Source organism: Sciurus carolinensis, chromosome 15 (assembly GCF_902686445.1).
Source record: "Sciurus carolinensis chromosome 15, mSciCar1.2, whole genome shotgun sequence".
NCBI classification, from domain to species: Eukaryota; Metazoa; Chordata; class Mammalia; order Rodentia; family Sciuridae; genus Sciurus; species Sciurus carolinensis.
In genome coordinates, this window is record NC_062227.1 from 13,131,989 (window position 1) to 13,276,167 (window position 144,179).

Sequence of the window (144,179 nt, forward strand, 5' to 3'; positions counted from 1 at the left end):
TTGCTTATGTTTGCAGTCAACAGGATTGCTTATGTGAAAAATTCTCTTTTTTGTGTGTGTGTGTGTGTGTATGGTGCTGGGGATTGAACCCAGGGCATTGTGCATGCGAAGCAGGTGCTCTACCAACTGAGCTATATCCCCAGCCCTGTGTGAAAAATCCTGAGGAATTTTCAAAGAAACTACTATAACGCAAAAGTGTATTTGCCAAAGTCTTGGGACACAAAGTAAATCTGCAAATTTTAATTGTATGCCTATTATATCAACAAAAATTGGGAATTAAGATATACGAAAAGCAATGTCATTTTCCAATAACATAAAATAGTTAGAAATAAGTGAAAATGTTCAAGACCAGAATACTGAAAAAACTACAAAATATTGATGAGAGAAATGAAAAAAGACATAAAGTCAGGGGTTGGAAGATTTAAGATTAAGGTGCCCTTCTCCCCACATTCACCTACAGGTTCAATCAATCCTGCATTAGTCAGTTTTCCATCACTGCCTCAAATATCTGGGGGGGGCGGGGGGACTTCAGGTAATGTTTTCAGGAGGAAAAGACTTATTTTAGCTCATAGTTTCAGAGGTGCAGTCCATAATCATTAGGCCTTGTTGATTTTGAACTGTGCTGAGGCAGCACATCACAGCAAGACGACACAGCAGAGGAGCTGCTCACCAGCTGGTGGCCAGGAGGCAAACAGAGACGGAGGAGCCAGGGTACCAACATCCCCTTCAAGGTCAGGCCCCCAGTGACCTTGATTTAACTACCGTCCTGTCACTAGGAGCCACCTCCTAAAGGTTGCACCACCTCCCAGTAGAGCCATTAACTGGTGACCAAGCCTCAACACATGGACCTTTGGTGGACACTCTAGATCCAAATTATAGCAAATGCTAATCAAAATCCAAGGAGGATATTCATAGGAATGAAAAAGCTGATGCTCTTATTTATAGGGAAATGAAAAGGACTAGTAGAGTCCAGTCTTAAAGATGAAAAACCAAAAGGAGTAAATATAATAACTAATTTCCTGTCTTACTGTGGGACAGTACTCAAGAGACCATGATATTGGTGTAAGGATAAATAAATTACTCAACAGATTGGAAAGTCCAAAAGGCATACAGTGGGAGAGACCCAGATACATACAGAGAAGTGATTTTTGAAAAGAGCATAAAAGCAATTGAAAGGGAAAAGGAAAGTCCTTTCAACAAATGACACTGGGCAGGATGCAGTGGCATAGGCCTACAACCCTGTAACCCCAAGTTCAAGGCCAGCCTCAGCAACAGAGCAACACCCCATCTCAAAATGGAGTAAACAGCAGGGGATCGATAAGCAGCAAAAACTGCCTCACCAAGAAACAGATATCCTCTGCTTGAAACCCAAGTTACGGAGCAACAAAGAACGCAGCCTCCCTCTAGTCCGCCATCTTGGATCTCCTCAAATTGGAAAATAAAAAGGGCTGGGTATATAACTCAGTGGTAAAGCACTCCTGAGTTCAATCTCCAGTACCAGAAAGAAAAGAAAAGGAAAGAAAACATGCTGTAACAACTGGATATTTATATAGTTTTTTAAAAACTGAATTTTTATCTTATACCATACGCAAGTATTAATTCAAGATAGGTCAGAACTCTAAGAAACATAAAAACTATAATTACTAGAGAAAAATAAGGGAATACATCATGGAGTAGGCTGAGTAGTCTGGTCAAAATAGCACTCAAAATAAGAAAACTCATCAATTTTATTTACCAAAATTAGCAACTTCTGCTCATCAAAAGACAACAACAACAAAACCAAGGAAACAAAAATAACAAAGGTAAAAAGACTAGAAGGAAGGACTTGGATCCTAAGACATTTTTTAAAGTTCTAAAAATTAATAACAAAAAGACAAACAATCTAATGCTTTCAATGGGCAAAATTTTTGAACAAGTACTTTCTAAGAAAAAAATAGCATTAATAATCACATAAAAGTATATCTGACATAATGGTTCATCCAGGCAATGGAGACCACGGTGAGGTAGCTTAGCTGGGCACCCTCCCTCACTAGAACAGCTAAGAGGTGCTCAGCATCAGCAAGTGCCGGCGAGGACGTGAAGCAACCAGAACTCTCATGTCTTGCACCATCTTGTACATAAACTGGTGCAAGTCCTCGGGAGCCTTTCTGGAAGCTTCCCTTAAACAGACATCTATTCTATGACTCAGCAACTCTATTCTCAAATCCAAGCAAGTTCTCCGAAAGGAGTTGAAATGTAAATGCATAAAAAAGGCTCACACCAGAATGTCCACAGCAGCTTCATTCACAGCACCCTAAACTGGAAGCCATTCAAATATCCATCAACAGAAGAATAAATAAATAAATATAATAATATATATACATACATATATATATATATATATATGTATATATCTCCATGTATAATCACAGTAGGAAAAACAAGCAGACTGTTTTCTTCTGTTCTCTACATTCAGCACAGAACACTTCTGATCACCAAAATGTGTGGAGTATTTTCCCCCCATCGCCACACTAAGCTATCAAGCTGAATGTCCAATGATTCAATTCAACTCTGGCATTATCTATGCAGAGTTTGCATCAAATCCCACAGGCTGAGGGCTCCATCTCACAAGTCTGCACCTCTGCCCCCAACTTCACCTGCCAGTCACAAGCCCCAGGTTGTGTGACCCCTGCTTCTGACCAACTGGCTATAAGTTGAGGTTTTCCTATCCCCTCCTTGCGTTAGATAACTGGCTAGGTCATTTCATAGAACTCAGGGACATTTATACATAATATAAACATTTATTATAAAACATTTATTATAAAAAATCTTTTATTTATTATAAAAGATTATAAAGGATCCAGATGAACAGAAAGATGGGGAAAATGGTTGGACAAGGATGTGGGAAGGGGCATCGGGTTTCCTTGCACTTCTTGGGGCCCCCTGCTCCAGGTATCTTGAGGTGTTCAATTCAGAAATCCTCCAAATCCCTTTCTTTGGGGGAGTTTATGGAAACTTGGTTACTTCATTACTTTGATGCAGACTTCATCACATTGGTGATCAACTCCAATGTCACCTCTTTCCCCCTCCCTAAACATCCAGTTGGGGCATAAAGTCCCAACCTTCCAGTCACACAATTGGTTCCCCTGGCACCAGCCTGAGGCTATCCAGAACCCCATCTGGTGGTCCTCCCTTCAGCCTGCCAAAACTCACTATCACTTTGGAGATTTCAAGGGTTTTAGGAGCTGTACACCAAGACGCTGGGATGAAGGCCAAATATAGCATACGTTTCTTAATATAAATCACGATTTTATGATCCAATAAGCAGAAATAAACAGGCTCGGTGAAGTGGCACATACCTATAATCCCAGTGACCTGGGAGGCTGAGGCAGGAGGATCACAAGTTCAAAGCCAGTCTGAACCTCAGCAACTTAGCAAGACTCTAAGCAACTTAGCGAGACCCTCTCTCAAAATAAAAAAAAAGAAAGAAAGAAAGAAAGAAAGAAAGAAAAGAAAAGGGTTGAGAATGTGGCTCAGTGGTTAAGTGCCCCTGGGTTCAATCCTGATTACCCTCTGCCCCCCAAAAAAGTAAAGAGCAAACAACATGGATGAATCTTAAAACAACAATGTTGAACAAAATAAAAGATACATAAAAGCATGTGTAGACTTTTAAATAAATTCAAGAGCAGAGAAAACTAACCTAAGACGACAGAAATTAAACTTTTGATAGACTCTGGGAAAGTAGGGACTTGTTGCCAAAGGACACTTTCTTGGGTGATGGAAAGTCTTTCGGCTTTGATGGTGTGGGTACTCAAGTAAGCCCATCTACATAGATTTGTAAAAACTAATCAACATGCCCCAGAGGTTTGTGTGTTTATGGTATGGAGTGAAGCCTTAATTTTATAAATTGATGAAAGTTGACCCAGTGACATTACATTGTGCAATTCTATAGTTTCTTGTGTTCAATTTTTTTCTTTTTCTTTTCTTTTCTTTTTTTTGTACAGGGGATTGAACCCAGGGTTACTTAACCACTGAGTCACATCCCCAGTCTGTTTTCATATTTTATTTAGAGTCAGGGACTCACTAAGTTGCATAGGGCCTCACTAAGTTGCTGACCCTGTCTTTGAACTCAAGATCCTCCTGCCTCAGCCTGCCAAGTTGCTGATATTTGTCCAAAAATTTTTTAACAAACATAGTGAGATGAAGTCCCTCCCCTCATCAAAATCTTCCCATGACTTCTTCTTAATAAGAAAATCAGAGTATTCACATGACCTAGGTCTGGTGTGACCTGGCCTCATCCCTTCTCTCGGAATACCTCCTGCCATCCCTCTTGTAGGCTCACTGCACCCCAAACACCTGGCTTTTTGCTGTGCCTGAATATTCCAGGTGTTTTGTGTTTGCTTTTTCCTCTCTGGAATACTCTTCCCATGGTTCATGGATTTGCTGATCTTTTTGTTCGTTCAGACCCAGATGCTTTTGCTTCTGAGGCACTTCCTTAAGCACTTCATGGCTTCCTTCTCGTCCTCTGTAGTTCTCCATAGCATTAACCGCACCTGGGATCATGCTGCATACCTATCAGTCACTTGTGGGTCGCCCATCTGCCCCTGGACTGTCAATTTCTGGAGGACAGGAACCTCCCTGTCCTGCAATCAAAGGACTTACTCAGAACAGCATGCACTCAGTAGGCATTGCCTACATAACACCTATCGATGAAGACACAGTTGGCAAAGTGATATAAGGAGGATTTCTCATTGGCTTGACAAAGTGCCTGTGAGCTTTCTCCAGGAACACTGAGATCTTGTAAAAACTCAGTAAACTTCTAGAAACAGATCTGTGTTTCTCTACCGGGGATACCACTTTTAAAAACTATATAGAGCGGATCATACAATGTTTTGAAGATAAGGAAATGTGTCAAGTTCATATCAAAGACCAACTCTTGACCTTGCTGTTGACCTTAACTGGGAAGATAGAAACATTTATCAGCTAAGATGTATCTGTTAGTTAGATGTAAAGGGGAGCAGTTTTGGTTCGTCGATAACTCCCAGAAAAGACTCTCCGCAGATACAGGTCTCACACGAGGAACTTTTATTCAAGCGGACAAAATGTGTCCGCTCGGGGGAAAGGGGAAAGGGAAAGAGAGAAGGAAGAAGATGGCGCACGGTTCTTTGTATTGGAATTTCGGGGGCTGGGAGGAACCAATCACGGAGGAGAATTATTACAGACTGACTGATGGACCAATGACATAGTGGAACGTAATGTAGGAGGCAGGAAGGTTACAGCGACATAAGCAGGAAATTCCTATAACGGGAAAGGCGGGCTTAACACAGATTTTACAGGTGATGCCTGTAGCGGGAGAAGAAAAGTTGGCTTTATACCTAACAGTATCTGGCTTCTCATTTATTTTTTTTAAAAAATAAAAATACTGTTTAAGAGTTAGGTAGGAAAGTTAGATAGGAGATTTTACAGTTTGTGTAAAATAATTACATTATTTTAATTTGGTTTGTACCTGAGAACAGTCAGTAACAATCAGTTTTACCAACTATATGCAATAATAAAATCCCTTGTCAGCAATACCTCGGACCTTTTCCAAGGCCAAAATTACTACATTTAATAAAGAAATAACATACTTTCAAATAACACTTCTAGGGTTTGACATCCATATAAGAAAATCTAACTCCCAGGCATATTTCCAACAGTTCCGTGAAAAAAAAAATTTAAAAAGCTATGAAATTTGAAATACAAATGTGACTGTCATTCTAATTCGGGTGTTTTTTCCTCTGATTTCCACAAGAAGAAGTAGAATCTCTCTTCCCACAGTTCTTATACGGCCCCCACAGGCACCCTGGGCCTCCAGGTCATTGCTGCTTCCTGCATCCAAATGAAAGAATGTCACAATCCCTGGTGCCTGGACGTCTGGCCCAGGGTAGTTTTCCCAAGGTGGTTGAGGCCCTTCAATGACAGAGCAGCTTTGTGAGTGGCAACAGCATTTTCTCAGTCACTGGGCACAAGGCATAGAATGCCCTGGTTGGCTAAGGAGGACCCAAGGCGCCACCAAGGGTGACATTTCTTCTTTTTGCATTTGACTGAGATCACAGTGAACCTTTATTATTTGTAGGACTAGCATAAAGCTGTTAGTCTGTGTTCTGAACTATAAAATTCCATTACCCGTTCTGAAAATATTGTATGCAGACTCCTGAAAATTGTCTGCTGAGTTAATGTTATACATTCTGAGGTCCCTGGAACATCAGAGGCTCTGGAAACAAGATTTAAGTACAAATCTTGGTTCTATAACTTCCAGTCTATGTGGTCTTGGTCATATAACCTCCCCTTCCTTAGAAGTCTCTCCATCTATGAAGAGAGAGACAATAACTATTCTCTCTTTGCAGGCTCTGTTAAAGAAATAAGCTAGATAATGCACACAAAGAATTCAGCAAACCACCTAGAGATTTCACAAATATCTATTTAGTATCTCTTGTAAGCAAAGCTCTAAGGGTGAAAAAAGAGGGAAGTACACCTTTTTAAGTGAAAAAAAAAAAAAAAAACCATAGATGTCGCTATGTACACCAACAAAAAGAGGAACTGGGTCATAGGAAATGTAAACTAATATTCACTATTGTCAGGGATCAACTCAAGATGCGTCTCACAGTTTCACAGCAACAAAATGTGATAGCTAAAGATGGAGTTTTGACAAGGAGCCCTCCCAGCTACACTCTTCTCTGCTTCCCCTAATTTGCTGGCTTCAGCATCTCCTGCTTCAACAGGCTTCTCTGTGAGACAAGAAATATTGCTTAGCAAACCTCAGGGCTTTATTCAGACAGCGCGTGATCCAACAGGAAGAGAGACCTTTCATTTCCCATGTTTCTTACGTCAAATCTCAAGGAAGCATCTAAGTGACCCCAATAGAGTCTCACCTACCTATCTTTTTCTTAGTCACTGAGAAAAAGGGCATGGAGTGCCCAGATAGGCCTGGTCTGAGCCACATGTCCATTCTTTGCTGTCACTGGGCGCAAGGCACGGGTGCCCTGATCGGCCAGGTGTGAGAAACATGTCGGTCTCCTACACAAATCAGACTTACAATTCACAATAACTTACAGAAGAGGAGTGGCCCTACTCAGGGCCAGCTTCATGGACCTACTGCACACACAGCCCAGGGTTGGTTTCATGCTTTGCTGTTTTCATCTTGAAATCTTCATGAATTGATTTTTGAACTTGTGGTAGGTAAATAAAATCCAGTGGGACAATAGAGCCCTTGCATGAGCAGAAGAGAGACATGCAATGTGATTGCCTGCTGTTGTCCTTGGCCGGGCATTTGCCTCTTCTGCCATGCTGTCCGTGAACACAGAAGCTGGATGGACCCACTCTGTGTGCATTTGAGCAAAACTCAAAACACATAGCACAAAGCGAGCAAGTCGTGTCTACCACTGAATAAGAGCAACATTCACCGCCCAGGGGACACTCACAGTCCATTAGAACCAGGACTCACTCCACGTACAGAAAGAGGGCAGCGGCCTTCTAAGAAAGAGTACATCCGGGGTGCCCTGTCATATCCCTTCCCACCCGAGCTACTTCCCTACAACAACCACCCTCGCATTCTGAAAATGAGGACACAGAAAGGGAAGGACCTAGTGGGCACAGCGCCAGTTCTCTGGAGCTTCTCACTCGTCAGCCACAGGCAGAGGGTGCTGGGCGTGTGTATTTATCAGCAAGTGAAATGAAAACAGTTGAGTTCATTTCCTGCAGCACTTCCACTGTTCTGGTGAGAGCAAAATACACCTGCACGGCCAGGTGAGGTGGCGCACGCCTATAATCTGTGACTCAGGAGGCTGAGGCAGGAGGATCTCAGGTGCAATACCAGCCTCAGCAAAAGCGAGGTGCAAAGCAACTCAAGGAGACCCTGACTGTAAATAAAATACAAAATAGGGCTGGGGATGTGGCTCAGTGGTCAAGTGCCCCTGAGTTCAATCCCTGGGACCCCCCAGAATACACCTGCACACATGAGCTGAAAAATACAAACTGTGTGATTGGTGACTCTGCATACAGCTAGATGCTCTTAGGAAATTAAAAAAATCGACATAGCCAATTCTGTATAAAGATGAATGGTAAAAATTCATGCTAATCATTTATACTTTAAATGTTTCTTTACTTAGAAGGACATTAATAGCAAATAAAAGCATGTTGATAAATTGAGAGGTGACAGAAGAGGAAAAAGGCTTCATATTTTAGTACCTTTAATAGCCATTTTCTCTTGCTTTTTGATCAAGGCCCCACATTTTCATTTTGCACTGAGTCTGATAGATTATGCAGCTGGTCCTAGGGATACCTGGATGTCACTGTCTGTCCTGCTTAACTATTGCAGCATAATTCTGTAACACATTACCCCAAAACCTAGTGCCTTGAAACAAACTCTTTTAAATGTCTCAGGACTTGGTGGCTTGGAAGTTCAGGCAGTGCTCAGCTGGTGGGTTCTTCTGCTTCATGTGGCACTAACCAGGCACTAATCAGCATCCAGCTGCCTCTGCATCACTCAAACATCTGGTCTGGCAAGGATGGAAGGAAGACAGCTCAGCCTGACATCCCCCACCCCTCCCCGCACTGTGGTCTTTCCTAGAGTCTCTGGGGTTCTTATTTGACTGTCTAGGGCCCCAAGAGCCCAAGGCATAAGCAGTCAGTCCTTTAAGAGGCAAAACTTGGAAAGGAAATGGCATACTCTGTTACATACTTCTGGTTAAAGTAGTTATAGGCCATCTCAGATTCAAGAGGGAGGTTCCATTACACATCAGAAAACTGAGGCCCAGAGAGGTTCAAGGTCTTGCACAAAGTCACACAGCTAGTAGGTCTTAGAGTAGGGAGTTGACGTAGATTTCTTCCAAAGCCAATGCTCTTGGCCACTCTGTTACTCTGCTGATCAAATACCTATACTGCTGTGACAATAGAGGGTTCCATTCTAGCTCCAGAAATAAGTCTTAACACTGCAGGAGAGAGGCCTTAAGAAGTGAAAATTTTTGATGAATTTAAATTTCTCACATGAGAAAGAACTTCATGGTAATTCTACAAAAATGGAAGAGGGATTACTCTGATCCTTAATGCAGGTCCTTAGGAGCAGCATCTCTGGATACATTTTGAATGGATCCAATAGGACATGACTGCAGCCATCTTGAGTTGGAACCACCTTGACTGCCCTGGGAAGCCCTGGTGGGTTTTCCCTGCATAACTTCCTAGCACACTATGGTGTGGAGCTTTATGAGCAGATCCTGGCACCAGAAGTGCCAGGAGTGCTCCTGACTCTTTGTGCTTAAATCAGCAAATCCCAAGTTTTCAATTCTGCAAACACAATAAACATTCAAATATTATTTCAAAGTAATCGTAAGTGATTTATTTGTTGCTCAAATTAAGTTTTCTAGGTGTTCCACGTCTGACATGATGGGAGAAAATGGGTTTTAAGGATTGAACTTACACCAGGTACATTCCAGCGTGGATGAAGTCATGTTTGTCCTGACCACTTCACACAAGTCCTTTTTTACTGACCCCAATTTCATAGATCCACCTGGTCTTACTGATGTCCAGGACCATGCTTCTGTCAGTAAATCCCTAAGATATCATGCTCTGTGTGATTCTGGATTTGTCTCCTTCTTTCTTTGGTCTCATGGCACATGGAGGCCAGTTCTCACACACTGGACCAAGTTGTTCTGGAACATCTGCCTCCATGAATGTAGTAAACAGACCTCAGAGCAGAACTGACCTTCCGTTATGCTTTGGATCTGAGGTGTCCCCCAAAAGCTCATGTATGAGACAATGCAATAAGGTTCAGAGAAGAAATGACTGGGTTGTAAGAGTCTTAATCTAATCAGTGAATTAATCCATGATGGGATTAACTGAGTGGTAACTGGAGGCAGGTGGGGTGTGGCTGGAGGAGGTGGTTCATTAGGAGCATGGCTATGGGAATATACATATATATATCTGGAGACTGGAGTCCCTCTCCCTCTCTGCTTCCTGATGATGCGAGCTGCTTCCCTCTGCCATGCTTTTCCACCATAATGTTCAGCCTCACCTTGTGCCCTGCGGAATGGAGCCAGCCTTCTATGGACTAAGACCTCTGAAACTGTGAGCCCTCAAATAAACCTTTCCTTCTCTAAAATTGTGCTGGTCAGATCATTTATTAACAGCAGCGAAATAGCTGACTTTCCAAGAGAGTCTATGATCACCCATGTAGGCAGCACACTGAGATCCCAGTCTGGAGGGAGAAGCATGCACCCCCTGACACAGTTTTGGCTAATGACGCCTGGCTAATCCACTTCCCACAGGGAGGAGGTCATGGCTAGCTCCAGCCATATCTGGAGAATGCCTATCAGGTAGGCAGAAAGTCCAAATGCAGCATGAGTGAATTCAACTGTCCCTTCCCAAGCTTATCAATAAAAGTTATGTTCTCTGGAAAAATCAGAGCCGAGAATTGTTGGGAGAAATCCTAGTTCTTGGTTGGCAGCAGTAAACGTCTCAAGTGTGTAAGAAAAACTTGCGGGGAGGAGTGTTCTGCTTTGGCTACCTAGGAAAGTAATCAACTGCCCCAAATTGACTCAGTGTCACCAAGGGAACCCATATAGGAACCTGGTGATCTGATAACCCATGGCACATTGTGATTGGGCAAGAAACCTATAAAAGGTATAGCTGTTCCCACAATAAATGAGTTTGCAGGCTGCTCGCCACAAGCCTGCTTCGACCCAACTCCCAGAGTCCGGGTCTTGACTCTGCGCCCTTACCCCATGTATGAGCTAGCCCAGCACAAGAGAAGTAACCGAGTATGTGCTTTCCTTAAACCCAGCTTCTACTGCTGTTGTCAAAAGGGAAATAATTTGAAATACAAAAGCATGTGCTCAATTTGAAGACTTAGCTAGCATGAGGAAGTCAATGAGCGCCCTGTGTCACAATTGCCACATTTTCTACCAGCTTAGCTGGTTTGGGGATTTGGGGGGTGGGGGGTTGTTGTTGTTCTGCTTTGTTTTGGGCAGGTTTTAAGGTGTGTGCTCCTGATTTTGATTACCAGGCATGTGCAACTGAGCATGGTTTGGTGCGTTGATCACCTGCCTGAAACTGTTCTGCAGAGGAATTGCTTCCAACTCTAGGACAATGGGCTCAGCGAAGCCATGAGCCCCAGCCTCCAGGGCTCACCAGAGCTCCCAGAACAGGAACAGTGCATCTGCCAATGCCAGCTGCCCACACTGAAGTGCTCTCTCTCTCTCTCTCTCTCTGTCATTCATTAGTTGTATCTACACCTTACGCACCTAACCTGAAGGTAATTTTATATAACATTTATTATGCACCTGCATTTTAACATAACCCTCCACATGAGGCCAGATGTGGCATTTTCTATTTTTGACATCATGTCAGTGCTCAAAACTTTCAGATTTAGGAACATTTTGGATTTGGGGTTTTCAGATTAGGGATGCTCAACCTGTATATATTTTCTCCATGTCCTGAGAGTAAAAGGGAAAATCCTATCATGTGGGGGAGGGACTTTTGACCTCAGACTTTTTCAAATCCTGAAAAAAAATAAATGAAACAGAATTATAAAGCTATAATCATCAAGGAAATAACATCCTAGCCTGTCGAAGAGATCTGTGAAAGAGAATAGAAGGGCTGGAAATAAACCCAAGCATTTATGCAGTTCGATATCTGATGAAGTTCATTACCATCCTGGGAGAAGGTGGACTGTTGAGTAAGCTGATTAACCACGGAGGAAAGGAAATCAAATATCAATCGTACTCCTATGACTAAACAAAATCCCAGACGGGTTGGGTGTGGTGGCACAGGCCTGGGGTCCCAGCTACTCGGGGAAGCTGAGGAAGGAGGGAGGAAAAGGACCTCTCTTTTATCTCTGACTCTGCCTAGGATAAAACATTGGAATCAATGGCAGCAGGGAGCAGGAAGAGCCCCACCTTCCCAAGCTGCTGACTGGCCCCGGATCTTGCTTGTCCCCAGGGAGCCCATGTATGTAATACCACTTCCCACCTACCCACATAGCTGTTATCAAAACAGCCAACAACAAGAGTCGGCACGGACGTGGGAACAACTGGAACTCTCCTACTTTTCTGGTGAAAATTTCAAAGAGTAAAGTCACTTTGGAAAATTGCCTGTTAGTTCCTCAAAATGACAAACACTGAGTTACCATATGGCCCAGCAAGTCTACTTCCGGTTTTCAGTACAAGAAAAAAGGAAAACATGCATCGGCACAAAAGCTTGTGTTCAGGGCAATAGCCAAAGAGCAGGAAGTAGCGAGCGGATCAATAAATGTGGTATATCCATACAATGCAAAACCATTTGACAATAAAGAGGACTGAAATCGCGATGCGTGCTGTAACATGAAAGAAAACACTACATACAGTAAAAGAAGCCAGTCATGGAGAGCGCATGTTAAGTGACTAAATTCACATGAAGTGTCCAGAATAGACATGTCTACAGAGATGGGAAGCAGATGGATATTTATCGTAGGGCCTCCGGTAGGGAGAAGGGGAGGGACTGTGTTGGTGGGAAGAATAGAAAGCTGCTAATAATGGGGACAGGGTTTCTTCTGTTGTTGAAGAAGATTCTAATAGTGATTTGGGTAATGATGACACAACTTTGTGAATATAGTGAAAATCATTCATTTGTACCCTTTATATGGCTATAAGTGGTATAAAATATGAATTGTATCTTCAGGAAAACTGCTAAAAATTGAATTGCACTTAAAAATAAAAAGAATGGAAAGATCTTGGTATGAGAAAAGCTATTGACTGAGATGATTTTCAGGAAGGTAAAAATAAGAGCAAAACTATTGTTGCCAAAAGTTTGGTCCTTGTCCCCGATGCCAATCCAATAACAAGGAAATGGTTTTCAGAAAAAAGAAAAAGAAGGTTTGTTGTTTTGCTAGCAAAGGAAGGAGAAACACAGGGAACCCCTGTCCCAAAGGCTGTGATTCTGCCCATTGTGGGGAACAGGGGGCTGGTTTTAAGAGGTGATTCAGAAAAAATGAGATTAGGGAGGAGAGATCAGGAAGGAAAAGTTCAGGGAAAAGTAGATCAGGGAGGAGTAGGTTAAGGAAAAGAAGATCAGGGAGGAGGTCAGAGGAAAGTTTCAGAAAAAGAAAAAACTACGTAAGTTTCAAAGTGACAATGGATATAGTCAAAGCAACTAGTGAACCCCTGTTAACGCTCTCCCAATTCAGTAACTATTTATTTACAAAGAGTAACGTGTCCAGCAAATAATAGTTGCCCATGGAAAGGTGAGGGGGAGAGGTTATTTTTAACCTATTTTTCCCACCCCTTTTCATCTCCAGTAGTCAGGATGGTATGTGACAAATGAAAGACCCTCAATAATTGTTTGCTGACTTAAATTTCACTAGAAACCAGAAATCAGAGGTATAAAGAGGAGACCTGACTTGCTCTGAGCCACACAGGGAACACAGGAGCAGAGTCTGGAATATTCTCCCTGCTTTCTGACCTGCTTCAGGGTGTTCACAGCTAAGTCTAAACACATAGGGTTGTTAACAGGGGTCCACTTTATGCCCTTGCTGCTCTGCCACTGCAACTTATTTTTAAAATGGGTGAGTCTCCTCCTCTTCCTCTCTCCCTGCTCCTTGATACTCTCCCTCACCTCCCTAATCTCAGGGGAAACAGGATGACCTTTCTTCCCCATTTTAGTCCGTAAGCACACACCCACCATAGGAATGAAGTAATCCAGCCTTTGGGGATGGCACCAGAAGATCTCAGAAATGACTATCTCCTAAATGAATAAGTGAATTACAACTCCAACAGAGAACACATGGAATGTAGCCTTTGAATCACCTCTTTAAAAAAACCCTGTCCCTGTTCGTGGGCAGAATCACAGCCTCTGGGACAGGAGTTCCCTGTGTTTCTCCTTTGCTAGCAAAGCAGTAAACCTTCTTTTTCCTTTTTCTCAAAACCGTGTCCTCGTTATCAGATTGGCATTGGGGACAAGGACCGAGATATCGGTAACATAGTCACAGTTCAAACATGAGCCTTGGTCCTTAAGTAACTTTCCTTTGTTTTTGTTTTGGCTCAGAAGCTCACCAGCAAAAAGAAGAGGGAGAGACAGAAAAGGAATTCCACCCCTCATCCCTAATAGGTGAGAAGTCTGCCGATGGAGGTTGACTGGGGAACACCATCCGGAGGAGATTGTTCCTCTTGCTATATTCTGTGGCACTGTGGCAGCTGGGTGGGTAGGAGGAGGTGAGAATCACAGAGATGGACAGGGGTGTTGTCAATCATAATTAACTTACCTTCCTAAGACAAGGCAGGGAGGAGTTACCACATTTTAAAAAAGGCATACCTATACATTGAAGTGAAGAATTGCCTCCCAATTTGATTTGAGTAAAAGTACAGTGGATGGGGTCCTGACTTCTGGTTTCTCCTTTGTGGGCCAATAAAATTGTATCATTTCACTAGTTTTGGAGTTGGAGATATTCTGTTACTTGCAATCTAAAGCACCCCAAGAAATATATCAGTTATAAGTTGGCTATTTTTTTTTAAATTTGAAAGAGGTGAAAAATGACCATCTTGTATTCTAATATTAAAGGGTGCAATGTAAATTCTAAAGCAAAAACGTGTGGCCTTAAGTTCTGGATAGAAGTGGTGAAATCCTCACCGAAGTTCCTGCCATCTAGAAGGAAGAGAGCCCTCCCGTTCCTCACGCCCACTCCCCCAGATAAAAGGGAAGAGGGAGAAAGCAGACATGGTTGCCAATGACAACCAAACAAGAAAAGGAGAACCACCCAATGAGACGCACTTCCAGGAGTGCTGGCTCAGGGAGACACAGAACTGTGTGCGAGCGCGGCAGAGATGTCGCACCGCCACCTCCCAGAACCTCACCCTGGAAGTCATGGCATCCAAAGACTCTCACTGGAACCTGGAGGAGTAAATGGAGGCCTGGCTTCTCCTTCGCTTTCCCGGTTTTAGTCTGGGGGTGGTGGAGATGGCTGCTACAGAGCCAAGGCAGGAGACATGCAGCACTCCAAAGACTCCAAGATCCCACTGTTAACGGGAGGAGGGAGGAGCTCAAAGCTGCCCCAGTGAACTGCCCTCACCTCTCCAAGGAGGAGGAGAGAAGCTGAATGTTGTGCCCAGTCTCATGAGGAAGCAGAGAGCCCCAAAGGGACGGCCCACTCCAGCCGAGCCCACCTCCCCCTTCCTGGGCTCAAAGTCTGTAGACAGTGTGTCGTAGACCCTTAATGGCAACACGGAAATAGGGGAAGAAAAGGATGGGACAGAACAGATCCAAACAGCCCAACGAGGGCGAATCTACAGCTGCCAAGTGCCGATGAGATAGAGGTCAGCCAGTGAGCCACGTATGCATGTTGTACCCAGGTTGGCAAGCAAAAGTTAAACAGAAACCCAGTCTCAAAGTTGTAGTGCACATGATTAAAATGATTTGATATGAATATAAACTCAATTTTTAAAAACCTCAAAGATCAACTGAATATACCAAAGAAAACAATAACTAGTGGGAGAGATGGAGAGAAGACAGAGGGACGTAGATAACTTGAGAACCAATAAACCCACCGACAAGAAAATTAGAAATAAGAAGCCATGGAGCAGGCCCAGCTGAACAGTTAACTACAGATGAAAGTAACACAGAGATGACAGCAATCAGAGGGAAGAGAGTAGATAGGGATGACCACACAAAGCATCATCCACTCCCTTGAAGATGAGGACGTAGCAGATGGAAAGGTATTTAAAATAAAATAAGAAGAATGTCCTAAGCTAATGAAGAGCACGTTGTGTTACAAATACAGAAGATGCGGGCTGGTGTATAACAATACATGTCCTTGTCAAGTCTCTTCATTGCAGAGTAAAAATAGTATCCTCTAGGAGGCTGGGAGGAAGAGAGAGCCGTAGTTTGGATTGGTTTGTCCTCCAGGGGTTCATTGCTGGCAGCTTGGTCTTCCAGACGATGGTGCGAAGGTGGTGGGACCTTGAGAAGGTGATTAGGTCCTGGAGGGCTCTGCGTTGGGGAGTGATTAACGTAGTTCCTCTGGAACCCTGGTAGTTTCTGTGATAGCAGGATGTTATGAAAAGAGCAAGCCTGGCTCCAAATCTTTCTCTAGCCTCCTGTTTCCCCATATGATTTCTTATCTACTTGTTCCCACCAGTGTGATGTTGTTCACCACGAGACCCTAGCCAGAAACCAAAGCAATGGGGCCACCCAATCTTGAATTTCCTGTCTATAAAACTGTGAGCTAAATAAACTTCTTTTCTTTGTAAAGTGCCTAACATTGGGCATTTTGTTATAGCAATAGAAAATAGACTAAGACTGCAAGTCATCCAAAATTAGTGAGAGCAGGGAACCGGCTACTCTTAGATTTCTCCAAAGCAACTTTTCATGTCGAAAGATAAGGGAGTTAAATCTACCTAGTCTTAGGCAAGAACGTGGAAGACCAAGGAACAACGCACTCACTCTTGATATTATTCCAGTGTAGTAATGGTAACAGACTCATACAACGAATCTTGAGAGAACTGATAGATTCAGTATGTGCCATCATTTGTTGAAACTGATAAAGAAGTTAGGAAAGGTGATGTGCTGGTTTAGAAGGCATGGGTTCTTTGTTTTCTGTGATATGCAGATGCTAATTCACAATAGGAGATGGTTAGGGAATAATAGAGGTACTTTGGATTTGGCAGAGGGGAGAGAAGAGAAAGGAGGGGTTATGGGGGTAGGAAGGACAATAGCATGAATCAGACATTATTACCCTATGTGCATGTATGTCCTACACTACGTACAACCAGGAGAATGAGGCATTATGCTCCATTCATGTAGGATGTGTCAAAATGCATTCTACTGTCATATATGACTAATGAGAGCAAGTAAGAGAGGAGAAGTCATGGGGGTGACATGGAATCCTTTTAAATGCAGAACTAAGAGTGAACAACCAAGGGGTTATGGTTACAAAAAATCAGTCAAATTTAAATACTTGACAACTTTAATATGAGTAACAAACTTGGGAGGTGAAGGAAGAGAAACAAAATGAGAGGAAATGAGCTCATGTGATGGCAGAATTCACCAGTACTGTCCCAAATTAAAACTTACTGCTTAAAAAAATGACTAAAACCACTTATTTTCACTTATCGTTTGCTTTAATCACAGTGAGATCATTCCAGAAATGACACATTTGTGGTAAAGTTATTTTTGTAAAGTCAGCAAATCTTCACCTTTCACAATAGAATTTTTATCCTACTAAATTTAAGTAGACTTGTCATATTCTATATGGATACAAATGCATAATAAAAGCATCATCTTTGAAAGGATGTCATGTGTATGAGATCTACTGCCTTGTGTGAAGATGGAAAGAGAGAATTCTGTCCTGGTCATCTGAAGTTAAAGTTGGAATTTTCTACTTTCTTTGTAATTTTTTTTCATCCCAGGCAGATCCTATTATGAGTATTTGCCACTGTGATGAAAACAATGGCAATTAAAAAAAAATTAAAGACTATTTTTTTTAGGGCAGCTTTATTCAGCTTCACAGCAAAACCATTCCGTACTGGTAACACCTGTGTGCAGGCTTCTCCTTGGTGGATGTGGTACTTGCAGTGCTGGGGATTGAACGCAGGGCCTTGAGTGTGCTAGGCAAGCACGCTCCCACTGAGCTATGGCCCCAACCCGCACGGGTGGGTCCTGTGTGGACAGCAGTTTTCAGTTCCTTTAGGTAGATACCAAGGAGCATGGTTGGTGGGTCTTACGTTAGGAGGAGTTTTGTTTTTCTGGAAGCTGTCTTCCTAGGTGGCCACTGCATCTTGCACTCCCATGGGGCAGGACATCTCCCGCCAGCATTTGGTGTCCTCAGTGATCTGGATTCGGCCAATCTAATAGGTATGTAGTGGGATCTCACTGTTGTTTTCATTTGCATTTCTCTATGACAACTGAGGTGGAACATCTTCTCGTGTGCTTCTTTGCCATCTGTACAGCTTTCTGGCAAGGTGTCTGTTAAGATTTTGCATCCATTTTTAATCCGAAGATTTGTTTATGGTTGAGTTTTAAAAGTTCTTTTGTAGATTTTGTATAATAGTCTACCAGTTGTGCCTTCTACAAATAATTTCTCCCTGTTTGTGACTTGGTTTCTCATTCTCTTGACTTTGTCTTTCAACAATAGCTATTTTTAAAAACCATGGTTTTTGATTCAAAGAAAGGCAGACTGGTCAAGGGAACAAGATTAGAGTTCAGAAGCAGGACTAACAGATGGTGACTGCTATGATTCCTGAATGAGAAAACTACATTTCATTTCAGTGGGAAAGGATTGTTTACTGAAACTGGTATCATTGTTTGTTCATTCGGAAAAAAGACAAGTGAGTTTCACATATCACATTATATACAAGGTTCATGTAAATCTTAAAGGGAAGAAAGAGTATTAAAAGTTCAAAACTAGAAATATTAGAAGAAAATGTAGGAAAGTGAGTAGGCAAAGCATTTTATGTATTTTACTTTTATTGGTAAGGTTGAAGTTTGAGTGCTATATTTTATATAAAATTTTTTCCAGATTCATTAAAGTATAATTGACATATAAAAATTGCATTTACTATGTATAATGAGATGTTTGATATATGTATATATTGTGAAATGATGCTCATAATGAAGCTCATTAGCATCTGTCATCTCAGAGGGTTATAGTATGGTGTGTGTGTGGTGAGGATACATCTTAGCAATTTTCAAGTGGGCATTATTTAAAAAGAGTTTGGAAAATAGATGAACTATAAGATTAAATGCATTTAATTTCAGAAATCACAAACATTATGTAAGTCATAAAAAAAAGTAAAACAAGAAAAGTAGACTTGAGGAACATATTTACAAGTATGATAGAAAACTGTTGATATTTTTATATTTAAAAAATTTCCTAAAGAGAGAGAGAAAATTTCCTACAAACCGGTTGTGGTGGTACATGCCTGTAAACCCAGCAGCTCAGGAGACTGAGGCAGGAGGATCAAAAGTTCTAAGCCAGCCTCAGCAATTTAGTGAGGTCCTGTCTCAAAATTAAAAACTATAAAAGGGCTGGGGATGTGGCTCAGTTGTTAAGTGTCTCTGGGTCCAATTCCCAGGGGTTGGGGGGAGTTCTGATAAGTGAATAAGAAATCAAATAACCACCCAGTAGAAAAATGGATACAGGATATTAAGCAAGCAAGTTATAAGAGGAAGACAAATGTCCAAAAACTCAGTCTCCCTAGAGAATAGGAAAATGCAAATAGATACCAGAGATATCATCAGGTATCTTTTATACCACAAAACGATCAGTCCTTGAAAGGCATGAAGAAATGAGATTCTTCAAAAAAGAAAGTGCAAATTGTTGTAATATGTTGAAAATTAATAAAGTTTTAAAAATTATGTAATATTTGACTCAGACATCCCATTTTTAAGACGATATACTACAAAATAACAGTATAAACACATAAGAATGTATCAGGAAGAGCCCAGCATGCAAATATAACACTTACAAAAGGATAAAACAGAAAAAAAATGAGGAAAGAAATCATTGACAAAATAGTTGCAGAAATTTTTCCATAAATAAAAAGATTTTTCTAGATTTATAAAAATGAATTATATTTTAAAGTATGTTTTCATTGTAGTTGTGATAAAGAACAAATTGACCCCAAGAAAAACCACCTTATCATCATTCATTATCAACTTTAAAATACTGGGGATGTATAGCAGATACTACAACCTTCAAAGGGAAGACAAGAAGTTAGCATAAAAGATAAAAAAACAGAATGGTTTAGATTTATCAATAACACTTGAAGCAAGAAGATAATAAAGACTTTAAAATTGTGAAGAAAAATATTTTAAAAACTAGAATACTATACAAACCAAAGCATCAATCAAACTTGAGGGTGGAACCATTTTCTATATGGATGGTCTTAAAAATATCTACTTCCAAACTGGGCACGGAGGTGCATGCCTATAATCCCAGCAATTTGGGAGGTTGAGACAGGAGGATCTCAAGTTCAAAGACAGCCTCAGCAAAAGCAAGGTGCTGAGCAACTCCCTGAGACCCTGTCTCTAAAAAAATACAAAATAAGGCTGGGGATGTGGTTCAGTGGTCGAGTGCCCCTGAGTTCAATCCCCAGTAAACACCCCCCCCCAAAAAAAAATCTACTTCCATTTCTCAAAAAAGCTATGGGGGGGGCAGGGGTCCGTGTATTACCAAATGATGAGGTAAATTAAGAAAGAGCAACAAAGACATGGAATTCCAACACAAAAGAAAAGTAAGAGGAAGCAGGAAACAAAAAGAAAAAAAAAAAAAATCCCTAAGAAACTGTAACCATGACTTGACCAAAATTGTATTCCAACTTACAGTCCAAAGTCCTATCACCTATGTGGTCCAAAACACTTCAACTGAGTATTTGCCTTAAAGTGTCCAAAGACTAGATGCGCCCCGTGCTTCTAACAGAATACTTTCTTCCCAGGTCTCGACTAATCCCCACAGTTTTTCAAGGACAATGAGTGGCTCCCAGTCAACTATCACCAAGTGCCCAAGGAAAATGGGCACCAAGAACCAGTAGAAGCATTGAGTCAATATAAGCAGATGAGGAGAGACCTCATGTGTTAGAATTAGCCCAGCAGAAACAGAAAACAAATAAGAAATTTAAAAAGCAATAATCTGCAGGCAAGGAACAGGAGGTTTTAAAAAGCGACTGTGTTGGAAGTCCCGGTATGGAAATGACTTAGATGTATTACAGGGAAAGACTAAAATACAAAATCTACAAGGGAAAAAGCACCTGGGGAGAAGACAGGGTGGGAGAGATGTATTGATGTGTAGAAAGATCTTTCTCTAGGTATTTGTGAGATGATTTTAACATTTTGTTTTAAAAACCACTGCAAGCATAGTAATGAACACTGAAGGTGTCCTGACGTGGGTAAGAAGGACAGCATTGCCCAAGGGGCACTTGGAGACGGATCTAGCACCTCACCTCAGCACCACCAGGTGAAGCCCTAAAGAAGCATGCGATCCAAAAGCAAAACCCAGGCTTGCTCTTCACACACAGATCCAGGGCAGGACGCCTGGAGCAGGATTCCAGCAACACCGCGCCAACTCTGAAAACCTCCTGTGGACTTTCTACAGCCTCCATTTAGGGAGCAACTGATGTTTGGCTGGTTTGTTGAAGCAAAATTAAGTCTAATGATTAATGAATATGAACATAATGAAATCCTCCATTTAGGTTCAAAAAAAATTAATGATAAAATTGAATGGAAGAGACATTCCAACAAGATCGAAAGGGGAAAAGACTAAGGAGCTCCAACTGAATGTCAACACGCCACCTCCCTTTATTCCTCTCCGCAGTGATTATAATCTGACATACTGTGTATTTTGGTTGTTGTGTTTGAGCTCAGGGTGTAGATTTTGAAAACAGGCACTGGCAAACAAGTGGTGTCAAGAAGGTCTGGACACTGTTTCATGGGGACATTCAATGTCCTGTCAAAAACCACTTAACACACCGAGGTTCTCCAAAAAGAACACAGTTATTTGGGAGTAGTGGATCTTGCAATGGGAACACGTGAGTCATGGGAAACTATGAGCATATTCAAGGAGGTCGAGCAAAAGGGGAAGATTTAAAGATAAAATGAGAATTATTTTCATGGGTGCATTATGATTATGCGTGATAGTGGGATTCATTGTGATATTCAAGCACGCACATATCAATTTCACTTTCCAGTGCTGTCCTTCTCCCTCCCCTCCCCCACTCCCAGATCCCCTTCCTCAATTCTATGGATCTCCCTTCTATTTTCATGGGATCCCTTTTCAAAAATATTTTTCTCGGGCTGGTGAGATAGCTCAGTTGGTAGAGTGCTTGCCTTGTAAGCACAAGGCCCTGGGTTCAATCCCCAGCACCGAAAAAAAAAAAAAAAAAATTTCTCTCTAACTTCCATATATAAGAAAGGATGTTCATTCAACTCTTGGCTTTCTGGGTCTGGCTTACTTCCTTCAAAAAGATTCTCTTCAGTTCCACTCATCTTTCTGCATATGACATCATTTGGTTCTTCTTTTTTTTTTTTTTCATTTGCTCTAATTAGTTGTACATGACAATAGAATGCATTTATACATTTTGAAAGATCATACACAAATGGAGTGTGATCTCTCATTTTTCTGATTATACGTATTGTAGGATCACATCAGTCATGCAGTACATGAGGTAATAATGTCTGTTTCACTCTACTATCAAACCTTCCCCCATACCCCTTTCCCTCCCTTCACTCCTCTCTACTTAATATAAAGTAACTCTAGTCTTCCCTATCTCCCCCCACCTTCTTCATTATGGCTGAATTAAACTCCATTGTGTATATTTATCATATTTTCTTTATCCATGAAATGAGGTGAATTTTATAAATTATTCTGAACCGTGATCCTGGCTACAAGGATCACTAAGACGAGTGGCGTCCATTCAAGGTTGAAAGGGCAGTTGCTGCACAGACATCCTCTGAGAAGTGCTTTATGTGTGAGGTTGCGTTGGTCTTTGTGCAAGATGGTGGTTCTGTCAGGTTCTTGTGACACTTATTGTCACGGGGCACAGGTGGGTGACATTCCCTCCTTCACCACCTCCGGGTTTTATTATTTATTTAGGTTAAGGTTTGACCGAAGATTCTGGTAACATTCACAGTTCAATAGGAAAAAAAAAAAAAAAAAAACAAATCAGTGGGAGGAGAAACAGATGAACATGTTTTAACATTTTAAGGACCTTAAAAAAGAATTATCCTTAATATAATTAGATGTCGACACGAGAACCAGTTGTGGAAGGAATGGACTCAATGTAAAGAACTTTGCAACCATTAAAGTCCTCAGAAAAACAGTCCTTTGGCAGGAGGGACCCACCCACTAAAAGTTCCCACAGGGAATGCCCTTTGGGCATGGGGGGTCTCTGGGCCACAGTGTGACCAGGAGCATCTTGGCTTGCAGACTGCAAATACACCGTACAAAAAACAAGAAAGATTCTCTTTCCAAGCAACAGCATGGTTAAAAGAAAGAAGAAAAAAACATTAAAGTAATGGAAGGAAGGGAGGGCGGGAGGGAGAGAGAAAGGAAAGGAAAGGAAGAAAGAAAAAAGGACCCTGAGTTCCTTCAGGGCTTCAGCAGTCACAGATGTCAGCCAGGTGGTGGGGAGGCATGGGCCACATAGGGCTCTGCTGAGGTTCATGTTGTTGGCAGTCCCATCCTCTTTACATGGAAGGCTCCTGGCCTGGTCTTTTGGCCTGGGAGGAGAGAGGAGGAAGACGGAGCGCCCCATCCGGGCTTCTCACCTGCTGCAACCTGCGGGACCTTTGGCCCTGGCTTTGGGGTGCACGGGGCGCTGTCAGCCCGGCGGGCCCGCGAGAGCCGGGGCGGAGTCCTGGAGGAAGTGCGGCCGCCTGCCCGGGTGCGTTAAGGAAGTTGCCCAAAATGAGGAAGCGCGGCGAGTCGGGTGGCTGAGGCGACGCTGGCTACAGAAGAGCAAGGAGGAGCGGGCGGCCGGCGCGGCGTCCCGGCTGTCCCCCCGGACGCGCCTGCTCGAGCCCCGCGCTACCAACGCACTCGCGCCCCGCCTTCGCCCCACCTGGCCCAGGTAGGTGTGGCCGCGCGCGCTCCTTCCCGGCAGCTCGGGGCGCTCCCGAGGCACTGCTGGTTCGGAAAGGGGCGAACGGGAGACCAGCGGTGGGTGTTCGTCCTTTGCCCTTGCCTGCGCGTCCGTGCGCACCGGCGCAGGTGACCGCAGGGCCCTTGGCCTTTGAAAACAGTAGGAAAAGGTGATAAAACCATTAAATGAAGAGGTAGGTCCTGCCTGCGCTTCTCCCCCAAACGGTAGCTGGGAATCCAGCCCCTGCGCCGGGAGAGCGGGGCTCGGGCTGTGGCCGGGCCGAGGGGACGCGCGGAGGTCCCCACTGTGCGGAAGGTGACCTTGGGATCCCCACTCCCGCCGGCCTCCAGCCTGCGCGCACAGTGCGGAAGCCTCCCCGGTCCTGGGAAGCGCGAGGCGGGGACCGGGCACAGCTGGACAAGTTCGATCTCTGAAACAGAGCATTTTCCATTTGACCACTTTAGGCAAATCCATTGGAAAAGTCAACTGTATTTATCGAAGTCAGTCAATGTGGGAATGTCCCCAGTGGCTTCTGAGACTTTGTAGACGCGGGTCTTTGGCTATAGAAAGAGCAGTTGCATTAAGACAAGAAACTTCCAGAACCCCTGCTAAAATTGATCATGGTCGCTCCGGTCCTGGTGGGTGCATTTCCACTAAAGAGTAACTTAACTTAGCCAATGAATGACTTGGAGTCAGGAAAGTTTTAAATAGGAAACTGTAAATTTGAGTTAAATATTTTTTGGAGGGGACAATATGGCTTCCAAACCTTAAACTCACTTAAGAACTATACAAAATGCAGTTGCTGCTTCTGTTTGAATGTTCGAGAAACTAGGAAGACAATTACTAGAAAAATTAGTTTGCAACTTTTAAGTGGGAAGCTGTTGCAGATTATTTTATGAGTTTTGTCTGACTGACCAAAGATTGGGTTGAACTCAAGTAAAACTATCTACTGGGAGAATTCTTTTTCTTTTTTCTTGTCTTTTTTTTTCCAACCTTCAAAGAATCCGAGGATATAGTAAAAAGATTTGCAAATGTGCCATGTCTGAATACTCGCTTAAAAAAAATTAACCCTGAAATGCCTGAGAATTCCTGGAATAAATGGAATTTGTTCTGTCGTCTAATTTCTTTGTTTTAGGTAAGAACAAATTCATTGCCTTTACACAGGCAGCTGTTTAAATCCTAAATACATTGTGTCTCTCTTTCCTGCAAAGAAAGTCAAAATAGGGGATGGGTATATTTATATTTGAGTTTAAAGGAAAAGGTTTAAATATTTATAAAGTAGTAGGTGTTTTAAGTGACAAACCTTACCGATTAAAATTATTTATCAAGTTATTTCATTCTATCTAAATCATACTTTTGTTTTAGTGTTCTTTAGAGAAATTTTGCAGTAAAACAAATTGTGTTATCCTCTGTATTTAAAGTGTTTATATACATTGGATTTTATAGTCTTAATTAGAATATTTTTAATGTTTTATGATAAAAATGAGGAATATATTTTAGATCTTTACCTTTCCTGAGGGAGAAAACTGGTAGACAGATAATTTTATTACTTGATCTTCTTTTCTGAGATGAGTGTCCTTAGTCTTCTTTGGGCTGGTGTTTAATAGTATGAATGCAGATCCAGTCACTCTGCTTTTTAAACCGAGACTTCTTGTAGAAATCCACTCGTGGGCCACGTTTTGTTCGTAGGCATTCAAAACCTTTGTGCCAATATATGGTTCAGAATTCAGCCTTTTGCAGAATTTGGAATTTAAATTTAGAGTTTGAATTTCAGAATTTGAAAGGTGTGTTGCATACCAACATCACTGGTTACAGACAGCTCCGGTACACTCCAAGAGCATCCTGCAATCCCACACATTAATCTTTCTGTACTTTGCCATTCAACAGTATTGGATATTCTAAGTGGAATAAATAAAGACTATAAATAGCTGTGTGTCAGTTTGGGGCAGGTGTTGTCACTAATTGAAGTTCCCTAAAACTTACAAAAACAGAAAACCAAAAGCCTTCCTTTTCAGAACTGAGTGTATTCAATTTCTTTGAACCACTGTCTGTTTTGAAAGCAAAGGACATTCATATTGCCCAATAACTCACACTTTCCAGTAACTCGGGGGCAGTTCCCATCTTGTTCACCGGGTCTGAAATAGCAGATATCACTGAAGTTCCAATCAGATCGATCAAAATATGGATCCTTCAAGTAACAGTAATATTTTATCCTTTAGCCATGTGATTTCAAACCTCAGGGTTTGTGACAGTCTTATGATTTGAAAGCAAGCAGATGATAGTTAATCAGAGAACAGTTTATCGGTACCCTGTACAGCTGCAGTGTGTCCTTGGAAGAAACACGGTTTCCTGTTCACTCTGAAGCCGACTCTATCTACCTCTGCTATCTCTACCTGAGGAATGGCAGGGCACTCTGTATCGGATATAATTTCTGCTTTCCCACCTTTTCTCAACTGTACCCCTAGACCAATTTTTCTACCCCCATTTTTGACATGTTAATATTTTCTTCCACTTCTGCACTGGTTTAGCTGCAACTGGGTAGAGAAAAATAAATTAGGAATTTAGGACTTTGGGCAATTTTTTTTTTTAAGTCTACCTACTGAGCATTTTTTTCTCTTAAGCAGTTGAAATAAAAAGGCAGAGTCCTAATGAGATTGTCATCAAATTGCTCAAATTATGTCTTATCTTACTCTGTGGATTTTAACACCAGGAAATGGGAGTTTTACTACTGAAAGATTTGGGAAAGATTAAATAATTATTAGACTCATTGGATTTTAGGAAAGTTCATAATTTTATTATGTTATCAAGAAATTTTTTCTACTTGCCAACTTTGACAAAAGTTAGCTTGTATTCTTTTTTTTTTTTTTTAACTTTAAGAATCAATTATGTAGCTTTTACTCTGTATCTCTTGAAAGGTGCTTGGGTTGGAATCTTAAATACAATCAAATTTATCCAAAGTCCAAAATTACCGGAAGACAGAAGAATATTTCGGTTATGTTACAGTTGGTTAAACTAATCAAAAGTGATGCTCTCTTTCTTCTTTTATTTCTTTCTTTTTTTTTTTTTTTTTTTTTTTCTTCTTTTATTTCTTGGAAACCACATATTTGTTTCTGGAGGCTGGCCAAAGCAGATAGCAGGATGATAAGGTGAAGACATTAAAAATGTTGGTGAAGGCTCTGTTCCTCATGAGGCAGGTGCTGTGAGCTTTTATGATGGCTGTTCTCTGGGGGAAGAAGGGAAGTGCTTCCCTCTGATGCTGGTCCTGGATCTTGAGGCTGGGCGGGCTGCTATCCCTCACAGCTCTTCTCCAGTGCTGGGCAGTGAACTCAGGTATAGGAAAACAGTGGGCTTCCGGCCTGGTGTGCCCAGAGGTGTCGTGACCCGTGTTAAGACCAAGCAGGTAGGAAGCATGTCCGCAGGAGGAGGTCAGACTGGACTCCAGGTGACTGAGGTGCCTAAACCTGGATACCAAAAGTGAGAACAGAGAAGACCCAGGACAGAGATGGGCAGAAATCAGCAAATTAAAGAGTGGTTGACTTATCTGTGCTCTGCCTAACTCTAAAATTATTAAATGTACAACACGTGACTTCTCTTCCCTCACTCCCTCTGGTTAGCTTCACTGATAAATCCTCATTCTATCTGGATCAGTAGGATACTCAATTGCATCTATCAGTTCCTGTTGAGTTGCCATCGACATGCTGGGTGTGCCCTGGGTTAGTTGATCTATTTTATTTAATTTGTGACAACTTCCCTCTTTTATTCTTTCTATCCACAAGTCCTGCTCCCCAAAAGCAAGCTTTTCATTTTTTTGAGCTATTTCTTCTAGCGTTCTCATTTCCTTTTCTGCATTTGCTATTTATTTTGAGGTATCCATTTCAGTGTGCTGACTTCCTTGTCTGAGAATTGCAGAGTTGGTGGTCCTAGATAACTGTGTCTTCCACCCACTTTCCATCCCAGGATAATTCTATAATTTTGGGTTAAAAAGCTTTTTGGTGTTTGCTTTATTATGACTATTAGGACTATAGTCTCCACACAAATAATGTATTGTCCAGTCAGCGCGCCAGGCCCGAAGCCCACTGGTGGTCTTCCTATACCTTTGTTCCCTGCTACAGCTACAGGGGGTAGCAGCTTCCCCAGCTTCAACAGCCAGGCTTATGTTGTGTTTGGGATATGGCTTGAGTGTGTCCCACAAAGGATCATGTGCTGGAAGCTTTCCCCAGTGTGGTGGTGTTGAGAGATGGCAGAATAGTGAGTGGCAGGTGGTTAGGTGATTAGGGGCACTACCCTTAGAAGGGATTAATGGTGCTCTCATGGGACCCCAATAAGTTCCCAAAAGAGTGGGTTGCTGTCAAAAAGCAAGTCTGGCCCCAGAAGTTTTCTGACTTTCTGCCTCATCCTGTGATTTCTCCCTGCATTGGCTCCCTCCATGATGCTATCCGCCATGTTGTGACGTAACCAGCAGGGCCCTCACCACAGCCAGACAGATGGGGCCACCTTACCTTGTATTTTCAGCCTCAAAGTATGAACTAAGCAAATTCCTTTATCAAGTACTCAGATTCAAGTATTTTGTTATAGCAACAATAAACAGATGAATACAGCATACAGTATAATTATATTTTCTTTCTTGTACCCCTTTTTGTTTTTCCTGGCACAAAATTTTATTCTGTTTGGGGATTTTCTTAGTTTGAGCTGTTCCTATTATAATTTTTTTCCCAATTCTCTGACATAAAAGTTGATATGCCTCTTGACAGAAGTTTCAATAATCAAATAAACCAAGTAATCTCTCAGTTTCATTTCTTTCTCTTTTTCTGGAAACTTCTTCTGCTCTAGTCTGACAGTGGCTCTTCAGTTTTGCTGTCCATGTACTAATAAATGAAGAGCACCTTGGAGAGTTTGTTAATTACATGTATTTTCTGCCAATTGCTTATTGCACTCTTTGTTTTGCATTTTGGAGTATTAATATGCCTCTTAAAAACTTTCATTTACATTTTAACTATTGTAAATCCATCACCATAATTGTCAAATACATTTCCCTCAACTTTTTACTTCTGTTTTTGTTTACCTATTTATTTTTCATTGCATTGAGCTTTTATGATTCCTGTCATCGGGATGGCTGTTTAGGAGCTGGGGAGGACCTGGCTGCTGGAGGGCACCTCTGCTCCCCTGCCTTCTTCTCTTCTGCTCTTCCAAGTCTCTGTCTCTTCCAAGGTCCTCCCTACTGCCTGCCTGCTCTCGGGGTGGTGACCTCCTTCAGTTGCAGCCTATCTTGCCTCACGTATTTCAAGGGAGGCAATAGCTCCCCATCCACCAATGGCATATGTCCTTAGCACCCCAGCACATGGATGGATGTATTTTCTGCTCTGTGCTCTGCATGTCCTTTCTTTCCTCTCTCTACATTTACAGCGGCTGCCGAGGCTTGAGGCGGAAGTCCACAACTTCCTTTTCTTAGTGACACTAGTCAGCTAATGGCCATAGCTGTTGGGAGGGTAGTCCCAGCAAGCAGGAAAGAGAAGCAGCTCTCCAGAGTGCATTGCAGGTCTTGGTATTTGGTTCCCCAAGACGCTGCTGGCTTCTGTGGGCTTCACTGTCACCCTTTGATCCAGTAGCTCGTACAGGAAGCCTGTCTAAGAAGAAAGCCCCAATGTGATGGCCATATTGCTAATTAGGATAGTGTGAGTACAAAATTTTTAGACACATGACCAAAAATGCATAAGATGTCGGAGGTGACAGGGATCTTAGGGACCATCTAATTTGACCTGCTGAGAGACAGTGAGGCTCAGAAAGGTACAGGAATTGGTTCAGCCAGTAAGTGTCATGGCTGGGATGCCAACCCTCTCACCCAGAGTTCTTATCGCTACTGCATTCAGAGGGAAGACGTGCCCCCGTCATGCTTAAGTAAGGAGAGGATTTCAGGTCCTGCCAGCAATGGGAGGAATCTTGAAAGGGCATAGGGATGACGTGAGCTTGGCCTAAGATGTGTTGATTTCACTGTTTAGCCGGTGGTGGCAGAAAACCTGCTGTGATCCTTCTAGCTTCGTGTTGAGTAGTGAAGCAAATTTTCATAGGAACTGGACAAAAACCCCTTGGCTTAGCCCAGTGACAGGCAGATATGAGAACGTTGGGTCCGTTTGCATAGCTGTCTCCCTTCCACGGAGATTAAGTTCACTTCCAGACCCCAACCCAGAGTCAACGGAGTCCCCTTGGAAGCTGCTAGAAAGGTGCACTTGGCAACCAGCAGCACTGTCGGTCACTCACTATCAGACCTTCATGTCTACTGTGGCTTGGATGTGGCTTGGGTGCCCCGCAAGGTCCCTGTGATGAGAGGTTCCAATCCTGGGTGGTGGTTTGGGGAGGTGCTGTGGAATCTTTAAGAAGTGGAAACTGGTGTGAGGTGCTGGGGTCACTGGGGACCCTGTTCTCACTTGTGATGTTTCTCCCTTGAGATCTTACAGAGGGTTATTACCAAGGGGGCAATCCTGGCTCCTCCCTCTCTCCACTTCCTGGCTCAACATGAGACTGCTTTCTCCAGTGAACTCTGGCCATTACCATTTGACATCTGCCATTGATCCTCACCACAACCAAGCTGATTCAGGCACCGTGACCTTGAGTCTCCAAAACTGAGCCAACTAAACCTTTTTCTGTCCCTCAGTAGGCTGTGTCAGGTATTTTGTTATAGTGATGCAAAGCTGACTAATATAGTGTCTGTGGTTGTCCAACTAAGTGGCAGAGTCGTTGCTGTCTGACTTCATTACTACCTGGAGGGCTGGGAAGAAGGACTCAGTCTTCTGAAGCATTGGAATAGAATGAGGAGAAAAACAAAATTTGAGACTCATTTTCATTTGGTTATGAAAATTTTTGTGATGCAGATAGGTTATTGATGACCCAGTCAAGAAAGGGCATCTTGGTCCCTAGAGAAAGAACACCTTCTAGAAGGCAAACAGAAATTGAATATTTGTGAAGGATAATCTCTCTGAAGGCATATCATTTTCTGCAAAGACATATATGCAAGAAATTCTCTCTAGTTTAATTTTTTTAAGTAAACTCTGGAAATGGTCAGTACCCATTCATAGAGGAATGGTGTATTAGTTTGCTCAGGGCTGCTGTAACAAAGTGCCACATGCTGGCTGGCTTTAACAGCAGTATGTGTTGGTCTCAGTGTTCTGGAGGTCAAGAAGTTCAAGATCAAGGTCTTGGCAGGATGGTTCCTTCTGAGAGGTATAAGGGAGACTCTGTTCCAGGTCTCTCTTCCCTGGCCTATAGATGGCTGTTTTCATCTTCACAGGACATTTTCTCCCAGGTGTCTCCCTGACCAAATTTCCCTTTTGTATGAGGACATTATTCATGTTGGATTGGAGCTCCTTCTAAGGACCTCATTCTAATTTAATCACCTCTATGAAGACCCTATCTCCAAATAAAAATCCAAGATGAAATTCTGGAGGTTAGGATGCCAGCATTTGAGTTTAGGGAGCATGGGGTGGGTGGACAGAGTTCAACCCATGAGTCTGGCCTTTTCTTTTGATGTCTCTTCTGTGCTGCCCTCAGGAGCACCAGGGAACTCTCTGTGCTTGGAGATGGGGGAGTCTTGCCACCTGCATGAGCTCAGTACACAGATGGTTATAAGCATGGTACATGTCAGAACCAAACACAATTCAGCAAGCTGAAGTACTTAACACATTGTGTTTCTTCCTATGTAGATTGGCAAAAACTTTAAAAAATAAAGAAAATGGGATGGCGGGGAGAATGACAAGTGGTAGATGGGAGAGCACGAGAGCAGAACTACCATAGAGAGGGGAGCAATAGACTCACATATATATGGAAATCAGTGTACAGCAGGGAATCATTCCACACCTGTCAGGGAGGAAGGGCAAGGTTATTAATAAGTGATACTAGAAAAGCTGGATAATCATTTGGAAAATAAAACTTTGTTCTTTAGACTATAATAAATTATAAATTGAATTTTATGGAACCAACCTAGATGCCCATCAACAGATGAATGGATAAAGACATTGTGATATATATACACAATGGAATATTACTCAGCCATAAAGAATAATGACATTATGACAACTGCTGGTAAATGGATGGATCTGGAGAATATCATGTTAAGATTAATAAACCAGTCCCCCAAAACCAAAAGTTAAATGTCTTCACCGATATGTGAAAGCTAACCCACAATAAAGGGGGATAAGGGAAAGAAAAGAAGTTCAGTAGATTAGACAAAAGGAAATGAAAAGAAGGGAGGGAAGATAGGAATAGGAAAGATGGTAGAATAATCTAACATAATTTTCCTATGAACACTTATGAAAATACCTAAGTGAACCTGACCATCATAGCCACCCACAAGAATGAGGTACTAATTAGAATAAGATATATCCTATGCTTGTATAACTTTATCGAAATGGATTCTACTGTCATATATAACTAAAGAAGAACCACTAAAATAAAAATTTTTTAAAATAAGCATATCTAAATGAAATCATAAAAATACTAAAACTTAGGTGGATTGTTTAATACTTGTAGAATAAAGAGGACATCCTAAAATATGATAGACATATGAATTCACAGTAGAAAAAGACTTATAGGAATGAATTCCTAAAAGAAAACCCCTATGCAAATGGAAAAAATTAGTGAAAAAACCTGAAAGTTACGATGATTTTTCACTGCTAATGATTGAGCACCAATAGCTTTAATATGTAGTGAGTTCTTTTGAATCAATAGGAGAAAGAACATAAGGAAGTGTTTGTGGGTCATTTGGTAATAGCTTCTGAAATTTGAAACACGCAGATACTTTGACTCAATAATTTCACCTTTAGGACCTTATTGCACATATATATTGACGAAAGTGGGGAAATTATATGTATGCATGCAGAAACTCATTGCAACATTTGATTTTGTAATAGAAAAAATAACAGGAAAAAATAGACGTCAGGAGAGGAACTGGTTAAATAAATTATAGTCTATCCATGCATTAGGATCCTATGCAGTCTTTTTACAAAGATAGATATTAATTTATATCTTGACCCCAAATTATAATAACATCAACATTATATTATTGAATAAGCAATATGTCACGTCATTTTACTATACATTTTTCAAAACTCATGCATGTCCATAATGATGTAATTGTTTTTATTTACTGCATGAAAGTGTGTGTCTACCTATGCAAATATGGGAGTGTGTGTGTGTAAATATGTGGAGTGATCCGGAAACATGAGTACCAAACAGATAGCAGCATTCATCTGAGAAGACCTGGTTTGGAGAAAAAAAGTGAAATATGCACTTGTACTCTGTATATTTTTCCATGTTTGCAGGATTTGCAAAGAACATGAGCGTGTGTCTTTTTCAAGTTAGAAAAATAAAATAAAATAGAGTTTGCTTCAAGGTGGGGGATCAATAATATGAGAGAAGAAAGAGAACTTATTTGGAAACACCCACCATACTGTTGGGAAGATTCTGCCTTGAAGTGAGGAGAGAGGTCAGGTGGCTGGCCTGAAGTTGTACAGCCCTGGTTCTCAAACATGCTTGCACACCATGACCCGAGGAACTTGTCTCGATCCTCTGATGCAGAGGCCTTCCTCCAAGGATGCTGGGGTTCAGCTTCCCAGCCCATCCCACCAGGCAGCAGCCAAGGAGGAGGACCACTGTGATAGAACTAGCTGGTCAGATTTCATAGCACACAAGCACATCTTTGAAGGCTAAAGAGGTTTCCACCAGAGTGGAATCAATTGCAATGCCAGGTATAAAGGCAATTGTGTGTGCCTTTGATTGAAGACCACAGTGGTCCCTCCTCATTTAACGCATGTGTATGTGAGAGACAGAGATACAGAGAAAGAGAGAGCTCATGCACTCTGTGGAGGTCTCATTGCATGGGAACTTGGGTTGATAAGTCTGTCAGTCTGAAGAATTGAGAGTTATGAGTGCACTCTCAGCAAGTGAATAACACACTTGGAAGATGCACATAAAATAACTCCCAGAGGAGGAATGTGTGCACCCCAGCCCCGCAGCATTTTCTGCACAAGATGATTTGAATGGCCTCCATCCTCACGATTGTTTTTTAGTGTTATTCATAGCCCACCGCACTTAGTTGCTATCAGATCGTGTGCCTTGTGCTTGCTACACATAGGACACAAACAGCCTCACTCCTGGTTGAGAACTTGGGCTACGAATAGCAGTGGCTTGGCACCTGCAGCAGATGTAACCTGAAGGCTGCTCTTGCGTGGCCCATCTGGACTTGCTGTCACCCCCCAGGCCTTGAATGCCTCCGTCCATGCCATAACACACTCACCCAGGACAGCTCCAGAGCTCATCACACACACTCTGTAATGAAATCCCTAGGTCTATGGCTTTGACCCGTAAGCGTCTGGTTCCAAGAGGGCATAGGTCCTCTCTGAGGCAGTGTAGTTGGCAAAGCAGACCAGGTCCCTGGGTGTGGATTCCAGCCTTTGCTTGAAGTTGCTTAAGCTGTTGCTACCGCATCGGCAAAACGAGGCTAAGAATACCTGCCCCTGGGTTGCTGTTGAGCTCTGGGGAGCTCTATGCAAAGCACAGAGCCTGCAAAGAGTAGGCCTTCTGCAAAATATTCACGGTCAAGTGCAGAAAATCAGGGATATATAGCTGCTGGTTATCTGGGGCTTGAGAAAAGGGCTCGTATATGGGTAACATGACTTTAAAATACTTTATGGGAGAGTCACAGAAACAGAATGACTGTTGCCCAACAGTGTCGCCTGACTTTGAAGCAAGCTTTCTGTAAGCTCATCATGTGTTGGGGAATCAATAAGTTGGGTTTAACAAGGAAGATGGAGAGAGTGTATTTTCCCCACTCTCCCGTCCCCTGTTCTTGGACAGGGACATCCCCAGGGATCATACCATTACTCTTACTTTGAAGCCCTAAAACCTTTGTCACATGATTTTGGCCCTTGTGGTGCACTCTTAAAGCATCTAGTTGGAGACCATACCATAAACTTTTTTATGTGATTTGTGCTTCTAGCCTGATGACTTCTTGCATATCCTAGACACTCTTAAAGTTCCTTTTCTAATAGTTTTAGATATGCTTTGGATACAGTAAACTACATATCTGGAAAAAAGTATAACCATCCTTTCAATTAAAAAAATAAATAAATAAATAAATAAATAAAACAGCAGAACCTCCAAGTTTGGCCCAAGTGAGAGAAATTTCTGGAAAGGAGAGGTGTCTGGGCCACACAGACTATGTTCCAGGGGTGTGTTTATGTGATACCCTCATGACCTGCAGTCCCCATTACTTTGGTCTCAGGGAGGGCACTGCATGGTGCCCAGGTGTGCACAGAGGGCCTTTCTCTGACTTTCCTGCTGTGGATATTCAACATGGAGCCATTTATATTTCAGTTACTTAACATTAAGTTGATATGAAAATTAAGTTCCCCAGTCACACTAGCCACATATCAAGGGCCTGTGACTTGTGGTTCTGTGTCAGACAGGTGACAAGCATTTCCATGATCGTAGCAAGGTCTGCTAGATGCCAGGTTGGACTACAGCCCATGGCACGAGCCCATGAGGAGCCCAGGAGTGGAGCTAGCTTTGACCTGCTCCCGTCTTTCCTGGTTCGTAATGACCTTGCTCGTGGAAAGAGCATTTTAAGTAATGGTTGCCACTTTCCCACATGCTGACAGTGTGGGTCCCAGTTTTCTTAAGCAGATCTACGTTCAGGAATTGATGGGCACAGAAGCACCATCCCCTTTGAAAGGAGACTGAACCTTGTCCACAGGCAATTGGCCCAGCCCTTCCATCCTCAGTGCTGAAACCGTCCATTTGACACGGCAACCTCCCGGACACACACGAGTGTGTCCATGTGCACAAAAGCACACACAGGGCAGGGTAGTCAGTGGCACACTCCTGGTGGGTCAGCAGGGGACTGGATTGGTTCCCATGGCTTTGCAGCAGTCTTACAAATAGGAGCTCAACTTTGGAGAAATCTGATTAATGAATCCTTGGATTAAGTGGCTCAGGATGCAGGTGACTCTGTATCCCCAGCTTGTGCAACATTGCAGGATGTAGCCAACGTCATATAGAAAATATTTAAAAATGATTGCATCTGTACTGAATGTGTACATACTAAATTTCTCATCATTATTCCCTAAACAATATAGTATCACAACTATTTGCATGGCATTTACATTGTATGAGGGATTATAAGTGATCTGGAGATAATGTAAAGTGCATAGGAGGATGCGCATAGCTTATATGCAAAAACACTGCCATTTATGCAAGGGACCTGAGCAGCTGTGGATTTGGATGTCCCTGGGGTGGGGATGTCTTGGGGTTGAAACCCTGCAGACACTGAGAGACAGTCAGAGTCCTTGAAAGAATTGAGTGACATTGATGAAGAGGATTTTGAGGGAGTGGAGGAAAAACCACTCTCTCTGCTGTTAAAAATAAAAAAGCAACAACAAACAACAAACAAAAACAACAACAACAAAAACCCTCCCAGGCTGGGGATGGACTCCGTGGTAGAGCCCTTGCCTATCATGTACTAGTGGTTCCATCACCAGAGTGGTGCAAAAAATTTTTTAAAAATTGTAAAAAACTCAGCATTGTTTCTTTGCACAATCAGACTCTGAACTTTGTCCATCTTGAAAGGGAGCTGTAGAGAAGAATTTTTCCTTAGAGAAAAACAAATGCTGAGCTAGTGACCCTGTTCCATATTTTCAAAAATAGGAAATTGACTGTGCCCCACTTGGGGTTTTAAGCACTCTGAGTGTGCTCGGAAGGGCTTGCTGTGGGCAGAGAGGCAGGAGAATCCTGAGGCTCTTTGGCTGTGCAGAAGTGAGCGGGACCCAGTGGCTGGGGACTCTGTCCCTGCATCCGGGTGAGAGATGGCCAGTTTGCCTGTCTCTGAAATTCCTGTGCTGTTTAATTTGAGTAGAGATAAAATACCACAAGAGAGGTCGCTTCGAAGGGCCTGTGAATTCTGACTTCCTGGCATGATTCAGCCTGACTGCAGGAAGTGTGGTAACCCATGGCCTGTGAACCCCACAGCCCGGCCCCTCCACTCAGCCAGGGATGCCATCAGGAGTCTTTCGTGGGAATGATCATGTCAATCGAATAGATAGTACTCAAAGTTCTTCACTTCCTTTAAGGCGCTTTTCTGAAGGATGCATTTTACATGACTTCTTTTGAATCCTATGACAACTTAAATTTTCTGCCCAGTTTTCCATCCAGCTCTGTTTGGATCGGTTTTGAACTCCAGAACTTTCCCTATTAAGGTAATAATTCCAAAACTAGTGATTCTCTGCCCTGGGTACCTGCTGGGCTCCTCCAGGGAGCTTTAAAAAAACCACTGTTGTCTGTGTCCTACCTGAAGAGATGTTGAGAGTCTGCCTACCTGGGGCCCAGGGTGACAGACCTGCAGGGCAGTGGCTTTATTAGGTGTCCTGTGACCTGAGCTTGCCAAGCAAAGCAGTGCCTCATACCACTGGGTGTTGATAGGAACAGCGAGGCAGCAGGGAAGCCCTCAGATGCTGGCCTGGGGGGCTGCAGTGGGCTGGGCGTCTGCATTTGTAACAAACATCTGGAGTGACTTTGAAGCAGTTGTGCAGAAAGGGTCCCTCCTTTGACCTGATTCTTGTTGGAGACCACAAACTTCCTGACTTCCACAGGCATTTTAGTCCAAGTCCTGAAATTACTGGTTGCCATCCCTAAGCCCAGCTGGACCATCTGTCCCGGGGTCGGAGAGATTTGCCATCTCTGAAGACCATGTGAACATTGCTTTCCGTCTTTTGGCTTGAGGTATTACCACAGAGAGGAGGCCCAGTAATTTTGTTTTCAAACTTTATTTATTTTCATTAACTTTTTTTTGATAGTGATAAATATTTTTTAAGATTCTTTTCATACTTGTAATAGGGTAATAATGTCTGTCTCACAATCTACCGTCCTCTCCCTCCCCACCCTAACCCTAACCCCAACCCTAACCCATATGTCAAGAGTAGGGTTAGGTGCTGGGCTATTGCATTAGTCAGATTTTCATTACTGTAACAGAATACCTAGGGCATTCAACTTAATATAGAAGAAAGATTTAGGGGCTCAGTGGCAGAGTGCTTGCCTAGCACGTGTGAGGCACTGGGTTCCATCCTTAGCACTGCAAACAAAAATAAGCAAATAAAATAAGGGCATGCTGTTCATCTACAACTACAAAAAAATATTTTTTTTAAAGGACTGGAGATATACCTCAGTGGTAAAACACTTAACTTTGGGTTAAATCTCCCATACCAAAAAAAAAAAAAATTTACTTTCACTCACAGTTTTGGAGATTCCAGTCCATGAGTGGTTGACCCCTCACCTTTGGTCCTGTGGCAAGTCAGCATATCATGGTGGCTGTGCATGTGAAGCAGAACCTCTTGACTGCAAAGTGAAAAGGAGGAGGAGACCATGTTCCACCATCCCTATCAAGGACATGTCCCTCATAACCAGGGACCCCCCACTGGGCCCCACCTCTTAAGATTCTACCATCTCTCAATAGTTCCAAGCTTGGGACTGAGCCCTTAGCACACGGACCTCTGGGGGACATGTGGATCCAAACCCAGCAGGTACAGCAGGAGCCAAGATCTGTCCTTCACTCAAGTGGCTTGTGGCCAGGTTGTACACAACAGGAGCCCAACATCAGGCTTGGGTCATGTGTAACCTTGTTTATTCATCACAGCCACCATATTGTTTTAGAATGTTAGAATTATAGAAAAATGCAATTCCAACCAAAAATTAGCAAATGTCATCATTTTACCATTTATGCCTTTATTTTTTTCCTAAAAACAGAACATCCCAAATAAAGCTGAAGCTCCATCCTTTTGATGAATGAAGAAATGGAGAGTGATTTATTTGCCCCAGGCCTGTGAGTACCAGGGCTGGATTTGAACTCAAGTGCCTTGAGTTGCAAAGACTGTATTCACTCTGCCATGTTGCTTCGGCTACACTGCCTGAGTTACACTGAGTCAACTGTGTACCTTGTGTGTAGCAAATAACCAACAGCTGTAACAATAAACAGACTTTCCTTGTGGTGGGGACTAATTTTTGGTGCCTTTTCATATAAGCCCACAATTTGAAGGTGGCAGGAGATGTTTGGATAGAGAGCCAGAGAGAGGGAGATGTGACTCTCAGGAGCTGAGGTGAGCTCAGATAAGAATGTTCCAAATATTAGCGCATAAGAAATCAATTCTTCCTTATACTGATTTTTACAAAATTCTGAACTTTCCCATCTAATTTGTTTGTGACCACGGAGACCCCTTGGGAATATTCTAGAAATTTCTCCACATGGGTATCTGAGTCACAGCATTCTTGCATAACATGATACGCAGTTGATCCTCATTTTTCAGGGTTCTGAATTTGTGAAATTTGTGAATTCACCTACTCTCTAAAGTTTACCATCATCCCAAAATAAATACTCAAGGTGCTTTTGTGGATGTGCACAGTGGGAAAAAAAATGTGAGTCACCAGCGTGCATGCTCCTGTGCTTGAGGGTGTACAAGGCCATGTTCTAACAGGGTGTTCCAGCTCCTTCTGTAAACAAGTGTCCTCTTCATAGTCTCTTCAGTAACTTGGTTTTGCATCATTTGGTGCTTTTCTTTGGCCATACTGCTGGTTATTATGGTCCCAACGTGTAATGCGGAAGAGCTGGGTAGTTCCTAAGCACAATGTGTCCTGGGGATGAAGCACCAGGGCAGCTTTGTTTGGGCACAAGTCACAGTGCTGTTGGTCATGAGTTCCATGACAGGGAATCAACAGAAGTGCGTTAAGTAAGGTCTCATTCAACAGATCCAGACGTGAGACGAGTTTATGCGTGGATCAGTCGATGGAAATGTCGTCAGCAGAAGCTCACAGCCTGTTGGCCGCAGGGAGCAGTGATTCAGCCTTGGCTAATTCAGTGCTTGGGTTGACTTTATGGAGCATCAAACAATGGGAATCAACTACATTTTGTTTCTCTCTTGTACAAAGGAGGGAAATAAAATTTAAAACCCAGGTAAATAGAATCAGGTTCTTTTTGTAAGAAACATGCTTCCAAAACAAATGTACCACCACTTTATAATAGAGTAAAAGTCTCCAGCCTTGTCTTTTACCTTGGTTCATGACAACAGCAGATCTTATTATGCTCAGCACTGTCTTGGTACCAGGAAGACATCAGTGAACAAGTCCAGAGGTGGACAGACCACAGTCTTCGGGATTAAATGCAATCTCATCAATTGGATATTTCTGTTTAAATCTAGCAGTAAACCCAGTGATTTCTTAAGGAAGTCTTCTGGGGTTGGGTGTAGCTCGGGGGTAGAGCATTTATCCAGCATGTGTGAGGCCCTGGGTTCCATCCACAGGATCCCTACCACACACACAATCTTCTAATTAGCACACAAATGTTTCACTTAAGAAAGAAAAATTACTACAGTTAATATTTGTGAAATGAACACCTCTCATAACTAGAGACTGATGTCATGTCGGTTTACTTCTAACTACCCACGCTGGGGATCAACGATGCTGTACACTCACCAGGAGGCCCTGGTGGCTTCCAGCAATCAGACATGATCAGACCTGCAGGACCATCTTGAGTCCTACAGGACACGGGCTCATTCAGGGATCACCAGGCAGAAACCCCTGCGGAAGCTCAGGGGTTCCTCAGTGGGAGTCTTTTGAGGTCCAGCTCAGGTCAATGAGGGCCACACCTGCAGCCTCTCACCTCCCTGAAGGACACTGTAACCTCAGGAGACAGGCATGTTTCCCTGGGGCCCGAGCCTGTTCTGTCGACAGTACTGAGTGCTGAAATGCAGCAGTTCTCTTACAAAGGACTGTGTTCCTCCGAGGGTCAAGTGTTGGTCATTTCAGCAGTTAGAGACTTTTGTGTACAAAATACTTCAGATAACATCATGACAACAGGAAAGCGTTTACTTAGGTCTTTATGTTTTCAATGTTTCTTAGACACCATTCTTTGTTCTTCTCCATCACTCTGTGTGCTAGAAAAGGTGTCCGGGTCCAGGTATTGTGGTCACTCGCATCTCTTTCAGTAAGAACAATAAGGTGCTCACTGTCCCCCCACTGCCTTGTAGATAATGTGCCCACTCAGGGACTCCCCTGCATTCAGAATGGTGGAAAGACCTCAGTCTTGGCTTTCAGGTCCATTTTATGTAGGGTGAGTTTTAGGTTTTGGTTTTATATTTTTGTGGGAAAAAAAAGCTTTGATTTTTGATAATGAATATTTTCTGACCTAATCGAGTAGAAAGCATGGTGTAACAATCACACATGTACTCATGGCCTAGTTGTAGGAATAGTGTGACACATTAATGTGTCAACTCTTTTGCTGATATTTTCTCAAGGCTTGTTTAAAGTAAACTGTAGCTATCCCAGAATTTCAACCCCCAAACACTCCAGTCTACCTCTCTTTTAAGAAGACATTATAGCCAGGCATGGTCGCACATACCTATAATCCCAGCAGCTCTGGAGGCTGAGGCAGGAGGATCTTGAGTTCAAAGCCAGCCTCAGCAAAAGCGAGGTGCCAAGCAACTACGGGAGACCCTGTCTTTAAATAAACTACGAAATAGGGCTGGGGAGGTGGCTCAGTGCTCGAGTGTCCCTGAGTTCAATCCCTGGAACCCACCCCCGCAAAACAAAAATAGAAAAAAGACATTTTGATAATACAGATGTCCTGGGACCACCTGGACAGAACCTGTTAGAACCAGACCCAAGGTACCGCAGGCACAGAGGCAGAGCACAGACTGCAGTCTGTCAGAGGGCGTACTGACGGAAGAGTGGGAGCAAAACCACTGGACTTTGGATCAAAAGAGGGACCTATATAGGTTAGGACAAAAGTGACTTTGTTCAAGCCAGAGTGTACCTCTTTAAAGGGTCCATTACACTCCCACTACCAAGAGGGCAAAAAGTGCCACACAGCACTCTAATGGTTCAGTTTACTTGTGGTGTGTGGGGACACTGTGGGGAGAACACCAGGGCCAACCAGGAGCTAACACAGTGGCTTCAGTGCAAGATGGCTGGGGTCAGGTCAAGCTGGATCGCAACGATGGGATCCCAGCGCCATCAGCACTGTGCTGCGTGCGTGCCCTGAACCTGTACGCAGCCGCCGAAGCAGAAGGTTTGGGAATAGGGACATGTGAGCCTGGGAAGAGGGGCATGTGAACCTGCCTTCCTAGGAGCAAGATCATTTCCTCCAGAGTAGAGAGCATGTCCTGAGCCATCATCCGGCCATCCTGAGGACATCCCACCTGCCTCACCAGTAGCTGTAGCATTCACCAGGTCATAGCCAACACATGGTGAGCACTCAAATGGCCCCACACCACCTTTTATTTGGGGGTGGGGTACTGTGGATTGAACTCAGGGTCACTCGACCACTGAGCCCTGTCCCCAGCCCTATTTTGTATTTTATTTAGAGACAGGGTCTCATGGAGTTGCTTAGTGCCTCACTTGTGCTGAGGCTGACTCTGAACTCCAGATCCTCCTGCCTCAGCCTCCCGAACTTCTGGAGTACAGGCAAGTGCCACTGCGCCCAGTCCTACACCAACTTTTTGAGGAGAGTTTGTCTGCTCTCATTTTGCAGATGGTGAACCAGAGGCTTCGTGTTAGGGCTAAAAGTAACAGAGAAAGTTCTGGAACCTAAGCGCTGTCATTCTTGAGCTGGACTTGTAACTGCTATTCAGCCTTTTCTCTTACCCACATGTACTCAGGCTTTCTAATGCTCTCCAGATGGATGCTGTCCAAGACAAGGCACACAAAATACAGCTTCACCTTGTTATCAAGGAGAAAGAGAAAAGCAAGCTTTGCTTTCAGAACACAAAGACCTTAATTTTGAAGTTATTTTCATTGCCTTGATTTAGACCTGAAATGTTCTTCAATGTTGTGCATAAGAAAAGAAAGGAATTTAGATGATAAGATCCACAGTCTCCATAATTCTGGACAAATTAGTGGTCTGTTGATAATCCTGGTAGAAAAATACAACTGGACAATATTTAAATAAATCAGAAAAAGATTTGCTAACTCTATTTCATTTGGTGGCAATGTGTAAAACAGTGTTTTCCTTCTGCATTCCATACTTGCATGCCGAAATAGGGACCTGATATTTTGAGGCAGTTATTGTTTAGGATTATCTCAGCATTCCTTGGGGGGCGGGGAGTATAGAAGCAAGTGATGAGCACACAGTTCTGGGGTTCGTGGGGCCTCTGCTGGAGATTCAGAGTTAGGTGGAGCACACTGGACTAGGACCTGCAGCTCCTCTGGGCTTCCTTGGATAGGAGGTGAGCAACTGGGGTTCTATCTGGATAAAATTCCAGTCACATATCATTCAGACATTCATCCAGCAAATGCTTATGGATCAGATAATCATCTATCCATTTCTCATTTATAAATCATTAATCACTTAGCCATCTATGATAGAATAATCCTATTCTAATCCCTCACCCATTCATGTGTTCTTTCCTCTGGATGCGGCCTGTGGGCCATCTATGATAGCCATGAGAGAGACATTAGGTAAAGGAGGGTTAACAGAGAGAGGCACAGTCACCTTTCTCAGCTCCGACAGGTAAAGAGCTTGGAATCTGTCCCTTCCATCCTCACAACAAGAAGCTGGACAAATGGAGAACCAGTGACTTTTTTCTTATTCAATCAGGTTTCCGTGTAGATGGACGCCAGGCATCTGGAGAGGTGGGCACATTCAGAGATGCCCAAACTAGCGTACCTGGCACAGAAGCTGTTGGAGTCACACGCTGATAGTCATTCTGGAGAGGCAATGTGGGTGGCTGGCTAGGGGCGACTGCAATAGTTTGAGAGAGAAAAACACTCCTGTGGACAGCAGTGTCAGAGGCCCCTTTCTCAGGCTTTTCCTCCAGGGATTCCACTTTAGGGGTACCCTGGATGTGGGTTAGTAGGTTACCATGAGACATGCAGACACAGAAATGCCTGTCATTGAAGAAGGATGTCAACCCAGATTCCTAGGAGTCAGAGACCCTAGGGAAGTCAGAGACCAGCACCCCACACGGCACCCCCAGGGACGCACCAGAGCCCCTCTGAAGATAGGGAGTGAAGGGAAAGCAGAGGCGAGAGGAGAGCCTGATCTGTGGTTCCCGCAGGAAGGACTGGGCAAGGCAGGGCAAGCAGGTGTGGGCTGGGTTCGTGTCGTGATTTCTGCAGGCTTCCTGGTAAGGCCTGGCCCCAGTTGCCTGAGTACCTGGCCTTCGGGTAATTAAGGCAGGAGAGGCACTGCTTGGTCTGTGAGAGCTTGATAAAGGAGGCCATTGAAGGGTGGACTTTGGGTTGGTTGGTTTGCACATGGGAAGTGTTTTGTTTTCTCTATATTATCTTTATTGGCCAGTCCTGGGGACGGGGACAGTATCTTCAACATTAACAAGGGCCCCAGTATCAAAACATCAGAAAATACAGACAATAAAAGACATGGTTAATCCAAACCTCACTAGGTTCTTATGGTGAAGATCTGAGAAAGAGCCCCTTAAGGCTTTGGCCAGGTTGGGGGTAAGTTGTAATTGTGAAGTGCACTGGAGCCTTCTCTGTAACAAAGGTTACCCTCCAGGGAAAAAACCAGAGTCCTGCCTTACCTGGAAATTCCCAAGTGAATTCTCATATCACAGCATCATCCTGTCTTTCTGTATCACTTAAAAGACGAAGGTTCAGCCGGGCACAGTGCAGTGGCCCACTCCTATAATCCCAGTGACTCGGGAGGCTGAGGCAGGAGGATCATGAGTTCAAAGCCAACCTCAGTAACTTTGCGAGGTCCTAAGCAACTTAGTAGGACCCTGTCGCAAAATAAAATATAAAAAAAGGGTTGGGGTTATGGCTCAGTGGTTAAGTGCCTGTAGGTTCAAACCTCAGTACCAAAGAAGAAAAAAGAAAAGAAAAAAATATATATATGCTTATATCCAGTAGGGGTCAGGGCTTCCAGAAAATTGTTACATAATTGATAAAGAGATCAAACATCCAAGAAGACATTACAAGCCTACATGTGTGTGCATGAAACAACAGAGCATCAAAACTCACAAGACAAACACTGATAAATCTGTAAGGAGAAGTAGAAAAATCTACCATTATGACTGGCGATTTCAGTTTCCCTCTGTCAGTAATTAATAGACCAAATAGAAAATCAGTAAAGCAGAGGCCTGAGCAGCACTGTCAGTCAACTTGACATTTATAAAATGTTCACTCCAACAGCAGAAGAATACACATTTTTCTCAAGCTCATATGGAGCATGCAGCAAGATAAACTGCATTCTAGGAAAACATGTTAACAAATTTAAATGAATCAAAGTCATAAAAATATGTACTTAATTAAACTACAGACTTCTATATGCCCTCCAGATCAAAGAAGTCTCAAAAGAAATCTTAGAATCTTTTGAAATGTGCAAAATGGAAATTAACTTATCAAAATTTGGGGGATGTAGCAAAAGCAGTGCTGCAGGAAAAAAATTATACCAGAAAGTATGTATATGTCTTAGTCAATCTTTTGTTGCTGTAGCAAAATACCTGAGACCAGCAAAATACCCGAGACTAGGTGCTTTATAAAGAAAAGAGGTTTATTTTGGGTGCTGAAAAGTCCATGGTCCACAGTCACGTCTAGCAAGGACCTGATGTTGCATCTTAGCATGGCAAGAAAACACCTGAGGGTCTTTAGAAGAGACCAAAGACGTGGGTGACCTCATTTTTATAACACCCCATTCTCAAAGTAACTAATCCAGTTCCTTGAGACCTTGCTCACTCCTTTGAGATTGACATTAATCTTTTCCAAGGGTGTTACCCTGTAAATTAATTACCTCATATTGGGCTCCGCCTCTTAAAGGGCCACAACCTCAATACACCCCACAGGGAACCAAGCTTCCAGAAGCACAAGCGCCTTTGGGGCCACACCCAACCCATCTCCAAACCAAAGCAATATGTTCGATAAAAGGAATATGTAAAGTGGATAGCCCACCATTTCACTTTAGGAAACTACAGGGGAAAGAAAGCAGATTAGGCCTCATCCAATAAGAAAGGAACTAATTAAAATGAAGACAAAAATCATTGGAATTGAAAACAGGCAAACAGCAGGGGAGACTCAATAAAATCCATGTTGGTTCTTTAAAATTAAATCAACAAAATTATTCAACCTTAGCACAGGTTGAACAAAAAAAGAAAGAAAAGAAAAGAAGAAAATTCTGATATACCCTAAGACAAAGCTCCTTTTGGCAGGAACAGCTGGGAAAGCGGGCTTCCTGCCTGACTGAGAGGCTCAGGCATGTCCCTTGAGTCCCTCTTCGGCTCGCCTCGCCTCTGGTTTGGTGGGGTCCAGGTCTCCTAGCAGCACTTGGTTTTGAATGTGAAATCAAGAGGCCCCACAGCTGGGGCCTCACACTTCTGCTTTCTGGTGTGTTCTGCAGGCTGACACTTTGAGGAAGACCCTTCCCTGGTCACACACACCGCTGGCAGCAGGAAGCCCTCCAGCTTGCCAGGGCCTATCTTCTGCTTTCTCTCCATTGCAGCCATTCTCTTTTTAAAGTCCTCTCCTCTGCGCTTTGTCCTCCTGGAGTTCCATGCAGTCTGTAACCTGCGATCCTCCAGTTTCCTGTGTGTAAACCCAGGAAAGGAAGGTAGGTCAGATTTGCAGGAATCAGGTACATTCAGGAAGAGACCTCTGGGGTCCCTGCACTCCCATACCTGTGCATAGGAGGGGTGGTACGTCCTGTCTGTGCTGTGGCTTCTTCCCATGGCAACATTCCCATCCATGTGGCTAAACCATCCTTCGCCCTGGATATAACCTTTGTCCCTTTCTTTAAGCACTGGATACCTTTATACGCCAGGTTTATGACAGATACAGTTATAAATCTGAAGCAACTCTCATATGCTCCTGGAATATTTTACAATCATGAGTCTCCCATAATTATTTTTAATTGTCTAGGAAAAAAAGGTGAGTTTTTATATGTGGTCAGTAAAACCCCGGAGATTTCTTAGGGCAGGGCCAGGGCTTTTATTTAAATCAGGTAGTTTGGTTTTTCCAGCAGCTACAGGGTCCCTGTACAGGTTGTGCTAATGAGATGGAGGGATGGAAAAAGTAAAAATAGTGTCTGGAAGCTGGACACTTCAGCCAAGCACCTGAAGATCAGACAGATGCTGTGTCTACTGCTGCAGCTACACCCCAGGCCTCCCCGCAGCTTCAGTTCTGAGAAGAAAGGGTGTTGGGACTTGGAACAGGATCAAGGAGAGCTCTGTACCTTTACTGCCATATTTATCTTCCCTGTGTGCTTTGCCCAGACAAGACAAGACCAGCAAGATGTAGCAGGCATGCTCAACATGAATTCTTCGTCTCAATACTTTGCCGGGTGTTGGTATCTTTCCCAGAGGACAGTGGTGATGAGGTGGCTCCTGGGACACAGTAGATGGTTAGTTCACTGGGGAGATGTCCTTGTCTATTCTTAGGATCCACACAAGCCCCAGCTGGCTGGCTGCAGTCCCACCCTGTCCTCCTCTGTTCAAGAGAGCATGAGATAGCCTTTGCTAAGGTATGATCTTGGCCTTGACCCAGTCTCCAGTTAATTATTCACAAAACCCAGCTCTTTTTAAAGATCCATTCCCAATGTGCCCCTCTCCCTCCCCTGAGCCCACCTGTGTGGTGTGCTTTGGTGGGGAGCAGCTTCAGGGGTGGCGCCCAGGTGAAGTGCCCAGCTGAGTCTCCTATTCTGGGCATCAGCCTGGCATGGGTGACTTTATTGTCCTCCCTGCTCACTTCTCTGTGCAGGGCAAGGGGAAGTCCAGTTTCAGCTCACCTCCCGACTGCCTTTCCTCCTGATCCTGGAGGTGAACGTGGTCGACTCTCTTCATATTCAAGCATTGTTACTTGGGGTATTGGAAATTTGGATTATAACCAGGGTTTTCAAATATTAGACTGCTTCAAAATCACCAGGGAAACCACTGAAAATAGACTTCCTCTCTCTGTGGCCTCTTTGCTGGGTCTGTGTGGATCTCAGAACCCTCATTCCCTGTGTCTGGGTGGGCACCTAAGGACCCAGGAGGCTCTGGACTCCAGCCTTTTGTTGAGTTGAAGCTCATTTCAAAACCTTTAATGGGCAGGTGGCTTTGGCCAGTTACATTAAGAGGCAAGAAGAGGTGTATGTGGTAGAGAACCCGGATGCACACAGCCCTCAGGATAAAAGGAGATATTCTTGACCAATTCCTGTTCCCTTCCTTCCATGAACCACTCCAGCCTACATGTTATCCAGGAGACAAAGAGCTTCCTTTTCTATCCCAGGGATACAAATGTAATGACTAGCCCATGGCAGCCGCTGGGCAGGCCTGTCAATATACCAATGATTTAGATTTTAACATTAAATGCACTTAGGTGGGCTGGTTGCTTATTTGTAGCCAACTATGTTGAGAGTTAACACCCAGGTGGACACGGAGGCATATTATCTGTGATTGGATTTAGCGACGTCTAAGTGAACATAGAAAAAGGCTTTTGGAGCCTCTGCTGTGGAGTCTGAGGATGTCTGTCAGTTTGCTGAGGTAGGTCAACCCTGCTCTCATGCATATTCAGGGCTTCCACGTTCTGAAGGTGCCGCAAACAAATTTGGTTTTGAAGCTTTGGTTGGTGTTTTCTTCTACTGCAGCAACTCCTGTATTTCCAAATGACAGTGAAAGTCAGGCTCGCCACACCTAGCTTACTTTTTGTTTCTGAAATATGGGTGTCTGTAGCCTAAGGAGGCCCTGCGCTTGTCTGTGAATGTAGAACAGGAGCGCACTCTGCAGAATGAACGAGAAGCATGACTTCCTCTTGGGAGAGCAAGCATCTGTGCAGTGCGATGCTCAGGCAGGCCAGCTGGAGGCTGGGGGACAGGCTCTGCAGGGTGGTCTCCCAGAGGGCAGTCCCACGTATCTGCTAACAAAGCCAGGGTGGACGTGGGGCAGGTTGTGTGTGTGCTGATTTCCATTCTTCCGTGTTGTAGCCCCTGGTTTGGGTCCACATGTTTGCTTCTGCATGGTGAGACATGTTTGCTACAGAAGACTGTGAGCACCCACAGCCCAGGGCAGACTAGTCAAGGGTGGTGGTCTGTGGAAGCAGGTGCTGTGGGGGTTAATTCCTGCCTCATCTCTCTTTGCTTGGTCATTTCTCTATAACTAACCAGCCAATCTCTAACCAGCCCTGCAAGACTGATTCTCTCTCTTAGCTGGAGCCCATTCCTCTTTCTTATGAAAATTAATGTAACCCACAGAGGAAGTTTTTCCTTTTACCCAAATCTTGACAATTTTCTCATCTTCAGACCACAAAGAAAATTCCCAGACGCATTTGAACAGGCTACTTTGCATTGGAGGGGCTGTGTGCTTTTGAGTATGATAAACCTAGATTTGCATCATCCTGATTTTGTTCCCCAAAATGATATGGATTTTTTTTATTTTGCATTTTATTAATGATTGTGGTTCTGCAATGTGGCAAAGCATTTGCTTACAACATTAACAATTTTTGAAAACCTGGCTTTTAGTGGTTTGACAGTACCCTCTTACATGCCTGTACTAAAAACTAGCTTTTACTAATTCCTTATTTTTTAACAGCCAGAGTATTTCTAATATTCTGTGCAAGAGTGACGAACACTTGTATAAATAGATCCTCGTCAACATCAGATTGTTTCCTTATATTCTTAGAGCTACAATGGTGGCATGATACAATGACACACATTCCATGGCTCTTGATACATGATGCTGTGAATTTAGCAGAAATGATCTCTGCTGCTGTTTCCCAGCGAAGCGTTTGCTTCTGCCAGGGTCCGTCGATGAGGGGCTCTCGTGGCCTGCAGATGGGAAAATGGGCCACTCTCAATGACTGAGTGCTTTCGGAAGTGTTTGCTGCAGGAAGTTGCAGGGCTGGGGGTGGGGAAGCCCACACCTGCAGGGCCATGCTTCAGTGATCTTAAGAAAAGCAGAAGCCTGAACCACAGCGCGAAGGCCCTTAGATAACGAGGACGGACGGGCAAGAGTAAAGGGTACGGAGGCTTCCTCTGCTGGTTCCAGGTCAAGCTAGAAAGTGCTGAAAAGTAGACAGATTCCAGGAACAAGAATAATGTATTTAGGAACATGGTCATACATATGACGAGTAGTTCTCCCAAAACACTTGAGGCACAATTGTGCGTGTTTAGGAATGAGATTCAGGGAAAGTGAGGGGGAAAGGAGGAAAATTACTTAGAGTCAAAATTCACGGCTCACGGCCTCCAGATTTATGAATTGATCTATTCACTAAAATGTACCTGAAACCCCCCAGTAAACACAGTGCTTTGAACGTTGTTTGTGTAAAGGTGCAACGTGGTGAAAAATTGGTGTCTGCTAACACACAGGCTCAGGTTGAGTAAGCGACCCTCGGCCTCAGGTTGGATAAGGAGATACCCCGCCTTCTCTCTCAGCTTTTCTAGTGTGAACAGGCGTCCCTTTGTTTTCTATTTATTGCCACTCTTGAGGGGCATTTTTGTGCTTTCTGTTGGTGGCTTCACTATGTAAAATGGTCCTAAGAATGCTGCTTAGGGTCTCTAAGAGCTAAAAGGCTGTGATGAGCTTTACAGAACAGAAAGGTCGGCTTTATTCCTGAGTTGCAGTGTTGGTGAATATGAGTCCCTGTTAATACAGCAACAATATATATAAAATCATTTGTTAAAAAAAATAGAAACGCCCATTTTAAAAAAAGGTTATGTATCGATCGACTGAGAAAAACGTAGCCAAAGAACCAGGTGCCACATCACACGCCTGTAATCCCAGTGGCTTGGGAGGCTAAAGCAGGAGGATTATGAGTTCAAAGCCAGCCTCAGCAGCTTAGTGAGACCCTAAGCAACTCAGAGAGACCCTTTCTCTAAATAAAATATAAAAGAGGGCTAGGAATGTAACTCAGTGGTTAAGCCCCCTGGGGTTCAATCCTTGGTGCCTCCCCCAAAATGTAGACAGAGGACCCCAAAAATTAAACCTCACATTTTCCTTAGGAGCAATGGTTTGGGATTTGCGAATGTGTTGTTCATGCTGTAGAACGTAACCACCACGGACAACAAGAAACTGCTGTACATTTTGTTTCATGCATGAGATGAAAGGAAAATAGAGGCAAGAGTGTTAATACTGAAGAAATGGAGAGAGGAGAAGAGAGAGAAACAAATGACACCTCGAAGTTTCACCAGTTATAATGTTAGTGACGGGAATTCATCGGAACTTTGAGATCCGCCTCTGATCCTGGTTCCCATGATCTGTAAGCGCTAGGCTCAATACTGTGGCCCGTGCAGGATTTGGGGAGCCGTCCTGTGCTCTGGCCTGAGACGTGGAGATGCAGGAAAACTGCATGAGGCTGGCCGCGCCCAGGAGCACAAGCTGGGCTTGGGCAGCTCAGCACCCCGCTTCCCGACCCCCATCTCTCTGCTCACCTCCTCACCACCAGAAGGGCTTCTCCTGGCTCTGCCAGGAGTTTATCCTCACTCCCCCAGCTCATTAGCTCTTGTTTATCAATAACTCATTCAAGTATTGATCAAGCACCGGGTGTTTCTGTCGCCCGACCCAATTGCACTGACTGCATCCAGTATCTGTGGCTACCTAACAAATTGCCCTCAACTTAGTTCATTAAGACCATAGCAATCATTTGTAGGTTGAGCACACCTAATTCAAAAATCCACAATCCAAAATGCTCCAAAATCTGACACTTTTTGAATACCTACATGTCATCACAAGTAGAAAATCCCATACTGTGAGACTTCGTTTTATGCATGATTTCAAAATTATTATATTAAATTGCCTTTAGGCTCTGGGTGTAAGATGCATATAAAGCATAAATGAATTTGGTGTTTAGTCTTGGGTCTCATCCTCAAGATTTCTTATTAGGTACATAAAAATATTACATTTTTTAAAAAATCCAAAATCTGAACACGATTCCGTTCCAAGCTTTTTGGGTAAGGTACACTTGATCTCTGCTTTCTCTCATTATTCCTGTGATCGGGTGTTTGGTATGGCTGGACTGGCTCGGGTTCTCATAGGGCTGCAGTCTCCTCTGAAGGGTTGACAGGGGCTGGAGGATCCTCTTCCAGGATGTTTCCCATGGCTGGCTAGCTCATGCTGACTGTAGGCTGGAGGCCTCAGTTTCTTTCCACATGGCCTCTCCAGAGAGCTGCTTGAGCATCCTTACAACATGGTATCTGTCTTCCCCAAGGGTGAGCAATTCACTTGAGTAGCTCTATTTTATCATGCTAGACTGAGGGAAAACTACAAAGTCTTTTGATGGACCAGCCTCAGACACTCCACACATCACTCTGCAGTCAGTCAATCAGTGTCTGAGGGTATGAATACCGGGTGAGGCTCACCGGGTGCCATCTTGGAAGCTGCCTGCCATGGAGACACTTGAACTTTCCAAGAAGTGTTGCAGGGTAGAGACCCATTGTTAGGGTAGCCTCTATTCTGGGGAGTAGAAAACAAAATGGTAAACATATTTACTCTAGTGGAATGTCAATTCTAGTGATTTTGGGGAACACAGACAAGAAAAAAAAGAAGTTATGAAGATGGGGGGACCAGGGGTTGGGCAGGTGCCCGGTGGGCATGATGAGCTCTGCTCCCATTCACTGTGTTGGCATTCCTGCCGGCTGCTCCTTTGCTGGAGATGGAATTCCTTCCACTGGAGTTATGAACTCTGGATGACTTTGCACCTGCCTTCTGGATCTCAGTATCTGTGCCTCATCTACTCACATTGCCCCTAGAAGCATGATTTTCTAATCAGCTCAAAGGTCATCAGAAACGCTGTGCTCACAGGGCAAGCAGGAGGCGGTTGCTCCCTGACAAGGTAGAGCCGCCCAAGTGATAGGTTTCAATCTAAATGTATTCTTAAGGTCAAAGGTCATATACTCAAATTATTTCTGGAACTAGAGAAATGGACCACTGACGTCCAATGAGAAGAGGAGATCCAATGGTGTCAGTCAGTGCAAAGCAATACAGTGGGATGGAAATAAAACATGTGGAAGACATGCAGATGCTTCCTAGCTATAGAGGGACTCCTCACCATTCACAGGAAACCATTTCCACAGAGTCAGGGAGGGCTGCTCAGGGCCGGGGCAGACAGAACCAAACCTTGTTAAATAAACATGACTTCTTTCTGGATTTAACCCCTCACAGTGTGTCATGTGTGGAATGAAGCCTGATTGGCACCCGATTCGCATGAGGGGAGGTTTTGTGGGAAGGAAGCAATATCTCTGGTTGAGTCCAAGCCTCTGATGAGCCGTTCATCATCCTCATGTGGGTGTGTCTGTCTCTCTCCCTTGGGCAAGTGCATGTGCCTGCATGTGCACACACACACACACACACACACACACACACACACACACACACCCTCCCTCCTGTGTGGGGTTTTCTGTTCCTTTCTCTTCTGCATCCCACCACCATCTAACCCTTCTCTATTCCACACTTCCACTCACAAGGTGGGCAACCTCCACATTCTCCATTCATTGCTGCCATTTATTTATTTATTTACTATTTTTCAGTTATACATGACAGTAGAGTCTATTTTGACATATTTATACAAACATGGGGCATATCTTATTCTAATTAGGATCCCAGTCTTGTGAAAGTACACAATACTTTGTATGAACATAGGAATGTTATGTCAGATTAATTCCACTGTCTTTCCTATTCTAATCCCCCCTCCCTTCCCTCCATTCCTCTTTGTCTAATCCTCTGAATTTCTGTTCTCCTCCTTCCTTGTTGTGTGTTAGCATCCGCATATCAGAGAGACCATTCAGCTTTTGGTTTTGGGGGACTGGCTTATTTCACTCTAGATCCATCCATTTACCAGTGAATGTCATAAAGTCATTCTTCTTTATGGCTGAGTAATATTCCATTTTGTATATATACCACATTTTCTTTATCCATTCATCTGTTGCAAGGGCACCTAGGTTGACTCCATAGCTTAGCTATTGTGAATTGTGCTGCTATAAACATTGATGTGGTTGCGTCACTTATGCTGATTTTAACTCCTTTGGGTATATACCAAGGAGTGGGACAGCTGGGTCAAATGGTGGTTCCATTCTTAGCTTTTTGAGGAATCACCATACTGCTTTCAAAGTGGTTGCACAGATTTGCAGTCCCACCAGCTCATTGCTACCATTTATCATGGTGACTTTGACATACTGATATCCCCTTTCACAGGTGAGGAGGTGTGACACTCAGGTACCCATGTCATGTGGAGCTGGGGTGGGATGCCAGCCTTTCTGTGCCTCAGCCTCTGCTCTGCATGACCTTGCTGCCTTGCAGGCCAGGAGGTTCCACTCCCAAGGGACTCCAGGCCTCTCCCGGCCTCCCTAGCCTCTGCTCATCCATGGTGATGCTAACAGATTAGATGAAGACGGCTTCTTCATCTCCTTGATGGGTGAAAGGACTAAAGCCGTGGGAGGCACACTGCAGATGTGTAGCTGGTCAGGCCACGACAGCTAACACAGGAATCTCTAGTCACGGGTATCTTTTCCCCAAGAGAATGTGTGGCAGTTTCTGGAGATGGTTTTTGGGTCATGATTGGGGAATGAATTCTACTAGCATCTAGTGGGTAGAGGCCAGGCTCCTAAATAGCCTCTAACCTCTAGTGAACAACACAGCCCTGACACATACAGAGCAGAGAGTGACCCGGCCCCAATGTCAAGAGCAATGCAGCTGAGTGGCCCTGAGCTAATGGAAGGAAAGATGCTAGGTGGAAATAGATGGACCCAGCGAGGGAGTGGTGGGGGTAAATGCAGCTGTCTTACTATGTAAATAAAGGGTGGGGGACGTGCTGTGACCACATGTGAAAGGGAAACTTCAACCTCCAGAGGCCCAGTGTAGATTCAGGGCAGCTGGGGCCATCCACAGCTGTGCCGACAGACCACCGGCCACTGTCCCAGAAGATGATGGTGGTTAACATCAAAGTGGGCAAAGTGGGTGGCACTTTCTTGGCTTTTTCCGGGGGGGGGGTGTTACTGGGGATTGGACCCAGGGTCACTTTACCACTAAACTACCTTCCCAGTCCTTTTTAAATTTTAGATAGAGTCTTGCTAAATTGCTGAGGCTGGACTCAAACTTGAGATCCTCCTGTCTCAGCCTCTTGAGTTGCTGGGATTGCAGGTGTGTGCCATTGCACCCAGCTTGGTGGCACTTTTAGGAAGGGTTTTAGCAATATGAAATCATGGGAGCTTTTGAGATATCAGATAAAGAAGAATTGTTGACTTGGAGTGGCCACTGTGGGTGGGCAGACATTGGAAGGCTATTTGGGGAAAGTAAAACTGCATGTGTGTGCTTAGTGTCCTGAGGTCACATGAAGACTGGGGCTGGAGCAGTCAGGGAATCAGATGAGGAAACATGTCCTGCCAGAAACTTCAGGCATATACTAGAGCCAGTTCCCTGCCCCTAAGAAGCTATGAACTCACACAAGAACCAAGTTCCAATGATGCCACTGCAGGACAGATACATCCACAAGTTTGGACCAGATGTCCCCAAGGCTCTCTGGACACACGGCAACTGGACATTTAGACTGTTATTAGAAAAGCGACATGCATTCATTGTAGAAACTCTAAAAAGGAAAGGACAACATGTTTCTGTTGAATAGGTCTTTTGTGGACGTCTTGTAAGCATGAGCAAGTCAGCTCACAGGATCTGTGATGCTTACATGTTAGGATAAGGGAAGGCTTACAGTGATGTTATGGAGGAAGTAGGTACTTTGGTTTAGGCTAAATATGAGTGGGGAGCAGCCAGGTTGGGCAGAGACAGACTCCTGAAATTGGACCATCTGGGAACACCTCCTTAAGAGAATGGCGCTGAACTGAGACCACAGGTCAGAGAAGGGGAAAAACAGCCGGGAGAAAGTGCTACTGCTGGAGACGGGACAGACCTGACACACGAGGACAGGCAAAGAGGCTGTGGGGCTGGTCACGGGGAGCAAGGTGAGCCTGGAGGGCTCAGGGCAAGGCAAGAGGAACCATGTAGGCTGGGAGAAGGTTTGGGATGGGACACAGGTGGAGATGTCCTGTGATGTCACTTTGCCTGTGAGTAGGGAATGGTCAACAAGGAGCATGAGGCCAAAAGGGAGGACCAGAGCAGATGCCTTCACCTGAAAGATGGCGGCAGCTGCTTCCAGGGCAGCCTGGGGTAGAGGCAGGGAGGCAGAAGTCTTGGGGATGCATTCTCAGGGAAAATGCTGAGAGAATCCTGGAGACCAGCTCATCTCACCTCACAGAATCCCCTGCTTCTTGGCTGTGTTTGTTGGTGGGACTCAGTGTCCACATGAGCTGCTGCCTCTTTGGGAAGGAAGTCTTCTTCAGCGTTACCTGATGCTTCTGGTAAAAAGCACATTCTTTTCTGACCCAAGATGTGAGGGATGAATGAAAGGAAAGGCTCCTGAAAGTCTCTAGGGTCTCACCCTGACCAGCCAGTTGTAGTTGATGTCATTTCCTAAGTTGGGGGAGACTGAGGGAGCCATATGTTTGGTGAGGGGTTTGGCATGAGGAATTGAAAGCCCCATTTTGGGTCTGAGAAGGTCGAGATGCCTGTTGGATATCCAAGCGATGATAGGTAAGCCAATGTATGGGTCAGGAGCTCAGTGGAGAGAGACGGATATCCACTAATCCACCACTATTTCCTGACCACCCGCCATGTACTAGGGGCCATTATGAGCCTGGAGACATGGCAGTGGATGGAGGTGACCCTGTGCTCACCTCCCTGGGCTGCCCTCTGTTGGGGGGAAGAAGACAATACTAAGATTTGACAGTAAATGATGTGTTAAAGGGCTGTCCCCTGACAGAGATGTGCTCTGGAGAAAAATTAAGTCGAGAAAGGAGATATGCAGCCCAGGGAAGCATGAACAGTTATTCCATGCTAAAAGTCATTTTTCTCTTCCCAAGTGCACATAAAAAGGCCCCAACACAGTGAGGAATTCTGTTTTAAGGAACTCACCTGGCACCTGAAACCTTTCCTGCCCAAGAGCTGCCTGCGGGGACCAGAGGTCTTTTTTGTTTCTCGGTTTTCTGCTGTTAAATAAAACGGTTATACACTTGGCAGAAAATAACTGGGAATGTTGAATTAACAAAAAACAGAGTGAGTTCTAACTACCACTGAGGAGATGATCCGGGGGTGTGGCAGTGAACTTGAGCTTTGGGCTTTCCCTGCAGTCAGAGGAGCAGAGGCGGGAAGGCGGGGAGCAGAGTGTGTGAGCAGCAGTCACGGGGCCATGGCGGAGTTCACGGGCACACAGGAGGAGTGCTGGTGACGGGTGTGTCCCTGGCTCCATGCCTGTCTCTGGTGGTGGAGATGCCACAGCTGTGGCTGGGACACAGGCTAAGTGAAAAGGCGGAACTCCTTGAATTTGCCACGGTGAGCGAGAACGAGGATCTGAACAACAGAGCTGAGGGCAGCAGTCTGACTGTGAGGTTGGTGTGGACGGTGGCTGCAAAGGAAGCCTGGAGAATCGGGGGCAGAGACCAGGACGCAGTCAGGGGTGCCAGTCCTGTGAAGGCATTGGTGGGGCCACTGCTGTTCCATTGCTGATTCTGTTTGTGCCTCAAGTTTAACAGTCCAAGGATCCCACCAGCAGTTCTTAGAGCGAACCAGTCATCCTGGTCAAAGCACCCCACTGCAGAGGACAAGGTACAAGAAATCCCACGGTCAGAAGGAAGAGCGCCTCTAGGCCAGGGTGCTGCTAGTTCTTTTCCTCCCCAGGGAAGCTGAAGGTGGCTTTCTGCTCAGGAAGGAGGTGGCAAACGCAGCATGGGGGTGGGGCTTCCCAGAGAATGGGGGGAGGGTCCATGGGGACAGGGTTACATCTAGATAGAAGGGTCTGATGTTCTACTGAACAGAAGGACTGTTACAGTTTCGATCTGGAATGTGCCTCAAAGGCTCATGTGTTGAAGCTTGGGTCTCATCTGGTGTCATTACTGGGAGGTGAGGGAAACTTCAGGAAGTGGGAGTTAGTTGGAGGAAGTGGGGGTCTCTGTTTCCCCTCCCCCTCTCTCCTGCCTGGCCACCCTGGGTGTCAACCTTTTCTCCACTACGTACAAACACCATGATGTGCTACTTCTGCGTAGGTCTATAATGACCAGGCCAGGTGACCATGGACCGAAACCTCAAAACCATGAGCCAAAATAAACCTTTCCTCCTCTAAGTTTATTTTCTCTGGTATTTTTGTCACAGCAACAAAACGGTGACAAACACCGTGACTATCAACAACATATGGTGTATTTTTAAATGGGAGGATTTTGAAAGCCCTCACCATGAACATATGATAACCAATGTGGGTATGCCAATTACCCTGATTTGATCATTACACATTTTATAAATGTATCAAAACATCACACTGTGCCACATAATATGGGTACAATCATTAGGTGTCAATTAGAAATGAAATAAACAAAATAAGTCATCGAGGACTACCTGGCTTGTACCTCAGAGGGTCGTAGGTGCCTCCGAACTGTCTTCTGTTGATTCACTTGTACATGAGATTCATGCCAAATTACTAGCAGAGATGTAAATATTAGTGACAAACCAGTGCATTTTTAAAGAAAATGCAGTTAAGATTTATATAAAATAAAAGGTTGTGGTTAGTATTTAATTTGAAATATTGTTCCTTAAAAAAATTACTGTCTTAGTTGGACCCATGGAAGCCATATACAGAGGGACACGGGGACCTAGAGGGGGCATGAGCCATCAGAGACAATTACATAGCAAGGGGCATCTGAGATACTTCTGCAAGGATGGATCAGAGTGGTCAGGGGGATGGGGCCTCCCCAAAAGAGTGTGTGCAAGTGAGCCCAGTAAAGAGGAGCGAGGTCACGGCAGCGCTGGGGATGTCCAGGGAGCGGTGGATGGGTGCTGAGTGGGACTCAAGGCAGGAGGCACAGGCAGGCTGGAGGGGTCGGGGCAGCACAGGAGGGAGGCACTGGGAAGTGTGGTGGTCAGGGTGTGCGGAGGTGAGCCGTGAAGCCCAGCTAGCTCTCCTGGATCCAGTGAGGAGCATGCACTACAGCCATTGGAACGCGCCCCTGAGAGAATGCAAGACTGCAGAAGGCTCCCGTGCTCCTTGCTGGGCACTACCCAGGGTTCCACGTGCAAGCAGGCAGCAGATGGACCTCCCAGGGCCCAGTGTTAGCCTCCTGGGGCTGGTGGATCAGCAGCACAGCAGGCCCCCAGGGGAAGCAGAGCCCCTGGGCAGGGTGCCTGGTGGAGGGAGGTGGAGGTGATAGTCCAGGCCCTGAAAAGGGTGGAGGGTGAGGAGGGAGGGCTCAGGGGCGGAGCCCAGCCTGCCCGACACCCAGGCACTGTAGCTTGAGGAACCAGGGAGGGAAGTCAGAATAGACAGGCCTTTCAAAGACATGTCAGCTGGCTGTTTTGCCAGAGATGTCCCCTTGTTAAGAGCACTCTTCAACTAAGAACAGATTAGACTGTGCTTTGGAAAGCACTAGCTGTGAGAGGAGTCTTAGAAACTTGTTGGATGAAGAATAGTTAGACATTAAGAGTCAAATGTATGAAAAGCAAGCAAGAAAATGACTGTGCATCCTGTCAAACTGGAGCGAAACCCAGCAGTGCCCGCGTGAGGGTGCTGCCCAGAGAAAACTCAGCTACCTGCGCCAGGCGGGTGTTCCTGTCTTGTGCAGCCACATCTAGGACAGTTCACAGCAGAAGGGCATGTGTCACATAATCCTGTGGGGGCTGTGCTGTGTTCTATGTGTGCTGTGTGTGTACATGACACAGTGTGTGTATATGACGCATGGTGTGTACTGTGCTGTGTGGTGCATACATGCCTATGTGATGTAGGGTTTGTATGATGTATTGTGGAGTGTGTGGTGTATTAATTGTGTAATGTATGTGTATGCGGTGTGTGATGGTGAGACAGAATGTGTGTGTGCTGTGTGATGTGTGTATGTAATATGTGTGAGGTGATACCATGTGTGGATAGTGTGGTGTGTGTGGTATGTATAATGTGTGTGCTGTGGGGGGTTTGTGTAGTGTGTATATGTTGGGTGTAATGTGTGTGTAAGACGTGCGTATGCATGATGTGTATATGTGATGTGTATGTAGCATGAATGATGGGTGATGTGTATATGTGTGTGATGTGTGTGGTGTATTGTGTCTGTGATGTGTGTGTGGAGTCTGTGATATGTAAACGATGTGGGTATGTTATATGGTGTATATGTGATATAGGATGTGTTTGTGTAGAGTGTAAGTATGGTGTGTGTCATGTGTGTATGTGCTGTATGAGTGATGTGTGTACTATGTGTGTTGTGTGTGGTTTTGCATATGCATATGTGAAATGTGTGTGTAGTGCATTGTGTACTGTGTGTGTATGTTTTGTGTGCTGAGTGTTGTGTGTATTATGTGTATTTGTGGAGTATCTATGTGTATGTGATGCAGTGCATATGTTGTGTATGTGTGTGTGATATGTCTTGTGTTTATGTATGTTGTATGGTGTGTGTGTGATATGTGTGTGGGGCGTGGGTGTGTGATGTGTGGTGTCTGGGCATATGATATATGGTGTAATGTGTGTTTGTGTGGTGCATAAATGGGGCCTGTGTACATAATGTGTGTGTGCTGTGTGTGCTGTTGTGTGGAGTGTTGCCTATGTCTGAGGTATCGGGGAGTCTGGCAAACATGAAAGGACCCGTGCTTTCTCCACAGGTGAATGGTAAGGTCATCTGGATAGTTTTCCTTCAATGACCAGTCCTTTTAGGTTCAAATGCATACCTCTGTGGATACTCTTGGACTTCTCATTCACAAAACTCCATGTTAAAACTGCGTCTGCACCAGGTGTGGAGGCTCAGGAGGCTGAGGCAGGAGGATTGCAAGTTCAAATTCAGCCTCAGCAACTTAGTGAGGCCTTAAGCAACTCAGGAGACCCTGTCTCTAAATAAAATACAATAACGTGCTGGGGTTGTGGCTCAGTGGTTGAGCCCCTTGGGTTCAATCCTGGTACCAAAATAGATATAGAGAGAGATAACCTGCGCCTGCCTTCTCCTCCATTGCTCCTCTGCAGTGTGCACTGGCACCTCACCTGCAGAGCCTTCCTGCTCCGATGTCCTCGCAGGTGTGAGCCTGTGCTGTCTCTCTATTCACCACACATTGAGGATTCCTGGTGACCTGGTGAAGTCACGAGGCTGCTTCTCTCAGCTGTCCATCCAGACAGTGGGAGGCAGTGGGGTGTGTTGGGGTGAGGGGGTGCTGTCCCCACACCAAGCAGACTGCAGGAGGATGTGGCTTTGGTGTCTCAGACAGCAGTTCTTTGGTTTCTACCAGTCGGGGAGGCCTGTGGTGAGGGCAGGGGACAGTGGTGGTTCATGGTCCTGAGTGAGGCCCCACGGCTGCTCCCTGGCTTTCGACTACACCACATGGCTACCTGGAGTCGTCCCCGTCGTTCAGGCAGAAAGGTGTTCAGCAGCATCTTCACTGGTGGCGCGGCCTGTGAGGGCAGGTTTTCTTGAAAATTGTCAACATCTCCAGAGCAGCGCTGGCTTAAAATGAGCTTGTGTTGGCTTCTGCCTCCTGGGTGTCGCCGTCCACCCACGTGGGGACCGCCTGAGCTTGTTTTGCAATAACACTTCTGTGGACTTCTCTTTTTTCACAGGTTTCTTCTGAAAATTCTTTGTCCCCACCAAAAAAAAAAAAAAAAAAAAAAGTGAATGTGGTCATTGGGCCAAATGCTGTGATTTGGGGTAAACTGTGGCGGGTGTGTTGGGAAACTGTCATTGTGTGAGCAGAAAGGACCATGCGTGATGGGAAGTCCGAAGATGGAAGCGCTTCCATTCTGAGCTGGAAGGATTGTCCCCAGCTTGCAAGGGCTCCCGTGGATTTCGCACGTATTCTTGCAGCTGAGTTGCTCGCTGAAGTTTTCCTATCTTTGTCTTGTCCCAGGTGTTTCCCTGCCTGTGCCCTGTCACTTCCTGAGGACACGGTGCCGGCATGGCCAACAGCCCAGCGGAGAGCGCCAACCACCTGCCCTTCTTTTTTGGCAACATCACCCGGGAGGAGGCGGAAGATTACCTGGTCCAGGGGGGCATGACAGATGGGCTCTACCTGCTGCGTCAGAGTCGCAACTACCTGGGTGGCTTTGCCCTGTCGGTGGCTCACGGCAGGAAGGCACACCACTACACCATCGAGAGGGAGCTCAATGGCACCTACGCCATCTCCGGGGGCAGGACCCACAGCAGCCCTGCCGACCTCTGCCACTACCACTCCCAGGAGTCCGATGGCCTGGTCTGCCTTCTCCAAAAGCCCTTCAACCGACCCCCCGGGGTGCAACCCAAGACAGGGCCCTTTGAGGACCTGAAGGAAAACCTCATCCGGGAATATGTAAAGCAGACATGGAACCTGCAGGTGGGTCTCAGGTGGGCCTGCTCCCCATGTTCATGGGACCCTGGGATCCCACACACGTCCCCATACTTGCAAACCCAGTGTGCCTGATTGAGCCATCTTCTCAGCCATTAGGTTTAGCCCAAAAGTGGCTGACTCCCGGAAGACAGCTGTTCCTCTTTTATAGCCACCACTGAGGCAGGGGAACTTGATGCCAATGTTATGGCTTTCTGTACCATAGGAGATGCTGCTACCCAGTTCACGGTGGGGCCTTTCAAAGAAGCATTGATATTTACCTAACAGGGCCATGCAGTGCATACCAATTGGCACTGAATTTATAACTTCTTAATCTCTCTTGCAGAATGTTCTGTCTCACACATGTGTAGGAGCACCACTCTTTCTTTGGCTTCCTGGCCTTACCTGCTGGGCACCAAAATTTATTCAACTAGTATCGACTGATGGGCACTTATGTCAACTACAAATAATGCTGCTAATGATATCACTCTATACTAATACTAAGCTAGAATGCAATATCTGTAGAATAAAACCTAAAAGTCCAGGTTTGCCACAGCAAAGGATGCTTGTGTTTAATGTGGACATGTGGACAAGTTTGCATCTGGAAAGTTTGCAAAGGTGTTGACAGTCTTACCTACCCTCCCTCTTCTTTCCATCTGTACATTTGGGGTGGTTTTATTTTTATTTTTACTTCTTAGGTTTTTCTTGATTAATGCAAATTCAAACTTCGGCTTCTTCATTAGTTACTCCTGAGAAGATCTGCTTCTCTCCCACTGAAAGAGACAAGGAAGTCGATTCACTTAGCTCTGGGCCCAGTCTTCCATTTTTGATTTCCATGTTGCTTTACCCCACATGGGCAAGATTTTTTTACCTGTGCTTTCTGTGGTAACACTTCCTACAGGTACAGGGTCGGTGAGGCACTCAGTGAAAGCAGGTAAAGGGGACAGGACACCACAGGTGCCTTCCTTGTACACCCTTTAGGGCTTCTTGACCATTATGGGATAACCAGGTTCTACCACAGAACCATCCACCTAGTGGGTGATTTGATTATCTGGGCCTTCATATTTATACCAGGTGGTATTCAGAGTGTTTTGTCTGGTTTTAAAAAGGCCAATCTCTTTGTTCCAGAATCAGTTTTCTTATTTATGCATTTGAAGGAACTTAAGTAGTCCATCAAGATCTTATTGGTTTCATTTTCTGAATGAATAAATGAATGGGTGGACGAAATCTGATCCTCCTTTGCCACAGTAGGACTCACCACAGATTAGACGTGGCTTTTGCGTCTTTTTTCCATTCCTACCTGCTCTTGCTCACTCTCTCTCCCTGCTCACCACAGGGGCAGGCTCTGGAACAGGCCATCATCAGTCAGAAGCCCCAGCTGGAGAAGCTGATCGCCACCACAGCACATGAGAAAATGCCCTGGTTCCACGGAAATATCTCTCGGGATGAATCTGAACAGATTGTCCTTATAGGATCAAAGATAAATGGAAAATTTTTGTAAGTATGATGTCTTTTCCCCTCACCACCTACCTCCAGGCTTGCTTGGACAATTAAGGATAACTCAACTTCCCCATGAGTGGACTCCATGTGACCCCAGGAAGGGGTCACGTGTTTTCATCTGATGACAGACGTGCTGACCTGTCTAAGGATATTTCATATTTAAGCTATTACTTGTGAGCCAGTGTGTTTTTCCCAGTCTTTCCCTACAGTGAGCACTCCCCTTGGGCACAGAGGGACATCACGTTCAGCCACATATAAGTTGACTATTCCTTATCCAAAATGCTTGGGACCAGAAGTACTTTGGATTTCAGATTTTTTTCTGATTTTGGAAATAACTTGGGGATGGGGCCCAAGTCTATATTTCATACACATCTTATACGTTATCGCCTCAAAAGAATCTTGTACCGTATTTTTGGTGTGTCTGTTTTAACCCGTTACATAAGATCAGGTGTGAAATTTTCACTTCCGGTAACGTGCCAGTTCTCAAAAGTTTCAGATTTTGGAGAATTTCAGATTTTCAGCTTAGATACGATCAACCTGAATTCCACTTCTCATGGCAAATACGGGGAACACAGACAATGTCTGTGATCCAACTGAAAGGAAAACACACATTTGTTCCTTTAGATCCCCTGCCCCCAACCTCAGGGTTGACTTTTATTTTTTTTCTTAGAACTAAGTGCTAGCAGGGCAGATTTTTTTTTTTCTAAAAGATTTCTGGGAGTAGTTTATATAAACAGTGACAGAAACTGTTTAATGCATTTGTGGACTTCAACTTTATGAACTCAAATATCAGAAGGCATGAATCCTGGGTTCTATTGCTTGTTGTCTTTATTGGGTCAGTGTAAAACTAAATCTGAGAAGGTCCTGGAGGACCTGGCCAGCTAGGTGGAGTCACGGTCCAGAGAAGGTTAAGAACTGTTTTGGGGTGGAAGCACCTGTCTCCCAAGGTACTCTGGTTAAGATGACAGAGCCCATGGCCATCTGAGCCATTTGAGAAGAGACCTGTAGGCAATAAGGACGCATCCCTCCTGGGAAACAGCTCGTGTGGCTGCCTTGAGGCAGAAGTGTGCTCGAGGGCAGGACCCCATGGGAGGCCAGCGTAGGTGGTGCAGAGTGGGAGGATAGGGTGGAGGAGGAGGGATAGCCTGGAAGGACTCAGGCATTGGTAGGACTCTGCTTGGAGTGAGTTGGTGGGTCCACCTTTGGGATGTGCCAGGTGTTCAGGGTGGTCTCTCTACCTCTCATCTCCTAAACAGGCTCTGGAGAGGCAGGGGAACCCTGCTGTGAATATTCATGCACGCTGAAACAGCGGAGCATAGCTTATTTTTTATTGTGACTTTGGAGTCTTTGCTTTCTCATGCCTGAGCACAGGAACTGTGTTTAATGCTTGCTGGAAGACAGGGTGGCATGTACCGGGCTGTGCTGCAGAGCCCCGGGGACACAGTGCAGAATGTCCCTACTGCCCCAAGCTCTGTGTTCCAGCTTCCCACCCCCTGGTGGCAGGACAGGCCTCACATTCCCTTTGAGGCACTGTCCCTTTGTACAGTGTTCAGGACGGTGGCTCTGTGTCATGTGTGCAGGGCCCACCTCTTTCTCCATGGGAGTTTGTGGTTGGCATCACGTCTCACCTCCGTCCCATTGTTCTCGGGGCATGTGGCAACAAGGCGGAAGGCAGGATTCGAGGACGAGGATTCCCCTCAAGGGTACTTGGAGGTAGGACCTCATCCCAGCCCGTTGAGAATGTTGGTTTCTGGAGTTGGCTTTTGTTAGGATCCACTGACTCCCTCTGGGTTGCAGACCATCCATCAGTGAATCAAAGGTAACTGAGCAACGGTTGCTGGAAGGTAAAGATGCCTAGGCAACACCTATGGGGTGGTGCCTCGCAGTGCTGACGGTAACTGGACAACAGTCAGCTTTCCATTCACGTGGGCTCCACATATGTGGATCCACTATGTTTTAAAACTGGTCCCTGCAAGGACTTTTTTTTTCTTGTCATTCTTTCCTAAATAATGTTGTCTGATGATATTCACATAGCACTTACATCAGGTGTTCCAAGTGATCTAGAGACGATTTTAAAGTATACGGTAGGATGTGCATAGGTTCTGTACCATTGAACCTAAGCAGCTACAGATTTTGGAATCCTTGGGGGGTCTAGGAATTAGTCCCCCTTGGATGCCCAGGGATGATTGCAGCTGCAATGTAGTCTAGTCAGGGTTTATTGGAAGTCTGGAGAAGGCTCTGACCCCAAAATAAAGGAAATGAGCTGGTGCACAACTCTAATTCCAGCAGCTCAAGAGGCTGAGGCAGGAGGATTGCAAGTTCAAGGCCAGCCTCAGCAACTTATCAAGACCCTATCTCAAAATAAAATATACAAAGGACTTAGTGGTTAAGTGCCCCTGAGTTTAATCCCCAGTACCAAAAAAACCAAACAAACAGAAATTTAAAAAGAAAGAAAATGAGCCAAGTCTCAAAAAACAAATACATAGAGAACAAAAACTGCTAAGGAGTCCTTTTGTCCCCACGTTTCTGATGCCTGTCCACCGTCTCTCTGATTGGCTTCCCTGTTCAGCTTTGAGGTTCCCGCTCCTCACTTTCACTCATGGTTTCCCATCCCCAGCCCTGGGTGACCCCACCTGAGCTTCCCCCAGCCAACCCACCTTCCCTAGACCTCCCTCTGAAGAACCTCAGGGCTCCCTGATCTAGAAACAGAATCTAAGTTTTGTGATTCTGGACTTGATTAACTTGCTTTAAATAAGTTCATACATGTAAGTTCATACATGTGCTGGGCCAATGTAGACGCTTACTAAACACAGACCAAATTCGACTCACGAATGAAGATAGGCAGCCAAATCCCAATGACTCCCTATGGGGCACTGCTGAGTGACCTACTGGAAGTTCCCATTTAGGGAATCACCTGAGTAGTCACAGGTGAAATGTGAGAGTTCATGCTAGAAGTTCTGCTTTGCTTTATGGTTCAACATAGCGAGACCCCTGTTTGGGGAAAAGTTGTGTCCTTGCAGCCCTCTTTAGAGGTGGCACTGGGTCACCTTCTCTCAGGTAGGACACGGAAAGATACAGAGCCCATCTCCCCACTGCCTCCCTCCTTTCTTCTCCACCCTCCGCTACCAAGAGGCTGTTTTAATCAATACTTCTCATCTCAAGAGGTTAAGGGTCAAGTGGCCTTAAGGGACAGGGAAAGAGGCCGTTGGATGCCAACTGGCCTCATTTTCTTGGAATTGAACTCTGAGCTCCAAGTATACCCCTGCCACCTTGTCTCTGTTGGTGACCACCCCCCACCCCCCAGCCACCTATGCCCTAGTCCAGAGCAGGCCTGTGACTGGCCCGTAGGAAGTGCCCAATGTCTGCTCGCCACCTGAGTTAGTGAATTTTGTAGGTCCATTCCATCTCTTCAGCTCATGTCTGTTATCATACTCTGAAATGCTAAAGCACTTCCATATGGGGCAGGTCCCCGTTAGTCTGTGTTAGGAGGGAATGAAATGTGATTCTTGGACCTCTCTGATCTCCTCCTGCTTTCTCTTTTGAGAAGTTAGTCACAGCTCAGGTGTGGCTACCAAGTGAATTTGTTAGAAAAAGGACACAAAACGCTTATTGCCCTACCATGATGAATCCCTGCCCCTAAAGGAAGAATCTAGAATTGGTAAGGTCCAGAGCATACAAAATTTGGAAACCCTCTTTAAAAAAATACAAAATTAAGTGCAAAATAACCATAATCAATCACTGTTGTTTTTTAAAGCTGGGAGATACTAGAAGCAAACAAAATTGAGAAAAATATAGCATGGTTTTCAGTGAGCTGCTGACACATCTCTAAAATACCCTTTATTTTCTCGAGGTTTGTACTACGTGGTATTTGACTGCCTCCCCATTCAATGATAACCGAGTAGTACTGCTTTCTGTGTTTCTAAGATATCAGACCTTCCCGCAGGGTCATATCATTCGTCATGGCTTGTATATTTGTAGGGTCCTTGTCAACTCTGAGAAGGGAAGTTGGCCTGGAAGAAAGAGTGACCTTTCTGAGCTGAAACTAAAATCTCTTTTATGAGTCATACAAAGGCCTAAAGTCACGAGGTCTTGTTACTCGGTCTCTCTTGGGCCACATGAGGCCACGAGGAGAGCACTGTGGTCACCCTGCCCCTTTCCCTCCACGCAGGAGGCCTCCTCCATGCAGTTCCTGGGGAGGCAGCTTGGAGCCATTGGCATGGCTGCTTTTCCAGGGTGTCTGACTGTGTCTGATGACATGTGGGTGATGTGTCCTTCTTGTCATTGCATAAAGTATGTTTGAATGGCAATGCTGTGACAATGGCCTGCCATGGTTTTAAATGTAAGGTTGTCACCATCTTTGTGTCTAGTGTCCAGAAAAGTATTATATGATCTTTGACGATGAGTCCTTACAAATCTTACGGAGCCTAGAGCAAGTTCAAGGTGACCTTTAAAATATATCTGTGGCAACTCTCCAAAGAGCTGAATTCATGTTACGCATAAGAGATACTGTTTCAGATTTGTGGAAGAAGTCTTCAAACCAGTAAGTCCCTGATGCTGTTTTGAACTGCAGTTTGAACTGCAGTTTGTATTTTCTGGTTCTAAATATATGTTGTGGAAAATGGAAAAAAGGCGGCAAAAATAGTCATTCATTCAACAAACCATTTAAGCCTTCAGCCAGTGTTACAGTTTGGATGTGAGCTCACGTGTGAAACAGTGCAAGAAGGTTCGGAGGAGAAATGATTGGGTTGTGAGAGTCTTAACCCAATCAATGAATTAGTCCCCTGATAGGGATTAACTGAGTGATAACTGAAGTGGTGGGGTGTGGCTGGAGGAGGTGGGAATTGGGGCGTGGCTTTGGGGTATATATTTTGTATCTGGGGAATGGAGACTCTCTCTGCTTCCTAATGATGTGAGCTGCTTTCCTCTGCCACACTCTTCCGCCATGATGTTCAGCCTCACCTGAAGCCCCAAGGAATGGAGCCAGCTGTCTATGGATTGAGATCTCTAAAACCGTGATCTCTCAAATAAATCTTTCTTCCTCTATAATTGTGCTGGTCAGATCGTTTAGTCACAGCAGCAAAATAGGTGACTAAAACCATGAGCCAGGCAGGGATGTGGGGACTGGGGGCTGTGACCAGTGAGATGGACCTTCATCCCTGCCTTGTCATGCTTACCATGCAAGGGAAGGTGTCAGGTTCAAGACCACGGACTGCAGAGCCTGCCTTGTATGAAAACATGCCACTCCACCATGGCCATCTCCTGGAACTTAATGACACTATTTCTACCTAGCGTTATCTTTACTTTGCTTCCTTGTTGTATTGCCTTTCACTCCCACTTGGTCTGGATACCTCGGGACTGGATGGTCATCTGCATCACATCACCCCAGCATACAGAGCAATGTCTCAGTAGGAGGAATCTTTCTGGGTAAAGGACCATTCAAGGGGTCTCTGAGCGACGAGGAGAAGAGAGTTAGCCAAGGAGAAGAAGACTGTCCTGGCAGAAGAAGCATCTGTGCTCAGGCTTAGGGACCCACTGTGTGACCAGATCATGATGTGGGTGACTGGACGGGTGGGGAAGGAGATGGTCAGACCAGATAAGAAGTTCATCCTAGGAGGTGACCATGGGATTTATTGTTCAAACAGGGACATTGTGAGAGTAGAAGAGAACTTCTAACTGGATGGAAAGGGGGACAACGGGGTCAATGGAACTGTCTCAGGTGCACAGGCTGGATGGTTATTGGTGTATGCACCAATGGTAGGACTTGACAATGATCTGTAGAGGAAGTGGCGGGGACAGAGGTCTCACTGAGCAGAGGTAATAGGAGCACCAGGGAATAAGGGACTAATGAGGCAGCAGGAGTGTGGTGGGCAGGGAAGGCTTGAACACCAGCAGGAGTGGCAGGGAGTCCAATGGGGCAGATGAAGGTGGGGAGGAGTACTCACATCACCAGAGACCCTGAGTGGGAACCTTGGAGGATGGGAGGTCATGTCTCCTCATGGGCAAGCGGATGTGTTATTCTGGAAATGGCCTTGTGAGTTCCAGGCTGGTGTTGCTGTGGGGATAGGAAGTGAAGAGGATTGAAGGAGACCCAGGAGAACAGGGCACAGTACATGTGGATATGAAGTGTCCCTGGAGAGTGGCTGATTGGATGGGTGGGGAAGAGGTGGTCACACTGTTGTCTTGAGAAAGACCTTGGCCCCTCAGCTGGCCTGAGGATGGATGGGAGAAGGTGTTATGGCTTAGGTATGAGTGTCCCCCAAGCACCCCTGTATTAATGCAGGAATAGTCAGAGGTGGAATGATTAGATTGTTGGAGCTGTAACTTCCTTCCTAGTTCCTACCACCAATTTAACTGGTGGTTACTGTAAGCAGGTGGGGTGTGGCTAAAGGAGGTGGGGCGTTGGGGGACGTGCCCTCTCTGATTCCTGACCCCACCATGAGCTGAGCAGCCTGCCTTCCACTGGACCCTCTGACTTTGATGCTCTGCCTCATCTCGGACCCAAGATGATGGAACTGGCAGAGATGGAAATCTTGAGCTAAAATCAACTTTCCTTCCTCTAAGTTGATCTCGTTAGGTATTTTAGTCACAGTGATGCAAAGCTGACTAACACAGACAGGGACACTCTGAGCACACAGGGGTAGAGACATTGGAGTCTGAAACGGCCACAGAAGACTACAGAGGTGAGGATGGAACCAGGCCCACGAAGGAGCAGAGCAGTGGTGGGGGAGGGATGGGTGAGAAACCAAGTCAGAGAGAGGAAGCCAGGTGTTTTAGTCTGCTTTTTTGTTGCAGTGACCAAAAGGTGTGAGAAGAACAATTTTAGAGGAGGAAAAGTTTATCTGGAGCTCAGGGCTTCAGAGGTCTCAGTCCATGGATGGCCAACTTCATTGCTCTGGGCATAAGGTGAGGCAGAACATCATGGTGGAAGAGTATGGTGGAAGAAAGCAAGTCAGGAATTGGTCACCAAGAAGCAGAGAGAGAGAGAGAGAGAGAGAGAGAGAGAGAGACTGCAGACCAAAGACAAAATATAAACTTCAAAGACTCGCCCACACTGACCCACCTATTCCAGCCACACCCTATGTGCTTACAGTTATCATCAGTCAATCCATTTAAGTGGGTTAATGCACTGATTAGGTTAAGACTCTCAAAACCTGGTCAGTTCACCTCTGAAGTTTCTTTTTTTTTTTTTTTTTGGCGGTGCTGGGGATTGAACCCAGGGCCTTGTGCTTGTGAGGTGAGCACTCTACCAACTGAGCTATCTCCCTAGCCCCTGAAGTTTCCTACAATGTCACACATGAGCTCTTGGGGAGCACCTCACCTCTAAACCTTAATGTCAGGCGATTCTGAAAACCAGAGATTTGAGAGACACCCTTGTGGGGCAGTTCTCAAGGAAGACGGGAGCTGTGGCCTGTGGACTTAGCTGGTCAGCCCCTGTAGCTGAAGTGGCCCTCGTTGTCCATGACCAGGTGGGACACCTTACAAGTGCTCCTTTTCCATGAGCCTGAACAGGGAGGAATGCAATGGGCCCTTAGAGCCATGATGGACTCCCTCGGTTCAGCCCCTCACAGTCAGTGCACCTGTGTGACCTGTTCTTAGATGTTCTGCATCTGAAACTCACACGCCCTCCTCACCTTCCCCGCAACCCCTTTCATGGAGGAGTAAACACTTCATCCTTGAATCCTCTTTTATATCAGTCAATTTCCAGGGACAGCGTGATGCGCTAAGTTATTTTCTTCCCTTCTCTTCTCTTCCTTCCACACCAAACTCTGAGACTCCTTCCATACACACACACACACACACACACACACACACACACACACACCACTAACTCATTCAGGTTTGGGGCTTCATGGAGGCCCTGCAGGGTCTGATTACCAGGAATAGATGGTCCAGAGGCTGAACAGTACTTTGAACATAGAGACTAGAATATTCAGTCGGTTTGTCTGCCTAAGGAAAGGCTGTGTCCACACAAAACCTGGGGTGAGCAAATCAGAACTGTGCAATCCTGTTCAGGAGCAGGCCTGGGAAGACCTGGCTTAGGGGACCAGAGGTGACATCGTCACCCTGAATATCAGAACTTTAGAATTTAACACCTCTCACTGACGCCCTGCACCCTCCCTGGCCCCTGCCCCAACCACGTGGCCTTGTTTCAGAAATAGTGTCACCGATGTGCACTTGCCACCTGATGTAAACACTCTATTCACTCTGCAGCCAGATCCTTAGAAACATGGAGCTAGCTTGTAAAACACACACTTCTATATTATTCCCTATGACCAAGGAACAAAGCAAAATTAGGATGCAGGATGAAGAATGGATGCTGTACCTGAAGTCGGGCTCCATAGAACATATACAAGAGCCAGAGGAGGTGATGTACAGAGCAGCAGGTCTCAGATCTTAGTGTGTGCATGCATGCCTGTGTGTGTGTGTGTGTGTGTGTGTGTGTGTGACCACCAGGAGGTGTGACATACACCGACTGCTAGGTCCCACCTCCTGTGTTGTTAATCTACTAAGTTTGGTTTAGGATTAATGGTTTGCATTTCTAGCAAGTTTGCCAGTGTTGCTGATGCTGCTGCTCTGGGGTCATCATTTAAGCCTATTTGAGATGCTCTAAAGGCTGAATTAAGCACAATTAAGCCCAGTGATTGTGTGAGGTTTCCATGATTCACTGGAGGGTCGGTGACCATATTTATAGGTGGAAATATTCCTGTAGCACACCCCAAATACTGTTATATTTGACTGATGAGGCAGAGATAATCTTAAAACTGCTTGTACTTGTAGAATCTTGAGTGAGACAGTGAAAAACACAGGTCATGAGTCAGGCAAGCCTGACACCTTGAATCAACAATTCAGAAGCTTTATATTACATGACATTCTATGTCCTTTACTGGAATTTGGTGCTGTCCTATCCTGTCCCACCTGGGACCTGAATCATTCCTTTGTCCCGTGTATCCACACTGTATACACTACCCCCCTGTTATTCACTCAGCAGCCATCTCAGTTATCAGATCAACTGTTGTGATATACCAGTGTTTGTGTTCAGGTTATCCTTATTTTATTTAATAATAGTCCAAAAATAAGAGTGGCAAAGCTGGCAATGTGGATATGCCAAAGATAACCTGTAAAGTGCCCAGTAAATATAGTGAAGTGCTTAATATGATGCTTAATATACCCAGAGCTCAGTACCATCCACAATATCAGGTACCCATTGGTGGTCTTAGACAGTATTACCTTCAGATAAGATATGACTTCTGTCATTTTTTATCTTGAATCATTATGCAGATGAACAAAGTAATATGTATAAAGTTGAGTCAGTGGTTCTTGTATATCTATACTTCCTATGGCCATAAATCTTTTCTTTCATCAATTCTGAACTCTTACCTGTTTTTTCAAATGTTGCCTTCCTTCATGCTTACCATTTCTTCCTTCATAGGCTCCTATTGAACATATGTTAGACCTTCTAAATTTATCCTCCATAATTCTTTCTTATTCTCCATCACTTTTCTCTGTGTGCTCCATTGGGTAAAGTCACCAGGTTTGTTTTCCAGTTCACTAATTTTTGCTGGATTTCTGTTGAATCCTTTTTTATACTCATTCATTGATTTTTTTGTCATCAATTAAACTTTAAAAAATTCCTAGCAGTTGCATCTTTTCAAATATTTCTGGGAACTTTTGAGAGTATTATAGTAGTTGGTAATTTTTATGATCCCATGTTTTATTTCTTTAAACATTTCATTTCAGTTTATTGTTCATATCTGATTTTTCAAATGCTGGAAATAACAGGGTGGAGGGATTAATCTGTATCTCTTTTTCTCTCTTTTTATCCATGGCCTTTTTCTTATAACTCCTGTTCCCTTATATTTTGGATGATTATTTTTGCGCTCTTAATTTGATTGATATTCATCCGTGGGAATCCTGAGTGTCCTATGTTGGTAATGCTTTCCTCCAGGGTTGAAGAGGTTTCACCCTCTTCATGTGGACTCTCACATGCAGTGCCTGCCTTGTTGCTGGATTAAGAGGTCACCCTCTGCCCAGTACAATGCCAGTATTGGTGTTTGCCCTTAGACCAAACCCACTGTTTTGGTCATTTTGCCACTCACTCTTCCCTTCTCACATTTCCACCCATTTTTTGTTCTATTTTGAAAGTGAATTATGCATTTCACAGGAACCTTTTTCTTGTTTGTTAATGAATGGGAGTGTTTGACTGTTGTGGGCCTCCTATGCCATACTAAAAGCTAAGTTCAATCAGGGCTCTCATATGTGGCCATGATTGATCAAAGTGGGCCATTTCATTTGGTGTGTGTGGTTTTGCAGTCATAGGTCAGCAGAAAGCATCACAGTCTGTCTGAAGGTAAATTAATGTTCAAAGGCAGTTGTGAGCTGATGCCAGCATCAACTCAATGGTGCTGATCAAAGTTTCAATGGAGCTGAAAAAGAGGAAGCATGAACTTACTCCGCCCTTGTAAACCAGAACGGAGAGAAAGAGGCGTTTGTGATCAAATGTTTTAAAAGGCACATGCGCTAAAAAGTTTGGCATGGTCCCAGACATGGGCTGCATTCCGGACTGATCTTATTTTCAGTGTTGTGCGTGATGTGCCTAAATGCTGCTGTGGCACAAAGTGAAAATTCCAACAAGTTGCCTTTTTTATTTGATGTGATTTTTAGTCTTTTGGGGGATCGATAGCACTGGCATCTCTCCTGAGCGGCATGCACACTGTTCAGGATGTCATTGCATCCCACATTCCCTTCTCCCTGTCCCCCCAGCCCTGCTTTCTGGAGAAGCCACTGTCAGGTCAATGCCTCTGAGAGAGGACTGTCCACCCCTCACAGCATTGGCCCCTCTGCCTCCCAGCCACAGTGAATGTCCCTCCTGCACACAAGGCTAATCCCAGGTGCCCTTCTTGCCCTCGTGAATGCTGTCTTGCCCAGTGATGCTCCACTCTGCCGTGAGCGGGAAAACCATGTCAGGGGAGAACAGGAACATGTAGTGAGCTGGGATGTGCCTGGCTGCTCAGTTCTGTCTGCAGCGGGTTCAGGCATCGTCCTGGAAACCTTAGAGAGACTGCCTGGAGCAAGAGTCCCACCACCTCCCAAGTCCTCACCTGACCCTCAGTGCCCCAAATCACTACTATGCTTATCTTTCACCCAGGAGGGCACAAGAGGGTCAAGAAGAGGGTCAGTACTTCCAGGCTGTGCCCAGCCTCGGAACAACACTCTCCTGTCTCACCTCTGCATGGTGCAGGTACAATGCCTTCCAGCCCAGGCCTAAGCCTGCCCACCCTAGGAAAGAGCCAGCCACAGGAGGACAAGGACTGACTAAGGTCACTAGGATAGCTTCTCAACATAACCTTGAGATCAAGCCCTGAAAGTCCCAAGCTTTCTAAGAGCCAACTACAGGTCTGTTAGCTTACTGCTTCTAAGGGAATCTTTGGGGAAAAAGGTTCCAAATAAATAAATAGTCAAGTGTTCTAGTGAACAGCCTGAGGCCAGTTGAACCTGTCAGAAGCACAGAGACTCGTGTTGGCTTTCAGTAAACCTGGCGCTGCCCATACCACCTGCCAAGGGGAGGTTTGCCCAGGAACAGGAGGCAGCCCAGAGGAGGAGCCAGGAGGCAGGTTCCAAAGCCATTTGTCTCATATTTTAAATTAAAAGTAGTTCAGCCCAGGATCTGCCTGCAGCCAGCAGATAGCTCACAGTTGCTGGCCGTTAATGTTGCTGGAGCCTTCTGGTCTTCACCAGCTCCAGATGCTGGGCTTGTGGGTTCTCTGCTCTGCCCTCACTTCCTGCCAGCTGCCTGGGGCACTGCTCAGGCTGTGTGTCCACAGCGGCTCCCACACCTGCCAGCTACCTGTCTCGGGGAACATGCAAGGGCTGCCAGGTGGAGAGAAGGAATCCGCAGGACCCATTCTCTTGAGGAGATTGAGAAGGTGGGGGTCTTGCAGAAATCACTGGTGCAAAAGCAAGAGATGGTCTGTTTCCTTTTTGAACCAGTGCTCTTTTTATGCTAGTTTTATTGTGAGATATAAAACCCTAGAGTGTCAGACTCTATAGGTACAGCCTAACAAGTATGCGTGAAGTCAACACCCTCTGGGTGAAGAAATAAAATTCAGCCCAAGTTCCAGAAGTCTCTACCCTACTCCCTCCATCCCATCCTCTTGGGAGAGGTCTCTTCCTGGACAATTTATTGTTGTTTTAGTTTTTAGTTTTACTGCCTAGGTGTCCATTTCTGTACAAACCTGTTTGCTTTTGACTGGGGACTTCATGTACATTTTCTGTTTGTGAGACTTACTGATACTTCACATAACTGCCATTTGTCATTCCATTGCTTTAGCATATTCTCTTGTCTGAATAGATTTATTATCCCATTTATTTACTTTATGGTCAATGAACATTCAGGTTGCATACAGTCGTTGATGAGCCCAGACAAGCTGTTATCAACTTTCCAGCACATCATCTTTTTTTCTAGTACTGGGAGCTGAACCCAGGGATACTTCACCACTGAGCCGCATCTCCAGCCCTTTTTACTTTTTATTTTGAGACAGGTCTTACTAAATTGCTGAGGCTGACTTGAACTTGTGATACTCCTACCTCAGCCTCCCAAATTGCTAGGATTCCAGGCGTGTGCCACTGTGCCGGCTCCAGGACACTTTCTCAGGGGCAGGGAACGCGTGTTTTTTAATACCAGGAGGTAGAATTGTTGATCCCTGAAGGTGCGATTTGCACAACAACCCAAATAGTTTTCCAGCATGGTTGACCCATTGTATGCCCCAGCAGCAGAATGTGAGGGTGCCCGTCGCTCCTCATTTTCAGTAACACATAGAATTATCAGTCTTTTTGATTTTTGCCAGGAGGAACAGTCTCATGGTATTTCCATTGCCGTCTTAATTTGTATTCGCCAGATTTCTAATGATGTTGACTCCATGATCTCCCTGGGCAGTCTGTGATCTCCTGGGTCCATTCTGGCTTTTGTTTTTTAAAGAAGCAGGGTCTCACTATGTTGCACATGCTGGTCTTGAACTCCTCCTTGAATTGCTTACGTAATCTCCCTGCCTCAGCCACCCAAGTAGCTGGGACTGAGGTGCACACCACTATACCCTGTTTCTGTGTGAGTTTAACAAGAAAAAGCCACTTGAGGTGTAAGACGAACGAGATTAGCACGGAATGAACATGAACTTAGAAACTAGATTTCAGATCCCATTTATTATCCCCATGACTTTCAAGTCTTAGTTCTGAAGGATGCTCAATCAGGAAGAATTTTGATATGACCTCGGATCTTCCTTCTCCCAAGACCAACTTTTATAAGCATATGCATAATTCTTAATAATTTGGTATTTAAGTAGTTCTTTATACATCCAAATGTTTCTGTCTGTGAGCCACTGATATTTATAAGATAAAAAGAGCAGTCATAAATCACCCCACATTATAAATTAGCTTCTCTAAAGAGTTGGTTTTCTGTTCATATAAAAATATCTCTCAATGTGTGCTTTTTTTGGGTGGGTGGGTCAGTTTACCAACTGTGGTTCTAACTGACCATGTGACCATGAAACAGGAATTCACACTTTGAGGTGCTGGTGTCTTGGTTGGTTTGGGCTGTTTTCACAGGGGAAAGGTTTCAGTAGAGCCACCTGCCAGGCTAGGGAGGGTCTGGGCATGTATCTTCCCCCTGGCCTGCTGCCCTGAGCAGCGGGGTATGGAGGCAACCCGGCCACTGTGCCTGGCCAGGCACCACTTATAGAGAAATTCATTTTTAAAGTTCCAGTCCCCAACAGCACAGTTCAGTTCTCCAGTCTTGGGCTAGCTTCGTGAGATGAGTCTATGTGGCAGGGAAAGGGAAGTGTGGCCACATCCGGTTCCAAAGCTTATCTCACTCTCATCGTGACCGTGACCGTGGCTGTGACCTCTTGCAACCCAGAGGAGGCAGGAGAAATTCCTCTGTACACAAATGTCCATCCCTGGCAGCTGGGGCCCAGTTGATCTCTTCCCTGAGTCTGTCCCCCCGGGCATGTTGCTTCATGCTTTCAGACCTCAACTTCCTCCTATGAGCAAATACAGGGGCTGGAGAAGCTTCCTGGGACCTTCGTGACTCAGGCTTGATCAGACCTCATGATCTGAGGGGCCTGAGTTGCTGAACAGGGACAATAGGACTGCTTTGGTGGTGACTGAGATGCTAAGATGGCTTTTCAGCCTCCACCTGGACTGGCCTCCACCCTTCCGGAATTCTACAGGTCCCAGCAGTACCCCTGTTGCCTCCCACAAAAGTCCCAAGTGCCCTTCTAGTGCACCGCAGTGGGTGACTTCATCTGCTTGTCATCAGATCCCAAGTCTCAGTTCACTGGACACCAGGTAGCACTGAAGGTTACCCATGATGACAGTGACAGTGGAGCCTTGGGGACCATCAGCACGGCACGGCACAGCCCTGGTTGCTGCCTGCCACCCCTCATGCCACAGTGAATGGCACTTTCTTCTCTGGAGGACGTCACCTGACCGAACTATTTGATTATTTTAAATCCCAGCCCTGCCCCTGCATTAGGGAGAGGGGAAGGAGGTGAGGAAGCCCCTGAGGAAGAGAAGCTTCCCATCTCTACATTCATGCCCCAGAAAGTTCCTGGCTAGAAATCCCACCCTTTACTCCCTCTCCACCAGGCCCCTCCACCTGCACCCACCCTGGCAAGGCTGTGGGACTTACCAGCTATGGTTGATCCAAACTGAGACCCGGCTCAGAGAGGAGATGAATCCACTGGACTCCACAGACCTTCAGGGCCCTATAAGGTTCCACCTGCTAGTCACCCTGAGTCACGTTGCTGTCCTCTGAGCCTTAGGCTGTCCCCATTACCCTCCAGGGCTCACGGGCCCCTGAGGGACCTTAGCAGTAGTCCCCAACCCACCCCTCTCCTTGTGGAGCACACTCCAGTACTGACTAGAAGTTGGTCCCTCCTGGGTCATCGAGGTTTGGTACAGCCCGCAGGCTGTGTCACCCAGCTGAACGTTCCCCCAGAGCATCTGCTGACCAGGACTCTGGCCTGGGCTCTGCTTCCCGGGCTCCTGTCTCAGGACGGGTTGGAGTGGGATGACGAAGTGCCTTCTCTTCCAGGATCAGAGCCAGAGACAACAATGGCTCCTACGCCCTGTGCCTGCTGCATGAAGGGAAGGTGCTGCACTATCGCATCGACAAAGACAAGACGGGCAAGCTCTCCATCCCCGAGGGGAAGAAGTTCGACACACTCTGGCAGGTACGCGTCGTCCGTTCCCTCCTTGCAGCCGGAGCACGGGGCCCAGGGGGCTCTTAGGAATCAGAGGGAACAGGCTGCTGTCCATCCACGGTGGCCCCAGACCAGCAGCAACCTCTGGAGCATGTTAGGAATGCACACAAGGGTCCCTGCCTGCCTCCTCAGTCCGAGCCTGCTTCCTGACCTCCAGGGGACTTGCCTGTTTGAGAGGCTTTGGCAGAAGGACCGTTGTGCCAGGTGAACAGGGGTCCAGAAGATTCTGTCCCTTGTCCAGAGTCATTTGGTTCTCAGTGCCCATAAGCAGATGTCCATTCAGGGCCGGGCGCAGAGTTTAATAGGAAGCCTGGCTTTGGGGAACTGGAAAATGTTTCTCCCTAAGATATTCAAACTAGAACCCAGAATAGTCTTTCAGACAAATACACACAAAATAAAGGCACGGATGGGCAGGGAGTGGGGCTCAGGGGCTGTGACTCAGGCTGTTCTAGGAGCTGTGAGATGCAGGAGTGGATATTGAGCTCAGGTGCCATCTGCATTGCAAATCGAGTCTCTCCTGAGCAGCTAAGGCAACTTGTGAAGTTAAGTCTGCATTCCTGGACTCCAGGAGGCTGCTTGTCCAGGAATGTTGCAGCCCTGACCCAGAAATGGTTTGTTCTTGGCCCAGTTGTTAGTGAACCCTGAAACAACTCACGATTGGGAGTTACCTGGGTGTTCAGGAACACCCAAAAGTGTTCACCTATACTTTTCATGCATCTGTAGGGAGCCACACATTGCTCTTCACTTTAGATCACAGCCACATTCGCCCACAGCAAGGACCTCACAGTGCTGGCACTGCATGCACCTTGTTCTCAGAGCATCTGCAATCTGTAGGGAGTTCAGAGGCAGAGAGACAGTCTGCGGTCTCTGCCTGGAGAACAACCACCTTGAGCTTTTGTGGGTGAGAGAAATACTTGGGGCAAGTTCAAGAGTTCCCACCCAGACCCAGCCAGGAACCCACATGCAGTCAGTCAGTAGCCAGGAAAGTACTCAACCCAAAACCCTGCCTTTTTAAATACTGAGACCACAGATCCGCATTTCCTTTAGAGCACTTAGAGTTACTTCCCCCCATGTGATTTTGTTCTTAATGCTGTAATCAGAAAAGAGATACTCCTTTTTTGAGTAGAAGATATTAGAGATAGTCACACATGTCACTCATAACATGGACATTGGCTTTTGGTAATGGGGCTCGTCAGCATGTGCCTCATTGCTGATTACAGGCTTTGCTTTATTTTACTGGTATTAATATTTCCAGTACTTGGGGCTCAGTGCGAATTAGGGGGGTTAATACAGAATGTTGCCTCCTGGTATTGATTTCCCATCATGGTCTTTTACCTCCTGCAAGAATCACTTCAAGGCACCTGGAGGGACTGGGTTTATAGCTCAGGGGTAGAACACTTCCCTCGCATTCATGAGGCCCAGCACCATCCCCAGCACTGAAAAAAGAAAAAAAAGAAAAAAGAAAAAAAATCCCTAAAATATAAGTAAGTAAAGGCATCAGGCATCTTTTATGCCAGTCTGATACTTGGATCCCAGGCCTGTCCCTTATATGTCCCTTGGATCCTAGGCCTGCCATTCATTCCACTTCTCAATGACAGTTTTGCTTGTGTGGTTTTCACTCAGTTCGAAAGCCTGTGCCTCACTCTCAAGTTAAGCATTTCTAATTGCTGCAAAGTTCCTTTCCAAGATGCTTTGCTGTTTTCATGGGTATCTCATAGCATTCTGCCCGCATTAATTTCTTGGTGTGTATTTTCTAGCCAGTAATGGCTTCCATTTTTTATGAGCATGATTACTTTTGGTAATTTGCTTGACAGCATTGGCAAATACCTGTGTACCCTGCTCAACTCCAGGACCCCAGGACTATTTGTCTGAGAGTCCTTAACTACTACCTTGCTCTATTTTCACATTATTTTCTTTAGCTTAGGGCTCTGCAAATCTCCAGACCAAGTCTGGCCTTTGACCTGTTTCTCTGCAGTCCCTGAAAAGAATATTTTTTATACTTTTAAAAGATCATTTTAGAAATAAAGGACTTGGTGACACTGATGGTATGGGGTCCCCCAAAGCCTAAAATATATCTATCTGGCCATTTGCACAGAAGGTTTGCTGACCCATACCTGAGGACATCCCTGATTGGGTGCCCACCTCCCCAGACACCTGTACAGATTTAAGTCTTTGGAGCTCTCTTAAGTCTAATAAATGATCCATGTTCTCGATCCCTATTTCTCCATTTCTTGCCCCATTATTTAACAAACTTTCTCCAACTTTGTTCTCTTTCAGCTGGTGGAACATTATTCTTACAAGCCAGATGGTTTGTTAAGAGTTCTTACAGTTCCATGTCAAAAAATTGGCGCACAGATGGGTGAGTTCCCCAGACACAGGAACAGCTGACTTTCAGATATTGGTCATAATTAGCCATATTTCAGATTTGGTCTATTCTGGATTCAGATTGGATGGGGCCTTGTTCTTACTGAGTGGTTAGATGTACCCGTCAGATTGCTCCAATTTTAGATACCATGGATTTAAAAGACAGCATCACAATTCTAATTTTTTGTTTGTTTGTTTGTTTTGGGGGGGTAGGTGTGTACCAGGGATTGAATTCAGGGGCCACATCCCCAGCCCTGTTTTGTATTTTATTTAGAGACAGGGTCTCACTGAGTTGCTTAGCACCTCATTTTTGCTTGAGGCTGGCTTTGAACCCGGGATCCTCCTGCCTCAGCCTCCTGAGCCTGTGGAATTACAGGCATGTGCTCCCATGCCCAGCTGGGTGCAGAAGGCTTCTAGTCTCCTCAAGCAGCAGTGTGGCACAGACACGTTGATTGATGTGGAGTGGGGGAGGGGATAACTGGGTATTTTTCCTGTATACACTGGAAACAGTCCATGTTCTTTCTAACCAGTAGATGTTACTTTTGCAGCTCATCCACATGGTCCAAGTTCTCATCCTGTGGTAAGTGTCATAGGTATACCTCTGACAGTGAAGCAAATGTCTATTAGCACAACTAAAAAGCAGATTTTAGCTAACCAGAGCCGTGGTCATTGTTTTGAACAAACCCCTATCATGATGCACTAGGATTTCCAGTGAGTGTTGAGTATAACCAACCCATTCTCAGTGCTAAGCTAGACAAGTTTTCCTAAGTTCTTGGTTGGGTTAAATTCTCCCCATTTTCTAAAAGTATCTAAACTAAGGAAGAAACCTGATGTTAAGTCAGAAATAGGCCCATGGGAACATTTCATCCAAGTTCAGCCTTGAACTCTGGGCTAACCCATATGCATAATTCATAGAGCCATATTGTGTCATCGGCTGGGCCACATGGGTGACCAGGGAGAGGTGGCAGGTAGATGAGATGTCTCCCTGAGCTTCTGTCCAGCTCCTTTGGTGAAATCAACTGATAAATTGTTACCAGGGAATTAGATCCTTCTGAGTAAATCAGCTTAGAGGAAGGGGAACTGGCATGTGGATGATGAGTGAGGTTGCAAAAGAAGTCCCTAGGGAAGGATGGAACTGGGAGTCTTGGCCAGAGCTCAAGTCCTGGCTCCATGTCCACAGGAGATGAGAACCCATCTACCTTCATCTCCACAAGGGTTTGCCCAGGGTGTGCCTGATGGCCCTGAAGAGAGAACCTGCCTCCCTTCTCCCTCTAGACTGCTAGAAGCTGATCTCTATTCAAGGCAGGGATTGATTTTCTTATCCTTTGGGGGGACATCAGTGTGGATATTCGATGCCGTTTAATGTCACCAGACAAATGGTCCCTCAGTACCTCACTTACTTCGTGCCTGCTATGTCCTCACCCCCCAAAGCCAGATCCATAAAAAGTCACATCGATGCAGTTCTGCCAGGGACCATTGCCACTCAGGTGCTGAGTCCCTGGTGAAACCAGTGAGGTGGCCCAGGGATGGAAAGAATTTCCCTAATATTTTTCTAGATCTTTCTGCCTGAGTAGTAGCCTCTTCGGGAAGCATTTCAAATGGTCAAGAGTCTGCATAGGGAATCTCATGGGCAGGGTAGGGAGGGACTCAGCCGTGCCATTACAGAAGCACGTTCAGGTAGGATGTCATGCATGCTGTCCTGAATCTGTTTTGCTGACACTAAATTTACTGTTCCTCTTTGCCATTATGGTTTCTAGAGTTGGTCAGCGGGTGGAATAATCTCAAGAATCAAATCATACTCCTTCCCAAAGCGTGGCCACGGAAAGGTGCTAAACCGTGATCCCCGCATCTCCCGCTTGCTGTCCCTGAGCAGCGGTAGGACTGGCCCGCGCTCCGCCCGCGCTCCGGGTCCACCGCCCCTGCCGCTCTGCTTGGGTGCCCCGCTCTGTGCCGTGTGCAGCCCTCGTGTGCACCTGCCGCCCGCTGTCCCCACGCCCCCCGCGCACACATGCTTTCCATGTGGTCCTCAGTCACTGCGCTGCAAAGCCCATCCACGTCCGCCTGCTGTCTCTGCTCAAGGGTATCTTCAGGGCCATTTCAGTGAGCGTGATCAGTGGTAGCTCATACTCATATCAGAAGATCTTTCCAAAGGCAGACAACTTACTTTTGACTTGCCAGAATCTTGCTTTGCTGTGTCATCGTAATTATGTCGATCACATGGTGTTGAGGGAACAGGTTTGGTAGGGGTGCTGCACGTGAAGACTGGAGGCTGTCGATTTGGTAGGGAGGGAGCCACAACTGCTTCCTTGGTGCTGTGAGGTTCCAGCACAGAATTAGGGTTCATGATTCTAATTCATTAGAACTGAACGTTCGATAATGAATTAGAATTGTGACGCGTATTAATTCATTATCTAGTATTCATTCCATTCCTTTGGTGGTGACACATTTCCAACATAGAATTTTAAATGTAACACATAAGAAATAGATGGACTGTGAGGACGAGGAAAACCAGTTTTCTTTTGGGGTGGTTAACATTGAATTGATTTCTATGTTTTGCTGTATGACTGGATTTTGAGGTGAAAAAAGTCGTTTTTAATGACTTATTTATAACCAATCATACATATATGTGCATAGATACATACATGTGCATGTATATATATATATGCCTATATATATTTTATATATGTATATGGATTGCTCTTTCTATCAACTTTTGTCTTCAGTGGGGTAAAGTTAATTCTTGCCATTTTTATATATTAATCTGTACTTTCCCAAACATTTTGACATACAGTTGAGTGAGTTCATGGAGTAGATTGCTTAAGGTACTTTTTAAAGTCAACACAAGTAAAAAGCGCAAGCACCTGCAACTCTATTGAATGACAGTTTTCCAAGTTGACAGCCACGCTCACATGGCCTTTTTCTTCTTCACCAGGGAACAGAGATGTGAGTCTACCCTGGTATTTCAGGCGAATGGCCCCTCCCACCCTGGGTGGACCACTATACCTGCCTTCAGTGTTGGCCTGGGCAGGACCCCGCTCGGCTCCACCCCTGTCCACCTGGCCCTTGCAGCTGTGGACGCTCACCCTGACTGGAGAGGCCCTGCTGGGTGGCCAAGATGGCTCAGGCCTGGCTGGAGTCATTTCTAGTGGGAAACAGGCAATGAGGCACCTCCTAAGTAGAGGTGCTCCAAAACCTGCCTGATGCAGGGTGCTCTTCAGTCACGAGGCTCCTTTCAACATTATGATGCCGCATCCAGTTCACGTCAGTGACCGCCATCCTGGATTGGCAGACTCATGAGATGCAGCAGTTGTCAGCCAGACACCCCGTGTACAGGGCTTCATAGAGCGCAGGGCAGCCCTGCTCAGGTCAGGCAGCCTTCCTCCCTGCAGTGGGCCCAGGTCCCCTCACTTGCTTCCTTGGTTACCTCCCCCACACAGGGTCTGCCAGATGGCCACCTCCCCCAGCCCAGCCCCTTCTCATTCATCGTCCCACTAATCCTGGCCTAGGCCTACCTGCTACCTCATGTCCCACCTGAGTGCAGTCCCAGAAGTGAGCACTGTCACCATGAACATCCATCACAGCATCCCACATTTATCTTCATCCTGTGGCTTACGAGTGTGTCATTCAGGGTTCAACCAGGGACACATGACCAACAGGAGATGTATATACACACAGAGCAAATGTGACATACATGTACACATGTTCACACATGCATATATGTGCACACTATACCTACTATATGCATGCATATGTACACACAATACACAGATCCACGCATACAGTACATACACAACATACATGCATGCATGCAAATACATGGATGCACATGTGTATGTGTTTAGGTGCATATATAACACTCGTGCATTGCATACATGGCTCCACATTTATAGTAATGTATAATGTACATATTCATACACACTCATACATATATCAGTGTATACACATAGATTTATTGCATAGACTTACCTTACAGGATTATGGGGCAGGCTCAGCAAGTCCAATATCCATGGGGCAGGTTATCAGGAAGAAAAGGTCAGAAGCAGGACAAAACCTCATAGGCATGTCCAAAGCATTTTCTCCTGGCAGAATCAGTCATTCTTTCTTTGCTACCCTCTTTCTTTCTTGGAAAACCTAAATTCTCTACTGAGCGACCCTCAGCTGATCAAGTCAGGCTCACCCAGAATAATCTTCGTAACATAAATCAACTGATCAGGCATGGTAATTAAATCTGCAGAATCCTTTCACAACAGTGCCAAGATTACTGTTTGATTCAGTGACTATAGCTCAGGATAACCAAGTTGATATTCAAAAATCCATCACCATGAAAAACTAATAAAACAATAAGACAAACCTCTGTCATTTTCTAAGCAGGCTTAAGCCAGTTAAGTTCCCTCACAATAGCTAAAGAAATACCTATTCACCTTTAGAGTACAGAGAATATGTCTAAAGAAAGTTTTAAGAATCAATAAATATGACTACATAAATATAAAGAAATATATACATGACAAGAGTAATAACTTCACTGAAAGGGAATTTTAAAGACTGGGAATAAGTTTTAGAAATAGTAACAATGGCATGTATATAATAATGATTTCCTTAATATAATAAGAGATTCTATAAATCAATAAGAAAAATATCAAGAATCTAAGAGGATAATGGGCAGAGAATATCAGTAGGTAATTGAGAGTAAAGTAAACCTATATGGTTTTTATTATATGAACTGTTGCTCAACTTTATAAAAAGAGAAAAGCAAGTTAAAAGAATGGTGTACACATAAAACTATGGTTATACGGTTATGGGAGCAGGCCAAGCAAGTCCATGAGGTAGGTTGTCAGAAAGGAAAGGGTTGGGAGTAGGATGGATCCTCATGGTCCTGTCCAAAACTGTTGCAGGTATGGAACTGGTCCAAATAAGCTTGGTAACACTGTTGCAAGGGTGATGAATTACATTACACTTATTAGAGGAACATGAAACAATACAATCTACAAGAAAGGCAATTTTGCTGCAGCTATTGAAATTAAAAGTACATAAAACAACCCTATCTACCTATCACACAGATATCATGCATTAGGTGCAGTCATGTAGATATGAAAGTGCTCATTCTAACATTGCAAAATTGTCAAATCCTTGTAACAATTTAAATGGGAAATAAATGAAGTCAGTTAAGTAAAATTGCTTCTATGGAAGAAGCTGAAATCTAGAATTGCTTCCAAAATATAATGCTAACTGTAAAAAACAAAGTCATAGATAGATAGAGTTGATACCGTATGAAATATTCTGAAAGAGTACAGAAAATGCTGGTAATGCTGTAAGTTTTCATAGATGCCCAAAATATCAGTAGATAATTGGTAAGGGCGCAGGACTATGTGATTTAAAATAGGGATTAAAATATTTTAATTATTCATCAGGAATAATCTAGAAGAATTCATATTTATGTTTTCACAAATTTTCCATTGTTTAACCAGTTATGAAAAAAGAATTGTGACAGTTATGTCAAATAGTCCATCTGTTGCTCTAAGGAGTAAACAACTTTAACTTGATAATTTGCTTAACATTAATAGTTGTTTTTAATAATTCAGATACAAAAAAATGTATGCTGGAACTTGAAGTAACTCTAGCATCTAGACAGCTAATGAAAAGTGTGCTTTGATTTTAAGACAATTAGATAGTTTGAAATTTTCATAATAAAGACAAGAGTCAGTTCAGTTGCATTTTTAACTTTTCTTTACAAATTAGTAACAGGTTTATACTTATAAAAATGAATTTAACTAAAGAATATAAGTACTGGTAGTCCTTACATGGAATAAAATCCCTCCTGTTTTTTGTTAGTCCTGGAATTCTGTTTGTCTTTTTTAACATAGGTACAAAACTGTATCCTCCCCCTAATATTATGTATAATTATAATGCACTAATAGAAACATTGATAAAAATGTATCCTATTAAGAAAAATGAGCAGAGTTTGACCATTGGCCTTAAAGACCTGAAGGTGGCTTTTCAGCTTCACATTTCCAGAACACATTGCCTAAGATGATTAGACTAAAATGTGTCCCCAAATTTCTCATTAAAATCCATTTTTCCTGTTTTAGTCAACACGTGCATGGATAACTGGGATTTTTAAAACTTTTATCTAAGTACTCATTTACTAGGGCCCAGCAGAGAGGAGAGGAAGACAGGAATTCTTCAGGCACACCTTTTGACTTGTGGCTTCACCACTGAGAAAGGGTGTCCCATGTAGTTATGGAGGGACAGATTTTAGGCCTTTGCTGTAAGGTGAGAGAAGATTCACTGTGCTGGTCACCTGTGCTTTTGTGCTTCTAAAGCAACCCCAATACTGACCCACGTCCTGGCGGAGGGTCTGCACTCACCTGTGGGGCCTCCTTCCCCATTGGACTGTGGTCATTCCATCAGAGATTCCCAGGAACCACATTGGTTCACTGCAGCCAGTAGCTCTGGAATTGGCTGTTTTTGTCTCTGCAATCATGGTTCTGTTGTCATCTTTATTACTATTGTTGCCTACTTTGAAAATGCCCTTCAAGAAACTGAAAGTAAAAACCAAGATCTAGACAACATACTGCAGGACCCCTTGGATACTGTGAAATCGGGAAGCTTGGAATTAGCCTGTTAGGGCCATAAGGGCAATTTTTTTCTCTTTTGTTCACTTCCAAATTCCAAGTACCTAAAAAAAATTGTCAAAATGTCTATTTGTAGTTAAACCAAACTGATATGATATTCAGGGATCACGATTTATAATCAAACATGACTTTTAAATTATTTCTATGGAGTAGGCTATCATCACCTGAATTGATGAAATTTAAAATCTTGGGTGCCTCTTCAAGGAGTCGCAAACTCAGGTAGCTGGTGCCACCTAGTGGTGTCCAGCAATGGTGACCTCTGTTTTGAGTGTTGGCAACACTGGAAAAAGGGATCTGACTTCCCTTCCTTTACACCTTGTCGTTTTCTATGCAGAAAAGATGGCAGTATTGATGGGGGCAGAACAGATCCCCAGATACAGAGCAGAAAGAACATGACGAGTAAGAGTAACGTTCACCAGCAATAGCTTTTCCATTAAAATTAAGATTTCATTTGATAATGAATGCCTTCATCATTTATCATTATGCCATTGCGATTTTTCTGTACAGAGACCTTAAATTGTTCTTGTCAGCTGAGTTTTCACTTCCGGAGATTTTAACTGTTGTTGTGTTTCTACTGAATGGCCTATTCAAGCACCCAGGGAAAGATGAAATTTGGATTTGTGTCTTCATCATAAAATGGCCATTGCTTTCTTACCTGACTCAGTGGGAAACCCCTCATTTCTGCCACAGAACCTTCTGTCAAGTGTGGGGACATCTTTTGTTCCAATCCCATCATTTTCCAGAAAGGAGGGATTGTTGGGGACCAAGGCTTCCCGATGGGAGAGAGCTGATCTGGTTGATCGAGGAACTCAGAGAGTGGCGGGGGGTGGGGTGCTCTCTGTGGCTCAACCTTATCCCAGGGTGGTCTGCATCGGGCAGCATAGAGATGAAGCCCTGAGCCACCTCTGCTGAAAATATGGAGCCCAAATTTCCAAAGGAGAGTCCTAGTCTCTTGTCTAAATAAGCCCAGGAAGACAAGGAGTGAATAACACACAACCAGTCTGAGTCTGAGTTACTCATGTCTGGGATTTTAGATTCCCTGGTTCCATCACTACTAATTACTATTTAGTCTTTATACACTGTATTCTTTTCAGTATTTTTTTTTAACAACTTTGCCTCTGTTTTAAACTTGTTTCCCCAGGATTCCTGTATTAGGTGATTGCACTGTGATTTAGTTGTCACAGGCATTTTTGAGGTCCTCTTGTTCTGGAGAACATTCTATTAGGATGGAAGTTACAGCCTCAGGATAATGTCCCAAGTGAATAGTAAACAGGAGGTCTTGAGGCAGGATTCACAGTCCCTTTGTCCCTGGTGGCCTGTTCTGGGGCATCCTTTAACTCTGTATCTGTTTAAGTTTTGCCTTAGGATCTAGAACTTTCCTATAGGGACAATCAAAGGATTAGAAATGATAGTGAACGTTAACTTGAAAAACAACTTTTAAAAATGATTTCAGCCTAGAGTTTGTTTGCAGGAGGGAACTAAGCAGGGAGAAAGGATGGAAAACCTTGGGAATCACCTACTTTCTGCTAAGACTGTTCTCTTAAGGCAGGGAATTTAAATCAGAAATGAAATCACACACAACGTTTAAAAGAGGCAGATGGTCATTTGGAATTGTCTGTACCTATTCCCCTCGATTAAGGATTGGAGAGAGAACTCATTTTTGAATCACATTAGTTTACAGTTGGCACCTCCCAGTCATGAGAGGTGATTTTCTTTCATCCACCCACCCACCCACCCAGCCATTCACATGCTTGTTTAACACATTTTTATTGAGCACCCAGCCTGCACGTGGCACAGAGATTCATTTAGGCAATGAACACTAGGGCCCCAGGACTTTCGTCATTCTTGAAATGTTGTAGTTAGTTCTGTTAAACAGTTCAATACGAATGCTGAGACAATCCATGGGAAAATAGATCTGATGATATCCCTCTGACAAATAAGACCACATGTCCTCCGGCTTCGTCACTGCCAAAAGCAGAGCCACCTCTGCAGCCCTCAACTGAGAGGAGGACATCAGATTGCACAAAGATACACAGCCAGGTGGCCCAGGGAGTCCATTATGACTGCATTGTTATACATTGGTTTCTGAGCCTGTAATTAATAAGGCAGATGAGGATTTAGTGTGTCCTGTAAGATAAGTGACTGTGTAATGTTAAGCTTAAATGTCTCTGTTTCTTTAAACTTCTCCAAATTCTGGTGTTATCTCCTTTCTTCGTGGCCAGTGTTTGGACACTGAAAGGTAAAGAGATATATAAAGTTGCTACTCGGTTCACACCAACACATGACCTGGAAGGGAGAATTTGAATTGTAGATTTCTTGTGAACTAAGTGGAGTGGCAAATCCCTTGATTCAATTTACAGGTGAAGATGGGTCAGGAAATTCAGGATAAATGTGTTCAAGAAAGAAAGTTCTTAGGAATATAAAAAGTAGATTCCTCCCCCCTTTATTTCATGATGCAAATTGATGATTAGTCAAGTTTGTAATGACCAGCAGAGCTTTGCTTCAGATATGCTTCAATTACCTTCCTTCAAGTAATCAAAGAGCATTTCCAATCTCACAGGGTCCGTGATTATTAGCAGCAGCAGTTTTGCTGTGGCCTTGGTTGGTGGCAGCTCAGCTAAACTTTGGGACCTGTAGCTTCCTGGCTAGGGCTGTCTGCAGACATTGACTCAAGTGGTGCTAGATCTCCCCTGCAGATACAGAAGTAGGTGGAAATAAAATATATATGCACACTTTGGACTTAGGAAGTAGATGGTAGCAACTGCTGGGTATTGAATCTTCCTTTTTAAATAGCTTCCATATAAAATAAGATCAGAGAGACAGAGTTAAAGCAAGAAAATGAATCCAAAGGGAACATGAAAACCTCAGCATCTTTTGGAAGGTGGGGAAATGATGTGAAAGGTCACAGAAATAGAAAGGGAATTATAGGTGAATTTTCTCCCAACACCCTCTGAGACCCTGGTAGGGCCTCAGCAGGGTTTATTTAGCCCTTCCAGGGTCCAAACAGTGGCTGGAAGAGTGAGATAAACCTTTTTATTTTCCTTGTCTTTCTTCTGAATTCTTTCCTTTGTCTGCCCTGCATAAGTGTTTAACTGTCATTATTTTAAAATAAAAAAGAATTACTCAGAAGTATTACCCAAGAGTGCATCAGTGCATAAAATGAACTGATGTTATCTCTGTGCTTCAGGCCTCCCCATCCCGCGGAAGCCGGCCAGAGAGCACTGTGTCCTTCAACCCTTATGAGCCGGACCGAGTACCCTGGGCTGCAGACAGAGGTGAGAGACACACTTTTATTCTCTGGACATTCACAGAGCAAAGCATCTGGGCACTTGTGCGAAGAGGTGGCTCCAAAGTTCACCACATGGTCCGTAGTTGTGAGACTATTGTCCAGTGGCAACAGCAGACCTCACATGTCCATGCGCAGGGGCAGTTCTGTTGAATGCAATGGTCTTCTACCATCAAGACCCTCTCCATAAGCTGGCAGTGTGGACAGCATCTGTGAGTCTTCTTCAGAATTTCTCCTCTTGAAGTATTGCATCCACTCTGCTTGCAATTCTGAGAGGGTCATGCTCTTGGGAAGCCCTGTGTGTGCACTGGGAAGGTATAGTAAGAGGTGTGGGGAACTAAAGAGATGTCTGAACTACTAGTGTTCCAGGTGTGTTTAGGGAACTGTACTGACTGTGAAGCCATGAAGGGACACAGTTCAGGAAGATACACCCGCCATGACTTGGTCCCAGAAGTGGGGGCCTTTGAATGACTTTCTTGGTTTCTCTAGGGATCTCCAGGTTACTTTTTTTAAAAATCAATGAACTTGGAGTCTGTTTAATGCTCTTAGAACAGTGGTTTAAAACAAAAGAATCAGTTATTTCTCATATAATTCTGTAGGTCAGGAATTTGGACCTGGTCCACTGGGTGGTCATGGGTTAGGGTCAGTTGTCAGATTGTGGCTGGCCCCAGCAGGTGGTGAGGCAAGGGCAAGCTGTCTTTGTCTCTGCTGACTTGCAGGTCCTCTTTTCTGGGTCACTCTGAGTTGGTTAGTGTGGACTTTCTCTGGTGGCCTCAGGACACCTTCCTTGGCATCTCAAGACTTCAAGAATGAGGTTTCCAACAAGTAGGGCAGCAGTCATATGGCCTTTCATAACTGACCTTGGGAGCCACGTGCATCACTTCTGATCTCTTCTACTGGTTGACACAGTTGTAAAAGCCACTGTGTCAAAGGTGATGTCGAGGGCACCGCTCAGCGGGAAGGGTGTCCGATCACGATCAGCCTAGTTTAAAGTCACCGCAGCCTATCTGGTGTAGAGGACCCGTCCCTGATGCCTCCCAGCTCAGCCTTCAGTTCTCAGTCACACCCCAACTTCCCAAGATGACCAAAGGGGTGACCCTCACAAGGAATCCCACCCCAGGGTCGTGTTTCCTGACTGTGTTGCAGGTCCCCAGATAGAAGCCATGCCCATGGACACAGAGGTGTACGAGAGCCCCTATGCTGACCCCGAGGAGATCAGGCCCAAGGAGGTCTACCTGGACCGAAACCTGCTGACTCTGGAGGACAAGGAGCTGGGCTCCGGTAACTTCGGGACTGTGAAGAAGGGCTACTACCAGATGAAAAAGTAAGTAGCGGTGCTCCAATATGCTATCAGTCTCCTCCTATGAGCAAACATTCTAGAAACTTCTAAGAACACATCTATACTATTCATGTAGTCCCAAACTCAGAATTGAACCTAGCATGACTGAGTCCTTCATATATTGCAAATTTTGTTTATTTCTTGTGTTCTTGTATTGAAAGCACCCATTATGGATACTAACTGTGGATATAGTAACTATTTAGTTTTAGTACATGTGCCTTATAGAAAATTGAGAAATGGAAATAAACAAATACAAGAGAACAGCATATTCATACCCAAAGACTACTGCTACTCTTAATTAACTACTCTTAAGTACATTTAGTATGCACATTTTTTAATTTATATATGCACTTATATACACACGTGAATTTATTTTATTTAAATAAAACAACTCAATGAAAACAGTACGGCGTTCTCACTTGTTTTCTCTGATTTTATAATCATGTCTCAATTTTCTTATCCAAAAAATTCTTGATTACAAATACCATTAGGATACTTTGTGTTGCTTTTTCTTTCTGGTATAACTTCAAATTACAATGTATTATACAATGGTTAAAATTCATACATTACTAAAATGTCTTTGCATTTTATTTGGTCTTTAGAAGGGATCCCACATAGACTGTTCTGTAAAAATACTGATTTCTAAAGTCCTTTTGAGACCAACCCTCTCATCAGATAAGTAAAACATTAATACAGATGATTGGGTTAATCATAAAACTGATGTTTTCTTGAGTAGGTAATTTTCATGATTCAAAGGTCAACTGTATAGACAAGGACTAGGGCTGTAGCTCAGTGGTAGGCACTTGCCTAGCATGTGTGAGGCCCTGGGTTCATCCCCAACACTGTAAGTGAAAAAATAAAAATATGTAGGCAAAAGTACACCCAGAAACCCTTGCTTCCAAGGCTGCCCCTCCCATATGTGTATGTATGTTCATGCATGTATACCATACGCGTGTCCATGTGCATACCGTGTGTGTGTGTGTGTGTGTGTATACATTGTCCGCAATGCTTATTTTTATATATGTATATCACAGTCTTTTTTAAAACTGAATATTAATTCTCATATATTTAGGCACAAATTTTCCTCAACTTGTTATACTTGTTCATATTTAAATTTGTTGCTTAATTAAGTATTAACACATACATAGTTATAGGTACATAATTTCCTCTAGAGGGCTTGGGAAAGGAAGAGACTGTCTAGGTTAATTGGGGCAAGACGATATCTTCACCATGCTGAGTCTTCCAGTCGGTGAACATGTCCATCACTCCGTTATTTAGGTCTTCCTCGCCATCCCTCAGGTTTCTCTCAGGGACTTGTTCATTTTCTGTGTAGAGGTCTGGAACAACTTCTCTCAGAGTTGTTCTTTCATATTTAGTACTTTTAATCTTAACATAGATGATCTCATTTTAAAATTTTTTTTCTCACTCCCTGACATTACTCATATCAGGAACTACAGCTGACTTTGCATAAGGACCTGATAACTAGTGATGTTGCTGAATTTGCCTGTTATTTCTAGGTATTCTTTGACCCAGAAATGGGTCATTTATGAATAGGCACAGCTTTATTTCCTCCTGTCCAATCCTTATATTTGTGTGTGCCTTAGTATTAATTAGGAACTGCTAAGCAACGTTTGATAAAAGGGGCAGTAGCCTCACTCCTGGTTGAATAGAGAAAACTTCCTACATTTTGCCATTAGGAAGGATGTTAGCTATAGGTTTTAGCTGCTCTCTATCAGAATAAAGACATGTCTCCTTATTCCTACATTTCATGTTTTCTTTAATCATGAATGTATGTTGAATTTCATTAACACTTCCCTACACTGACATCATCACACGGCTTTTCTCCTTCATTGTGTTTAGATGGTGGATTACACGGATTGGCTTTCAAATGTTAAACACACCTGGAATAAACTCCCCTTGTCCATTATTCATTCATTATATGTTTTCATAAGTGACTGAACTTAATGTATTAATATTTCTCTTAGAATTTTTACATATGTGTTCATGAAGGATATAGTCAGTTGTTTTCTCATAATTATCTGGTTTTGGCATCAAATTAATGCTGGCCTCAAAATGAGGTAGGAAGTTTCCTTCATATTCTCTTTTTCTGGAAGAGTTTATTATTTCTTCCTTGAACATTTGGAAGAGTTGAGAAATTTTCACTTCTTAATTTGTGTGTGTGTGTGGTGCTGGGGATTGAACCCAGGGCCTTGTACATGCGAGGCAAGCACTCTACCAACTGAGCTATAGCCCCAGCCCTCACTTCTTAATTTTGACCCCTGCCTCACACCATACACAAAATCAGTTCCCAATGGATGGTAGACCCAAATGTGAAAAGCAAAACAATCAACTGTCTAGAGAAGGCATAAAGTGGTAACTTCACGTTCTCAGGAGGGCTAAGGGAGGCTCCTGGGGTGCCAGTAATGTTCTGAACCTGTCTATGTGAAAGCCACTGGCCATGGTCAATTAGTGACATTCACTAACGTTATGAGTGCTTTTCTTTAGTGTGTCAAAATTAACCTGTTATCCTTTTATTTGATCTATTTTATTGTATAGATCTCTTTTTATTTTTCAGTTTAGGCGCTCAACAAGATGCTTCCCAAGGGCTGGGGATATAGCTTAGTTGGTAGAGTGCTTGTCTTGCAAGCACAAGGCCCTGGGTTCAATCCCCAGCACTGCAAAAAAAAAAAAAAAAAAAAAAAGGTGCGTCCCATGCTTGTGGAAATTGTATTACAGAGAGGTGCAATTTCTCAAATCATGCATAATTAAGTTCTAATTTTATTTAGGCCTCACTATATTAGAATATTTTCAAGTGTTCAACATGATATAGGTGATGTCTTTGTTAGAATATTAAAAAAAATCTAATCTTTTGCAAACTTGTTGAGGTTTGCTTAAAATTAACAAATTTCAGTTGGAAAAAAGTATTTTTTTAAACTGCGAGCTTTAACAATGTATGCTTCATAATTCTGCACTGACAAATTCATTTTCCATTGCTATTAAAGGGATCTTATAATCACATAATCTAGATGGGTAAATCACAAGATGTTTTAGGAGTCCATGTGTGTCATGGTTGGTTTTATACAGGAGTTCTTTAAATATTTCACAATTTTAGGGGGTTTGCTTGGTTTGGAGCATTCTTCAACACTGCTCTCTACCATTATTTGTAAGTAATGTGGTGTTCCTCTCTTCACCTGTAAAATCAAAGAGCATTTTTTAGAAGACTTGACATTCATCACCTGGCTTTATAAGATTCACTCTGTTACAGATTTTTTTTTTTTTTTTTCGGTGCCAGGGATTGAAACGAAGGGCACTCCACCACTGAGCCACATCCCCAGCCCTTTTCTATACTTTATTTGGAGACAGGGTCTTGCTAAATTACTTAGGACCTTGCTAAGTTGCTGAGTCTGCAATCCTTCTGCCTCAGTCTCCCAAGCCTCTGGGATGACAGGCGTGTGCCACTATGCCTTGGCTGTTACAGATGTTTCCATAACACCACTTCTGCCAAGAAACCATGCTTCACAGAAGATGTTTTTGTAGATAAGAGCCATTTTGGAAAGTTCCCTACATGCTATGCCCTGTTTTGCAGAGTTGTAAAAACGGTGGCTGTGAAAATACTGAAAAACGAGGCCAATGACCCCGCCCTGAAGGATGAGCTGTTAGCAGAAGCGAACGTCATGCAACAGCTCGACAACCCCTACATCGTGCGCATGATCGGGATCTGCGAAGCCGAGTCCTGGATGCTGGTCATGGAGATGGCGGAGCTTGGTCCTCTCAACAAGTATCTGCAGCAGAACAGGTATTGTGAGGTGCTCAGAGGCCAAGACGCTGTGCTGTGAGGGACAGGGCCCCTCCTGAACGCAGAGCAGCCCGAGTTCTGTGGGAAACCTCACCTCTCACACCTTCCCATGCTAATCCGTGCTCAGAAACCTTGGGAGAGGTGGCACAGTCTTAGGGATCCAGTTATTTTTAGCTCTTTTTTTAAAAAATTTTTATTTTATTGGTTCTAATTATGTGTACATGACAGTAGAATGCATTTATACATTTTGATAGATCATACATAAATGGAGTGTAACCTCTCATTTTTCTGATTATACATACTGTAGGATCACATCAGTCATGCAGTCGTACATGTACATGAGGTAATAATGTCTGTTTCACTCCACTATCATCCCTTCCCCATACCCAATACCCCTTCCCCTCCCTTCGCCTAGCTCTACCTAGTATAAACTCTGTTCTTCCCTATCCTACCCCCCTTGTTGTGAATTAGCATCCACATATCAGAGAAAACACTCTGCTGTTGATTTTTTTGGGGATTGGCTTATTTCACTTAGCATGATATTCTCTAACTCCATTCATTTACCAGCAAATGCCAGAATTTCAATCTTCTTTAAAGCTGAGTAATATTCCAATGTGTGTGTGTGTATTTATATATATATATATATATATATATATATATATATAATATATATATAATATATAACATAATATATAATATAATATAATATATATATAAAAAATCCCATTTTCTTTATCCATTCATCTGTTGAAGGACATCTAGGTTGGTTCCATAGCTTAGCTATTGTTAATTGAGTTACTATAAACATTGATGTGACTGTGTCACTGAAGTATGTTGATTTTAAGTCCTTTGGATATAAACTGAGGAGTAGAACTAGGAAAAGCAATCATAAAATTCATTTGGAAAAATAAGAGGCCCAGAATAGCCAAAGCAATCCTTAGCAAGAAAAATGAAGAAGGAGGCACTATGATACCAGACCTCAAACTACACTACAGAGTTATATTAATAAAAATAGCTTGGAAATAACAGAATGAATCAAACAACTTTACCCTATGTAAATTTATGATTACACAAATGGTATGCCTTTACGTCATGTACAGAGAAACAACATGTATCCCATTTGTTTACAATAATAAAACATTTTTTTAAAAAAATATGCAAAAAAAGAAAAATACTTTAAATGAAAATATACAAAAAAAACCAGCATGGTATTGGCACCCAACAGGCAGGCAGACCTGTGGTACAGAGTAGAAGACACAGAGACAAACCCACATAAATACAGGTATCTCATACTAGGCAAAGGTGCCAAAAACATTCACTGGAGAAATGATAGCTTATTCAACAAATGGTGCTGGGAAAAATGGAAAGCCACATGTAACAAAATGAAATTAAACCCTTATCTCTTTTTAGCTCTTGTTACTTAGAGAAAAACTGTAATCCAACCTTTCTCTTCTCCTCCTTTACTCATTCCTTCGCCACTCTGCTGGTCCAGCCATAGAATCAGCCCCTCGGATGATTTGGACCAGAGGTCTTCCCTCGCTGGGCAGAACAGGACCACACCTCTGTGCTGCTTTCCTTTCAATTTAGAGCAAGCCATGAGAACCAAACCTGGTGAACACCAGGAGAATGGAGTTCCACCTGCAACAGCTGTATGCTCAGCAGCTGTTCGGGTACCTCTCCTGCCTCTGTGTAAGATTAGGGAAGGAACGGTTTCATCTTCCGTGTGCATGAAGTGGGAGGGCTTTTGTTCTGAAATGGGCCACTGTCCACCGTCCCTAATGGCAGCCTTGTGTTTTTCAGGCATGTCAAGGACAAGAACATCATAGAGCTGGTTCATCAGGTTTCCATGGGAATGAAATATTTGGAGGAGTGCAATTTTGTGCACAGAGACCTGGCTGCAAGAAATGTATTGCTGGTCACTCAACATTATGCCAAGATCAGTGACTTTGGACTTTCCAAAGCCCTGCGTGCAGACGAAAACTACTACAAGGTAGGAATGAGTCAGCTGACATTCAGAGCAGCAGGTTGTCAAAAACCCAGAGGGACATTAATGTCCTCTTTATTTTATTATGGTAAGATTTTAAGAAGCACTTCCCTACTAACCATGTCAAAAAATATTCTTATCAAACTTTGATTCTATTTTTTTAATGGAAATACTCAAATATGTCACACCTTGAAATTTACTTAAATCAGCATCTTTCAAAATATGTTCCATGGAACAATAAAGAATCGAGGTATTAACCAATGATTCATTTTAAAAAAAGAAGGATGGAATTCCTTCACTAAATTAACTGAAAAATGTGGATTGGACAAGCTGATTCTTGTTAGGTTTCTGTAAGCCCTTTGATGCTAACTGATACTGATTGTCAGAAGAGGGTTTTTCTCTGCTGTTTTTCTCAAACCTGATTCACGGTGTATCTAATAACATCTAATGGAACACTGACCCACAGCATCTAGTAGGGATCTATTTCAAAATAGCTTTTAACATACACATCTCTACACGTCAAAAAGAAAATGAAGATGAGAGATATCACATAAATGCATCATCTACATCCAAATCCTCACCTATATCCAGATCAGGGTCCATGTCTTCCCACTAAATATGTGGAAATTGTTCTACTGGCTTACTTGGTATCCATGGGAATTGAAGTATAAGAACTAAAAATAATAGAATTCTGGAAAGCAAAAATCAAGGTAATTATTTGAGAGTAGAAAAGAAATTTGCCTTTTAGTTTGTTAAGGCAGAAATTATGCAGAATGAAGCATGGACTCTCAGTAAAACATAAATTGATAACTAGGCCTAGGTGTGTGTCTGGACTTCCTAAAAAACAATTTCACAGTGACCATCCTTCTTGCCAAGGTGACATTACTCCTCCCTGCTACCCCTCTCCAGGCCCTCAGAGGAACCGATAACTAAGAGAAAGGAGAAGTCCCGTCTTCACGTGAATGCAATCACAGCACATTCAGAGGGTCTGTGTTGACCAGCTGGAAATGTAACAGGATTGGTTCCCCAGTTAGTAGGAGAGGTGCCTCAGGAGGATTGACAACTCTGCAGGTCCCCAGGGCGCTCCTAAATAGATGACATACCCTGAAGGATCAACGAGTGAGTGGCAGAACACAGGGGCAGGTGTGGCCCCAGACATGGGTGGACAGTGCTTGGAATTGTCCCTGAGCTCCAGAGCCTGCAGTGGCACAAAAGTCCCCCTGGATGACAATGCCCATCCATTCACTCGTTTTCTGAGAAGCAGCACATGACCAGCAGGTGGTAAGGGGATGGCAGATGTCAGTAGTCTCAGGGAGAACAGAGCATCTGTGCCCAGCACCTGCTCCCATACAGCCCCCTCCTTGTGCCACTGATCACAAAGCAGCTGCCCAGAGGGGAGCATGCAGGACCTGAGCGACTTGAGAAGGTGTCAGCATGAGCCCGTCTGAAGGTCAAGGGGACGTAGTCTGGAAGGAAGAGCACCAGGACATGCAGCAGAAGGAGTGCCTTGTAAAGCAGGCGACAGGTTGGAACACCTTGGGCAAGAGAGAAGAGAAGACAGCCAGTCTGGAACAAGTACTAAAGGAAGACATGGGGAAATAGAATATGAATGCTGTCCCGTTATCTACTGCTACTGCATGAAAGACCACTGCAAACTTGGTGCAGGGAAAGACAGCTAGCACCGGTTTACAGACACTAAACTGGCTGGGCTCAGTGGGTACAGGGTGTTTCTGCCCTACGCAGTGACTCAGGTCACTAAAGAGGTCGGGGATCCATTTCTATTCTGCTCACTGGCACAGCTAGTGACTGAATGACCTCAGCCTGTGGGCTGGGACATTTACTGGGCCTTGGGACAGCACACCTCCACTTAGCGCCTCCTTGTGGCCCCAGGGCTTCCTCATAGCATGGCGCCTGGCGGAAACAGGAAGTGAGGGCTACCAGGGCCAGAACCTGCCAGGACCAGAACCTGCCAGGGCCAGAACCCACCTGGGCTCAGAACCCGTCTGGGCTCAGAACCCACCTGGGCTCACTTTCACCTGCTTCTGTTGGTCACAGCAACCACAACCTACCCAGATTCAAGGGATGGGATGGACACATTGCTGTGTTTGCAAATGTTGACAGGTTTTCTGTTTCTTATAAATTGCTTTTCTTTTTGTTTTGATTTGTTCTCTTTAAATATTTAAAGCTTTCTGCAAAGATCTGTTAACCTGCTTATGCTGGGATGGGTCCCTTGAGAGGAAGAGCAACACAGAACTGGTGGCCAATTTTAAAACTGATACTGATATCAGATATTAATGTTCTGTCGAGGAGCAAACTAGAAGATCTCTGAGAGTCAGTGAGGAAGAAAAAGGAAGTCACTACAGAAGTAAAAACCGTCGTAGAAGCAGTGAGAAAGGACCCAACACCACTGAAAAGACAGAGATAGGGAGGATTTCTTTAACAAAGCAGAATAAAATGTGAAAGAATGAAGAGTTAACTCAGATCACAGAGAAATGATGGGGATAGAAGCAAATGAACTGCAGCCCCTGGGGAGCCGTGCACAGCAGCCTGGATCTGGGCAGTGTCTCAGCTGTATTTGCAAGTGCCCTTAGACCACAGCTCCTCACAAGGGCAAATGTAAGCCCTCAGTAATGTGCATTCCAGCAGGAGCTGCAACAGTGAAACCCTGGAAACCACCTGATGGCTTCTCAGTAGGAATCTGGTTTCATCCGTCCTGGTAGCTTTCTACTAAGCACACACTGCAACTTCTAGAAGTAACGTTTTTTGGCATGTGCCAAGAGACTATGTCCAAGATGCATGATTAAGTAGGAAAAGTTAAGGTAAGGTACAGAACCAATAAGTCCTAGTTTTATTACCAAAAAATATATATACTACCTGTTTATGCTTGTATCTAGATTGTTCTGGAAGGCTCCACAAAACATTTATCAAAGGTGCTCATCTCTATGGAGGAGCCAGAGCTGGTAACGGAGAGAGGCTAACTTTTTGGCATGTTTAGGATGTGTTAAAGGTTTACCTTGATATTGCTCAACATTCAAAATAAACTTCAATTAGCACACCTGAGTACATTATTCACAACATTTAAAATCAGAAAATGTAAAAATAATGTATCACATGATTGAGACAGAGATGTAGATGATTGTGTAATTTTGAGAAGTCTAAGGGTGTCCTATCATTTCCATAGTGACGCCCCCAGATTGCTACTGCTGACCTATATCAGTGCAATGAAATCAGTTTTCACTGAGATCATGTCCTTCTCTCCACCCCAGGGAGATTTTGTTCAAATGAAAGGAAACATCAGCAAGAGATAACAAGACTCAGCAGTGTACCATACTAATCCCAAACCCTCAAGGGCTTCCCCATGCACAGTTTAGATCTTCTTAGGACTTTTTTTTTTTTAATTAGAGCTTTTAAAGCATTCAATTTTCATTTTTTAAATGGCATAGCAAATAGTCTGTGCTAAAATAATTAGCATTGGCTTAAAACCACAGACAGACACACAGTCATGGTTAATTATGCTCTGAGCAGCCTGTGTTTCCTGGCACATAACTGTGACGTGACCTTCAGGTGTGGCTTCTCTATCGCCAGCTGCATGGTCCATAAAACTGTGTGCAGCCAAGAGGTGAGAGAAAAAGATGAGAAAGGAGAAAAAAGGTGCATGCAGTTTGACCCAAATCTTAAAAATACATATTTAGGTCTTAAAATTTGTGTTTTAAGATTTAATAATTGTGTGTGTGTGTGTGTGTGTGTGTGTGTGTGTGTGTGTGCGCGCGTGCTGGGGACTGAACCCAGGGCCTTGTGCATGCGAGGCAAGCACTCTACCATCTGAGCTATATCCCCAGCCCTGATTTAATAGTATTTTTAAAATTCATTCCAGGGCTAGGGATGTAGCTCAGTGTTGGAGCACTTGCCGGGCATTTGTGAGGCCCTGGGTTCAATCCCAGCACCACCCAAACAACAACAACAACAACAAATTTCATTCCAAATACATGCACACATGCAAAACATACAAAGCATTTTGTGAGTCGTAATCTTCATTTTAAAAAATTGTGTTAAAATGCATGTAACATAAAATTTACCACTTAATCATTTCTAATTGGTAACGTGCTCATGTTGTACAACTTACCTTCAGAACTCTGTCCATCTTGCCCATTACACTCCTTCCCTCACTCCCCTCTACCATTCCACTGTCCATCTCACGAATATGGCTGCTCTTAGGGGCCTCGAGTAAGCAGGATCACACAGTATCTGCCTTGGTGACGGTCATATTTTGTTTGGTGTGATGCCTGTCGGTTACTCCCATGCTGTGGCTTGCATCAGAATCTCTTTCCTTATAATAGATGAATAAGTTTCCACTATCTGTGCAGATGACATTTTGTTGATCCACTCAGCTGCTGAGGGTCCCTGGGGTTATTTCCGTGTTTCTGCTTTTGGGGACAAAGCCTGCAACCCGGTACACATGGCTTTTCTCTCCATCTTCTTTGTTTTCAGGCCCAGACCCACGGGAAGTGGCCCGTGAAGTGGTACGCCCCCGAATGCATCAACTACTACAAGTTCTCCAGCAAAAGCGACGTGTGGAGCTTCGGCGTGCTGATGTGGGAAGCGTTTTCCTACGGGCAGAAGCCCTATCGAGTGAGCCATTCATGTCTATACACTTCCTTCCTAAACTCTGTGGCCTGTAGGACAGAGAAACACCAGATTATCTGCTCAAGAACCTGAAAATCATGAAATCTGGGTAGCCTGAGTCCCTCATTATCTTTTGACAGTGGGTAATTAATATGACCTCACTTTACACTCAACGGAAAGGAGCTTTGTATTTTCCTCATTGTGTATCACACATAGATATGCATAATATGCATCCAGACCATGTTTTATTAGCGCTGAAATATAAACAATGACTATTTACAGTAACAAATTTATAGTTCATTTACACATCTTAGATTTTTTTTTTATCAACCTGTAATACCAGAAAGAATACAGATCCTAAAATTCAGCTTAATGAGTTTTCACAAATGAAGCACACCGTGAAATCAGCTTCCAGATAGGGACACAGAACAAAACCCCAGAATCCCCCATGTTATAATCATTTTTTTTTTGTCACTGTGAATAAAACATCTGATAAGAACAGCATAGAGGAGAGAAATTTTATTTGGGGCTCACCATTTCAGTGGTTTTAGTCCATAGATGGCTGACTCCATAGCTCTGAGCCCGGGGTAATGCAGAAAATCATGGCGGAAGGGCATGATGGAAGAAAGCAGCTCTGAACATGGCAATTAGGAAGCAGAAAAAGGGAGAGAGAGAGAGAGAGAGAGAGAGAGAGAGAGAGAGGAGAGAGAGGAGAGAGAGAGAGAGAGAGACCAGGGACAAAATACAAACTTCAAAGGCACACCCCCAGGATCTATCTCCTCCAGTCACCTGCCTACGGTTACTACCTAGTTAATCCCTATCGGTGAATTAATACATCAATTAGGTTACTGCTCTCATAATTGATCATTTCACCTCTGATAGTTTTTGTATTGTCTCACACATGAGCTTTTGGGGGATACTTCATATCTAAACCATAACATTCCATTTCCCATATAGCCCTTCCCAGGATCTGTGTAACCGGATCTGACTTCTAACAACATAAATGATATGCTCCTGGTTTTGTGACTAATATAACTGAAATCACACAGCCCATACTCCTCTGTGTCTTGGGCAGTGAGGTTATTTGGGTATATTGGTTAACACTGTGTTTCAAAAGCTCCTTTGTATCTCATGCGTCTTAGGGGATGAAAGGAAGTGAAGTTACCACCATGTTGGAGAAAGGAGAGCGGATGGGGTGCCCTCCAGGGTGTCCAAGAGAGATGTATGATCTGATGAACCTGTGCTGGACATACGAGTGAGTGCTGATACTGCTGGCAATTCATCCATGAGCTTGAGAGGATGATGGTCTGGCTTGGCATTAAGAGGAAGCACAAATTCTATCTTGTCATGCGTCAGGATGTGCCCCTTTCTAAACAAACAATGGGGAAGGGCCAGGAACTGACCTCTTTAAGATACAGTCAGATGTCCCTTAGCAACAGGGACATGTTCTAGGAATGCATTGCCAGGTGATTTTGTCTTCGGGCTAATGACATAGAATGTATTTACACAAACAGATGTCTACAATGTCACTAGGTGGTGTGAGCTTATGGGACCACTAGGGGATTAGGGATCCTTGCTCCTTTAATGTCGACTGCCCTGAGAGCAGTCCTGGTTCCACAAAGTATTAGGAGGTCCTCCTGATCACAGATGGTCAGAGGTCCACAGAGCTTGGCTCAGGGTCATCAATTGACACAGTCGCAGGCTACTCAGCACAGGCAGAGTCAAAAGCCCATCCCTAATTCTGAGTGCAATGCATTTTCCTTCCCCGCTTACCTCCTACACGTCCCCTGAGCAGAATTCAGGTGCATTCAAGAACTTGAACAGCACCCAGGAGCCACTGGGCATCTCTCTAACAGCAGTCGGTGTTTGAAGGGTTATTAGCTTCTCAGGAACTGTTGAAGTGTCTGCTATTAGAAAGCTATTGGCAATATCATTTATTTTGATGCCATTTGACAAAACTAGCCATTTTGGTTTTGCAGAAACCATTCTGCTCTTATAATAGCGACTCTTGGTTCTTGGGCATGTTCTATGATTGTTCTCATGTATCTAGACTGAACCAAGTAGAACAGCAGTTGTGTGGGTCACAATGGTTAGACGTGGACAGCTGCATACCATTTAACCTCAAGTTCTAGTCCACCTACTAGGCAACTTTACCCACTTGAATTATAGTCAGAAGTCTGGCAGAATGAGAAAATTAACTTCTAAGCAAGGACAGTCTCAAGGTTGTAAGAAACATGGTCATCCCTCAGTGACAGGTGTTCCCTGTCCACAGATAAAATCAACTGTGGGTCAGATTTATGTATGTGGAAAATATCATGTCTGTACTGAACACGTGTAGACTTTTTTATCTTATCGTTATTCCTTAAACAACAAAGTCTAGCGACTATTTCCACAGTGTTTCATCATATTAGATATTGTAAGTAATCTAGAAGCAATTTAAAACACACAGGAGGACATGCCTTGGTTGTATGGAAATACTATACTATTTTGTAGAAGGGACTTGAGCATCCATGGACTTTGGTGTCCTTAGGGGTCCTGGAACCAATCCCATGTGGTGGGATGGTACTCCCAATGGTTCTATGACCTCTGCTCCTGTTACAGAACACAGAGGTAGCTGTAAATGTCTGTTTAAAATCAATGATTGTCAAAAGCTTTAACCCATAGCTTGCTTACATCAGCACCTTGCTGGCTCACAGAAAGGCCTTGCCGTGGGAAGATCTGCAATAGGCAGCGCCTGGGGTCTTTGTCTCAGCCAGGACAAGAGTGAAGTTTCGCTGGGTGCGGCAATGCATGCCTGTCATCCCAGTGGCTCAGAGGCTGAGGTAGGAGACAACAAGTTCAGAGCCAGCCTCAGCAACTCATCGAGGACCTAAGCAACTTAGTGATACCGTGCCTTACAAGCGGGGAGGGGATGTGGTTCAGTGGTTAAGCACCCCTGGGTTCAATCCCTAGCACCAAAAAATAAGAATAAAAATAAAAGTGAGGTTTCAAATAAGAACCCATAAAACAGCCCATTGTTAGACAACTCAGGGCCATCAGCGGGAGTGTGGGAAAGAAGACTCACAGCTATGTCCATATTTCTTGTCTTAAGGAGACTGAGTTGAACACCATCTGTCTGCACCACGTTGACCCGTGAGGTATCTGCAGACACATTGCTGGCATCACTAGGAGATGCTAAGAACTTAGAAATTTTCTCCAACTTCAAGGTGGACATGAATCTTCTGGAGATCTTGTAAAAATGTAGATTTGGATTCTGTAGGTTTGGAATGGGATGAGATTGTATTTATTTCTCACGGACCTGTGATCCATCACCCAGTGCTAGGGCGCAAAGACCATAGGATACCACCAGGGGGCGCAGCTGCTTGAAATCTGTGCCTGCCAAGGCCCCAGCTTGATAGGCGCTTTTCACAGGCAGGCACGTTGACCAACACCCCTGTCTCTTCCCCTTTCAGGGTGGAGAAAAGGCCCGCGTTTACAGCGGTGGAACTGCGGCTGCGCAATTACTACTACGACGTGGTTGGTTAACTAACGGCTCCGGTGCCTGTCCACAGCTGCCTTCAACCCTGCAATCGCAGGAAAATGTATTCAGGTGAATTGATTTGCAGCGTTTCCATTTCCCGGCGCTGGCGGGGAGAGCCGACCCCAGGATGGAACATGCTGGGGACTCCTTCAGCAAAACCTGGCCTCGGACTCACACTCCACAAAGCCAACGCCGTCCCAGAAGAAAGGTGGACAACAGGACTTGAGGGGCCCCTGAATTCCTTTGTGTCGCCTGTCTGTGTGGTTTTCATGAAGACTGATTTTACGATGTTTCTAAATTCCTTTTATCATTCCAGTTCTCTGGGTCCTGGGTTGCAGAAGCCCCTGCAGGTCTGAAGCTCCTGAAATGAAGAAGGGGAGGGAGTGGCAGAGGGAGCCACTTCCTCTCGATCATGAGTCTGACAGCCCAAAACTGATCCTTAGCCAGAGAAAAGCTGTCCAGATGAGAAAGTGCTTGCTGTGGGGCTTAAAAAAAAAAAAAAAAAAAAAAAAAAAAAGTTCAGCCAGAGCAGTTTCTAAGCATGTAGCCAATTAATGAAATAACAATAACAGTAATTAACAATAAAAAGCCTGGGTATGGCTTTTGCTCTCTGTCATGGGACAGAAGCAGCAGCTAGATGAGAAATGAGAACTGTCAAAGTACATCAACAGAGCTTACATCCCCTGAAGTCCTCTCCCCCGCCGGCGGTCTTTAAGATTGTTCTTTGTGCTTTTATGGAGACTAATGAATGAAGTTCTGCATGGAGACTGCATAAGGGAGTCAGGGTGCCGGTCATCCTGTGCCCAATCAGGGGCAGCAGAGTGCATCAGACTGCCATCTGCTGGGCCAAGCTTTGAGACAAAGTTAACCCTCTACAGAGAGGCTGTGGCCAGATTTCCATCTTTTTCTGAACCTGTTTTCTGTTGCTGTAACTGAACACCTGAGACTGGGAAATTTATAAAGAAAAATTGATCTCTCACATTTCTAGAGGCTGGAAAAACCAATTTTCAAGGTGCTAGCACCTGGCAGAGGGCTTCTTGCTGCATCATAATGTGGCAAAAACATCACATGAAGAAACAGCAAACATGCCAACTGGAGTCACTCTTCTTATGAAGCCACTAATTCCTCAGAAGACCCCATTCACATGACCTCATCTAGAAGGTCTCACCTCCAAACACCATTAACATGTGAATTCCAGGATTAAATTTCCAATACATGAACTTTGGGGGACATATTCATACCAGAGCAGAGGGCAACACAGTGGCCAAAGCCATATAAAGAGCTTCTAAAGAGAGCAGCAATCATAATAAAACCAAGTACTCTGATCCTCACCACAAACAGGCCTTACTGAGTGACTTTAGGTTGACAGTGCAAGACCTGAGAATTCTGTTCATCTTTGAATCCTTGACATACTGCTTAATCTTATATAAATCATCACCCACTGATACCAGTCTTGTGACCCTTGGAAGTTAAAAAACTAGCCATTATTTCAATGCCTGTGGATCCGTATAAACTTGACCTATGTCATCTTCACATCGAAGACATTTTAAAGCATACGCATAGCCACGGAGGGCAAGGCATGGAGGAAGTAGCCATCGGTACCTTCGCTTAGCCAAAAAAGACATGAGCTCTTATGTTAGGAAATGTTGAGGAACCAGCCACACTCTTTGGAATTGTGCTTCCTAACCATTTAATCACTTTGTTAGCAGATCCTTGTGTGCCAGAGTCACCGAGCCAATCCTCAGAGCTCATTTAGAGCACATTTACCCTGAAATTACAAAGATCGGTAAGGAAGATCTCTGTTGGTCAAGCCATTGATAGATTTGGGTCATGAAAGGGAGGGTTGGATGTGCTAGATTTGGTACAGCCATGAGTACTTCTGAGAAAGGCTCTGCCATTGAGCACTCAAGTCTCCTTCCTTCACCCCAAGTGTGTTTTAATAAAGGCCACCTGCTCTTAGGGAGCCCACATGTAGCATAAGGATGGCGTTCTTCACCACGTCTTCTTTCTGGTGTGAATTTCTGGCGTCTTTAACAGCACCCCTCCCAGGAGTCCAGGGCTGACACTCATCCAGAATGTGCCAGGGAAAGAGGGACGTAGGAGTCTCACCTCCCTCCCGGTCATGGGACCATCCAGTGCCTCTCCCCTCGGGGAGCAGGTTCCTGTGTGCAGAAAGTCCACTGTGACCAGCGAGCAGAGGTCTCATGTAGTGAAAATTGTATCCTCCCATTGGGAATAATCATCCTTTCCCCTGGTGTCACAAGAAGAAAGGCAGCCCCGTGGAAGAATTTAGACTGTGGAAAGGACTGAATTTGGAAGGTTGGGGAAAGATATCCAAGTACTTCTAGAGCTTCTGTCCTGGGCTGTGTTTCCTCTTGTGGGTTGCCCCTCTGAATGTTCTAAACCTCTCTTTCCCAGGGAACAGGACTCACTCCCTGTGCCTGTCACCTTCTGGTCCTTCTTAGCAGGTACTGACTCCCCAGGCTGCCCTGGCTGCATCCCATTGACTGTGGATACCACAGATACCTCACCCCTGCATGGCCAAATGTCTCTAAAGCAAAACACCATCCGTCCAGTGCTGAGGTGATTGCTGGTGTTTGCATTTGAGTGTGTTCTTTCCCCATCACCCATTGGTTGGACGGTGACGTCACATGGTCCTCAGCCCGGATTTTCGTTTGCAGAGGTAACTGCTGGATTATCAGGCCTCCCAACCTCCCAGAGTTCATTCCACTAGCGTTTCACAATTTTTTTTTTTTTCCAGAAGAGCTACATTTTGTCACTGGATTGTTTTTTAACTGTGATTTTTTAATAAAAATTTAAAATTTGCTTTGTGATGAATTTCGTGGAAGTTATTGGGATACTGTTGATTACATTGCCAAATAGCATCAAATAACATTGTCAGAAGTGCAGCATGTTTCTTAAAATGTGGGGTCCCCTGCCATATTGTAAAAGGCAGATGTTAGCAGAGTCCCGGGGCCCCTGGGAGCTCCTGCCACACAGGAGGAGGCCTGCCAAGGAGGACCCTGTCCCGCCAGGGTAGGTCTGTGTCCCTTCTTCATGGACTATGGATCTGCCCAATGAGGACCTGACAGCCCTTACCAAACCTCATAAAAGATGAACCAAGTGGTCCCACAAATCACCAATGGGGCCAAAGCAGAGGTGTGGGGCATGAGCTTCATCCTTTTCTATGAAGTCAGCTGGAGAGAACTGCGTAGACAAAGGATTTCAGAATCCTGATCTCCTCCTGTTATAAAGGAGGTTACACACACACACATACACACACAAAATTACACGCATGCATAGACAAATGCATGCATTCACATACATATACAAAGCCTGCATACACGTGCATGTGCGTACCTGTTTATATATGTGTACATGAGTGTGCCCATACATGTGTGCACATGTAGACAGTATGCATGTGTGTTGCATAAACACGCAAGAATGTATGCAGCATACACAAGAAAATGTATAGCATGTATACACATGTACATATATACACATCCCCAGACGCACACATGTGCAGATGTAGATGCAGATGCACAGCAATATGGTACATGTATCAAACAAACATGCACCACACTCCAGATGCATGGTGCATATATGTGCACCTATACACGCAGCACAGACATACATATCACAGGGACATGCACACATCCACATCATGCACACTGGACCGTACTCTGAATAACCACTTAAAAATCAGTGGGGTGCCCATCCTGCGCAGGGACACGCACCCATGTCTGACATGCTGACATGCTCCCCTAACTTTCTGGGTCAAGAATGTGTGGGACCCTCAACCACAAGCTTCCTTCTGTGCCCCACGAGGGTCCTCTGCTCCTGTCGAGCCCAGTGAGAGGTTTAGAGGAAATGAGGGGTTGGTGGCCCAGGCCCCTTGGGGACAGGGGATGGGAATGACACAGACGGACAGTAGCACCTGGGCTGCCCTTGCGTGCAGAGCGTCTCCAGCTCATGTACACTGAGCCTGGGTGCCCACAGTTCAGGTGAGGGGTGCCTGCTCTGGCACACACAGATGCCAGATCCACTGGCCGTATCCCCAGATGCCAGTGGCCACCGTGGGCTGTGTGCCCACACCATTGGCTCCCTGCAGGCAGGAACTGTGTGGACCCCAGGGCAGCAGGGCATCGTGCCATGAGGTGGTCGTTGCTGCTGACGGCACAGGACAGCTTCAGGCTCACTTAGGTCAAGCACAGGGGGCGGTGGGGCGCGTGCTAGTCCTCTGGAGATGGGCAGGGGCTTCAGAACAGGTTGGCGAGTGTGTCCTCATTTGGGGAAGGGAGAAAGTGATTTGAAGGAGCCGAAGCAGGCTTGGGGTTTTGCAGTCTCTTTTTTCCTTCAGGATGATCACAGCCTTGCTCCTCCTTGGCCCGAGCACTGGCTTGTGGCCTCAGGCTGGAATTTGTCCCTGCTCCAGGGAAAGCACATCTTACTGAATCGCTGTGTGAGTCTGGGGTTCCCTCTCTACAGCCTCCCTGCTCCTTCCTTCTCCATGCCCTGTCCCCTGTGGCCTGGAGGGCAGACCCACAGAGCATGTCACAAAGTGTCTTCCAGGGATTGTGGGCCTCGGGGACAGAGGTAGGTCACGCATTGATCAGTCCCCTTGATTAAACGACTTTGAAAATGCCATAGAGAATATTCACACTGAATGACTGCAACACCTGCGGGGGTGAGAGCGCCCTGAGGAGTGAGTGCTGTGGCAAAGGCCACTCCGTCATCTTTTTTCTAGCTCAACATCTTCCCGCCTTTGATCATGGAACCACTACCGTGCTGCGTGCCTGTCAGCATGATGGAATGGGTTGCTCCACGTGCCGGGAAACAGGGTGCTTCCGGAGCACTAGGGAGGTAGCTCTGAAGTGTGGATGGGAAGGACACCAGGGACACCGTGACTGGAAAGCCAGGCCCCTCCTCTTGGTTCTCAGGTGGTTACACATTGCCTTGGCTTCCTGTCACTGTGACTAAAGACCTCGGAAAACCCACTTAGAAGGAGCAAAGGCTCATTTGGCTCACAACTTCAGAAGTCTCAGCCCATGTTGTTGACCTTGTCGCCTTTGGGCCTGTGGTGAGGCAGGGCATTGTGGTGAGAGCATGTGGCAGAGGAAATTCCTCACCTCAAGGTACCTGGAAGCAAAGAGAGAAAGAGGCAAGGGCTGGGGTCCCAAGGTCCCCTTCAAGGACACACCCCCAATGACCTAACTTCCTCCCACTAAGCCCCACCTCCTGAAGGTCCCACAACCTCCCAATGCATCATAAGTTGGGGACCATTCCAGATTCAAATTATAGCACATCATAGCCTCTCTCTCTTCCTCTCTTCCTCTCTCTCAACCCCTACCCTTAGGACACATAATCAATCTTTCATTCAAACATAAAGTAAAGAAACAAAACCATTTGGATACAGAAGGGAAGGCCAGGCTACCTAATTTGATGTTCATAGCAAAGAGCACTTTAATATTTTGTGATTTTGCAAAATGAGGCTATGGGAAGAAAGAACAGTTTCCCAGAGCTGCCACTACCAAACCCAAGAAGGATCTACCAGGATACCCAGCACATTCTGAGTTAATAATCCAACCCTTCCTGCACTGGCCACAGGCTTGTCCCCACTGGTCACTGTCCTGTATGGGTCATCAGACAAGCAAGTGAAGAAGCCCACATGCTGTTCAGCTGGGGACATTTCCAGCAGCTATTTTTCTTTTTTCTTTTTCTTTCTTTCTTTCTTTTTTTTTTTTTTTAGCTAAGCATTATTTCACCAAAGCCATGAGTCATAAGCCTTTAAAGCTTCTCAGTCTTGGAGGTCTTTCAATGACTCAGTTTTCCACAGCTGTCATCAAGCTGTGGAACAATGAGTGAAAAATGTAGGTTGTTCATAAACAACTCTTCCTCATTCATAAAAAATAAAGAGCCGGTGTCTGGTACTGTTTCTTCTGCACAGCTCATATCAGATGACATAAATTTCCATAAACCACCGAGGCTGACGAAGCTGGCTAGAACACAGCCCACAAATACTCCGCTGCCTTGAACAGCTGTTGAAATTCTGCCCCTGACACAGGACAGAGGAAAGGCCTCTGCCTCAGGGGGTGGGGAACAGGTAAGGAGATGGCCACACCATCACTTATCAAATCGTTTTGCTAAATCAGAGACCTTATTAAATGGGTTTTGCCGGAAGGAAGTGGATTTCATGGGAGTGGGTGAGTCCAGTGCACAGGGAACCGGTTTTTAATTTCAGAACCAAGCCAGAGGTTCTAGAAGGACATCTAAGAAGTGGGGGCTCTCTGGCACCACAAGCTGCTGAATATGCTCCCAGGGACGCCAAGCAGTCCTCTGCCTGGTGGCATGCAGGTGACCAACTCAGAGCAGTGAGCTGTCCCTCAAGGCACTGGTCAGGACTTAGGGACACAGGCTTCCCAGTATGCTGTCCCTGTCCACACCCTTCTTTCCCTCAGTACTCAACTGTGGAGAAAGAAGAAAACATGATGCTCGCAAAAGCCAATCCCAGCTACCTAAGGTCACTGTGCACCTTGCAGGAGACTCTCACCAGGGAGAAGGGAGCCAAGCTTCCTCCATCCTCCCCACAGACCAGGAATCAGGAAGACTTCCAAGATAAAAAGAATTTAGGCCAAGGAGCTTCATTGAAAAGACAAACATGACCTGTTAAAGCATCTTAATTGACATTTTTTAATAAAAAAATTAGTTGCAGAAGGACACAATACCTTTTTTATTTATTTGTGTGGGGTGCAGAGGATCAAACCCAGTGCCTCACACGTGCTGTGCAAATGCTCTACCACAGAGCCACAGCCGCGGCCCCTTCATTGACCTTTATTTTTCTGAAATTCAAAATATTTATGTTTAGATGTGTCCATTCTAGAAACTTTCCTTAAAATTAATAAGGTGCCCACTTAATGTTTTCTAGGAATCTTTTCCCCATGTCATCCCAGTACTAATTTCTTGTGCACTCAGTAGTAGCCTCCAACAGGATACCTATGCATGTGGGCTGCAGCTGCTTCTTCATTCAGGACATGTGCCTCTGTCTATCAGGTGCTGGAAGCTCCTGGTCTAACACTAGCCAGTGGGATCTCTATCTGTTGTCATTGTTATCATATCCTCCCTAGATTGTGTGTGTGTGTGTGTGTGTGTGTGTGTGTGTGTGTGTGCATGAGTCCATGTGTGGTATGTGATATCTGTGTGTACATGATTGTGCGGGAGACATGTCTGTGTGTGGTGTGTATCTGTGTGTCTTTGCGGTGTGAGTGTGGTGTATGTGGTGGGTGTGTTGTCTGTGTGCATGGTGTTTGTGTCTCAGTGTGGGGTGTGTCTGTGTATGTCTCGTGTGTGTGTGTCTTTGTATATTTGTGTCCGTGTGTCTGTATGTGTGGTGTGTGTCTATACGTGTGTGTCTATGTGGGGCTCTATCTCTGTTAAACAGGTGTCTACTTGGGAGGCTGAGGCAGCATGGTGAGTTCAAGGCCAGCCTAGACACTTATTGAGACCGTCTCAAAACAAAAAATTAAAAGGGCCGGGGATGTAGCTTAGTGGAGATGGCGCCAGTTTCCATCCCCAGGATTGGGGATGGGACAGAAAACACAAGCATCTTGTTCTTCTGTTCCTCTGAGCTTATACTAATACTCTTTCTCTCAGTATGAGAGTCCATTTGGTCATTAACCATCTGACCATCGCCTTTCCCTTTCAGTCGTGACGGCAGGACTGGATTCCTGGCTGATGCACTGGCAGCAGCTCACCCTTCTGCAGTGGCTCCAGGGTGCAATGTCCCCACTCCTGCTCTGCTGTCAGTATCGCCATGGCCACAGACATCAGAAAGCTGTGGCGGCTGTTCCTTCCACCCTCAAAGCCCACACAGGCCCTTCTTCACATTGAAGGGTCTGCTTTTCCTGCACTGGCCAGATGGACCCCTCCCCCTCTCAGCAGTGAGGGGGTGCCATGTGCTGGGCGTGGCAGCCTCTAGAGACCTGTAGGAGCTTGTCAGTGGACCCTGGACCATGCTGTAACTGCAGGTCCTCCTCTAGGCGGGGCCTGCCCTGCCCACCAGGAGAGACAGTTCGCAGTCGCCCTGGGCTCTCAGAACTCCCCGAGTCTCCCAACTGAGCAGCAGCAGCCCAGTGGTTTCACATCCCGTGGGCAGTTCAGCAGGTCCACTGCAAATGCCCAGGGTGGCTCAGATCTTGCCATGCCAGGCTCCCTCCATGGTGGTCAGGAAGGGGACTCTTCCCAGGTGTTGGTCCCTGCTTCAGGCCACTGGAGATTCTTGGAGAGGCTTTTTCAAAGCCAGAACAGGCTTTAGTAGGAAAGAAAATAATGTTGGGCTCTTCCTCTGCTTTGCCTGAGAGTGACATTAGAATCTGGATGTCACTTCCTCTTTCCCCATTCTGAGCCCTTGGAAAGCACCCAGCTGAGTGCTTAAAGGTCACACAGATGCTCAAGAGATGCTCCCTGCCACCCACTGGCTGCTCCTCCAACCACTGAGCAGACCAGCATGCAAAGGACATTCCAGTAAGGAGCGTGGGACCCTGTGAATGGCGGAGCACAGCTAGGCTGGCTTGGACAGCTAGAGCACGCCCCGTGGGTTTTAAGCGTGCTGCCATGGAATTCGCATTGGCAGCCTATTTTACAACTCATGAAGCCTATTCAGGTGTATTTTCTATTTTAAATCTAAAAACAACTATTTTTTGGTGATAGCTGTTATTATTAACTCCTTGTTTTACAAAAGAAAAGTCACAGCTTAGAAAATAATAGCAAGTGGGGGAAAAGGAGGCCCACCCAGATTTCTCTGAATAACACACTGTTCCTCATGCCTGATGAGCCCTTAGAATAAGTCAGAGCTTGGGTGCTGGTGCCCAGGCCTTGCACCTGAGAGGCCATCCTGATAGTTTTAGGCCAGGGTCCAGGAGCCCAGGCATGGACAGCCTTTAGAGGTACACCAGGGGTGAGGCTTGCAGCCCACCATGCTCATGTGCCCATCACTTGTCAGGGCTTGAACTTCAGGAACCTGGAGCCAGTTGGGGTCCTGGTTCATGGAGTTGAGGGTCAGAGGCAGATCTGAGTTCTGACAGGAGGGTTTCTGCCTTAGATTGAGGCCAAGTGCTGTGGACCTGGTGTTTCAAGTGCTAGGTCATCAGATGCTAGTTGCCCTTGAAGGTGCCCCCAAATTCCAAACTGGTTAAGTGATGAGCATCTTGGATTTGTCTTGGCTGATAAAAAAGCCAACGCTGTTGATTTTGCTGTTAAATCTGATCACCTTTCGGTAGGTTCCAACATTCCATGGAAGGACAGGATTCAACAGGCAATCAGTTGTAGGGAAAGGTTGGTGTTATTACCTGCCATATTGGCTCAGCACATTGGGGAACAGAGCTGGGCCCTTGGCCTCATTTGTCACTCTTCTGTCAGCAGAGTTGAGCACACAGAGATCTGGGGTGTCAGGCTGGGCCTGTAAAGGGCATCAGGAGTCCATGGTCAGCGTGGGATGACTCTCCAAAAGAATCTCAGGTGGGCAGTGGAGTTCAGACCTTGCATGGGAAAGATTCCAGGAGATTCCAGCTTCAATGCCATAATAGCAGCATCTCCATCCTTGAGTGGCTTCCTGGATGTTCAACAAAGAGAGACATTCAAGGTAGTTTTAGCCTGAAACAATTCACTCACAAACATGACCCTGGAGCCATGCCCATGTATTTCCAGGGCTGGGCCCAACACGGCCTGTGTCCATCACATGTGACCTTCATGTCTCAAAGCCAGGTGGTCAACAAAGCATTTGGGTTCCCAGAATCCTGGGTTCTGCCAGCAAGGGGTTCAACCACTTTGCGGTATAATGTCATAGGTCGGGCCTTCTGGGAGAGGCTGGGGGTCCTGATGGGACCGGCTTGTCCAGAAGTGTCCCGGTGGGTATATCTCACTCACCTGGGGCAGTCTGGACCATGTGGACTCCAAAACCCCCAAAATGTTATCTGAGGTCATCATTCAGCTTCTTCCATCCAGTCCTGGCCGAGTGGATCCTGGGGCCCTCCCTAATGAACAGGTGCCAGATACTTCCTCCCAGAGTCTGCTGCCCAGAGGACCAGCCTGCTACAAGGGTCTCTTCAGTCCTTTAGTGGTGAACCCAACACAGCAGCACCTACTGTGTGTGGTACCCTGTGTGTTTGGGTGCATGCTATGTGTGTGTTGCAGTAGGAATTGACTGCTGTGGGGTCAGGAGGCATGAACCCTGATTGACACTGATAGCTACTGACCAGCTGTCCCTGGAATGCCACCATTAGTCTGTGAAGGATCCTGATCCCTCCCCTCCTACTCCCTAATAAAACACAAAAAACAAACGAACAAATAAACAAAAAAAAAAAAACCCCAAATCTCTGTTCCCACTGAACCCAAGCCTGCAGGGGGCAGGGAGTGGGGCAGGGTAGCGGGGAGCAGGTGTCCATAAGGTCCTGCTCTCAGCCGAGCCCCAGTGCCCGATGCAGCTCCTAGTTCAGGGTACTGTGGTATATAAGTGGGGGTGGGAGCAGGGTGGCCAGGGAAGGTTGTCCCTGCACTCTGGTCCTGGGAGCAGTGACTCTGAGAGGCCACCTTAGGGATGGGCAGGCTCCTGCCCTGCTCTTCCCTGCCTCCAGAGCGGCTGGCCCAGCGCCACAGCTCCCGCTGCCCTTTCCCGCTGCTCTCAGCCTAGTGAGGCTGAGAAACACTGACCTGCAAGAAGTTACCTGGTGAGGGGGGGATTCCTAGAGTTCCCTCTCCCTGGGGGGGTGGGGGTTCATTTCTTTAGCTCAAATCAATTTTCAAAAGCAAACTCTCCCTTCCCACCGAATGTCCTGAGCCACGTGCTCCTCCATTGTAATCTCCCCAAGGTGGCTATGAACAAGGTCTCCAGTGGTTCCACATGAAAAATAGCCTCTGTGACCAGCAGCTGGTAGGGGGAGGGGGCAAACATTACCAGGAGGTGGGAGGAGAGGAGAGAGAAGGCAAAGAGGATGGGAGGGGAGAGATGAAACCACGTCACCAAGTCCCTAAGCTAGAGGTGGGTAAGCCTGACCAGGAGCCCCTTCTCTATGGCCGGAAGGAGATGGGCTTGCAGCGCCCATGGCTTGGAAGCGCGGGCAGGCAATTGTGGGAATTCCCAGCTCAGAGAGTCGCTGCTACTCCTCAGGCGCCCACTAGGTGGCAGCCGACACTCGGGCAAGAGCGGGTCCCGCCGCTCACGAGCTGGAAATGAAGCCGCAGCCTCTTTAGTTGCATGCCCATTTTTTTTACAGAATAGTAAAAGACCCCAACTGCATGCACTATTGGAAATCACATTCCAATAGGTGGAGAAATAGAGTATTGAGTGATTTATATTCAAAGTAAGAGGTTGGAGCATGAAGGCAATATTCAGGGAATCGGTTTCTAATCTTTGATAAGAAAGTATCGGCCCGTGGAGGGATTTAAATGGGTTTATTTACTCTTTTAACGATGTGCTCATCACATTCATGTGTCTGCTTGTTTAACGTTAAAATGTGGTCATTTGGAGGTCCTTGGTCACCAGATGGGAGGCAGAAGGCTTGAGCCGCAAACCATCCCCAGGCTGGGCACCTCTAGGCTGGCGTCCTTTGCAAGTAGCTGAAGGATGAGTCGCTCACCTGATGAAGGTCTTCCAGGCACAGGAATGCTCAGCCCCCTGACTGGAGCGCGAATACTCCAGGCTTTTGATCAAGGGAAAGTGTGAAAACAAAGCAGTGAGCTCATGCCTTCCTTAATCCACATGGTTTGGAGGATTCCGCCATACAGAATGAGAGTCCAGGGAGCCTGTGAGATGGGTGGCTCGGAGCATGGGTCCCCTAACCACTTTCTCCAGGCTCCCCTTCCACCTCCCCCAGGCCTGCCGCCGCTCACCCAGGCCATGGTCGCTCAGCTCCTGTCTCCTCTTGATTCCTAGACATGACTCAAAGCCAAGGTGGAGCCACTTTCTTGAAACATCCAAGAAAATTCTTGAGAAACGCCAAGAAGAGTGACACTTCTTGGGAGGTGAAAAGGCATCTCTTTCTACATAGTGACTCTCTCGTTTCCTCTCAGTTAACGGACAATAAGGCCTCAGGACAGTGCCCATCAGGGGAAAGGGGTTGACCTGGGCACACCACCGCGAGGCCTGGCGAGTCTTTCCACGTTCCAAGCAGCCACCACAACTGCTCTGGGAATTCCCACGCCTGCCCAGGGAGACTCCAGTCCAGACCTAAGACAGGTGCTGCTCATCTGCTCCATGCAGGAGCTGTTTCTCAGACCACCGACCATCGGGGGTTCATCCGCTCAGGGATCCAGGGGTCAGGGTGGAGTAGCACCTCTCAGCTGCCCCCTTGACCTCCTGGCAGAATCTTTCCTGCTGTTCTCCTGACCATGTGCTTTGCTGGCCTTGAAGTCTTAGCTCCATAGGGAGGATGCTTCCACCAAGAGTCACAGCAATGACCCTAATGGACTGAGTGCCACCAGGCCATTTGGACCCTTCATGCCTATGAGTCCACAGGCTAAGCTAGGAGTAACGGTTTTGGCTTGGGTGGTTGATCCAACTACCAATGACAAATTAAAGTGCGACCCAACAGTGGAGACAAGGAAGGGTAGGTCTGGAGCTTCCCTAAAGCATCTCTCAGTAACACCATGCCCTGGGATTAAGGTCAATGACAGTGAATGGCCCAGACTCCCAGGAAGGAAAGTACGGGTCAGCCTACCAGGGAGAGAATCATGACCCTCTGAGGTGCTTGCAGACAGCACAGGGAACCCAGGTAGTGGAAGAAGGTGTTACAATGTCAGCCGGGATGACCAGAGACCCCTCTCAGAACCCGGGACTGTAGGGTCATGAGCATTTCCTGTCTATTTTGTTTAGACTACAATAGTTATGTGTATAAAACTTGTAGTAAGCAAACGTTTTTGTTTTCTTTCCTCTTAATTTTTTTTTATCATGTAACCCAATTCCTTGACTTTAAATCAGTGTTTAAGTAGTGTTAATTTTCCATCATACTATTTAAATGATGGGACATCTGGGAGAAGCATGAATATTGTTCCAAGACTATCCCATCTCTTGACAAAAGGGATCAGTGAGTTTTGGGTTGTATGATGTTAGACTGAATGACGACTTTGGTGTTGTGCGCCTGGAGATCAATTATCATTTAGGGACATGGATAGAAGTGTCAAATTAACAAAGGGTAGTGTTTGCCTACAGTTGGTAAATTTCCCTTTAGAGTGAGAATAAAATTTTGGCATATGATCACAATATTCTTTCTATCTTATTTAAATGAATTTTGTTAATACATGCATTGATTTTCCTGATAGATAAATGTTCGAATTGCTGCAAATAATACTAAATGCTTACAAATTTCCTCTGTCAAAAACATTTTCATTGATCAACTTTGTTACTAAAACAAAACATATCTTCTAATTGAAAGACATCAAACACAAATTGTTTAATTATTAAAGCAGCCTCAAGCAAATTATAATACTTAGTGCCAAAACTTATGAATTTGAAGGACATAAGGAAACATTGGGCACAGGTAAAACATTATTTTCCTGAAGAATCCCTAACACTGAAAGACATAGCAATCCAAAATATCATTTTTTCTCTTTTAGCATGTATTTCAATTTAGGATTAATAAATGGGTTTTGTCAATGTATGCAGAATCATTGCTCACAAAGGAAAGTTATTGTTACATAGTCTCTCCATAGGAGGGACAACATGTAGTAATTTTTTTTCCGTATCTGGCTTATTTCACCTAACATAATGTCCTTCAGTTCCAATTATTTTGATGTAAATGACAGGATGTAATTATTCATTATGGTTGAATAATATTCCGTTGTGAATCTATACTATGCTTTATCCATTTTTTTTCCACCAATGGGCACATAATTTGATTCTGTATCTTAATTATTCTGACTTGTTCTGAAATAAATGGGCATTCAGGCAAAAAAAAATTAACAAAGGGTGGTTATTTTTATGTGTTGACCCAACTGGACAAAGGGGTGCTGAGGTAGCTGGGAGAGCCTTATTTCTGGGTGTCTGTGAGGAGGCTGTTCTGGGAGATTAGCGTTGTACTTGGTAGGCTGAGTAGAGATCTACTCTCCCTGATGCCTTGACAGTCCAGTCTGTTGGATCAGATCATCCACTCTGTTGAGGGTCTGAATAGAACAGAGAGGCCAAGGACAGGTGAGGTGGCTCTCTCAGCCTAGCTGGGACATCATCTTCTCCTGCCCTCAGGCACCGCAGCTCCTGGTTCTGGGGTCTTTGGATTCAAACTGGGACTTAACACCAGTGGCTCTCCAGTCTTTGGACTAGGACTGAATTATATCACTGGCCTCCCTGGGTCTCCAGCTGGCAGATGGCACCTCAGGGACTTCTTCATAATCACATGAGCGATTCCTGTAATGTCTCCTCTCCTGCGTCTTTCTTTATACATCTCATGAGTGGTGTTTCTCCAAAAACCCTGACTCATACTTTGTGTATTTGTTGTAGATGAGACGACCCACATCCCTCTAGAACAGTGGGGTCCTCCTGAGTCACAAGTTCCCCAAGAATGACTGGACAATTAAACAAACTCAGTGAAACAGAAATGTATTCTTTTGCAGATAAAGCAGCCTTGGGGAGTTAATGCCTTCATCTTGAACTCTTTTTCTATCATGCTGTGGACATCACTGGAGACCCTGGAGCCTGAGTTGGGGACACTTTTGTCAAAAGAGAAGGAGGCAAAGGAAACACACCCGGCTTTCATTTTCTCTCTCTCTCTCTCTCTCATTCTCTCTCTCTTTTTTCTACTCACATATTCACATATGCTAGGCCAATGCTCTATCACCAAGCTACACCCCAGCCTTGTTCTCTCCTTTATACCAGGGGGCTTCTCAGACCCAAGGAAGTAGACCAGCATGTGCCTTTGGGTTCCAGAATTCCTCAACTTGAGGATATTATTTTTAATCACTCACTCTCTTTGTGACCTTGAGCAAGTGCTTCATCTCCAGCCTCGGTCTCCTTCTTTGCACAGAAGATGACGATAACACTACTAATAATCACAATACTGCCTGTCTAAGTACATTTCGTTGCATTTCAGCTCCATGAGTAACAACCTTACCAGCTGCTTCCCCAGGGCCATCTTCCACGCTTAGGGTCTGGGCTCTTGTAGGTTCTTCAGGAGGACATCAGCTCCATAGGACCAATACATGTGGGCTAGAGTTAGTGGACAGATGAGCTGAGCCCCTTACCTGTGGAAAGGCCCTGGCATAGTCACTGTGTCTTTGGTGGCTCTCTATACCATCATCACTCACATACATAATTTTTCATGCAGGTAGGTATAACCAGCTGTCCTGTGGCATCTTCCTCACTGACTTCTGGCCTCCTGAAAGGCCTCAAGAGATGAAGACCCAGGGTGGAAATGAGTACTTCAAACCCAGTTCATTAATTCCTATTGGCTCATCTGGGTGCATAATCCCGGCCTGTAATCCCAGCAGCTCAGGAGGCTGAGGCAGGAGGATTGGGAGGTCAATACCAGCCTCAGAAATTTAGCAAGACCCTAAGCAACTCAGTGAGACCCTGTCTCTAAATAAAATATATAAAAAGGGCTGGGGATATGGCTCAGGCTCAGTGGTTAAGTGCCCCTGGGTTCAATCCCCAGTACCCCCCACCCCCGCCCCAGCTGCAAAATCCCTATTGGCTCACCTTGTAGCCCAGGGAAATGTGAGTTAGAGGGTGTGTGCACTCAGCCTTCTCAGGAAGTGAAAGGCAAATTCTTTAGGTATCAGGAAGTCTCGTCTTTCTAGCACAACAAAACTTCTGAAGGGCAAATATCCATGTGGAAATGAGGGACCAGTGGTGGCCATCACCAATGACGTTTTTGCAGTGCTAGAGATCAAACCCTGGGTCTTGCACATGCTAAGTGCACACTTTACTACTGAGTTACCCCTGAGCTCTCAGGGATGATTTCTGAACCATTTGAGTGCCAAAGATCTTCACAAAATTGCTCTGGTCATATTTTGTATTTAACACAGAAAGGGACTTAGGAGAAAAGAGCAAAGAACACAGGATCATCAAGGGGTGACAGGAAGAGGGGGTTTATTAGTCAGCTTCCCATTACTGTAGCAAATGCTCGAGATGATCAACTTATGAAGACAAAAGGTTTATTGTGGCACCCACTTTTGGAGGTTTCAGTTCATGGCCACTTAGCTCTATTGCTTTGGGCCTGTGGTGGCACATTTTGGCAGGAGCAGTTGGTAGAGCAAAACTGTTCACCTCTTGTCCAGGAGGCAAAAGAGAGGGAGAGAAAGCTGGGTCCCATATGCCCTTCGAAGGCACCCTCCCCAAGGACCTTCTGCTAGGCTCCATCATTTAAAGTTTCACCACCTCCCTGTAGCACCACCCTGAGGACCAAGTCCGTCAGACGTGGGCCTTTGGGGGACATTCAAGAGCCAAGCTGTGACAGCAAGGAGTTGAAGGAATGAGTCTAATAGCTCTTCATGTGACCGGGAGAACACGCACAGTAAGATCTCCAAGTTCAGTCATTCAAAGACAACTGGTATTTACTGGGCACTCTCTCTGAAAGCTGTTCCAGGCTGACCAGCATCAGTGGAGCTTCTGTTCTGCAGCTGGCACTGCCCTGGACCTGCGATATGGACTCACCTGGCATCCACTGAGCACCTGGCCTGGGTTTGGCCCTGGGCTTCAGCAATGCCCCGTGGTCACATGGCTCAGTCCAGGGTGCCTACCCTCCAGTGTCTCAGGATCCCGTGTAGATGGAGAGTCCTTCACCTCACTCCTGAGGAACTTGTGGTGAATGCCTGTCCACTCTGGTAGAAACTTCAAGAGGTGGGTCCTTTAGGTCCCTGGGGCGTGTCCTCAAAGGGGATATGGGATCCTGGTCTCTTCCTCTTTCTCTTGCTTCCTGGCCACATGGTGAAGAGTTTTGCCCCCCTGTGCTCTCCCTGGATTGCCATCTGGCACCTCCACCAGAATTCTAAAAGCAATGGGTCCCACTAATCATGGACTGGAATCTCTAGAACTATAGACCAAAATTAACCTTTTCTCTTTATAAGTTGATTATGTCAGGTCTGTGTTATAGGATGGAAAGCTGACTAACACGATGGCCGAGGACCACCTGGACTCCCACAGCAGGGCCAAGACTAGGATGAGACCATGGAGAATGTTTGGGAGGCTAAGATGAAGGAGGCTTGCTTGCCTCACCCTGGCCCAGGCCCTGCTGAGGTGCCCTCACATGGCGGAGGGACCTACACCGACCATGGGCCTACTTACCAGGGAAGCTACATCAATGAAAAAGACCAGGAGACAATTCCACTCTGAGTTTCATTCCTTTGCAACCAATTCAGCGACTTTCAGCTTCAGCTCACCACTGATAAATTCCTCTGCAAGGATGAATCTGTACCATGTATCAGGTTCAAAATCCAGTGGTCCTGGCTCTCAGGCTATGGCCTGCAGCACCCCGTGACCATTACAGCCTCTACCATTGTCTCGAATCAGTAGCTTCTGCTCAGAAGGAAAGAAATTCTCCATGGCTGAAGACTTAAAGAAACCCTGTGGAGGACATGCTTTCTATTGGAAGTCCACAGAACCGTTGTGGCCCCAAGATGAGTTCATGCTCATTGCACCAAGCATCTCCTGTGTGTCCTTGACCTGGAGTCAACTCCTCTTTTAGGAGCCGTGTGACACCTGCTCGCCAGGCTTGGCTGTTCTCTGGGTGGGCTGCTCGCCCCTCTATCCCATGCTGGCATGGTCAGCCTCTGACCCTCTTTCCACTCCACTGGCTGACATGCAGTCCTTCAGGTCCCTTGGTTCTCACGGTCCCTGCCTCCTTGAGTCTGCTTGCTTGGTGGACACTGGGCTGCACAGAGAAGTCATTATTCTTTGAAAGTGGGAGTCACCCCTTCCTCTCCTCACCTCCCACGCTACCTGGAGCAGCGCTGGGTGCAGCTGGCAGGGGCCTGGCTACAGCCCTGCCCCGCTGGGTCTTTCCCAAGCCCTTGGTTCCACATGTCCCTCCTCCTGGACTGCTCCAGCTGGGGTGCTCATTAGTACCTCTCCCAGGACAACAGAGTGGAGGGAATGTGAGACAACATTCAATCCCCACATCAGTCACCTGCTCCTTCCGCCGGCAGGAGTTTTCCTGGTCAAACTGAATTGTCTGGATATTTTTTCTGTATTTGAAGAGCCAAAGGATATTTTTATTGTTGTGCGTCTGTGTGTGTCTGTATATATGCCACGGGCCTGTTTGTGTGTCTGTGTCTTTGTGTCTGTGTGTCCACATGTGTCTGGCGTGTTGCGCACCAGCACATGAATCCACAGCAATGGACAGTCCACTGATGTGGGATGCCCCAGTGCCCCTAGCAGTCTGGAGGGTCACTCTTACCTGGCCTCTCCAGCCTCCTCAGCCTCCTGGACTTCCTTTGTGGCTGCAGAGCCCAGGCCTGGGACGGTGCTGCCACAAGACAGTGTTCTGGCAGGTTCTTGCTCACTGCAGCCCACGGCCCTGCAGTGCAGGCCCAGTCAGGCTGGGTCTCAGCACGCTCCAGGAATCTGGCACAACTCCAGGGCAAGCTGTGCAGGGACCCCTGGAGGGTCAAGGATCCCTGGGTGCCCAGCCTACCCCAGGTCCCAGGCCACCATATTTTCCCTCTCCTTTAGTTTCTAGATCACACGGAGACATGGGCTCGGGCTACTCAACAGCTCAGGCTGGCCACCGTTCACACAGTCACCCCCCATAAGGGCCTGGACAGGTCACCCCTCAGTGCCCAGCTCCTAAAGGGGCACATTGCTCCTGACCTGACTCCACCAGTTCTCATCCTGGTCACTTCATTTCTTGCAAATGAACTCTTCTTTCTCTCTCTGGAAACTTCGGAAATTCCTCTTTCCTTTTGAAGTCCAAAATAAATATCTCAAAATAATATTCTGCTATGAATTTGATGGGCCTTTCAAACAAAACCATTACTTGCATTTGTAAAAACTCGTGCGAAGTTAAAATGTGGGGCCCTTGTTTCCAAAAGCAGGAAAAAAGTGAAATCATAGGAAACATTATGAAATATAAAATTTTTCTTTCAGCCTCTTTATTGACTTGCTGTGCTGTTTTTCAGTTATTTAGTGTCAGTCCAAGTAAAATTAAAGTTTTAAATTATCAGCATGAATTTTACTGTATGTGCAATGCTAATTTCAAATACAAACCCGAGAGTGTTTAACTCACATGAGGAATCGTGGAAATCACAGTTTGATTTTGTAGCTCATTAGTGCATGGGTATTCTGCTCTCACAAGAACAGTGGAAAGGCTTCGGGGAACTAACTCGACCATTTTCATTTCACTTGCTGGTCAGTGCACATTCTCCCCGACTCTACTTTGGGCTGACTGATGGGCAAGAGGCAACAGAGGACTGGGGTCCGTGGCTGCTCCATCCTTCCCTTTCCTTCAGTGTCCTCATTTTCAGGGTGTGTGCTTGGAAAACGGGGGGAAGTAACTCAGGTGAGAAGGGAAGTACCAGCTACCATAGCTGATCTATTTCTTGGAAGGTCATTGCCTTCTTTCTGCACTTGGAGTGAGTTCTTGTCCCCACAGAGAGCTTCCTGGGGCGGTCTGCGTCCCTCTTACACAGTGGAGTGGTCACGTGCTCACCTAGTACTCACTGTGCATGTCTCTGAAACCCATGCATCCTGGGTCTGCACAGGTGCTGTGCTCATGGGCTTTGGAAAGTGACTTGGGCACCAAGGGATTGGGACACACATATTGCATGCCTTTCCTCTGTTCATGCACACTGTCAATGGCCCCATTAGACTTCAATTCCAAAATACAAGGTCAAAGATCAAACTATTAAGAATTCTAAGGTGGCAACAATGCTGAACCAACAAGCACACTTAGGGCCCAGTGATGGCACAGGTCACATGCCACGAGATTGGCCTTGCCTTGCAACTGAAAGAGTTCTGATCAATTTTCTTCTCTCATTATGTGGTCATTTCTCTCCTTTATGTCTCTCTGTTCTCTTCCCCTGGAGTTCCTAATAACTACATAAGAAAACGTCTGCTTCTGCCTTCCACATGTTAACTTTCTTTCTCACTTCGATTTCTTCATTCTTGTGAACAACATTCTACAAAAAAAAAAAAACAAAAAAACTCTTGGTTTTCCAGTTCACTCATTCTTTCTTCAATCACATCTGTTTTGCTAGTGAGCCCATTTATTGAGTCCTTGTTAACAATTATCTTTTAGATTTCAAAGTTCTACAGTTCTTCTTTGAAACAGCCTCTTCTTATTTCATGAATAGTTTGTAGTCTTTAATTTTCTTGATTATGTTTCTCATAATCACCTTTAAAGCTGTGATCAGCATATTCTCTATGTCCTTGAGCAAGAAGCATTAGACTTGCTGAATTTGAATGCCATGTTCCAGAGCATTCATTTTGCTCAAATGTTGGCAGCTCTTGCCTGTTTGCTGTTATCTTTCTGTTTGGAAATCTCTGATCAGTCATGTTTCTCTCTGCTGTTTTCTCATTTGTAAAATAAGGGATCCAAATAGATCGGTGGTTTTTAATTCTTTTCAGCACTGGTGAATTTGGCAAATGGAAAATTTATTTGTAGAAGCACAGTGTACAAATCAAAGTAGACCACTAATAATGGGAGTAGAGATACACTTCAATCCTAGATGTGCCAGCTCGGACCCTTCCTCCTACAGTCCCACCATGCAATGGGTCCTCATCTGTGGTTATGAGACTGGGTAATCCAGGTTCCCACAATTCAAGCCTCAGAGCCTGGTCCACTAGGTAAAGAACCAGGTGGTCCTGACAGGTAAGTTCCTGTATTATATCATCCCTTGTGTGGATGTTCAGATTTATACTGTGAAATCTCTCATCCCAAATATTTATTTTGGCATGGTTCTAGAAATGGAAGGGTCTTCATGGCAGATAAACTCACAGTGACTCACTCACCATTCTACTCCTCAATAGGAACAGAACCCTCATGTATAGTCCTCAGATAAAGTCTTAAAAAAGAAAACTGCCCATAAAAATTATGTTGCAAGTCACAAGGGAGCACAGAATTACATTTCTTTTATTTAAGTGGACCTACTGATTTCAAAGGAGCGGTTTCCAGAAAAGACTGGGCTGAGATCCATTGTGGGCCTCTGTGTATAATATAAAAGTAGATGCTACAAATGTATGGCATTCTGCCAATCATAAAAAGAGGAAAAATGCATTTTCTGTTAGACCTCAAGACTATTCTTTCCCAACCATGGGCAGAACAAATATCAGGTGGGCAGATGGCTCTGTGACATGCAATACAGTTTCTGATCTAGAAATAGGTCAAAGCACCAATAGCAAAATACCTGTTGTTTTAAAAATAGGTGTGTGTGTGTGTGTGTGTGTGTGTGTGTGTGTGTGTGTGTGTGTTTGTATGTTCTTAAGTGTACTTGAGATTCAGCAAAGAAAGGAGGAAGTGGAAGTTTTGAATTGGTTTGTCCTCTTTTATCTGGGGAGGATAGTATTTGTGTGTTTCTGCTAGGCTAATTGAATTCCTCCTTTTGAGGAAGTCAGTTTTTGTAGGAATCAAATTAATAAAAATAATTTTAAAATCTGTACTCATCATGTTTAGCAAGATGGGAACCTGCTGCCAGCCTCCATGAGTTCCACCACTCCTCCAGCCCTGGGAGGAAAGACAGCCCTGCCCGCGTCCACCTCCACACTCTGACCCCCCTGTCCTTTTGGGTGCACTCTGGAAGAATCCCTGGGTCTCTGGTTTCAAGTGCCAACGCGCTTCCCTTTGGGATAATCTGGACCCTTCATCCTGATGGACACCACTGCCAACACGTGTCCTGTTTTCCCTCTTCCAGCGTCCTCCCAGCCATGGCCCATGGTGGAGAAATGTGTGGTGGTCCCCTCTAGATCGCATCCGCAGTGCTAGTGGCCTCAACCAAAGGCTCCTGCCTCCAATCACGGAGCATAGCCTTTACCGGCGCAGGAAAGGTGGCATAGACCAGAGCAGAGAACAGCGAAAGGCAGGCCAAGGACGGAGGACAGACGCCTGCAGGTGGCCTGTGCCTTTGTGAGGACCACACCAGAGCACAGTTGCTCTTATGCTGTTATTTTTAAATATAAGATATGTAGACACACCACACACACACACACACACACACACACACACACACACATGAACACGTGCTATTATTTTGGATCTCAACTATCTCTTAAAGATTCACATGCCAAAGTCTTGTTCCTCATAAGAGACTATTAAGAGGTGGTAGAAACTTCAAGAAATCGAACCCAGCAGGAGGTTTTAGGGAATTTGGGGGGATGCCTTTGAAGGAGTAGTGGGAGGCTGCCCCTCTCTCCCCCTTTCTTTCCCTTTCACATTCCAGTGAGGAGGTGAACAGCTTTTCTCCACCATGCACTCCTTTCATGAAATCCAAAGCAATGGGGACGGCCAATCAGGGACTAAAACCTCCACAAACGTGAACCAAAACAAACCTTTTCTCTTTATAAGCTACTATTTCACTTATTTGTTATAGTAATGGAAAGCTGAATGACACACACATACATATATATTCATACACACATACAAGCATACAAACACAGAGACAAATATCTATCCATATTGTACACAGCACACACTATATACACATACATATGCATATACACATATATACACACATACACACTTTACACAATATTCATACTTATACACATGCACACACATACATGCACACATATGCATATAGATACATATACAAATGTACACACATGTAAACACAAATGCACATAAAAGTAGCACATCTCCTAAGTGTGGGTTGTTGAATCGTTACAAATGGAGCACATCCATACTGGCCTCTTGCCTCTTCCTGAACCATGATTGATCATCATCCTAACTTCTAGTGCATATGACATATTCGACTGCATTCTCTACTTTGTATAAATGGGATTACAGTTGGTACTTTTCTGTCTAGCAACTTTCATTCAAATAACATATGCAAGAGTCTCACACATTCTGTCAGGCGATTGTGGATCATGGACTCTCATTACCATCTTGCATTCATCCTGGTGGGAAAAGACCCGGATTTTGTTTAGCATTCCACTGCTGAGGGCCATCCTGTGCTTCCCTGTGCTCATTCCCACAAGCTGGGATGAAGCTTCAATTCTTCAAAGGTTGCTGCTGGGTTAAAACAGATGATGGGGTCTAAATAATTTAAGAAATAAACAAGAGGAAGGGGTGGGAAGGGGAGGTGTTGGTCAAAGTGTACAGAGTTTCAGTCAGAAGAGAGTAACTTCTGTGAGCTGTGGCACCATGTGGAGATATAAATAACACCTCACATACTTCAAAATTGTTTTTTCAAAAGTTGACTAAATAGTCTCACCACAAACAAATGATAAGCATGTGACGGACATGCTAATTAATTTGATCTAATCATTCCACAAGGTATACATATATTAAAACATCACACAGTATCCCACAAATACACATAATTGTTATGTCAGTTAATAAAATTTTAAAATGAAAGAGTAAAACCCGACTTTACACTAAAAAAAAGAAAAGAAAGGAAAAGAAACAAAGTAAACCCAGGCCTAACCCATGTACATCTGGTGTGGGTTCACTCTGTAGCACAAGGCAGAGCAAGAGCCATGCCATGAGTTCACCCCAGGGCAACAGCCTCTTTTCTCCTTTAGCTGAGGGTGCACAGTGTGAGGAAGAGCTTGCAAAGACTTTAAAATACAGACAGCTGGCTGTACGTGGGAACCTGTTTGCCCATCTGCACTCTGGAAAGATCTTAGACAAGAAGGAGTGGGCAGAGGCAGAGAGGAGGGACAGGTGACCCCGGTCACACACAGCAACTTTCAGGAACACCTGGACACTGCATTCCACAGGTGTTTTTCCCCTTTAGAAGATTCTGGAAGGCACACTAGACCACTCTAACTTGTCCTGGTACAAGAAAGTTGGAGTTGGTTTCATTCTGTCTTCTAAGAAGTCCCCTTGGATTGAGGGGGGTGGGAGTTGGCCCTGGGGACCAAGAAATGCCAGAAACCTCCGCGAGACTTCAGACCCTCGGAGGGAGAACAGGAACATGCTGCCCAAAGCCTCTGACCAGAAACCAAATTTCCCTATCTAGATCAAAGCGTGAGTGACTGTAAACCACAGAGGACTTCAGGGCTGGGCAGTTCAAAAGTCTTGAGGTTTGCATTCTTTGCTTGGGGTTAATATAACCACAGTATTACTGCTTCTCTTGAACGTGTATTAACCACGTGGTATTATCTGGTATTTGCAAGCTCCAGGGCAAACCTTTCCTCAAGAGAGCTCTGTTTTAGGTGTATCCTGGCAGGTGATGGTGTCCCCCGTGGCACAGAGGTCCAGCGTCCTCCGGGATCCTCAGACGCGTTCTTCCGTAGTGTCGGACAGAGAAAGTCCTGATTATTTTGAACATGTTGGTGCCCTTAGCCAAGCTGTCCTGCCCAGATCATTCTTGCTTTCGCACCTTAAAAATTAAGAATAGCTCTCTCTGCTTCCTCATGATGCAAGCTGCTTCCCTCTGCTATGCTCTTCCTCCATGATGTTCTGCCTCATCTGGAGCCCCAAGGAATGGAGTCAGACTTCTATGGACTTAGACCTCTGAAACTGTGAGCCATCAAATGAACCTTTCCTCCTTTACAGTTGTTCTGGTCAGCTCACAGATCTGTTTAGTCACAGCAGCAAAATAGCTAACTAAAGCAGAAATTGGTACCAAGAAGTGGGGTTGTTGCTATGACTAACCTGACCATATGTTTCAGAAGATTTTGGAACTTCCTGGAATTGGTGGGAGGAATTTTGAGATGCTTAGCTGTACAAGCTGGAAATGCTTTAGACTGTTGTAAGCAGAGACTAATGGCCAATTCTGGTGGGAGCTCAGAAGACCAGAATGTCAATAGGATTGTGATCAGCGAAGACAGGGCTCAAGAGGGTTCAGAAAAAGAGGATTCTATTGGAATTTGGAGTAGAGGCCATTCGTGTTAGGTTCTGGCTGAGCCCATGTCCTGAGACTTTCTGTGAGGCTGATTTTAGAAGCGATGAACTTCTTAATCTGGCCGAAGAAATGTCTAGGCAGCCTGGCATTCAAGAAGTGGCATGGGTATTGCTGGTGGCTTTTAGCCAAGTTTATTGTGATAATCAGGAGCAGAAAGCAGAGTAAAAAGATTTTAAATAGGTGAACTTGAAAAGCAGGAGTAAAACTAGGGCTAAGGAAGTTGCAGCTGATAAAGACATCACTGCCACTAAAGGAACAGTAAAGATAAGCCTAGAGACAATGAGAAAGATGGCTGGAGGGCCTCCCAGGAGCTGGCAAGACCACACCACCTCAAGCTCAAGGGAATAAAGGTGAAGATTGTCTTGAGAAGAGACTAGTGGGGCACCCTTCTTGCACAAGGGGACCTAGGAAGTTTGTTCAACATGCTCAGCCACCCAGACCCTCAGAGGCTGCTGCAGCTAGGGATCCTGGAGGCTTGGCTACTCTTCAAGATGGCAGCAGACCTTGGTATAAACCACGTGGTGCTGGTTCTGCAGGAATTCAGGATGCCGGCGTTAGGGGGTCATGGAGGCTTCCACCAAGATTTCAAAGGGAGGCCTGGGAGGCCAGGCAAAATGCAGCAGGGTCGGAGTCCCTGTGGGCACCCCCTGCGAAGGCAAATTATGAAGATGTGAGGAGGAAGCTGAAACTGCAGTGGAGACTCCGAGATTAAGAAATGCCAGTGGGCTGGGGAGATAGCTCAGTTGGTAGAATGCTTGCCTCGTAAGCACAAGGCCCTGGGTTCAATCCCCAGCACCACAAAAAAATAGAAATGCCAGTAATGTGAGACACTGTCCTAGGAAAGCCGCAGGAATTGAGCAGAGACAAGCCAACAGAAAGGCCACTTGGGCTACAACAAACAAGGCCACAGGGCAGAGCTATACATGCCATTGGGAGATAATATCACAATGCCATGTGCCCCAGGTGCTGGACATGGAGCTACAGGACCTGTTTGTCCAGTTGGATTTCAGTCTTGCTTTGGTCCCATCCCTTCTTTCTATGCCCCAATTTTTGTAAATGGAAATGTTTACTCAGTACCTTTATATGTTGGATATTTGTAAGTTGCTTTTAATTTTATAGGAGCTCACAACGTGAGATTGCCTGAGCCTCAGAGAAGACTGTGCCCTTGAACTTTGAGCAATCTCAGTTCTATTGAGATCATAGGGACTCTTGAAAATGGACTACATTTATTTTGCATTGTCAGATGAGTGTGAGCTTTTGGGGGCCAGGGGTGGAATGATATGGTTTGGATGTAAGGTGTCCCCCAAAAGCTCACATGTGAGACAATGCAGGGAGGTTCGGAGGAGAAATGATTGGGTTGTAAGAGTCTTAACCCAATCAGTGAATTAATCCCTGATGGGATTAACTGAAGTGGTAGGGTGTGGTTGGAGGAGGTTGGAACTGGGATTTGGCTTTTGGATATATATTTTGTATCTGGAGAGTGGAGACTCTCTCTCTCTCTCTCTCTGCTTCTTGATGATGCGAGCTGCTTTCCTCCACCATGCTCTTCCTCCATGATGCTGCCTGACCTGGAACCCCAAGGAATGGAGCCATCCTTCTATGGACTAAGTCCTCTGGAACTGTGAGCCCTCAAATAAATCTTTCCTTCTTTACAAAAAAAAAATTAAGAATAATTATCTGCCTCTGTGTGCTACCAGATGGTCTTCAACTTCTGTTTTACCTCGAATTACTGCCCACTACACTATTTATCCCCAGGATAAGGACAAGCGATGGGAAGGAGTGAACATAGAAAGATTTCCAGAAGAAGCGGATGTAGTCATGGTTGGTGCTAGCCCCACAGGGCTCTCTGCAACTATTCATCTAAAGCAATTGGCTTCTGAACCTGAAAAGGACATCCGTGCGTGTCTACTGGAGAAAGCCGCTCAGATGTGCGCCCGTACTCTCTCAGGGGCTTGCCTTGATCTGTGTGCTTTTAAAGAACTCTTCCCAGACTGGAAGGAGAGGGGTCTCCACTTAACACTCCTGTAACAGAAGACAGGTTTGGGATTTTAACAGAGAAATACAGAAGTCCTGTGCCGATTCTTCCAGGTCATCCAGTGAACAATCACAACAATTACATTGCATGCTTGGGACATTTAGAGGGTTGGATGGAAGAACATGCAGAGACCCTCAGTGTCGAAGCGTATCCAGGGTATGCTGCCACTGAGGGTCTTTTTCATGAGGATGGTAGTGGAAAAGGAATTGCCACTAACAATATGGGAATACAAAAGTTTGGCACACCAAAGACAACATTTGAGGGGACAAGAAGGACATGCCAAAGTCACAGATTTTATAGAGGGCTGCTACAGACACCTAGGCAGGCAACTATACAAGAAGTTTGGTTTGAGGGCCAATTGTGATTCCCAAACCTCTGGGATTGGACTGAAGGAGTTATGGATTATTGATGAGAAGAAGTGGAAACCTGGGCTGGGGGTCCCACCATACTTACAGAGGCTGGAAACCCGGGCCAGGGGGTCCCGCCATACTCATGGAGGCAGGAAACCAGAGCCAGGGGGTCCCACCGTTGGTGGACCCTTGGACAGGCATACTTACGGAGGTTCTTTCCTCTATCACTTAAATGAAGGTGAAGCCCTAGGAGTTCTTGGTTTTGAGGTTGGTTTAGACTATCAAAATCCATACCTCAGTCCATTCAGAGAATTCCAAAGGTGGGAAACACCACCCCAGCGTTCAGCCACCATTGGAAGGTGGACAAGAATTGCCTGTGGGGTCAGAGCTCTTCATGGAGATGACTCTTAGTCTCTACCAAAACTCACCTTTCCTGGTGGTTTCCTAATTGGTTGTAGCCCTGGCTTCCTGAATGTTCCCAAGATCACAGGTACCCATACAGCAATGGAAAGTGGAAGTCTGGCAGCAGAGTCAATTTTTAATCAACTAACCAGTGAAAATCTCCAATCGAAGACAATAGGACTCCAGATAACTGAGCATGAGGACAATTTTGAAGAAATCTCAGGTATGGAAAGAGCTCTATGCTGTTAGAAATGTAAGACCTTCCTGCCACGGAGCATTGGTTTATATGGAGGGATGATTTACTGGGTATTATTGGATATTACTAGAGGGAATGTTTTACTGGATATTGAGAAGAATGGGGTCAGGGACTCCAAAACATAAAGGTTCTGACTCTGATCAGCTCAAGCCAACCAAGGATGGCACACTTATTGAGTATCCTAAACCTGATACAGGTCAGTTTTGACCTCTTGTCCTCTGTGATCTTAAAGGATGACAGCTTACCTGTAAATAGAAATCTGTATGATGGGCCTGAGCAGCGATTCTGCCCTGCAGGACTTTATGAATTTGTATCTTTGGAACGAGGTGATGGGTTTCAGTTACAGATAAATGCTCAGAACTGCATGCACTGTAAAAGTGTGATATTAAAGATCCAAGGCTGGATATTAACTGGGTAGTTCCCAAAGGTGGAGGAGGACCCACTTATAATGGAATATAAACTGTAATTTATTTCATCTCAGGCACATTTGATAAACAGATTCTTTAACATGTAAATGTATGGCGAACTAAGATTAAAATATGTAGAGGTTAGGTAGCCTTCACAAAATAACTATTGGTGAAATAAATATTTTATACGTATCTATGTAAAATTTTCCCATAAAAATTATGAAACATTTCTCTCTTACACAATAAAACTATAAATGATGTTTAAAAAAGCATTCTGTTAATTAATTAAATAAGTTCAAAAGTCAATGAATTTGTTGGACGAGGGAGGCAGGTTCTGTTCCCAAATTCACCTGGACTCCGGGTTGAAATTTGGTGGAGTTTCAAGATACAAGCCACTCCAACCTTGAAAGGGCAACTGCCTTGCCGTCTCAGGTCCCGAAAGTACTGGCTTCATGATGGGGCTCTGTGAAGCTACATCAGTGGGGTCCCCACTGCCAGGTCCCATCAGGGTCCTGAAGATGTTGTCTTCCAAGACTGTGTCCCCATTGTTCTAATGGGAGAGGCTGGCTCACTCTGCTTGTGGGGCACCAGCTCATGCCTGGGCCAGAAGCAGTGCGACTTGAGGTGTAGCCCTCTCTGAGTCCACACCATGGTGGGCAGCTCCATCCTTGAGGCAGAGCCTCATCCAGGGGCAGTGGTCCAGGCCCTTTGCTGGAGTGACCTCTGGCCAGTGCTGTCCAAGCCCCCTCCTGCCACTCCGACACCACTAACATCCTTATAACTTTGCTTATTCTTTTCCTTTGATTCCAAGACAGAATCTCAAAATGTCAAAAGAAAGTACAGTTTAAAAAACACATAAACAAAAAAAAAATCTAGGGATATAGCTCAGTTGCAGAGTGCTTGCTTAATATGCTGAAGAAAGAAAGAAAGAAGAAAGAAAGAAAGAAAGAAAGAAGAAAGAAAGAAGAAAGAAAGAAAGAAGAAAAGAAAAGAAAAAAGGAAGGAAGGAAAGAAAGAAAGAAAGAATGGAAGAAAGAAAGAAATTTTTATTTTTTCCCCCTGATTTCCACACCAATATAGATATCTAAGTAAAGATGGCAATATTGAAGAAAGATTACAGAGAAATCCCTTTCCTTCTAAACCTAAAGTATTATTCCATTTTCTGTTGCTGTAATAAAATACCTCAAACTGAGAATGTTATAAAGAAAAAAGGTCTATTTACTTCATAATTTTGAAGACTGAACACTGAAACTTCAAACAGCATGGTGCTGATTCTTTCAAGAGCCCCCTAGCTGAGTTACAGCATGGCTAGAGCTTGATGGTGGAAGAGCATGTGAGAAGGTCACTTGATGAGATGGGAAGCCAGAGAAAGGGAAGCATTGGCCTTGTTCTTTTATAACAACCCTCTATTGAGAACTCGCCAGGGTCAAAGAAAAAGCAAATTAAAATAAAATGAAAGAAAAAATGTCATTCACGATACCACTTAAAAGCAAAGTGCTAGGCATAAATTTAACAAGAAATACGAACATGAGATAAGAAAAAAACATTAAGTCCCCAGTGTGGACAGGAAAGAAGATTTGACTATATAAAAAGCTATTTTTCTCCAATAAAAGGCATGCTATTGCAAAATTGGCAATTCTTCCTAGGTACTCTAAATCTTAGACAAAGAACTAGTAAAATCTAGAAATATGTGCTTGTAAATGGAGTTAAGAAAAATCTGAACAAGAAATGAGAGACTACTTATCAAATATGTACTAATATTTATTACAGAGCAAAGAATGTGGTATATGACCTGCAGTATGTCCCACGAGCTAAGTATGGATTTTACAATTTTGGAGCATTTTTTAAAAACCTTATGTGGTCCAACATGGCTCATGAAGTCTAAAATACTTATTATCTGCTCCTTTCTAGAAAGGGTTTATTCTAGAGCATCATCCTTTATAGCCATCTGATGAAGGAACAGAGTTAGAGACAACTAAAGAAATAATAATTAGTACAGAAGTAAACAGGAGCCATGCAGGCAGGTGCCTTTGTTAATTGCTATTCCAAATTACCAGGGAAGAACAAAGTAACCATGTCTGCTTTAGGCTCATCTAGAAAGCTTGAGGAGGGAAAATAAAACTGAATTCCTGCTATATTCCTACCTTTGGAGGAGTGAAGTCTTTTCTTAACTAGACAGATAACCAACTGTTATCCAAACTAATGTTTAGGACAATAATTTCTTTAATATACAAAGAGCTCCTACAAATAAATAAAATAGTTTCTCAATAGAAAATGATCTACAAGTATAAATCAACAGTTTATGAAGAAGCAAAAATGGTCAAGGATTGTGGTCAACATCAGGCACTAATAAAGAAAGAAAGATCAATCTACGGAATACATTTTTTTCTTTATCAAAATAACAAAAAATAACTGGTGATAGCTGGCATATGCCAGGGAAGTCTTCCGGATGAGTTGATGATCTGGAATCTGAAGGCTGTTTGGAAGCACATCTGAAGGAGTTGTTTGGGCAGAGGGTGGAAGCATCCTAGCGAGCACGGTTTGCCCCAATCCCTGGGCTGAAGGTGGTGTGGGGCATCTCTGTTTGAGAAACTGAAGGACCTATATTTAATGACTCAAGTTAGACACAAGGCACGTACTGGGCACAGAGGTAGGAATTTTGACTTTGTCCCAAGAACCTTGCAAAGTACCTAAGGGGGGTGCAGGCAGCGACATGACCAGAGGTGTCCTTCAACAGTCTATCTGACTGCAGGGAGGAAAAGCCAGTCAAGGACCAGATGGGCTAAGGGAGAGTGTCAGGAGATGTGATACAGGCTCATGCGCTCCGCCTTCTCCAAATTCTAAGAGCACCTACTTCCTGTGCCATTGTGAAAATTAAATGCACTGATCCACTCGAAAGGTTGGTCTCAGTGCACAGCAGCACAGGAAATGCTCAATAGATGCTTGCTGCTTTCAGGCCTTTTCATAAATGTTCTACTAGGCAAAATACACAAAATGCTAAGGGTAAGCTACAGAGTAGTACACTTTCTAAAATCTCATTTGTTCATCAAAGTTAAAAAGACATACAGAAACTGTGCCTCTGATATGATGCACTGAGGACACCCACCGCTTCTGTGGCACCCTACCCAATATGCACGACCTCAATTTGATCATGAAGAGACATCCAACCAGGAAGTGGCCAGCATTTTTCAAAACCACTGAGGTCATGAAAGGCAAAGTCAGACTGAGATGCTGTTCCAGAATGGAGAGAATCAGTCGAATGTAACATAGGGCTCTGGTTTAGATTCTGGGCCATAAACAAGACATTAGTGGGATAGTTGATGAAATTTAAGTAAGGTCTGTGTATGAGTCCATCTCGTATTGCTACAACAAAATACCCACGGCTGTGTACTTTATAAAGAAAAGAGGTTTATTTCGTTCTCAGTCCTGGGGGTTCAAGAGCATAGTTCCAGCATCTGCTCAGTTCTTGTGAGAGGACTTCAAGGCAGGTGATATCATAGTGGAGGGAGTCTGTGTAGAAGAGATTACATGGCAAGACAGGAAGCAAGAGAGAGAGAGTTCAGATAGCCAAACTTGTTCTATAGCCATCCATTCTTTGGAGAACTAAGCTACTCTGAGAAACCAACGTTAATTTCTTTCAAAGGCAGTGCCCCCATGACCTGATTACTTTCACTAGGCCCACCTCTTGAAGTCTTACCACCTCTTAAGATGGCTACACTGGGGACCAGGCATCTTTGGGGGTGCATGCTCAAACCATTTCCAAATAATAGCATTCTGTACATTAATTAATAGTATTGTGCCAATGTTCATTTCCTGGTTTAGATCACCACACTCTGACTATGTAAAATGTCAATGTTTGGGAAAGCTGATTGACAAGTATACAAGAATCCTGTGTGTTGTTTTTGCAAGTTTAAAAATAATTTTAAAATAAAAAAACTGAAAAGGGGAAAAATCTCATTTGTGCAAAAATAAAATAAAATAAGTGTATATTTATGATTGTATATGCAAAAATATGTCTTGAACAGTATGTCAAGGAGATACCTGACTGTTCATATTTATTGCAGCACTGTTTGCAACAGAGAAGATATGGAATCAACCTATGTGTCCATCAACAGATGAATAGATAAATAGAATGTAGGATTCATACCTGATGGACTATTATTTATCCATGAAAAGGAATAAAATCCTGTGGATGAGCTCAGGAAACTGTGTTAGGTAAAATAAGCTAGGCATTGAAAGACAAAATACCACATGTTCTCACTCATATGTGGAAGTTAAAAAACCTGATCCCATAGAAGTAGAGAGTAGAATAGTGGATAGGAGGCTTAGGAAGAGTAGGCAGAGGGGAGTTTAAATGGAGGCAAAATACAGTTAGATAGAAGGAATAAATTATAGTGGTTTATGGCACAATAGAGTAACTCTAGTTAATAATAATTGTATTACATATTTCAAAATGAATAGAAGAGATGATTTTGAATGTTCCCAGAACAAAGAAATAAATGATAAATGTTTGAGATAACAAAATGTAATTACCAGCTGGATTTGGAGGTGCACACATGTAATCCCAGCAGTTCGGGAGGCTGAGGTAGGAGGATCAAGAGTTCAAAGTCAGACTCAGAAAAAACGAGGCACTAAGCAACTCAGTGATTCCCTGTCTCAAAATAAAAGAAGAAAAATAGGACTGGGGATGTGGCTCAGTGGTCAAGCACCCCTGAGTTCCATCCCCATTACCCCCTCAAAATTGTTAATTAACCCGATCGGTCATTGCACATTGTATACATGTGTAGAAATATCATAATGTATTCCACAAACACACACATATATATAATATATATAATATATATTTTATTATATATAATTATTATGTGTCAGTTAAACACTATTTTTTAAATATAAAAAATATGTATCCTGGATGGATACTCTTTGGAAAATAGGGGAAGTGATCAAGGGTAAAGGGAGTTTATGTTACCATTTTACATTTTTAAATGTAAAAATAATAACATTTGTTGCAATACATTTTGGGAACATATAAAATTATTGTGGCTGAAATTAGGCTGAATGACAAACTTGTTTAGCACTCAAAATAAGTTCTTATAGCACAAGGAAAGAATACTATAAGTAAAGAAGTCTGTGGGCTGCCTTTGATTTCTAGTAAAGAAATAATATTACTCTGCCATAAAGAAGAATAAAATTATGGTATTTGCAGGTAAATGGATGAAGTTGGAGAATATCATGCTAAGTGAGATAAACCAATTCCAAAAAAACAAAGGCTGAATGATTTCTCTGATAAGTGGATGATGGTACATAATGGGGAAGGGGGAGGGGGTAGGGAAGAATGGAGGAAGGATGGATTGTGCAGAGGGAAGTGAGGGGTGGGGAGGGGAGAGGGAGGGGGGAAGATAATGGAATGAGACAGGCATCATTACCCTGTGCACATGTATGATTACACAAATGGTGTGACTCTACTTTATGTGCAACCAGAGTAATGAAAGGTTGTACCCCATCTGTGTACGGTGAATCAAAAAAATAAATAAATAAAAATTAAAAAAGAAAGAAAAAGAAATAATCTAACATGGAGGAGAGGAGAAAGGAATGTGTCAGTCAACTTTGCACCACAGTGACCAAAATACCTGATGAGAAAAACTAAGAGGAGGAATTATTCAAAGGTCCAGTCCATGGTTGGCTGGCTCCAAGACAGAACCATCATGGCAGCTGGGAAGGAGAGAGGGGTAAAGAGAGAAAGAGATGGAGAGAGATATGAAAATCAGGGACAAAATACACTCCCCAAGGACATAGCTACTTCCTCTACTACCTCTAGCAATCACCTACTTCCTGTAGCCATACCCTACTTGCCTAGAATACCACCCAGTAGTTCATTCAGTTACCAGTGTGTGAATCCAGCAATGAATGAATCCATTGATGAGGTCAGAGCCCTGACCATCGCCTAAAATCCCACCTCTAAATCCTGCTACGTTGGGGATTGTGCTTTCAAAAGAGAAGCTTTTAGGGACATTCCAGATCCAAACCATAACAGGAAGATTGCATTTCAGGAGAAGAGTAACAAATCCGATTTCCCTAATGCTCCCCTTCCTGAATTTTTTTTTTTTAAGCCAATGAAGAAACTCCCCATCACTAAGAATACAGAACATTCCCAGCACTGGAGCTTCCTGCTTATTGGGTCCTGTTGTACATAAAGACTCTGCAACTCATGGGATATGCACTCTCAGAAAAGAGTTTTCCACATGGTGCATCATTTATGCTCATTACGTCCCATGTGCATAGTGTACTTCTGGAATATCTGACCCCACTGAGAGCTAGGGATAGCAGAGATGATGTGAGTGCCTGCCTGCTCCAGTTCTTGGCCTCATGTAGCCACTGCCAGGAAATTGGGACCCCTACTAATGCTGCTGCAGAACACCAGGGCTTCCCACTAGGCTTCCTGATAGAAAGAGTAAGCACAGCAAAACACAGGCCCTGCTCTCTTCTCTCCTGCAAACCATAAGCACGTGCACCTTGTAGAACTGAAACAAAAAGATAAGCAGAAGAATTTAATTGCAAGGCAGTCTGGGGAATGCCATTTTTAGCTTCCCAGCTTCTGTACGCTGGAAGAATAGAAAGCATATAGAGTTCTGATTTGCCAAAACCTAACACAACTCAGGGTGCAGATGCACTTATTTCCAAAACAAAATCAAAGTCATTGTTGATTGGGTGTGAAGTAGCCTGTGCACATTTTGAGTCTCATGGGACCACACCTGTCCCTCCCTTTTGCAAGAGCATCCCTCTTTAATACCCAGCAATAGTGGTCTATGCCATGAGTTTTATGAAGGAGGACAATGAGGTCAAGGAAGAATCATTACTCTCAGAAACATCTTCAATAATGGATAATCACAGAATCTGCCTATGCACATTAGCCTGTTCAGGCCAGGGGCTAGATTAAGAGGCTCTCCCATCAAAGAGCAGAGAAGGCAGTCCTATTAATTCACATGTTGGCATATGCCAATTGATACTCTTCATCTTATTTAGCCTGAGATCTGAGGTTTGCTTGACTTTTTTGATATCAAAGCTAAAATGAGTCTATGTAATAATTTTAGGATAGGTGATCAATGTTAAAAAAATTAACATAAATAGAAGATCTGAAATAATTCAGGAGAAAAAATTCAGGATCAGCATGGCATGGGAAGCCCTTGGGGTGTAGGAAGGGGCAACTACCTTGCAGATGCTGCTGTTCTGTGGGAAGCATCTAATGAGGCCCCCATAGGACTCAACCTCCCCAAGTTCCAATCACCACAGAGAGCAGGGGCTTCTGCATGTACAGAGCTGCTGAAATAACAGTACATGCACTGGTATTATAGTGGAAGCTGGTTAGAGCTGATATTCATGGTCCCTGTGCCATATCTTTAGCAATCAACAGTATTTGGGATGCCACATACTTACATTTGCTCAGTGCACAAGCCTGCGGAGGAGACTGCAAACGAACATCTGATATCCATGTTAAGCTTATGGTACTGAGAAAACTATATCCCAGAGAACAGCAGCTGCACGTCAGAGGAGTCTATCTAGCAGCCAAGATTGTCGCTGTTCAGTTGGTAGGTGATTCTGGTCCAGAGATTTTACTCTGTGGCTAATGAAAGGAATGTGATACGTGACTTATAGTACATGTGACATTTAGTACTTTTAGTGTCAAGAATACCCCGCATGTTGGCATCTCTGACAATGCACAGACCCATTAATCTTTCTATTCCCCAGCACCTCATTTAGTTCTCTAATGCCAGCATCGCCTCTAGAAAGACTGAGGCCCCAGGAGGGATGGAGGATAACTAAACATGCTTCCTACACAGAGACCCTGTCATTTCAGTGGGAAGACAGACTTCAGAAGATCAAAGATGAGCACTGAATTCCTGCTGAATTCAGCGAAGATGCTGTAGGGGTGAAGGCATTTCATCCAGAGCTTGGGGGGTACAAATGGCTGGAAGACTGCAGGGGTGAATCAATCAGCTGTTCAGGGTCACACCACTGTAACCCACAGTCATGTTCTGAGGTCAACTTCTCTCCCTCATCACATCCCCACGGAGGATTGGCTGGGCTCCACCTGGGGCAGTGCTTCTGGGACCCACATCACAGCCCAGGACAAGAGCGAGTCGGGAGGGTCTTCCAGCAGAGATTTAACTCTTCCCTGGAACTGACACATGTCACTTGTGCCCAAGGCTTATCAGTCTCAGGGGTGAGGAAAACAATCCCTCCATGAACCTGGAAAATTGAGTGATGGAAATATTAGATGTCCAGCACTGCTTGCCCCAGGAAACATGCCCAGTTGGGAAAGGTGCAGGCCAAAGAGGCAAATTTATGCAACGTGTGAGTTGGGAGGTGAGAGGTGCTATAAACCCCCACACAGACTCCAACATGTGCACAGGCAAGAGTTTGGAAAGTGCTCTCTGGATCAACTGTCATGCTGAGGAAGGAAGTAGAATATGTGGTAGAAAAATTGGGGCCATGGAGGCCATCCCAAGGAAGGGCTCATCTGGTGTGTTTCCCACTGAGCCAACTGGGCTGGGCCCTTGTGCACTCCCTGAACTAGTCATTGGATGGGGCAGCCTGAGGATGGGGGAGGTCCTGACTGAGGACAGGTCTGGGGAGGGCTCAGCTAGCAGCATGGGGGTATGAGTGCCTTGACACAGAGGAGCATCTTTAGGGAACAGCATGGAATCCAACCAAAGATGGTACCCAGGGTCCGTGAAATGGAGGCTAGAGATTCTCAAGCAATGATTCTCGCATGGCAGAACATTACAGAATTGCCCATGGGTAGTGCTTTTTCTATGGATCTGGACCAGATCTCTGCTTCCAATAACAATAGATGCTGCAAGAGTTTAATGACGCACAAGTGACAGCTGCCACTCAACAAGAAGAAAAAGTAACAGTATGTGCCAATATATCATCTAGAGATGATTCTAATTTTACAATGGATTGACTCATGGCTTTTTGACTCTGTGATGGTATGGAAAGGACACACATATAGTAGAAAACTTACTTTGAATTTTGATCTTTTCCAGGGCTATTGACAAGCTGTCTGATCCTCTCTTGAGATCCCAGACAGCAGAAAGGAACGGGAGTGCCTCATCAGCCCTACAATCAGGAGGGATAGCAAAGGCTATGGTACAGTACACTGTGTTCAATAAATTGCAAGTGATATTCAATAACTTCACCATAAAGTATTTTGTGTGTGTGAGATGATTTTGCCCATCTGTGAGCTAATCTAAGCATTCTGAGCATGTTTAAGGTAGGTGAAACTAAACTGTGATGGTAAGTTGAGTGAATTAAATGCATTTCTACACAGTATATTCCATATATGATGGGTTTGTTGGGCTATAACTGCTTTGCAAGTTGAGGGACATCTGTAGAGTTGCAGGTTTAGGACAACACTATATGAAAAAACATGGATGAGATTTTTGCTGCAGTTAAGGTCTGAAACAGCAGATAGATGGGTCATCTCAGAATGTATTGTTGCTGACACCCATCTCCCATGTAAGACAAGGCTAATGTCTGTGATGATCATGAAGGGAAATATATGCATAACTTAAAATCTGAAGTT

General features: G+C 44.7%; 1 protein-coding gene and 1 pseudogene across 3 annotated transcripts; both read left to right on the forward strand.

The window, feature by feature from the left end:
- Positions 1–23,379: 23,379 nt before the first annotated feature.
- Positions 23,380–108,790, forward strand: Syk (spleen associated tyrosine kinase). 3 transcript variants are annotated; one of them, XM_047526818.1, is made up of 14 exons: positions 23,380–23,543; positions 61,406–61,867; positions 63,195–63,355; positions 78,447–78,585; positions 80,893–80,974; positions 81,528–81,559; positions 82,737–82,805; positions 90,799–90,886; positions 92,044–92,221; positions 95,823–96,032; positions 97,833–98,022; positions 102,505–102,645; positions 103,782–103,894; positions 106,092–108,790. In XM_047526818.1, the coding sequence occupies exons 2-14, from the start codon at positions 61,454–61,456 to the stop codon at positions 106,162–106,164; spliced, it is 1,890 nt and encodes a 629-aa protein (XP_047382774.1). In that variant the 5' UTR covers positions 23,380–23,543; positions 61,406–61,453; the 3' UTR covers positions 106,165–108,790. The 3 variants fall into 3 exon arrangements, with proteins under 3 accessions (XP_047382774.1, XP_047382777.1, XP_047382775.1); XM_047526819.1 differs by lacking the exon at positions 23,380–23,543 and adding an exon at positions 23,645–23,748; XM_047526821.1 differs by lacking the exon at positions 82,737–82,805.
- Positions 108,791–130,565: 21,775 nt separating this feature from the next.
- On the forward strand, positions 130,566–134,645 carry LOC124965789 (electron transfer flavoprotein-ubiquinone oxidoreductase, mitochondrial-like; annotated as a pseudogene).
- Positions 134,646–144,179: the final 9,534 nt, after the last annotated feature.

Coding starts and splice junctions, on each gene's coding strand:
- Syk (XM_047526818.1), top strand. CDS start 61,454: ATGGCCAACAGCCCAGCGGAGAGCGCCAACCACCTGCCCTTCTTTTTT. Junction 61,868..63,194: donor AGCAGACATGGAACCTGCAG/GTGGGTCTCAGG, acceptor TGCTCACCACAG/GGGCAGGCTCTGGAACAGGC. Junction 78,586..80,892: donor AGTTCGACACACTCTGGCAG/GTACGCGTCGTC, acceptor GTTCTCTTTCAG/CTGGTGGAACATTATTCTTA.